Below are 110,331 nucleotides of genomic sequence, written 5' to 3'. Positions count from 1 at the left end.
AAAATCGGGTTTCTTTCTCTAAGGAGCCACTGACAGGGACACCAGGTGGCTGGAATCAGCAAGCATTTCAGGTGCAGACAATCCACCTGGCAGCCTGGAGCCGGCCACTGCAAGAGCATTCGCTAAAACTGCGATGCCCCGTGTCCCGCTAGAATGCTGATGTGCAGGCAGCTTCCAGCTTCTCCGTGACCTCGCGCAAGTCACTCTGAGCCAGTTTATTGCTGAGAACTAGTCAGGCCCCGTGGCAGCTGGGCTGATTCTCCTTCAGAGGCAGGGAGGGCTCCCTCCTGGACCTTAAACGTAGCTAACACAGCCTGGTATTTCCGGGCGGGGGATGCCTAGAGGGACGAACCCGTGTGACCACTGCTTCTCTGACTATCCTCGGCCTCGGGCTCCCTTTCTTTCCCTTCACAAGAAGGCAGCCTCGCCCTGACCGGTTTGGCTCAGTGGATAGAGCGTCAGCCTGCGGACTCAAGGGTCCCAGGTTCATTCAGGTGAAGGGCATGTACCTTGGTTGCGGGCACTTCCCTAGGGTGTGCAGGAGGCAGCTGTTCGATGTTTCTCTCTCATCAATGTTTCTCACTCTCTATCCCTCTCCGTAAAAAATCAATAAAGTATATTAAAAAAAAAAAAAAAAAAGAGAAGGCAGCCTCGAGCTGCACGGGCCAGGGTGGTCCCCTCGCCCCCGGCACCCGGCCGGAGCGAACCGCGGGAGCTGGAGGACCAGTGGCCGCCCACTAGAAGCCAAGCCACACCCCCCGCGGGTCCCACACACAGCGGCGGGAAAGCGTGCCCTCCCATTGGACGCCGACAAGCAGCGTGCCCTCACGCCCCGCCCCCGAAGACACACCTGCCCCGCCCCCCCACGCGCGGGGCACGGCGGGAGGGGAGTCGGCGCGACCCGCCGCTCTACTCCATATCCCGGCAGGCCGAGCGCTCCAGGCGGCGGCGCGGCGCCTTTGTGGAGGCAGCGGCCGGGCGCGGAGGAAGTTCCGGTCTCCGCGACACTGGGTCGGCGGCGGCGGCTGAGGATTCGGAGGAGCGGGCCGTGGAGGCCGCGCTGCCTCGGTAAGGACCCGGGGCGGGCGGATGGACGCGCTGGAGCCTGAGGGGAGGAAGCCTGCCTCCCAGGCCGCCCTGGACGTCGAGGGCCCGCGCGGCCTGGACGCTGCGGCTTCGGGGTCGCGGGGCGGCCGCGACTTGGCTCGGGAAGGAGAGAGCCGAGCGCTGGTGTGGAGAGCGAGGCGCCGCCCCCGGGAGGAGCGCCCCGGAACGGTCGCGGGCCTGGGGCGGGCCCCGGCCGGGCGGTAGGATTACCGGTCCGGCCTCGGGGCGGCCGGCTTGCGAGTCGGGCACTGGCGCGTGGTGGCGGGTCGGGGCTCCCGGTCTGAGGGGCCGCAGGCGGCCGGGCCTTCGGTTCCTTCCTTTTCCCTGCTTTTCTGAGGTGTCGCTCGAGGGGGAGTCTTCTGTGCCCAGCACGTAGCCCGGCCCTCGGACCCGGACGGACACGAGCGGGCTCGGCGGGACCCCACCGGGCGCGAGAGCTCCGACCCCGACGTCCTGGGCAGTAGAACCCGGAGGCGGGGCGGGGGCTGGTGGGTTCTGCGCCCGTTGGACGAATGTGGGGAGAGCGGGATTTTCCCTCGTAGCCCCACTTTTCAGATTTTAGATCCCGGTTGGCTTTGCCAGTGGGTTTCCTTCCAGCTGGAGAAGGGACGCGTGGCTGCCGCGTTCCGCTCGGGGAGCGCGTTTCCCATAGGAAGGGCCTGGTCTGGCAGGGCCGGTCCGCTGCGAGGGTAACCGTGCCATTTGCGTGTTCCAGGTGGTTGCTTGGGAAGGTCAGAGGGGCAGGATGTGGGTGAAGGAGTCCCGCAGACTCCGCTGCGCCCGGTCGCCTGGCTCGGCTTCTGAACTCGGGAGTGTGCCCTGGGTCTGTTGTCCACTCCCTGTTGATTGAGTGACGCCACCCGCGTGGATGGTTTCATCGTGTCGGCCTCGGCGAATTGTGCGGGCTGTGGGGAGGGGTGTCCCGAGCGGGTGAGACACGTAGGCCTGGCAGAGCCCGCAGTCACTCCTGAGTGGTGCCCACCGGGTTGGGGAGGCAGTGGAACCTGCACCTCGCCTCGTGGACTGGCCCCCGGGAGGTGCCTGACCCGGGAGTGGGCACCAGGTCTCTGTCCGTCCTGCACATCTGCAGCGCCCTTCGTTCCCCAGTGCTGTTGCCAGACCTGGGTGCTTGTTGCCTTTTGTATCCTAGGTTCTGGGAGCCTCTCAGAGGAGGACTGTCCAGGGGGGAGCTTACCAGGTGAACCCACCGTCTTATTGCCTGTGCTCGGGGGCGGGGTTATGTTCCTCTGCCAGTGGTTATTGTTTTACTGGTGGTCATCATGACTTAGTTCAGAGTGACACTGAGATGAAAACTATGGGAAAGTTTTGAAATTCTAAAAATCGTGTCATTTCTTGGATGGGCTCTTCTAGCTAAACACCAAGTGCTTAGAATTAATTTTTCTGTTAGACGGCTGCCCCCCCCCCCCCCCCAACTGTAGGAGCTCTAGAATGTGATAGTGTTTGATTCCCTGGCGACTCCACTAACTCGGGGACATTTGGCAAATTACCTAATTTCAGTTTCTTCAATATGTGAAATGAGGTTAAGAAATGTAGCCACCTCACAGATTGTTGTGAGGTTAATGTAATACATGTGAGCCGCCACTGTTACTTTTTTTACAGCTTTGTTGAGATAGGATTCACACATCTGACAGTTCACTTATTTAAGGTGTATAAGTCATGTTTTTTGGATATCACTATTTTTTTTTTTTTTTTACAACATTGTGATAGCCCTGGCTGGTGTGGCTCAGTTGGTTGGATGCCATCCGTGCACCAAAAACACTGTCAGTTTGATTCCTGGTCAGGCACATACCAAGGTCATGGGCCCCATCTCAGTGGCCCCGTGCAGGAGGCAGCTGGTCAGTGTTTTTCCCTCTCTCTTCCTCTCTCTCTAAAAATCAATTTAAAAAATTTTAAAAGTTGTGATATATAGTAACAAAATTTACCATTTAAACCATTTTTTTAATCCTCACCTGAGGATATGTGTATTGACTTTTTTATTTTATTTTATTTTTTTTAGAGAAGAAGTGGGGAGGGAGAAAGAGAGAGAGAAACATCAATGTGAGAGAGAAACTGATCAGTTGCCTCCTGGATGCTCCCTCACTGGGGATTGAACCCGAAACATAGGTATGTGCCCTGACCTGGAATTGATCCCACAACCTTTTTAGTGCACAGGGTGACGCTCCAGCCAACTGAGCCACATGGCTGGGGCATCATTTAAACCATTTTTAAAAAAATAGATTTTTATTGATTTCAGAGAAGAAGGGAGAGGGAGAAAGAGAAACATCAATGATGAGAGAGAATCGTTGATTGGCTGCCACCTGCATGCCCCCTACTGGGGATGGAGCCCACAAACTGGGCATGTGCCCTGACTAGAAATGAACTGTGACCTCCTGGTTCATAGGTCGATGCTCAACCACTGAGTAACACTGGCCAGGCGGCTATTGAAACCATTTGTGTGTGTTTTTTTTAACAATGTGAATTTTTTTTTTAAGAGAGATTTTATTTTTTATTTTATTGATTTTTTACAGAGAGAAAGGGAGAGGGATAGAGAGTTAGAAACATCAATCAGCTGCCTCTTGCACACCTCCTACTGGGCATGTGCCTGTAACCAAGGTACATACCCTTGACCGGAATTGAACCTAGGACCTTTCCGTCCACAGGCTGATGCTCTATCCACTGAGCCAAACCGGTTAGGGCTGTTTGTTTGTTAATGAGCACTTTTTTCTATTGATTTTTAGAGAGAGTGGAAAGGAGAGGGAGAGACAGAGAGACACAACGACTTGAGAGAGAGACATTGATTTCTGGCCTCCTGCATGTGCCCTGACCAGGGCCAGGGAACAAGCTGTAACTTGTATGTGCGCTTGACCGGAATCAAATCCAGGACCATTCAGTCTGAGGGCTGATGCTCTATCCACTGAGCCAAACCAGCTAGGGCTAACCCATTTAGTTACATTCAGAGTGTTCATTACACGCACAATGTAGTGCAGTCACCACTATTTCCAAAACTTTTTCATCATCCCAAACATAAACTCTAACCATTAAGCAAATAACTCCCATTTCCCCTACTGTCAGCACCTGGTAACATCTGATCTATATCCTCTTTCTGTGAATCTGCCTGTTCTAGGTACTCCATGTGAGTGGGATCATTCAATATTTGTGCTTTTGTGTCTGACTTAATTCATTTTAACATAATGTTTTCAGAGTTCATTCATGTCATAGCATGTATCCAAACTTCATTCCTTTTTTTAAAATCTAAAAACAAAATTTTGATTGAGGTATGATTGATATCTTCATCTTTTTTAAAAAGTATATTTTTATTGATTTCAGAGAGGAAGGGGGAGAGAGAGAGAGAGAGAGAGAGAAACATCAGTGATGAGAGAGAATCATCGATCAGCTGCCTCCTACACGTTCCCTACTGGGGTTCCAGCCCGCAACCCCGGGCATGTGCCCTTGCTGGGAATCAAACCTGGGTCCTTTAGTCCACAGGCCGACACTCTATCCACTGAGCCAAACCAGCTGGGGCTCTTCATTCTCTTTTAAGGCTGAATAATATTCTATTGGTATGTATGGACCATGTTTTATCTCTGCATTTGTTGGTAGACGTTTGGGTTGTTCCCTCCTGTTGGCTACTGTAAATAATGCAGCTATGAATATGGGTATCCAAATATCTCTTCCTGTCCCTCTTTTCAATTTTTTGGTGCATATACCTAGAAGTGGGTCATAGGATAATTCTGTGTTTAGGTTTTGAGGAACTGCCATTCTGTTTTTCCACAGCATTTGCAACATCATTTTATATTTCCATCAGCAATGCACAAGGACTCCAGTTTTTTCTACATCTTTGCCAATACTTGTTATTTTCTCTGTGTTGGTTGTTTGTTATTGTTGTTATTAATCCTCACCTAAGGATTTTTTTCCATTGATTTTTAGAGTGGAAGGGAGAAAGGGAGGAGGGAGAAAGAGACGGACAGAGAGAGAAACATCACTGTGAGAGAGACACATCAATTGGTTGCCTCCTGCGCACCCTCTGACCGGGAATTGAACCCTCGACCCTTTGATGTGCTGGCCGCTGCTCTAACCATTGCGAACACCGGCCAGGGCCCTTTGATAAAGTCCAGTTTGTCTATTTTTCTTTTGTTGCCTGTATTTTTGGTGTCATTCAAGAAATCATTGCCAAATCCAATGCATGAAGCTCCCCCTTTTAACTTTTGTATCTGATGTTCGGTAAGGGTCCCACTCCATTCTTTTGCATGTGGGTATCCAGCTTTCCTATGACCATTTGCTGAAATGTGTCCTTTCTCCATTGCATGGTCTTGGCACCCTTATTGAAAAATCCCTTGACACCATATATGTGAGGGACTCAGAGATATTAGTCACAACAGCTAAGAGATGAAGTAGCCCAAGTGTCCATCAGTTGATGAATACATAGAATGTGTGAATAGGTATATTCATACTATAGAATGTATTCAGTCTTAAAAAGGAGCCCGGCCAGCATGGCTCAGTGGTTGAGTGTTGACCTATGAACTTGGAGGTCATGGTTTGATTCCCGGTCTGGGCACAGGCCTGGGTAGCGGGCTCGATCCCCAGTAGGGGGCGTGCAGGAGGCAGCCGATCAATGATTCTCTCATCATTGATGTTTCTATCTCTCTCTTCCTCCCGCTCCCTCTCTGAAATCAATAAAAATAAAAATAAAAAGGAATGAAATTCTAATAGATTCTGCAATATGGATGAACCTTAAAGACAATATGCTAAGTGAATAAGCCAGTGACAGAAGGACAAATATTGTATGATTCCACTAGTATCATGAGAGGTACATTAGAGTGGTCAAAATTATAGAGACAGCCCTGGCTGGTGTGGCTCAACCTTGTCTTGTGCACCTGGAGGTTGCTGGTTTGATTCCTGGTTAGGGCACCTGCTGAGTGGCAGGCTTAATCTCCAGTAGGGGGCATGCGGGTGGCTCCTGATCCATGTTTCTCTCTCATTGATCTTTCTCTCAAATGAATAAAAACATTTAAAAAATCATAGGACAGAAAATAGAATGTTGGTTGTTAAGGGCTCAGTAGAGGGGAATGGGGAGCTCCTGTTTAATGAATATGGAGTTTTAGTTTTGCAAGATGAAAGAAGTCCTTTGGACGGATGGTGGTGATGGTTGCACAATGGTGTGAATGTACTTCATGCCACTGAAATGTATAATTAAAAATGGCAAATAGCAAGTTTTACAATGTGTATTTTACAACAATTTTTAAAAATATGTAATTTTAAAATCAGAATGGATCTTATTGATTCCACTTTCCCATGTCCCGTTTCTTACTGACTCCTCTTCCATTTGACCAAAAGGCACCTCTCTATTAGAAATCAGACGGAAGTAAACTACTTAATTGAGGAAAGCCCTTCAGGACACCAAACAATGTTTATATCCTACTGCAGGCTGTTTGGCTTCTTTCCATTTTCAGAGCTATTATGAATAAAGCTGTTATAAACATATTTGTACAAGTATTTTGTTTTCATTTACCTCAGGTAAATACTTAGTGGAATTACTGCGTCTTAGAGTGACATTTGTCAGAGCAATGTCTCAAGTACTTGTACTATTTTGTCATCTTTCCAGCAATGTATGAGAGTTCTGGTTCCTGGAAACCCATGTGTATTTGATTTAGTGAGTCTTTTTGCTAATTTTAGCAGTTCTAGTGGGTGCGTATTGTGATTGTGGTTTTCTTTAGGACTAATAATAGTGAGCATTTTCCAGGTACATGTGGCAGATATTTACTCCCCGTTCCCTAGTTTGCCTGCTCATTTTCGTAAACAGAGTCTTCTGAAGAACAGGTTCTCATTTTAATCTCTATGGTAGTGCTTCCCGGACCTTTCCTAGGAGTGTCTGCTGACACCACACTCAGGGAGACTTTCTCCTCTGGTTTCTTTTAGAAACTTATTGTTTAGCTGCTACATTATGTCTGGTCCGTTTTCAACTAATTTGTTTTTCTAATTAACTTTTTTAATATCTATTTTTATTCATTTCAGAGAGGAAGGAGAGGGAGAGAGAGATAGAAGCATCAATGATGAGAGAGAGTCATGGATTGGCTGCCTCCATGCCCCCACTGGGGATCGAGCCCACAACCCGGGCATGTGCCGTTGACCGTAATCAAACCTGGGACCCTTCAGTCCACAGGCCGACGCTCTATCCACTGAGGCAAAGCAGCCAGGGCTTCCAATTAACTTTCTTTCTTTCTTTTCTTTTTTTTTTAATTGTTTTATTGCTTAAAGTCTTACAAAGGGTATTACATATGTCTCCTTCCCCCCCCCCCCCGCCCCTGACAATCCCCTGGCCTCCCCTACCCCCCAGTGTCTTATGTCCATTGGTTATGCTTATTTGCATTCATATAAGTCCTTCGGTTGATCTCTTACTCCTCCTCCTGCCCCCCCACCCTCCCCGGCCTTCCCGCTGTAGTTTGACAGTCTGTTCGAGGCAGCTCTGCCTCTGAATCTATTTTTGTTCATAAGTTTATAATGGTCTTTATTATCCATGAATGAATGAGATCATGTGGTATTTTTCCTTCATTGACTGGCTTATTTCACTTAGCATAATGCTCTCCAGTTCCATCCATGCCATTGCAAATGGTAAGAGTTCCTTCTTTTTTACAGCAGCATAGTATTCCATCGTGTAGATGTACCACAGTTTTCTAATCCATTCATCTACTGATGGGCTGTTTCCAGATCTTAGCTATGGTGAATTGTGCTGCTATGAAAATTAACTTTCGATTGTGGTATGGTGGTCCACAAAGCAAGCGCCATCAGTGGGGAATCAGGATGTGATTCTGGAGATGAAGCCTGAGAAGGTGCTGCCACATCCAGAGAAGGCAGCGGCATGCAAACTCCCACTTCAGTCTGAAGCCCTGTAATTGGAGGGAAGACACATAAAATCTTAGTGGGAATTTTTTGGTGGGGATAAGAGTGCTATCAGCAGCCACTAGTTCCAATAGTACATTTTAAAATTGCTTCTGGTCTTTTTTTCTTTTCAATTTATTTATGTATTTATTTTTAAATATATTTTTGTTGATTTCAGAGAGGAAGGGGGGGGGGGAAGAGAGAGAATCATTGATTGGCTGCCTCCTGCACATCCCCTACTGGGGATTGAGCCCACACCCTGGGCATGTGCCCTTGACTGGAATTGAACCCGGGACCCTTCAGTCCGCAGGCCAACACTCTATCCACCGAGCCAAACCAGCTAGGGCTTTATGTATTTATTTAGAGAGGGGGGAACATCCGTCTGTTGCTCCACCCATTTACGCATTCACTGGTTAATTCTTTATATGTATACTAGGGGCCCGGTGCACAAAATTCGTGCACTGGGTGTGTGTGTGTGGGGGGGGAGTGTCCCTCAGCCCAGCCTGCCCCCTCTCACATACTGGGAACCCTCAGGCGTTGACCCCCATCATCCTCCAATCGCAGGATCGGCCCCTTGCCCAGGCCTGATGCCTTTGGCTGAGGCGTCCGGCCCGGGCAGCGGGGACCCGCAGCTGCAGCGGCCCCACGATCGTGGGCTTCGCTTTAGGCCCAGGCAAGGGACCCCTAGCTCCTGGGACTGCCAGCTTCGACCGTGCCCAGCTCCCATCGCTGGCTCCACCCCTACTTCCTGCTATCACTGGCCAGGGCGGAAAACGCACCTGATTCTCCGATCATGGCCCCAGGGCCGCCTTTGCCCTGCCCCCCAGCTCTTAGCTACCCCCTGGGTTTCCGATCACTGTTAGTGGCAGGGGACTTCTTCCTCCTTTCCCTTTCGCCTCCCTGCATTGTGCCTACATATGCAAATTAACCGCCATCTTGTTGGCAGTTAACTGCCAATCTTAGTTGGCAGTTAACTGCCAATCTTAGTTGGCAGTTAATTTGCATATAGCCCTGATTAGCCAATGAAAAGGGTAGCTCGTACGCCAATTACCATTTTTCTCTTTTATTAGTGTTGATATTTTTTATTGATTTTAGAGAGGAAAGGAAAGGGAGAGCGAGATATAAACATCAATGATGCGAGAGAATCATTGATCAGGTGCCTCCTGCACGCCCCCTACTGGAGATCGAGCCTGCAACCCGGGCATATGTCCTTGATCAGAATCGAATCTGGTCCCCTTCAGTCCGCAGGCCGACGCTCTGTCCAGTGAGCCAAACTGGCTAGAGCTCATTGGTTGATTCTTGTATGTGTCCTGACTGGGATCCAACTTGCAACCTTGGCATATCGGGAGAACACTAACATACTGAGCTAGCTGGCCAGGCTAGAGCTGCTATTGTTTAAAAATTCATGGTTGGGACCCTGACCCAATAGGTCAGTTTGGTAAAATACCCTCCCAGTATCCAAGGTTGCATGTTCAATCCTGGTCAGGGCACATACAAGAATCAACCACTGAATGGAACAACAGATTGATGTTTCTCTCTCTCTCTCTCTCTCTCTCCCTCTCCCTCTCCCTCTCCCTCTCTCCCTCTCTCCCTCTCTCCCTCTCTCTCCCTTCCTCCTCCTACCTCTTACCCTCCCTCCTGCCCTCTCCCTACTTCTCTCAAATCAATAAAAAACATTTTCTAGTTGGCTAGGTGTTCAAACCAACCTTTGCCTTCTGTGCCCTGTTTATGCTTTTAGCTGACTGTCCTTTGGGGCCCAAAGCATTTATTTTGGGAAAAAATCAGTGTTTACAGCAGAATAAAGCTGCTGCATACCACAGCCAACAAATAGAATAGGACCCTAAGCATGTGCCCTGACCAGGGATTGAACCAGCGACCTCTTGGTTCAAGGGTCGACGCTCAACCACTGAGCCACACCACTGGGCCGCTTTTTTTTTGAGCACTTGTTCATCTAATATTTTAAAAAAGATTCCCTTGAGTGCCAGGAGTTCAAACAAACCACACCAACAAACAAAAAAGAAAAAAGCAGAAAATGGGGAGAACCAAGATGGCGGCATAGGTTAACGCCGGAGTTTGCTGCTTTGAACAACTACTTCAAAAGTGAAACCAAAAAAACGGAAGGGACATCACCCAGAACCACAGGAACGCTGGCTGAGTGGAAGTCCTACAACTAGGAGGAAAGAGAAACGCATAGGGACACTCAGAGGAGGCGCAGTGCTGAAGTCAAATTCTGAGGTGCGGAGTGCGCGGAGCGGGCTGGCGGCGGAGGGCGCGGTTGTTGTTTTCAATCGGGAGGGAGTCGCAGACTCTGAGCACCAGATCCGGGCGAGTCTTTAGCGACCCAGACTCAAACGGGAGAAGCGGGACTGTCTGGCTTCGGTCAGAGCGAGTGCAGCTTTCTCTCCGAGCTTTGCAGCGGGTGCTGGGACTCAGAGAGGCAGAGCCCCTTGGGACAGGACTGAGAGCCGCCATAACTGCTCTCTCCGGCCCACCCTGTTGATCCTGTGCGACCCGCCCCGCCCAAGCCCTGCACAGAGGCATTTGCCGGATAGCCTCAGGCAAAGGCTAGATTAGCACCTCCCTAGAGGACAGAAGTTCTCTCACTGCTGACACAGCTGATTCTCATAGCCACTTGGCCTGGAGGTCAAACCCTCCCTGGAATTAGCTACAACAATCAAGATTTATCTATAAGACTGCGAACAAAGACCACTAGGGGGTGCACCAAGGAAGCATAACAAAATGCGGAGACAAAGAAACAGGACAAAATTGTCAATGGAAGAAATAGAGTTCAGAACCACACTTTTAAGGTCTCTCAAGAACTGTTTAGAAGCTGCCGATAAACCTAATGAGATCTACACGAAAACTAATAAGACCCTCGATCTTATATTGGGGAACCAACTAGAAATTAAGCACACACAGACTGAAATAATGAATATTATACAGACGCCCGACAGCAGACCAGAGGAGCGCAAGAATCAAGTCAATGATTTGAAATGGGAGGAAGCAAAAAACATCCAACCGGAAAAGCAAAATGAAAAAAGAATCCAAAAATGCGAGGATAGTGTAAGGAGCCTCTGGGACAGCTTCAAGCGTACCAACATCAGAATTATAGGGGTGCCAGAAGATGAGAGAGAGCAAGATATTGAAAACCTATTTGAAGAAATAATGACAGAAAACTTCCCCCACCTGGTGAAAGAAATGGACTTACAGGTCCAAGAAGCTCGGAGAACCCCAAACAAAAGGAATCCAAAGAGGACCACACCAAGACACATCATAATTAAAATGCCAAGAGCAAAAGATAAAGAGAGAATCTTAACAACAGCAAGAGAAAGAAACGCAGTTACCTACAAGGGAATACCCATACGACTGTCAGCTGATTTCTCAACAGAAACTTTGCAGGCCAGAAGGGAGTGGCAAGAAATATTCAAAGTGATGAATACCAAGAACCTACAACCAAGATTACTTTATCCAGCAAAGCTATCATTCAGAATTGAAGGTCAGATAAAGAGCTTCACAGATAAGGAAAAGCTAGAGGAGTTCATCACCACCAAACCAGGATTATATGAAATGCTGAAAGGTATCCTTTAAGAAGAGGAAGAGGAAGAAAAAGGTAAAGATACAAATTATGAACAACAAATATGCATCTATCAACAAGTTAATCTAAGAATCAAGTGAATAAATAATCTGATGAACAGAATGAACTGTTGATTATAATAGAATCAGGGACATAGAAAGGGAATGGACTAACTATTCTTGGGGGGGAAAGGGGTGTGGGAGATGTGGGAAGAGACTGGACAAAAATCGTGCACCTATGGATGAGGACAGTGGGTGGGGAGTGAGAGCGGAGGGTGGGGCGGGAACTGGGAGGAGGGGAGTTATGGGGGGAAAAAAAAAGGAACAAATGTAATAATCTGAACAATAAAGATTTAATTTAAAAAAAAAAAAAAAAGAAAAGCAGAAAATGAACTCCTCTCTGCTTCTGCAGATTGGTTTTGTGATGGGGCACTCCCTCAGCACCTGGCTGTGCTTGCTCCAAGCCTAGGGATTAGCCCAGGTCAAAGCTTCTCAAGTCTTGTCTGATCATGTGTCTTGCCTGGGTATGCATGTGGCTTTCTACATTTTTCTGTATACATGTTGCCTTGAAGTGTCCTTATTTCCCAAAGTTTTTCACCCCAACTTCTCTAAATATCCTATATAATAAAAGCCTAATATGCAAATGGACCGAATGGCAGAACCCCCAGTGGAATGACCGGTCGCTATGACATGCACTGACAACCAGAGGGCAGACGCTTAACACAAGAGCTGCCCCAGCCCACAGGACCCAGGCCGGCCAAGGCGGGTGCCAGTGGGGGGGCCCCTGATTGCCCCGCTGGTCACCCCATACATTGGCTCTGATCGCCAGCTAAGCCTAGGGACCCTACCCATGCACGCATTTCATGCACCCGGCCTCTAGTGTGAGACTGTAGTTTGCTTTGTAGCTTTTATTAGCAATGCCTGCTGCTTCCCCCGACTCCCCTACCACAGAGTTCTGAGTTAGGTAAAATAGAAACAAGCACCTTGCATCAGTCCTTCAGATATCCCCCAGACAGGTTAGAACAGAGGTACACAAAAATTCACAAATCAGGTTTATTTTGATTTGATGGAGGAAGGTGGGAACTGGGCTGCCACTACTTCAAGACTAAAACCGCTGCCATGTTAGAGAGGGCATGGGACAGGGATGAGTAAAGACATAAAACTTTCCTATTATTTTGAAGATGCTTTTTCTTGAATGAGCATTTGCTTTGTTGTTTTAAACCTTTGATTGTTTTCTAACGCTCCAACAAAGTTGATTCAGACAGTTACTGCTTTTGGGGGGGGAATGCCTTCGTCTGTCATTTTACTGACCTATAGGTTATCTTTTCACCCTCTCGATAGTGTACTTGGATGCACTAAAGTTTTTAAAATTGATGAAGTGTCCTTCATCTGTTTTGTCTTTTGTGCCTTTGATGTCATTAAGAAATCATTGCCAAATCCAAAGCCATGAAAGTGTGCCTCTTTTTTAGTAGCTGCAGCAAAGGTCTACCAATGACTTCTTAGCTTCTCTTGGGTTATGTGCCCATCTTCAGAGCATCACTGTGGTGAGGGTACTAGACTATTGTGGTTGGCCAGGCTGGATGGTGTAGGACTGGTGTTCATGCTAATTAAGATGCTGTTTCTAGAATGGCTACTAGAAAAATTAGTCAATATTTATAAATGTGAAGCATTCTTAGTACACTGAGAAGTTTGTAGTGGCCTGGATTATGCATTTCTAACTTTAAAAATATATTTTTTTGTTATAAGTTAATAAGTGAATGTTTAAAAGTGACTTCCAAAAATATCCCTGCTGCTGTGGTCCCTCATAAGGTAAGCAGGAGAAAATTAGGTTAGCTTTACTGCATATTCTAATGTTCTCATTTTATGGGCTTGTTTTGTGCAGGTACTGCTATAACCAACATTTGGCAGTGAAAGGGTCTGCTTATTGGGCCCTCCTGACTTAAGAGATGTGGGGGGATTCTCGATCTGCTAATAGAACAGGACCTTTTCGGTAAGTCTTAAAATAATGAATATTGAAATTGTTAATATATTAATGATATAGTATAACATTTTTATGGACTACCATTAACGGGGATATTTTGGTGTGTGTAGAAATAGCTCTGGTTTTTAAAAAATAAAAACATTTAAAAATTTTTAGTCATTTCTGAAGTGATTCTGAGACTAAATATCCAGCATGCCAAGTGTTTTGTGTTTTAGCATTTTATTCATATTTATGGATGACTACTTTACAAGTAAGGCTGTTTCTTATAGAATTAACCCGTTCTGATGGTTTAGGTAAGCCATCAGAAATGTTAGGTAACTTTAGCTCTATTGCCTAACTTTCTAAAATTTTCAGAACATTTTTTTCTTTGACCAACTTATCATTTATATTTCCTCACCTTAGTTTTAGTTTAACTATAAGTCATTACATGCTTTTTTAAAAAATGTATTTTTAAATTGATTTCAGAGAGGAAGGGAGAGAGAGAAACATCAATGATGAGACAGAATCATTGATCGGCTGCCTCCTACACGCTCCACACTGGGAATCGAGCCACAACCTGGGCATGTGCCCTGACGAGGAATTGAACCATGACCTCCTGGTTCATAGGCCAATGCTTAACCACTGAGCCACGCAGGCTGGGCTATTACATGCTTTTAAAAAGATCTTTGACTAGGAAATATAATTTATAAAGGGGGACTAATTTGGATTTTTTTAAAAGGTACTTGTAGGAAAATGATATTATATACATTTTAATAACTTCTTAAATTTTTTTTTATTTGGCTAAAAATTATTTTCATAGCCACTGCTATTTTATATTAATAGAACTGTTTCTTGAATAGTCTACATATAATACAGTTCTAACAACCCTAATGCAGTACATTATTCTAGAACTATTGATTGTCTCAACTTAAGAGGGTAAGATAATCCTCAGGGCAGTATTTAAAGACAGTGTTGGATGTGTTCTGGTCAGAAAACGTAGTTTTAGATATCTTAGCGCTCGCCCTTAAATCCTCCTGCAAGCTAACCATTGGGATTTGAGTGGTTTTATTTATTTATTTTTTTTATTTTAATTTTTTTTAAATATATATTTTATTGATTTTTTACAGAGAGGAAGGGAGAGGGATAGAGAGTCAGAAACATCGATGAGAGAGAAACATCCATCAGCTGCCTCCTGCACACCCCAGACCGGGGATATGCCTGCAACCAAGGTACATGCCCTTGACTGGAATCGAACCTGGGACCCTTCTGTCCCCAGGTGGATGCTCTATCCACTGAGCCAAACCGGTCAGGGCGGATTTGAGTGGTTTTAAACATGGGAGACATTAGAGTTAGTGGTACTGTCCTAATTTTAGTGTTAAATTGTATTACTTATGAAGAACATTTGAATTTGCTTCTCTTATGTTGAACCACATGGACATAACTAATGTTAATGAGAACTCACGGAAGTCATCATGTTCTGAAAATTCATTAAATGTGCATAACTCTGATGTTTAGGTTGCTGCTGTTAAATTCCTATTTAAGAGAGGGTTTGGCATTGTAACTGTTTCTCTTGAACTGAGTGACCCAGCATCAGTCCTGTGAATCTGTCGAGTGTAACGGTGTAGTCTGAGTTCAGAGGGGTCGTATAATAGAACCTGTATATTCTGGGACGAGAGGGCTGCTCAGTTGGACTTGGCTCTCTTAATATTTTTGTTTTACTGCTAAATAGCAGATAACCCTTCAGATCATTTTTAACCCTTCAGATCATTTATGTTTTCCCTTTTCACATCCTCCTTCCCCTCAAAGTCAAAAAATTCTGGGTGCCTAATTGTTTACTTAAACTCTCTAAACTTTCATCAAAGCCAAAACAATGTTAAGCGACCTGGGAAAAAAATAAAATAAAAGTAAAGTGACCTGGAGGAGGTTAGGCAAAGGCGGAGTTGGGTAGCATAAAAGATTGGGCCAGTTATCATTTATCGCTTGAGTTCTGTAAACTGAGAATATGACTTTAATACTATACTATTTTAAAATATGCTTATTACCATGAAAAATTAGCATAAAGCATTAGAATCTGGAATAGCAGCTTTATTCGGGACATGTGAATAATGCTTGAAGGCCTAACGCTGTCTCTAGGTCCCCTTCAGCGTTAAGCTCCTCGATGCTGCTGTTTGGCTTAGTCAACATACACATGCTCCGTAGCAGGGCTCACACTGCCGGCTGTGATGCCCGGGGGAGCTGCAATAGCAGGGACCCCGTGCGGGTGCTTCTAGGTGGAGCCACTGGAGACCTGGGATTTAGAAGCAGCCAGGGCTGGCGCTCAGCTGGCGTACAGCAGTGTGCTCCTACTGGTTATTTCCAGCCAGTGTTTCTTCATTTGGGGCCTGCATCCATTCTGATTGGGTGGTGTCCGTGCTGTAGCTGTAATCACATATTTTGGAATGTTCCTCCTGTACGCAGCAATGAGGAAGACACCTCCTGAAACTTACTGTAAGAAATTTACAGTGCATTGATTTTTCTGATGTATAGGAATCATCATGTTGATCTTGGAATTCTAAGTTCCCTGGCTATAGGAAATGGAAATTTCTGTAGCGTGTCACCATTGCTAGCTTATCTGGTGTTGCGGATTTTCCCTGTTGCAGGACTGGGTGAAAGCTTTTTCTGCAGCAGTCATGTTGAAAACCTTGTGTTGACTTTCCTCGTGTTCTGAAATGGGAGCGTAAAAGTTTACTCCACCACTTCGTCCTAAAATAGCAAACCCTTGCTGTTTCTGCAGATCTAGGACCTTGTTACAGAACTCTGCCAAAAAAAATATATTTACAGAAGAATGTGCTGTGATTAGAGAAGAATGTGCTGGTGTGTAGATTTGAAACTCTGGACAATATGAATAACGCTGTCTTTGTTTCTACAGTGGGAGCCAAGAAGAAAGGTTTGCTCCCGGGTGGAACAGGGATTATCCTCCTCCTCCCCTTAAGAGTCATGCTCAAGAGAGACACTCTGGCAACTTTCCTGGCAGAGATTCACTTCCCTTTGATTTCCAGGGGCATTCGGGGCCTCCCTTTGCAAATGTAGAGGAGCACCCTTTCAGCTATGGAGCTAGAGACGGACTACTTGGTGACTATCCAGGAGGGGAGGGATCTGGACATGACTTCAGGGGGGGAGATTTTTCATCTTCTGATTTCCAGAGCAGAGATTCATCACAGTTGGACTTCAGAGGTAGGGACATACATTCTGGGGATTTTCGGGATAGAGAAGGACCACCTCTGGACTACAGGGGTGGCAATGGGACTGCTGTGGATTACAGAAGCAGGGAAACATCTCACATGAACTACAGAGACAGGGATGCTCACACTGTCGACTTCAGAGGTAGGGACGCTCCTCCACCTGACTTCAGGGGCCGGGGTGCTTATGATTTAGATTTCCGAGGCCGGGATGGAGCTCATGCAGATTTTAGGGGAAGGGATTTGTCAGATTTGGATTTCAGGACCAGAGATCAGTCTCGTTCTGATTTTAGGAACAGAGATGTATCTGATTTGGACTTCAGGGACAAAGACGGAACACAGGTGGACTTTAGAGGCCGAGGTTCAGGTACTAGTGATCTCGACTTTAGGGACAGGGAGACACCACACTCAGATTTCAGAGGTAGACACCGGTCCAGGACTGACCAGGACTTTAGGGGCAGGGATGTGGGAACGTGTATGGAATTTAAGGGTAGGGAGATGCCCTCTGTGGATCCAAATATTTTGGATTACATTCAACCCTCTACACAAGACAGAGAACATTCTGGTATGAATGTGAACAAGAGAGAAGAATCCACACATGACCATACAACAGAAAGGCCTGCTTTTGGGATTCAGAAGGGAGAATTTGAGCTTTCAGAAACGAGAGAAGGAGAAACACAAGGGGTAGCCTTTGAACATGAGTCTTCGTCAGACTTTCAGAACAGCCAAAGTCCGCTTCAAGACCAAGACAAGTCGCAGCCTTCTGGAGGTGAAAAACGGAGTTCTGGTTCTGGTTTGTTTAAAGAAGAAGGTCTGGACTTTCTTGGGCGGCAAGACACGGACTACAGGAGCATGGAGCACCGTGACGTGGACCACAGGCTGCCAGGGAGCCAGCTGTTCGGCTACGGCCAGAGCAAGTCCTTTCCGGAGGGCAGAGCTCCTCGAGGTGCCCCACCGGAGCTTCAGGTATGTCAGCGGAGTAAACGGCTTTTTGCTTTTTCATCAGGCTTTTCTGAGGGATGAAGTGTAAAGTTCAGGACCATTAGTCCTGGCTCTCTCCTTGTATAACCATTAAAAAGCGAAATGTGTCCTCAGGGATGGAACGTACATCTCCACAGAAAGGGCCCTCAGCTCAAATCATATTTTTGATGTGTGTTTATTCAACATTTTGCTTTATGGTGCTGATTTAAATGCCTTGGAATGATTTACTTTGAAAGTATCTGTTTTTGTGAGTTGATTCTCTCAACTTTTGCAGAATCAGGCCTTGTGGCTGTTTTGGGATCATTTTCTTATTTAAATTTATTTAGGAAGTACCTAGGAATCTTTCTGTAGTCACGAGTGATATGAATGTTGCAAGTATCTTCTTGCAGCTAAATCAGTTGATTAAATGTTGAATTTCACCCGGCTGGTGTGGCTCAGTTGGTTGAGTGTCGACTATGAACCAAGAGGTTGCCGGTTCAATTCCTGGTCAGGGCACATGCCCATGTTGCGGGCTCAATCCCTGATGGAGGACATGTAGGAGGCAGCCGGTCAGTGTTTATCTCTCTCTCTCTCAAAATCAATTAAAAAACATTTTTAAAAATGTTGAATTTCTCTCTATATATAATATGTAATCTAACATACATATAATCTAAGCAAGGAGAGTTATATTTGCAGTTGGACAATGAAAGTATTATCTTTTTAACTAGATTTTACCCGTGTCTACTCAGGTTTCTGTTATTTTAGACAGTAATCCTAAGTCATGCTAACCCAATAATAGCTTTTGAGAATGTTAGAGGTGAGTGACCATATAATTTATTGTTCAAATTAGGACACTTTCAAGAGTAAAAGAGAATACTATTGATAGTTATTCCCGGACAGTAGACATAACTGGGAAGTGTGGTCCCTTAGTATTAGGAGACTTTTTCTCAAAAGTTAAAGTCTTGATAAAAATTTTGAAATAAAGAGAAATCAGTTAGAGCTGAGACTTTTATGAATATGGAAAATGCAGATTTCTCTGAACTGAACCTGAGTAGTATGTTCAGATGGCACTTTTTGACTTTGTTCTGGTGTTTGTTTATAGATCTGGCTTAAATTTTTTTCCTGTTTTCTCATTCAAGAAAAGAAAATGATAGTCTTGAGAATGTTTTATTTGTGTGTTTTTTTCCTGATTATAAAAGTCCTGTTCAGTGTTGTTTCGCTTAACATTCTGCTTTATGTTTTCAAGCCTCCTTCACTGAGCCTTGGTTTTAGGACAGGTGTATTCTAATGATTTGAGATCAAATTTTGGCACACAGAAAAACAAAAAATTACCGTTTTTCACAGCTTCATATGATGCAAGTCAATTTGATTTTTGATTCTGAGTACCTGTATTTTATGTTCAGTTTCATTTTGTGCTAACATATTCATTTCTGAATAATCTTTTATTCTGGGTTCAAGGATCAAGATTATAGGACTGGCCCAAGTGAGGAGAAAGCAAGCAAGCTTATTCGATTAAATGGGGTGCCTGAAAATGCCACAAAAGAGGAGGTAAGTGTATTTTTTCATTGTTCCTTTTGCTTTTTATGTTTTTGTTCAGTTAAAAATTGTTTTTTAAACTTTATTTTGAAAAATTACAGATTCACATGAAGGTGCAAAGCAGGGGTCCTCAAACTTTTTAAGCAGGGGGCCAGTTCACTGTCCCTCAGACTGTTGGAGGGCCGGACTATAGTTTAAAAAAAAACTATGAGCAAATTCCTGTGCACACTGCACATATCTTATTTTGAAGTAAAAAAACAAAACGGGAACAAATACAATATCTGTATTTGCGTGTGGCCCGCGGGCCGTGGTTTGAGGACCCCCGGTGCAAAGAAATGTACAGGGAAAGCCCTGGGTGTTCTCCCCCGGCTCCGGGCCGTGTTCGCATCTGGTATCAGCAGCACAGCAGCTCCCTCAGCTTTCACCAGCTGTGCGCGTGCTCTGTGAGGTGCGAGTTGTAGAAAATATGAAGGCAGTGATTGCAGTCCTTAGGCCTGATCATCATTGTCAGAGCAAACAGGACTTAGTGTTCATCCTGTGCCAGGCACGATGTGATGCTTACAGCATTAGTTCATTTTAATATCACAGCATACTATGAGTAGGTGCTCTTACTCCGCTCACTTCGGATATTAAGCGATTTTGCATGCCAGGCACTGAGCGCAATAGCAGTGAATATTATAAAGCCACTGCCTCTGAGGTTAATAAAAAAGCAAAAGGTAGATGACCTCAGGCAGTGATCAATGCTCTGAAGAAAGCTAAAGTAAGCTCTAGAGCGCCGTGGGTGAGGACTGTTTCCGATCGGGTAGTTCGAAGGCCATCCTTGAGGAAGTGACATTTGAGCCAGGACTGAATGCAGTGAGAGGACAAACCGTCCAGAAGATGGGGAGAGATCTGACCAGGCTGAGATGTTAAGGCCATGGCCCTGGATTGAACGAGTCAGTGTATGTCGTCTGTTAAACGAAAACCGGCCATTGCAAGGCTCCTCAGCAGGTGAGCAGGAGAGACTCGGGCCGATTGCAGGGCTCGAGCGTGAGCTCAAGACAGTTCTGCGCTCTGCCTTCTTTATATATTGGGGGACTTTTGAGGAATTAGGTGAGACTCATTCAATGGTCTTTGAATGCCACAGTGCATTTATAAAGTAATCATAGTTTTAAATTATGTCTAGTAAAAACCAGGATGGAAAATATAATATTCAGTATTTGATTATGACTTGTATCATCATTGTAAGTACCATATTCTTGCAGATTCTTAATGCCTTCCGGACTCCTGATGACATGCCTATAAAGGACGTGCAGCTGAAGGGGTATAACACAGGTGAGCTTCTTGTTGTGCATGTGGCCTTGGGTCAGGAAGGGACTTTGTCAGATCTCTGCAATGTGTGCCACTCAAAAAACGTTTAAGAAACCACCATTAAGATTCCCGGAAGCCTCTGTTGGTGCCTCCAAACAACAGCCAGCTTTAGTCTCCGCTGGGATTCTTTGTGGATGCTTTGTCCACCGGGTGAGGATACGCGCCCCAGTTCTTCTGAGCGCCTGGGAGATAGAAAGGGAGCGCTGCAGGGCTTCTCCCTGAATACATTTCATGGAATCAGCTCATGAAGCTGGCTGTTTATGTTCTTCATGGTGGGGGGGTGTTTACAATGGAGCCTAGTAGGATTTAATAAACTTACTGTATGTAAAAGTTTATGTCTTAATTGCTTCAGCATGAAATTATAACTTTCCAGAGAAATTGTACAAATTAGTGGTTTCTTTCCAGTCTTGCTTGGAGAACAGAGTCCTGCAATAACTAGTTTGTTGAAATCCATAAATAGATCCAGAAGAACTGTCTCTTTGACCTCTGTTCTGTGGTCTTAACTGCAGGTTAAACTTTTCAGAATATCCTCCTAATATTTGAGAGTACCAAGTTTCATCAGTTCCTTCAAATCTTTTTTTTTTAATTTAATTTTATTGTTTGAAGTATTACAAATAGTAGTACATATGTCCCCCCCCATTGGCCTCCCCCCACCTCCCCTACCCCCCAGGACATGTTTACTAGTACAGAAATGTAGTCAAAAGGGAAGTGCCAAACACTTAAAGTATTGACCAATATTTTTAGGACTACATAATATGAAATTGCTTAAAAATAAGCTAATATTTAAGTGATCTAACTTGCAGAATTTTACTTTGAAGAAAGTAGAGCATTAATCTTTTCACAGAATTTAGATTTCAGTAATCCAAGTTAAGGAACTCTTCAACCAAGAGCATGCCATATTTTTGAGGATATAGTTTACTTTTAAACAGTTTACCATGGCATAAAATTTTTGCTTTAACTAGATAGCTGCTTCTTCAGATTGGTTCTGCAGAGGGAAACTATCCACAAAAATAAATTTTTCTGCTTGAAATAGTCTGGTGCTGAAGTAAATTTACATTAAATCTAGAAATATCTTTTCTGTAATTTGAGAACACACTCAGAAGCATTATTTCTCAGAAAGCTAATCATTTCTTTGTTTTAAAAGCAACTCTGAATTTGTGGAAACATGACTAAGCGTTCCTCTGTTCTTGCATACTTCACCTACCGTTTTTGTTTGTTTTGCACGTGTCTTACACACACCTTCGTGGTTTACTGTTATCTTTGGGGATTAGAGTTTATAGGCTGCAGTCGCTTTTTAACTGCAATAGGGCAATAACCTCAGCTTTCATCTTGGTTTATGCATTGCTTCCATTAGGCACTGGCCTATTTAGGAAAGTAGAGATATCTTTTTTTAATTATTTTATTGTTTAAAGTTTTACATATGTCTCCTTTTCCCCCCACTGATTCCCCTGACGCCCCCCCCCCCCCCGCCACTCCCACCCTCAAGGGCAAGCCCCTACTGCCCCAGTGTCTGTGTCCATTGGTTATGCTAATACGCACGCATACAAGTCCTTTAGTGGATCTCCCCCACCCCCGCCATTTGTCTCTGGATCTATTTTTGTTCATCAGTTTATGTTGATCATTTTATTCCACATATGAGTGAGATCCTGTGATACTTATCTTTCTCCGACTGGCTTATTTCCCTTAGCATAATGCTCGCCAGTTTCATCCGTGCTGTTGCAGGAAAGTAGAGATAGCTTGATGTTAAAATAACAGCAATTGAAACTCTTCATTTCGTTAGTACTTACTGGTTTTCTGTCTGTTGTCAGAATATTAGCAGAGTAAGACACACTACAGAAGTTCCTAAATGTGCTGGCCGTGTAGCCATTGGAGCCATAACGGGCCGACCAAAGGCATTGACACGCGTGTGAAATCATTCAGGACGTTGGTTTAGAAAAATACACCTTTCAGGAGCTGCAGTCCTTTCTTGGCATTTTCTTATATGAAGTGATAATAGTAGGTAGATAGATTTCTTTTTATAATGAAAGGATTAGATTACCAGTCCCATACTGTCCATATTACATCTCTGTGTGGCAAGTAGGGTGAACTTTTGAAAACACCGGTTAGATCATGTTACACCCTTGCCTATAATCCTCTCCTGGCCTCCCACCTCACTTGGAAGAAATTCCCAACTCTGCCCTGCATGAGCCGGCCTTTGGCTGTTTGGCCTCATCCTGTACTGCTCTCCACCTTTCTTATGCTCTAGCCAGCCCAACCTTTGCTCTAGTCCTTGACCAATACAGGCTTCTTTCTCTGTCGGGGCCTTTGCACTGCTCTTCCCTCTGATCCTCACTTGTCTTCTGGGGTTTAGTCCTTGGCTTCAGTTTCACTTCGCAGAGGCCTTGCCTCACGATACCAATCTAAAATCCCCCCATCGTCATTTTTCGTTATATCCTAGTTTATTGTCATAGGATCCATCACTGATGTTTTTCTCAGGGGTTTTGTGTGTCTTATTTCTCCCACTGGACAGTTCGTTCCGGAACAGCAGGAGCCTGTGTGTCTTGGTCCGTCCTAATCCTAAGTGCTTAAACCCTGCCTGGCACAGAGGGGTCCCAGTGTGCACGGGATGAATGTGCTCGGGACAGTCAGGGTTAGAGAACTTTAACCTTTACTTCTAAAAAGATTGTGTGTGAATTTCAGTAGAAAAGGTGATTTTATAAATGGCAGTCACTTTTCTAAAGCTGCCTGCTAACCTGCAGAGACCATCAGGATTGCTATTGCTCACAAGAGGGGTGAGTGGGGTGGGGCTCACCCTTTAGTTGATGTAATGGGGAGCCAGTCTATAGCATATTCATCACAGACTCCAGTGAGAGCCTTGGAATCTCTCTCTCGTTCAGAGCTGTGTAAGGACAGGGCCACGACTTTGATCCCAAATCTGCGGGTTCGGATGAGTGCATAAATGTTTCTGAATATGGAAAGGTAATGTGATTTATAGATCATATATGAATTAATACCCTAGTGCAGCAGTTCTCAACCTGTGGGTCGCGACCCCTTTGGCGGTCAAACGACCCTTTCACAGGGGTCGCCTAAGACCATCCTGCATATCAGGTATTTACATTACGTTTCATCACAGTAGCAACATTACAGTTATGAAGTAGCAACAAAAATAATTTTATGGTTGGGTCACAACATGAGGAACTGTATTTAAAGAGCCTGAAGGTTGAGAACCACTGCCCTAGTGGGATGTATATTAGACATAATATTTCTAGAGCAAAATGTATGTCTACTCTCACTAAGAGGACTTAAAAAAGACTAGGAGGAGACAGTATAGTGGAGATCTGGATTTGTCTCCAGATGACTTGACTGAAAATATACCAAAAACTTGATATTTAAGAAATTTTTGGATTTTGGAGTTGCATATAAGGGATTGTGCACCTATATATGTTGCGTATATTTGAGTTTTTCTTTTGCCATTTTCAAATATATTATAACCCCCTTCATTGTAAAGTACCTTGAGTTACATGATTATATTCCTGGGGAAGTATCAGAGTGAAATGTCTTTTGGTGACTGGACAAACTCTTGTGCATGCATACAATGCCACACTCCTCAACAGCAATTGAAGAAACTACTCATGCACGTGACAACAGGGATAAGTCTCATGGCATCACGCTGAGTGGAGGAAAGGACTCAGAGGCTGTGCACACTGACATGAAGGGAAACGAAGCCCTGAAGATGCTGCGGTTCATGCGCATGTCCGCTGTTAGACAGTCCCTTGGGGCAGAAGCTGGGGGGGGGGGGGCTGGTGAGTAGGACTTCACAGCTCTGCTGAGGTCAAGTGACTAGATAATGTCACTTAAAAAAGCACACAAAAGAATCAGTCCTGGCTGGTGTGGCTCGGTTGGTTGGAGTGTCATCCTGTGCGCCGAAGGGTCGCAGGTTTGATCCCTGCTCAGGGCACATGCCAAGGTTGTGGGTTTTATCTCCAGTCAGGGTGCATATGGGAGGCAACTAATTGTTGTTTCTCTGTCTCTCCCTCTCCCTCTCCCTTTCTCTCTCTAAAACTCAGTTTTTAAAAAATGAATCGAATGTTCCTGAATGATGGTGACAGGGTAGAGAAATCATTGCATGGTATAAGCTTCATTAGGTTTCTCCTCGTAACCTATCAGCTGGATTTGTGCCACAAACTAAATGATTTCCTGCCTTTGCTTGCCTCCAAATCAAAGAAGACATTAGTCATGCTGTCTTCTATCACACTCCATGCTATAAAAATTCCTGGCAGCAATGTAGATTATGTATGAATTGGTGGTTAAATAATATTTGTCTAAATATTGAGATGTGTATGTGCAAACTCTGGAAATAAAACATTGGATGAGTAGAACCTACGAAGAAAATTTCCCCAAAATGGTACTGTCACACTCAAGTTTGGTTTTGAAAACTGTTCAGTAGTGTTATGTTGAGGGAATAGAGTTTTCTATTTTGTTGTTCATATCATTATAAGTCAGGGGTGGGCAACCTTTTTGTGAGTGCGTGCCAAAACCAGCAAAATCTCTGACTCAAAATTCTTCTGCATGCCAACCCTAATTTTTTGAGAACGTGTTACACCTACTTGATATCCCTTAAGGTGTACGTATGTGAAGAACCTTGAAGAAATGATAAAATTCATTCAAGCGACAAAAACACAGTATATGATGATGAAAAATGCATTTATTTTTTAATGTATACATGTACACTGATAGTCCGACAGAAAACTTTATGACTCCGTTTGACATTATCAGTGGGACTTTTGCTGCTGCATCACTGATGACAGAGATTTTACATCAGGTTTATATTTCGTGACCTTCAGAGATATGCACGAGCTACTGCTTTCATCCATCAGGCTACTCCCATTATGAGACTTAACAAAATTCATCACTGAGAGCAAAGATTCACAAGCGTATGTGGATGAAACCAAAACACTGGTCGGCTCTAGGAAGGCAGGGAGAGTTAAGGTAGAGGCATAGAAATTGCTCTTCCCCTCTCTCGTCAATCCATGTCTATGGTCTTTAAGAGAACTTGTTATGTAAAATTATTTATTTATCTAAGATGCACCTACTCTGAATTTATCTGAAAAATAAAAAAGTCGGTATTAAGAAAAAAATTGTAAATGGAAGATAAGAGAGGGTTTCGCATGCCAGCAAAAGTTACTGGCGTGCTATGTTTGGCACGTGTGCCAGGGGTTGCCCACCCCTGTTATAAGTAATTTAAAATTTTATATTTGTTAGAAAATGAAAAAATTTTCATTTTAGCTTTTGGACTAATACCAAACCCTAGACAGTGCTCACTTTTCATACAATGAATATCTTGGCAAATGTACAAGCATATCTGATGAAATGGACTTTTTTTGGGGAAACCTTAATCGAAAATAGTCCTGTATTTTATTTTATTATTATTATTATTATTATTATTATTATTATTATTTTAATTCCATTTAATAGTCCTGTATTTTAAAATGGCTGCTTGGAGGACAAGTGCTGTCAGTTAAGTTCCTGATCATGGTAGTGCTTGCCATTGAACTTGGCAGAAAGTGGGCGGGGGGCAAACTTCAGGTACATTGAGAGGCAGAGGTTTGAACATGTTCAGGAATGACATCAGTGGGAAGCAGTGTTTGTCTCCCATGTCAGAGGCACAGAGATGATGAGAGGTTTTTTTTGCTCCTGACACCAGCCAATTCTGGCACCAAGTGGTCATCCTGTGATTCAGTTCAGTTCTGACCCTACCCAGGGTTAGCATCAGACCCCATAGGTTTAAGGGCTCATCCTGTAAGGCTGCCCTTACTTCAGGTGCCAGTCACACATGTACCGAGATCACCCACACTTCTGCTGGAGGGTCTCATATCCCCCCTTTAGGTTTGAGAATGTGCTAGAATGGCTTACAAGATTGAGGAAAACAGTTTATTGTAAAGGACCAAGTGAAGAGGTATGGAGGTTCATAGGTCTGCAAGTATCTTTGAATATGGATTTGTAAACCAACCTGGAAGCTTTCCAAACGCCATCATTTATGGAGGTTCCATATGTAAACATTATTTTTTATTTTTTATTTTTTTATTATTATTTTTTTTTACCACCCTCGATCACCACATTCTCTTTCACCTGCCAAATGTGGGCTGTGTTGTGAGGATTAAAAGTGGCTGTAAACATTATTGATTAAGTCATTGGTCATTGATCATTGACTCGATCTGTAGCCCTTTTTCTCCCTGGAGTTGGGGAATGAGGTTGAAAGTTCCAAGCTTCTGATCAGGGCTTGGTCTCTCTGATGACCAGTCTCCATCCTGGAACTATCCATCAAGAGTCGCCTCATTAGAACAAAAGACAGTCATATACCCTTATCGCTCAGGAAATTCCAAGAGTTTTAGGAATTCTGCGGCAAGAAACTGGAACAAAGACCAAATATGTATTTTTAAAAATATTTTTTTATTGATTTTAGAGAGAGTGAGAGAGAAACATCAATGATGAGAGGGATTGATCGGCTGCCTCCTGCACACCCCCTACTGGGGACTGAGCCCGCAACCCGAGCTTGTGCCCTTGATTGGAATTGAACCTGGGACCTTTGAGTCCGCAGGCCCACGCTCTATCCACTGAGCCAAACCAGCCAGGGCCCAAATATTTTTTGATGATACCACAGATGGGGATCCCCAAACTGGATCTGGTTGGTTCTAGTACCTTTAGCTGAGCACCAGTTCTCTGTTATAGAGCATGAATGACCTAGGCTCATGTTCTGGCCAAAGTGTCACAAAATGCCTGTTGTCTGACCCTTCTCTGGATGCAAGTTCAGTTCTGGAATAGATGAGTGGCTGGGCCAGTGTGATCTGCTCATATCCGGAGCATCTTTTAGTTTGGCCCAGAAAACCATCATGGATGAAGTGACCCTATGATTAATTTTGGACTTTGAAAACTCCTTGAAAATACAAGCAACAACAAAATTCTTAAAAATAGCCAGTTGGTACAGATGGAAAACTAAATAAAATAGAACCATAATGCAGTTTTCAAAAATTTACCAAGTGATCATAATGCACATCTTCCTTGTTTCGTGTGTTTTATTATAAACCAGCAACTCACATGCATGGTTGAGGGGGAGAGATCTGAAAGTGCTTGTGTCAGAGAGATGGATTTCATACGGGCCAATTCCAACTTTCCCAGAGGGTAGTTTGACCTGGAGATCCGGTATTTCCCTCGTTTTCCTGATGAACGCAGCAGGGGATGTTCCGGTGAGGTTCTCAGCAGCAGAGTAGTGGTCGGCAGTGTGCGCAGGTCTCCTCAGTTCTTTCATTCTTGATAGAAATTCAGATGCCTGGATCGATTCTGTTTTGGTTCTTGCTAAAATCTCTACCTTGGTAATATTTTACTTTTCTTCTCAAAACCTATATTCCCCAATGAAATGGAATTAGGGAAACAGGATCCATAGAACCAAGCCCTCTTGAATCTCTATTAGGATTTCTCATGGTGCTTTTTATATTCGTAATGCTTCTTCCCACAGAAATAACACTCCTTGTTTAGAGGGAAAAAACTGCATTCATTTCCCTCAAAGATCCCCAATAAAATAATTTCTTTTCTCTCTGCCTATGTCCTTTAATATCCTGATTCCTTTTACATTTTGTATTTGCTATATATATTCTGGGCTTTTTCAGTCAGTCAGTACTCTCCAAATGTGAAATTCAACCACACTTCTCTATGTTAGTTGGGTTTTCTAGGTCAGTTTGAATATAGGGCTGCTCATCTCATTTGCCTAAATTAACATTGCTGTATAATTGCTTGGTGTGGACTAGCAGACTTGAATGAGGGAGCCATGTCTGTCAGCATCACCAGGTCAGCTTTTGGGGGGGCAGAGACTAAAGAATTGATTCTGGAGTTGATATTATTTATCAGGGCTTTGTTTTCTGTACCCTTGTTCCCCATAAGCACCTGGTTAGATTTTCTCACAGATACTTTTTTGGGGAACAGGCAACCACATGGTTAATGAAGAGACAAGAGTCCAAATATTAATTTTATCTTTATAGATGTTCTCCCTTTGCCTTGTTCTCATTCTCAGCTGCCAAAAAAAAGTATAAGAGCATTCATTCACATTTCTATGAGAAATGGATAGTTTCAGGTTAGAAAACGGAGTAAGATGTGCTTTTGAATAGTCATGGAAATAAGAACTAAGACCCATCAGCCCACCAGACTTCTTCCCAGCGTCTGTTGGAGGAAGGAAAAGGAAATAAAAGAGACCTTTTGTTCCTCTCGGTAAGAACACATCTGTCTGTGTGACAATGAACACGGAGTTTGCCATCTTTTATTTTTATTTTTATTTTTAATTTTTGAGTTGTCATCTTGATGGTTCCACATGGTTCTGACTGCAGGGTTGGTTGGTTGTTTTCAGAATGTTTAGGTCTCTGGGTAGAATGAATACCTTCTGTGTCTACTAAAACTTTTCCTGTGGATTATAAAAGCTTAATTTTCTCAGTGTAACAATCCAACCACTGTAATTATTTCTGTATACAGTTGTGTTGCCTATGTCATTTTTAAATTTCTATGTATTCACCTGTGCTTGCTCTACCCCTCCTCCACCCTACACCTCACCTTCCCTCTCGTGAAGTTAGCATGGGAGGCAGGGGTGACTCGGCTGGGGCTTCAGGTGGTCTCTATTTCCAGGTTTCTCTGAGTGTGAGGGTTCACTGTGCTGGTTGTGATTCTGTTATTTCAAGTCGCATATTTTCATATATTATGGCCCTTATATATGCAAGCCAGCCCTTCATCTGGTGTCATCCAGAAGAGCAATCTGTTGCAGCGCGGGAGGAAACAGGCATGTTGGACTTAACCTGTGTTGAGAGATGGTATGTTCTTCACCTTGGGGTGTTGGAGTATGATTTTGACAGTGCATGGTTTTCATCTCATGGGCTGACTTCTGTCTCTATCCTCCGAGTTAGATATGACTTTCTATTTAATCCTAGTCCTTTTTCCTGTACATATTTTATATAATTGTCCTCATTTTTAGAGCTTTTAAAATATATTAAGTATCCTATAGCAAGTCTTTTACCATATTGTCATTTTTTTTGTTTTGTTTTGTTTTGTTTTTAATCCTCACCTGAGGATATTTTTCCTTTGATTTTTAGAGAAAGTGGAAGGGAGGGGGAGAAAGAAACATCGATGTGAGAGAGAGACATTGATTGGTTGCCTTCCATGTGTGTCCCAACCAGGGCTGTGGATTGGGCCTGTAACCAAGGTATGTGCCCTTTACCAGAATCGAACCCAGGACCCTTCAGTTCACGGGCTGATGCTCTGTCCACTGAGCCAAACTGGCTAGGGCTGTAATTTTTATAGCCATCATTTATAATAAGACTTTGGGTTTTTGTCCTTTCAGAACTTTGACAGCCAGTATAAGTTAGTCTGTGAATGATTGCTTTCTAATTTGCATACTCAGGCCCACTCCCAATGGTTCTGCCGTTGACATTGTGCAGTAAGAATAATTTGTTGTGCTGCAAATTTCAGTATTTCTTAACTGCAGACGTGGTCTTGTCTGTGCTCAAGATGTGGGACCCTTTCTGTAAATGGGCTGCGGGGAATTTGGAATTCAAATTACTTGCATCAGTGTTAAAGGGTGAGGCCCTCTGGTGTAGCGGTTCATAGCATCAGTTTGAGTCTGACTGCCTGGGTTTGAGCAAACCGTTCGTTCTTTGCCGCTTCACGTGGGTAAGTGAGGTCAGTCATACTTGCCTCATAGGGTACTCTTGTGAGGATTCAGTTAATGTATGTGAAGTAAATGTAACTTAGTATCATCATTAATGTTGTTAGTTACTGAAAATTCTTATGGTATAACCATGAGTCTTGGACACACAAAATGCCTGGGATCGCCCTAGCCAGCTTGGCTTAGTGGGTAGAGCATAAGTTTTAGGCATTATAATTAAACTTTAAACTTCTGTTCTTGTTTGATAGCTAAAGTTGTGGGCAGGAGAAATTGAGCAGAGCATTGAGCTTGTGAATTTAATATTAAATCTAAAGTACATTGTCAGCATACAGTATTGCAGGATTGATGTATAAAGATGTTATTAGATGCTCTTAATGTCTCCTGTGGACCGTATCTTTTCCTTCCCAGTGACTTTAGTATCAAAGTCTGTTTGTCCTTTAGTGAAGTATGAATGTTATCAAGAGTGTTCTCTCTCTCTCTCTCTCTCTCTCTCTCTCTCTCTCTCTCTCTCTCTCTCTCTCTCTCCAGATGCTGTATGCTCCTTTGGGCCACAATACTTACTTCTTTAAGCATAGGAAGGAAGCTCAAGGCTTTGCTAGTTTGGTGTTGGTTCCTATTTTCATTTCAGCAGCTGTGAGTTGCTAACCACACTCCTGCACTCTTTCTTGGTGTGTTATGTAGCAGCCATCACATACTTGAGTGCACCTCTGCTTGTTCTGTGGCTACCCCTTATCCCTTTCTGACTGTAAACATTCGTTTGAGTGTTTGCAGTAGATATCCTATATAATAAAAGCCTAATATGCTAAGTGTCTGACCATTCGTTCTACCAGTTGCTATGATGCTCACTGACCACCAGGGGGGCAGACGCTCCAACCAGTAGGTTAGCTTGCTGCTGGGGTCCAGCCCGTCGGGACTGGGTGAGATGGACCGGACATGCTCTGGAGCCCTCACACGGTCCCTCCCTGGCCCCGATCATGCGCCGGTGGGGTCCCTCGGCCTGGCCTGTGCCCTCTTGCAATCTGGGACCCCTCAGGGACCCTGAATCCGTGCACTGGGCCTTTAGTTGGTGATAAAAAGCACCTTAGTTGCTCTTGCTATTCTACAATGTTTCCCAGGAACACTCAGAGCCCTTTGCACAGTGCAGAATGTTTTATGTATGAGATGTGCACTGAGTTTGACCAAGAGAATCCATTCCATTGAAAGAAAGTAAGTAATGAAACAATTTCCCTTGCTAATAGGATATATACAGATATACTCACACCTTTTCTCTAAAGTAGTTTCATCTCTTCCAATAGTTACTAATCAGAGGAGCCTGATTTTGTGGTAAGTTTAAGTAGAGGTTGCAGGGGTTATGGTCAAAACTTTGAAATCGGGTAGAAAATTTGAGATTTCTAGCAGTTTTCTTTTATTCTTCCTGGTCATTTCCTAAAATTCAAAGCAAGAATCAACCTATACCGTCGTAACTTTTCTTAATGAACCTGAAGTATTTAACAAGATTATAACTATATTACTATCATGAAACATTTCAGGCCATTCATTCCACACGACAAGGAATCCAACCCATTTTACCAACTTTGGTCTACTTTTTAAGCTATATTTTCTATTACCGTAGGTGTGTTTTTTATTGTAATTAACTTAATATGATTTGATTTTTGGCTGTTGATGTCTTTTTTGTTTGTTTGTTTTGTTTAAAGTATTACACTTGTCTCCTTTTCCCCCATTGACCCCTGGCCCTTGCTGTCTTGAACCAATGATAGCAGTTTCCTATTATATATATATACTTTGTACTTAAAATTGTCCTGGGTTTTGTGTTGTTTTTCTTTCCTTGAGTTTTATTTCTCATCGGAACAAACCATATCTTTTTCTTGCTGTTCCATCTGTACAGTGTCCCCCTAAAGGTGAGCTTTCTCCTGTGAGGCAGTGGAGGAAGCATGGGAGCCCCTGGGGAGCACTGACAAGTGTATTTGTGCAGTCAGATGCTGGCGCCGCAGGGAAACTGCAGGGCGGTTGGGGTTAGAGTTCAGCAGCCTGTAAATCCCATGACTTTGCCGTTTCATGGGTCATGAGAGCCGCAGATGGCATTTGATCTGGAGAAAGGTGAAGGGTGTGATAACTAATGGTACGTACAGTTCTTCCATGTGTATTGATTGCTAACCACAGCTGTCTCTCCCCCAGCCTACCCACCGCAGATCTTTGTGCAGAAGCACAATTTTGGACCCAGCTCTTTGTACTTACTTATGCTTTTACACCTTCTTCCTTTGTAAAGATTTAGCTGGTTTATGACTTGAGTTGAAACAAGAAAAAAAAGAGGAGGCCTGAAATGGTTTCCCCCCTGCCAGCCAGAAGCCTCCCGTGGCATCCAAACAGAATAGTTGCCTCAGTCTGTCAGCACTTCTGTCTTTGAAGGTGGTTTCTGCTTGAAAAGTGGTGACTATTAGCATAGCTTTGGGATAATTGCTTCTACTCTCTCGGGATGCTTTTTTTTCCTCAGATACTTTCCTGTTCTTACTGACTTTTTCCCCAGAAGATTCAGCTTGTGGTTAAAATGTTTTGGGTCCCCACTTAAAACTCTCCGTGGGATGACCCTCTCGGAGCGTCAGTGCTAAAGAGCACAGAGGATCTTCTTGGTTCATAGGAAAAGTCCTTCTGGGAATGACTATCCAGAAACATCCAGACTTTCCTTCAGTACTTTTTTCTGTTTGGGGTAGCAGCTTTGCCTAGTTTAGGAGAGGGAGGGGCCAGCTGGGAGGGCTTGTGTGTAAGGGGTTCAGAAACAGGGGATTGAAGTGTGTTTTTTGTTTTTGCAAGGCACTAACACCACTCCCGTCTGTATTTAAATGCTGTCCCCAGGTTACGACTATGGCTATGTCTGCGTGGAGTTTTCACTCTTGGAAGATGCCATCGGATGCATGGAGGCCAACCAGGTTGCTTTATACTTCGGTCAAATGATGCTGGAAGGATCTATTTCTATGTATGGGGAGGGAGGGTTTCAAGTGATTAAACTTTGGAAAGGTGCCAGAAATTCATGTTTGCAGCACACCACATGCCAACCAAAAAGCGATTATGAGGAGAAACTTTAAAAGAGGCCGGAAGGGTCCTCTGGAGGAGTTAATGGGCGCAGAGTGTATTTTAAAAACCAAGCCCAGTTGTGGTTGGACTATATTTCAGAGACAGTAGATGGGGAAAGGACAGGCCTGGAGGAGTGCTTCCTCCTGTGGAGTGTGGCTGAGATGGGGGTCCTGATGCGAAGAATGATCCTTGGGGGTCTGTGATCTCAAGGCTCTGCCTGGCACAGGAATTCTGGGTCCGTACTCTTACCCAGACCTCGGGCCAAGACCGCTGATGGCAACGTCGATGGCACTCGGTCCTGCCTGCATGTGCTCCTTTCCTACAAGGGCCATCAGGGAGGAGAGCCTCACGGCTTGTTCGTGTGTGTTGCATTAATGGTTGCCCTCTGCAGATGGGAGTTTTGTACTCCAGGTTTTGGCTGCATATGTCAAAGCTGAATCTGTACTTCCCTCATGCTTGAAACACCCAGATGTATTCAGCTTGCCACCTCGATCTCTTATCTGAGTCTTAATTAAACCCTGCCTGGTAGTTTTGGGAAGAATTAGGAACTGGATAGAATCCTTCTTGTCTTGGTGTTTCCTTGGGGAAAGTTTTTTGTTTGTTTTTTTGTTGTGTCTTATTTCCTCCAACTGTAAAGTGAGAGAAGGAAGCGTAGTGATACAGTTTGATTTCAGGTACCCACTGCCTGTCCTTAACGGGGTGAGGGTAGTGCTCCCAGAGCCTCAGAAGCAGGCTCTGCTGGAGAAGAGCAGTGCGCTCGAGAGCGGCTCCTCTTGGGCAGCCTCAGGCCCTTTCATTGGCTTTGTCCCGTTCCACTGCTCACGCACTGAACCCTTTCCTTCTTTGGCCATCTTCTCCCTTATGGACATGACATGCTCTCTATCCTGTGGGAGAAGCACTAATTAGAAGGAAACGTGACGTGTCCATCTCCATTGTTAGTGATAGAAATACTGCTGGATCCTCAGAGAATGACTGGGTTCGGACCATACTCCCTGGACAGAGTTCTTGTTGACTGACTGTTCCATGTCCATCATTGAATCAGTCATTTAACAGACACTAATTATGTGTCAGAAACTTCTACCTTCCAGTATTGGGAGAGAAGAATGAAGGTCTAATCTGTATCCTTATGGTTGATTTCTTCCTGACAATCTGTCCTAATTCGAGAGCATTCATTTAATTCATAATCATCTTGTTCTGATCAGTGAATAGTCTTTAAATCCTTTGCCTCTGCACTGAGCAATACTTTGAGTGGTGGAAATATAAGCGGGGGCTGTGGCAGATGCCATCGCTTTTGTACCATTCCCTCATTTCTCCTAGAGAGGTGTTGCTTTATATTAGAGCTCTTTAACCTTTGCTCTCAAAACATAAAGCAGTGTTGTGCCTTAACTGCTTCTTCCCTCCATCCCTACCAAAAAATCTTATCGAAGGGACCCAGCCCCCTAAAGAGTAGTGCCAAGTAGAAGTAGGGCAGTCTTCTCTAAAAACAATGTTTATCCTTAGGGTTTCTCTTAGAGCCACACCTGGGAAAATGTGCATTTACACACACAGTATCTCTCTTCTCACCCATACCACCCAGTCTGTGGTCACTCGGGGACTCCAGGTCCCTGCTGAGTGATCCTTGCCCAATGAATGGGACAGCAGAACAAAGCAGGAGCAGGCCCAGGGTTCTCTCAGGTGTGAAACAGTGTTTGGACTGGTAAACGTTTTCTTTTTTTAAACATGTTCTTACTGATTTTTAGAGAGAAACGGGGAGAGAGAGAAACATCAATCAGCTGCCTCCTGCATGCCCCCTACGGAGATGGAGCACAGCAGCCCCAGCATGTGACCTGACCAGGAATCAAACCAGGGACCTCTCGCTGCACAGGACAACATTCAGCCAACTGAGCCACACCTGCCAGGGCGACAGGTAGACATTTTCATGCATAGGGTTCCATACAGCTCTCTGCAGGAGTAAACGTAAGGGCAGCCCTGTCTTGTAGGGCCTTATAATCTCAGACTAAGAAAGGTGACAGAGATCATGAGGTACTCAGGATCCCATAAATGTTCTCTCACACTCCAGATTTTTGTCTGATACATTTTCAATGTTCTTTGGAGTTATTTCTTAATGAGACATCACCACATCCATTCGACTCCTTCTCCTGCTTATTCTTCTCCTGGTTATGGGACTGAGGGCTTCCTGCTAGCACTGCCCCGCAGCAGTATCCTCTTGCTGAGCGACGTAGCCTTCCCTGTCCAATCGGCATTCTGTCAGTAGCCTTTACCACAGCTTGGCATGTGTGCACTTTGTTTTTATGAGACATTTTTTGAGAACGGGATCTTCAGTGAAATAGTATAGAGCTTGGAAGAGAGGAGTGAGTGTAGGCTCTGCCTCCTGGTATTACTTCCTAGCTGGGTTGTCTCTGGAAAGTTTTTTAACCTTCCTCAGCCCCGTTCCCTGTGTCTTCAGTGCCTCCCGGGCTCCGGTGTGGATTGGGTGAGGTGGTTCATGGTGCCTGCTGTGTGCCAGGCTCACCTTCTGGATGTCGGAGATACTGCAGTAAACACGACAGATTGTATAACTTCTGTTTTAGTGCATAAGCAAGTAGACAGATTAAAACAAAACATGGTAGTCCTGAGCGCTATAAAGATAATGAGCACAGCGATGGGAGATGCATGGTGGGTTCGTGGAGGACTTTAGATGGAGTGCTCAGGGGCGCTTCTTGTGGAGTGGCTCTTGGTGAAAATATGTACAGAACATTTTGCATATCTCCTGGTACCTAGTAAGCATCTGAAATCAGACATCTCCTCCTCCTCCCCCTTCTTCATGTCAAGTAATTTCCAGTCATAATTCTAGGAAAATATGTGTTCATATCTGGATATTCTTTAAGGAAACGGATGTGGATCAAGCTCCCAAGAACACAGTAGTTCAGAATCTTCTGCGAGGTATAATAATGTGAGGGAATAAGTGCTTACTCCTTCAGGTGCATAAGCCAGGGTTCATGGAAGATGAATGTCTGTCTGTTCGCCCATTCTCCTCCCCTCAGGTTTTACTTACAGACCAGATCGTGCAGATGCTGAGACCTCTGCTGGGCACCTCTGAGTAGAGTCTGTTTGCTTCTGAGAAGGTTTCAGTGAAATCTTTGGATTGAGGTTTTTTTGTTTAATATGTTTTTTTATTTTTTAGAGAGAGAGGAAGGGAGAGGGATATAGAGATAGATTGATGAGAGAGAAACATGGATGGGCTGCCTTCCGCACTTCCCCTGCTGGAGATGAAGCCTGATCCCAGGCATGTGCCCTGACCCAGAGTCCAACTGGTGACCTGGTTCATAGGGCGAAGCTCAACCACCAAACCACACCGGCTGGGCTGGGTTGAGTTTTTTATAACTCTCCGCTAGCCTGACTCTCGATGTGAAATTATTTTTATTTATCATTGACTGACATTTATAGGTCTGCCAGCTTGCTTTGTCAGATATTATGTATGCCTTAATGAGGTTGTCTATATGGTGGCCAAGGACCCTCCAGCCCTTTCCCAGGCCGTCACAGAGGCACAGCTGCAGTGTGCTCTGCAGCAGCACAGAGCCGGGCTCATCCGGCATCGCTTAGCCAGGCTGTCTGTCGCCTCAGGCCTTCACCTTTGTGTAGGAAGAGGTGGAGAGCCAGCCAGCACCGGGAGGCAGCCCCTGTATTCCAGCCCTCCTGGGGGATTTGCTTCTAGCAGTGTGTATTGCCTTGGCTTTCTTTGTTGTCCCAGGCCCTGGAGACTGAGGGTGAATATTATCTTCTTTTGGTGGGTGTGCCGTTGCAGGGGGACTTGGGAGGGGAGCTAGAAGCATTGTGTAGAGAACTATCCCTTCAGTGGAGTCCTTGCTCTCAAACAGTTGCCATTTGTTCTGTAGGAATTAGCATTTTATTTTCTCAAATTTGCAGGTGTGACGTTTGCTGCCTGTTCATATTTGATCAAATATTCACTAAAATTCTCTTATAAATGATAGCTCTGGGAGAAGAATTAATTTCCCTGGAATTTGTACTCAATTTTCGTGGCATCAGTGGCCTTTTGTAGCCAAAGATAACTTGGCTCTATGATGTAATCAGTTTGACTTCATGAAGTGCAAGGAAAAGTTTTCTCTTATCTCCTGACATGGAAATTCTGAGAGATGCTGGCCTTTTCTGGTGTGGAAGCAAAAGGCTGTGGGATACATGAAAATTTATGAAAGTGTTATCGTGCCAACAAAGTTAAGAAAGTTTGGGTTTTTGAGAATACCAGGATGGCCAGGTTGTTTCTGAAGGTACTTGACGGAAGCCACATCTTAGGTGGGATCTGTCCTTGTGATGAAGATGAGATCACTTGTGGAAAGCTTAGCCTGGGGGCGTGGGAAACTGTTAGCAGTAGAAATACTGCCAGGTCCTCAGAGAGCGACTGGAGTAGAAGCATATCCCCTTACAGCAGTGATGGCGAACCTATGACACGCATGTCAGAGGTGACACGCGAACTTATTTTTTTGGTTGCTTTTTCTTTGTTAAATGACATTTAAATATATAAAATAAATATCAAAAATATAAATCTTTGTTTTACTATGGTTGCAAATATAAAAAAATTTCTACATGTGACACGGCCCAGAGTTAAGTTAGGGTTTTTCAAAATGCTGACACGCCGAGCTCAAAAGGTTCGCCATCACTGCCGTACAGAGTTCCTGTTGACTGTCTTGTGAGTATGGTCAGGGCACTGGAAATCTAGCCTGTGGCTTTAAAACTCTAAGCTCTGGTAAGCAGCCCCTGGCTTCGCCATGCCTCAGACTTTCTCCTGTAATTATACGAGGTGCTCTAAAATGGATTCGGTTTCATTGTCTTGAATTTAAAAAATAAACACATCATTTGGAACTTCCAGTGCATTAAAAGGAACTTCCAATGTGTCTCCTATGATGAGGTTTTTAATATTTTTGCCAGACATGTTATGGTTCATTTCTGTGAGTTGATGTGCAAAGTACTTTGTGGGTTTTTGGAACTTGATTACATGCAATTATTGAGGAAACAGGCAGGATATGTGTCATTCTAAGTAACTAGCTCAGGGGCTATAGGAAGGCACAGTTCAGTTTGTGATCTTGACTATAACTGTGGTTTATGACTTTATCTACCTCCAGACAGTAAGGTTGGCACAGGAAGCTCTCCACCGTCATCACTTCCTAGCTCTTCTGTAACTTCTGCATCTGTTTCCTCATCTGTAAAATACTGGAAGAGGGATAACCATTGTGCCTGCCTCAGAGCCGTTGTGAGGTTAGCCTCTGTAATGTGTGTGAAGGGCTTGGTACAGTGGCGAGCGTGTGGTGCTCAGTAGTAAAGTGATTCTAGAACAGTGGGCTCTGCTTGGCGGTCCCCCTTTTCCTTGGCTGCTTAACCACCTCTTGGGAATCAGATCCTGAGAAGCAGCAGCACTGCTTGGGTGGCAGCTGATTCCCCTGGTGCTGCTCCCATGGCCTTCCATGACCCTGGGATGTCTAGACTAAAAGGGAAACAGGCTGGGCAGCCCTCCTGCGGCCTCTGAGGGATGCATGCACAGCACCCAGGCATGTGAGGGCGGAGGACCATGCCATTCCAGCACTTTTGCACTGGAGAGATTTGTTGTTTCTGATAGTTCTTTTATCACCAAATTTTCTTAGGCTACAGGTGGCATTGAATGTTGTTAGGCATCTTCTCCATCTGCGTTGAACTTGCGGGTTATTCTATATAATAAAGAGCTAATATGCAAATGGTCATCACGCCCTCAAGCCATAATGGCTCAGACACTCAACACTGGGGAGAGAGGAATGGGGACCAGCCAGGCTGCAGCCCGGAAGAGGGACAAGCTGCCCACCCCATAGTCCCAGGCACCAGCGGCTGTGCCTGCGGCCCAGGAGAGGGATAAGCCACATGCTGTGTGGTCCCAGGTGCCAGTGGCTGTACCCATGGCCTAGGAGAGGGACAAGCTGCCCGCCCTGCGGTCCTGGGCGCCTGCGCCTGTGGCTGCAGCCCAGGTGAAGCTGCCTGCACACGGTCCCCTGTGGCTGCGGCCAGCCCAGATCCTGGGTACCTGTGGCCAACCAGAGGGAAGGAAGCCCAGGTCCCGGGTGCCTGCAACCGGCCGGAGGAGGGAATCCTGGGTCCCAGGTGCAGGGCAAGGCAGAGGCGGTTAGGGTCAATCAGGCCAGCAGGGGAGCAGTTAGGGGTGATCAGGCAGGCAGGCAGAGGTGTTAGGGGCAATCAGGCAGGCGAGTGGTTAGGAGCCAGCGGTTCCGGATTGCGAGAGGCAGTCGGACATCCCCTGAGGGGTTCCGGATTGGAGAGGGTACAGGCCAGGCTGAGGGATCCCCCTCCCATGCACAAATTTTGTGTACTGGGCCACTAGTAATATAATAAAGTGTCTTATTCTTCACAGAGCCAAGTGTTCAGGTGCTGTTGATACTGTTGTAATTAGCTAGTCATCATCATATATAATAAAAGGATAATATGCAAATCGACCGAATGGCGGAATGATCTGTCACTATGATACACACTGACCACCAAGGAGCAGACGCACAACACAGGAGCTGCCCCCCTGGTAGTCAGTGCGCTCCCACAGGGGGAGTGCAGCTCAGCCAGAAGCGGGGCTCACGGCTGAAGAGTGCTGCAGCAGTGGCGGGAACCTCTTCCACTTCCGCTGCAGGTGGCTGGTATAGAGCTAGGGGGTCCTGGACTGCGAGAGCCCCGGACTGCAAGAGAGATGTGTGACTGCCAGCTTAGGCCTGATCCCCGGACATCCTCAGAGGGGTCCCTGACTGCAAGAGGGCGCAGGCCGGGCTGAGACCCCCCCCACCCTCAACCCTGCACTGCACCAGGCCTCTAGTATTAATAATAGAAAAGGAGCAAAGAGAAGGCCAGACTTTATAGGCATGTCATTTGAGCAGCTTCACCAGGAAGCTGCCGTTTCACACTCCCCAGGGAGCCACCAGCCCATTCATCTCTGCAGGCCACTGGGGGAAGGGGCCCAACCAAGGGGAAGGTGGATGCATGCACAGTGAAGTTGGAGTAACATAGGGAAGGTACTTGCCTATAGTCCAGCCTGGGGAACTGCATTGGCCAGTGTGGGCAAGGCCACTGCAAACCTGCCAACATTTGGGAATACATCATCCCCCAAAGCAAAGGAGCTCCCTCTCTTGGCTCTCTGGTTCTTTGGCTTTGCTCCTGCCTGTGTTCCCTCTATAGACACATAGTCATGTGGTCATGCTGACCCCACATACAGTGGACTGATGGAATGCAGGGGGAACACAAGCTAAGCTGGCCTGGTGCTAGGCTGGACTCCACTCCAACATGGAAAGGAAACTGGACACTGGCTTTGACTCCAGCTCTAGCTACACGTCTTCCTTGGTGGGACCAGGGGAAATGGGACCTTGGAAGCTCAGGGGCGTAATTCCACAGAAATAAAGTTTTCTACAACCTCATCCTCCTGTGCTAATCTCAGAAAATTATTTTTCTTGGCATATCTTAAGAAATCTACCCTCACCAGTAACCAGTGGTGACGAGGACCTGTCCCTACCAATAACATTGTCATTATAGCCTCTGGCTCGTTTTATATGAGCTATATAAATCCTGTATAATAAAAGCTTAATATGCTAAGTGTCCAGTTGTTCGTTCAACCACTCAAAGCATGATATGCTAATAATATGCTAAGGCTGCTCAACTACTCGCTATGAGTGCACTGACCACCAGGGAGCAGACGCTCCGACCGGTAAATTAGCTTGCTGCTGCCAAGACCGGTTTGGCTCAGTGGATAGAGCGTTGGCCTGCGGACTGAAGGGTCCCAGGTTCAATTCTGGTCAGGGGCATGTGCCTTGGTTGCGGGCACATCCCCGGTGGGAGGTGTGCAGGAGGCAGCTGGTCAATGTTTCTCTCTCGTCAATGTTTCTGATTCTCTATCTCTCTCCCTTCCTCTCTGTAAAAAATAAATAAAAATATATTTAAAAAAAAATTAGCTTGCTGCTGGGGTCCGGCCGATCAGAACTAAGCAAGACAGGCCGGACATGCCCTGAAGCCCTCCTGCGGTCCCTCTCTGGCTGGCCAACCTCCTGTGTCCCTCCTCAGCCCCCATCATGCACCAGTAGGGTCCCTCAGCCTGGCCTGCACCCTCTTGCAATCTGGGACCCCTCAGGGGATACCAGAGAGCCAATTTTGGCCCAATCCCACAGGCCAGGCCGAGGGACCCCACTGGTGCACGAATTCGTGCACTGGGCCTCTAGTATTATATATAATAAAATGTATATGTATAATATGTACATATTTCTTATTAAGAGTATTGATGGGTCCTCGCCGGTTTGGCTGAGTGGATAGAGTGTTGGCTTGCAGACTGAAGAGTCCTGGGTTTAATTCCAGTCAAGGACACATACCTCAGTTGTAAACAATCCCCAGTCCTGGTTAGGGTGTGTGCAGAAGGCAACCAATCAATGTTTCTCTTATTCTGTCTCTCTCCATCCTTTCACTATCTCTAAAGATCAGTGGAAAAATATCCTCAGGTGAGGGTTAATTTTCAAAAAAGTATTGATCATATGACTGATAACCATGGATAATCTTACCTGGATTGATAATTATTTTTTATCTCACATGGTGAGGTGCTCTTCTGGTGGATTGAGAGGATGCTCTGGAAGGGGATAGCTTAAGCTGTCTTGTCAGTGCTCCCAAGGGAGTCCCATGGTAGGCAGGGGCTGAGGTTGGGGATGGAAGGAGGGTCAGAATCAGACCTCCCTCTCCTAGGCACTGTGAGGTTTTAGTTCTGTTCCCCCATGAGAGAGCTGTCATTTGGATGCCTGATACACAAAGAGAGACTATGGGCTAGTCAGCATTAGACCAGGAAACGAGCAGCCAGAGGAAAGGGGAGAGAACGCCACTGGAATGTGTTTTGTGAGACAGGTTCTCAACAGCAGAGGGAGGGAGAAGGGAGGTGATGTTGACACCCTCTCCTCCTCTCCCCAACCATTGGGCATTTAGCAGGGTCATCTCTCTTGTCTGTTAGGGCACTGATCCCATTCACAAGGGCTCCACCACCACCAGGTTAAAGAAACAGAACTCTGCTCCCTATGCAGAAGCCCGTCCGGCTTCTCTGGGTCGTTACCATTTCCACCATCCCCAGAAGTAGTCACTCTCCTAGTTCTAAGCTTGTGGTCTTTGTGTGTTTTTTGTTCTGTTAATCCTCTCCAAAGGATATTTTTTCCATTGATTTTTCTAGAGTGAGTGGAAGTGAGGAGGAGAGAGAGAAACATGGATGTGAGAGAGACATATCAATTGGTTGCCTCCTGCACATGCCCTTACAGGGGCTGGGGATGGAGCCGAGGTACGTGCCCTTGACTGGGAATCGAACCCAGGACCCTTCAGTATGAGGGCCGAAGCTCTAACCACTGAACCAAACCAAGTAGGGCTAAGCTATAGTTTTTTTGAATTGCTATTGAGTCTTATGTATATGGAATCACACAGGATGCGTTCTTCTACTTTTATGCTTAGTATTATTTTTGAAATTTATCTAGGGCTGTGGTCGACAAACCGCAGCTCGCGAGCCACATGCAGCACTTTAGTCCCTTGAGTGCAGGTGCGCACGTACCACGTGCAGGTGCGCATGTACAGTGCGATTGAAACTTTGTAGCCCACGCACAGAAGTCGGTATTTTGTGGAAGAGCCAGTATTTGGTGGAAGAGCCACACTCAAGGGGCCAAAGAGCCGCATGTGGCTCGCGAGCCACAGTTTGCCGACCGCTGATCTAGGGTATAACTAAGATGTGTTCATTTCATTGTTGTACAGGTCTTTCAGTATACAAATATAGGTATCACGGTGTATTCATTAGTTCTACTGTTAAAGGAAATGTCTTGTTTTGCTTTTTTCCCATTTGGGGCTATTTCAAAGTTGTTATTGTGCTTAATGAATAGGTATACTCCTCTGTTAATATATACCCATGAGTGGACTTGTTGAATTTTGTGTGTCTTCACTCTTTCGCCTAATTGTTTAAACTCTCATGGATTATTACCTACATGCAGTCATTCAGTAACTACCGATCCCCATACTATAGTAGTTTCCCTTATGTGTGGTTTCGCTTTCACTAATTTCAGTAACCCATGGTCCAGAAATATTCAATGAAAAATAACAGAAATAAACAATTCATAAGGTTTAAACGGTGCCGTTCTGCGTAGTGTGATGGAATCTCATGCCTCCTGCTCAGTCCCACCTGGGTCGTGAATCATTTCTTTGTCTCGCATCCTCACACTGTAGGTACGCCTGTTAGTCATTTGGTAGCTGTCTTGGTTACCAGAATGTTGTGGTATCTAAGTGCTCATGTTCAAGTGACTCCTATCTACACTAATAAAAGAGAAAAATGGTAATTGGCGTACAACGCTACCCTTTTCATTGGCTAATCAGGGCTATATGCAAATTAACTGCCAACTAAGATAGGCAGTTAACTGCCAACAAGATGGCGGTTAATTTGCATATGTAGGCACAATACAGGGAGGCGAAAGGGAAAGCAGGAAGAAGCCCCCTGCTACTGACAGTGATTGGAAACCCAGGGGGGAGCTAAGAGCTGGGGGGCAGGGCAAAGGCGGCCCTAGGGCCGCCTTTGCCCTGCCCCCCAGCCATGATCGGAGAATCAGGTGCCTTTTCCGCCCTGGCCAGTGATAGCAGGAAGTAGGGGTGGAGCCAGCGATGGGAGCTGGGCACGGTCGAAGCTGGCAGTCCCAGGAGCTAGGGGTCCCTTGCCTGGGCCTAAAGCAGAGCCCACGATTGCGGGCCCACTGCAGCTGCGGGTCCCCGCTGCCTGGGCCAGACGCCTAGGCCAGAGGCATCAGGCCTGGGCAAGGGGCCTATCCTGCGATTGGAGGGTGATGGGGGTCAACGCCTGAGGGCTCCCAGTATGTGAGAGGGGGCAGGCTGTGCTGAGGGACACTCCCCCCCCCCCCCCACACACCCAGTGCGCGAATTTTGTGCACCGGGCCCCTAGTTTTACATAATAATGCCACATTCACATAACTTTTATTATAGTATACTAGAGGCCTGTGCACGAAATTCATAAACGGGTAGGGTCCCTAGGCCTGGCCAGCTGTCAGGGCCGATCTGTGGGGCGATCAGCAGGGCAATGGGGGGGGGGCCCTGGTGGTCAGTGTGTGTCATAGTGACTGGTCATTCTGCTGTTTGGTAGATTTGCATATTAGGCTTTAATTATATAGGATTGTTCTAATCTATTTTATTATTATTTTCATTAATCTCTTACTGTGCCTAATTTATAAATGAAACTTTATCATAAGAATGTATTTGTAGGAAAAACCATAATATACAGGGTGTCTGCAGAAAATGTATACACACTTTGAATAATTATTAATTTCAGTGGGTTAAACTTGAAAAGAAAGAAACATCAATTGAATTATCAACTGTTAAGCGTGTATACATTTTGGGGGGGATATATATATGGGTTCAGTACTCTCCATGGTTTCAGGCATCTACTGGGGGTGTTGGAATGTATCCCCAGAGATAAGGGGGACTACGTATGTTTATATATTTGCCAGTGTATTGGGACAGTCATAATTAAGACCACATTATTCTAAACTTAAATGTCCAAGATTAATTAAATTAATAAATTAAGTGTAAGTAGGTAGACATATGACTAATTTCATTCATATTTCTAAAAATGTATTCATTCAAGGTGGTCAGATTGCTTTTTGACCATCTTTTTGTTGGGAAAATGGATGTTCCCGTCTAAATAGAGTCCTCTCATTTTCAGTTGTGTATTGTCATCAGGGACCAGAGCTTTGGCAAGAATCAGGGTGTAGTAAGGACATGTGTGGCAGGGTGTACCTGGTTCAAGGGGAAATGGCTAGAGGCAGAGTGCTCACTGAGAGGCTGTAGGGCGGGGCGGTTAGGTGGGCCAGGGTGTGGCAGAGGGAAGAAAAAGAACTGCATTTCCTTGTTCTGGCAATAGTTGTCCAGTCCTAAAAGCTCTTTGTTTGTTGTTTTCTTTTTTTTTTTTTAAGTATATTTTATTGATTTTTCACAGAGAGGAAAGGAGAGAGATAGAGAGCTAGAAACATCGATGAGAGAGATACATCGATCAGCTGCCTCCCGCACATCTCCCACTGGGGATATGCCCACAACCCAGGCACATGCCCTTGACCGGAATCGAACCCGGGACCTCTCAGTCCGCAGGCCGACGCTCTATCCACTGAGCCAAACCGGATTCGGCTGTTTGTTGTTTTCTTGTCTCTGTTTTAATTGATGTGTAATTCTTATATTATAAAATGTATCCTTTCAAAGTATATAATTTAGTGGGTTTTAATATGTTCACAAGATTGTACAACCATCACCATTAATTCCTGAACTTTTCCATCACCCCTAAAACATATCCTGTACCCCTAGCAGTCACACCCATGTCCCTCTGCTCTTCCGCACATGCTCTAAATGTCCACTAATCGACTCTCTGTCTATAGATTGTCTGAGATGTTTCACATAAATGGGGCCATACACATTTTTGTGACTGGTCTCTTTTACTTAACTTAGTGTTTTCAAAGTTCACGTTATACTATGAATCAGTACTTCATTCCCTTAATAGTTGAACATTCCATTGTGTGGATGGAGCACATTTTCTTATTCATTAACCAGCTGATGGACATTCGGATTGTTTCCACTTTGGGCTGTTGTGGTTAAAGCGGCTGTGAACATTCACGTACACATTTTCAGTGCTTCTCAACCTTCCTAATGCCGCGGCCCTTTAATACAGTTCCTCATGTTGTGGTGACCCCCAATTTCATTGTTACAAATTGAACATAATTAAAGCATAGTGATTAATCACAAAAACAATATGTAATTATATGTGTTTTCCAATGGTCTTAGGCGACCCCTGTGAAAGGGTCATTTGACCCCCAAAGGGGTCTCGACCCACAGGTTGAGAACCGCTAGTGTAGATGTATATTTCAGTTGTCTTGGGTCAATATCTAAAAGTGAAAATGCTGAAGCTTTCGGTTTTTTGTGTGCTTTCTGCAAATGGACAGCCTGTTAGACCCTATTTGAATACGCACAGATCCAGTGGCCAGGTTCCATTCTGCCTGGCTGCTTAGGGCATTCACGTAGCCATTTTGAATTCTCCCTCAGCTGTGGGGTGTGTTTCACCAGATGCCTCAGGACACTGCTACCCTGGACGAGGTCAGTCTTTGTTGTTTGGGTTTGGAGCACAGCCGGGATTTGCAGCTGACTCTTTTTTTTTTTTTTTTAATATATTTTATTGATATTTTTACAGAGAGGAAGGGAGAGGAATAGAGAGTTAGAAACATCGATGAGAGAGAAATATCGATCAGCCGCCTCCTGCACATCTCCTACTGGGGATGTGCCTGCAACCAAGGTACATGCCCTTGACCAGAATCGAACCTGGGGCCCTTCAGTCCGCAGGCCGACGCTCTATCCACTGAGCCAAACCGGTTTCGGCAGCAGCTGACTCTTGAGCAGCTAGTTTTTTCTTTCCTGGCCTTACAGGTTCTCAGAGTCCACCCTTATGGCACATGTATTGTTCCTGCCTCTAACACCTGATACTGGGGCCCCTTCATCCCAAGCACTCAGAAGAGCCCCAAGGAGCGTTTTCCTGAGCAAGGCCCCCAAACTAATGTTCTCCGCCCTGAAAGAGGTTCCTGAGCTTAGACCCCTGCTAGGAACCAGCACAGGCATGCTCTGAGCTGGCACCTTCCAGGGCACAGGAACCCGCTAAACCCGCATTGGAGTCACAACACTTAGGAGTCGGGTCAAAGAACAGCCAAGAACCTTACCCTACACCTTTAAACTCAAGTGCCCAGGAACTGGGCACAGGAGCGGGAGCAGCTACAGGATCACTTTGCTTCTGTCGTTTCTAGGTAGTGTTGGAGCCCCGAGTAAATAGCTGGACCGGACCAAGTGTCTGGGCAAATGACTAGCAAAGATCATGCCCATTAAAGCAGCTGTCGCCAGGTAAAGCCAGGCATTGCTACTTGGAAAGGCCCCTGAGGACAGGGACTGGTTCTTTTTTCCCTTCGCTACCCACATGGTGTAGAGCTGGACCTGCAGCAGAGGATGCGCTAAATAAATACTTGTCAACTGGATCAGTAACTGTTGAATAAAGTGTTTCTGATGCTATCTTCCATCTTCATAGCCCTTAGGGGTTTTATTTTTCTTCATAATAAAGAAGGCTCTAATCCTCCCAACCTGAACAGTCTCTCAGCTTTCCAAATTCTGGTACTAGTACTTGTATAATTTTTAAAAATGTGTATAAGTTTCTTTGAGCCAAACTGACAACATATGCCAGGGAGCCAGTACTTCTATAATCTTCTATAGCAGATAGTGATACTGTTTACTGTTTCTGTTCTGACAGAGATGGCCACATGTTGTTTCTTCCAAATTTCCTGTCTGATTCTTGTCCTCATACCCTGGGAAGTAGTGAAAGGAATAATTTGGAAAGTGCAGGTAGGTTGTCCAGGGGCTTGCATTTAGTCTTGAATTTGAAGACATGGGAGAGCTATAAGAATGTAACCAAACTAAAATGGCACTGGAAAGAACTCTTCTATATCAGTTAGGATTAGAATCGGCTGTGAGTGACAGAACACTAAAAAGAATTGTGGCGTACATTAGTTTATTCCTTTCTAATGAGCAAGGTCTAAGTCATCCAGGCTTTCTTACAGTGGTGCCATGAACATCAGGAGCCCAGGCCCGTTCAGTCCTCAACATGTGACTTCTGCCTTACTGTCCAGGATGGCTGCTGGAGTGTCAGCCATCACTTTGACTTGCCAACCAATGGGACAGAAGAAGGGATGAAAATGGACTTGGCCTTCCCTTTAAGAATACCTCCTGCCCGGCTGGTGTGGCTCAATGGTTGAGCGTTGACCTATGCACCAGGAGATCATGGTTCAATTCCACATCAGGGCACATGCCCGGGTTGTGGGCTTGATCCCCAGTAGGTGGCGTGCATGAGGCAGCCGATCAATGATTCTCTCTCATTGATGTCTCTCTCTCTCTCTCTCCCTTCCTCTCTGAAATCAATAAAAATATATTTTTTAAAAGGACAGAAAGAATAAAAGCATCAGCATTTCTGCCAGGTATCTCTTAGCAAGAATATATCTGGATCTTACTTATTTCTGGACTCTCACTTAAGTGTGGTTTGTCATTTTCTCCTCTCTGGGTCACATCCGGCTTTGTCTATTGTACATGCAGCTCATAGTGCACCTTATGCCTAAACTGTTGGTGAACTGTCAGCACACTGGCCTTCTCAGCATAATGCCTCACTCGTTTTGTTTCTCTTCACTTCTGACAATATTAAAGAACTCTTTCCATTCTGTACGTTTCCTGATAAGAATTTCAGATAGAGATATGTGCTTCTTTCTTTAAAAGTGTGCCTGTTTATTGTCCTCATGCTTTAAAATATCATCCCCATGCCTACTCAGCTGAGGAAACATATTTGTTGTTGAATAAAGAATACATATCCTGCCTGGCTGGTGTGGCTCAGTAGATTGAGCATTGTGCCATGCACCAAGAGGTCACTGGTTCAGTTCTCAGTCAGGGCACATGCCTGGGTTGCAGGCTCCATCCCCAGTGCGGGGTGTGCAGGAGGCAGCCGATTGATGTTTCTCTCATATCGATGTTTCTCTCTCTCGCCCTAAATTGATAATAAATAAATTAAAAAAAGAATACATATTCTGTTCTGGCTAGTGATTTTGAGGGATGAGGAGGTGGTAGGGGAAAAGGTCAAGGCATTTTAAAATCTATGAAACTCTAAGTCTTCCCACAAGAAGAAACAGTCTTAGTACATTGACTTGAAATCTTTGTGAGAGAAGCCAGTGGTGTATGGCAATGCTGACTGTCTTCGGCAGCCTCAATTGGTCTGCGCTGCCCGGCACATGGCCTTTCAACAGGATGGAACCGGAAGTTGGGATTACCTTAGAAAGCCTGGGCATGTCGTTTGTTCTGTCTAACAGAAATCTCAAGGTGCTTCCTAACATTACCCAAAGTTCTCCCTTTTTAAGCGTATTTCCCCCAGTTTTTCTTATAAAGAGATAAGAAATTTTAATTATATGGTCACTTTGGTTATTGTGATAACCTTCAAGCAAATCTAAGGGATGCCTTTTTAAAAATTGATTTCAGAGAGGAAGGGAGAGAGAGGGATGAAAACATCAATGATGGGAGAGAATCACAGATGCCATCTTCCACCTTCATAGCCCTTGGAGATTTTTTTCCCTCCATAATAAGGAAAAAATCACCTCCTGGTTCATAGGTTGATGCTCAACCGCTGAGCTACGCTGACTTTGCTGAGAAATGCCTTTGGTGTTTTAGATGGTCCGAGGGTGTTTAAAGGCATCTAAGGGTTAAGTCTGTGTTAGATTTCTAGGGCCTATCGGAGGGGTTCTGGATAGCTGTGGGCTATGCCTTTTTAGACTTGGCAGCAACTCTAGTTAGGGGATGTTAGGGACCTTGGCTTTGCCTTCTCCCACACTCCGGGGTTACCAGAGGTTTCTGCCCTGTGCTGAGACCATCCCTCATTCTCTATCGTATCTGCTGTAGGGGCTGCCACAAGCCTACAGTTCACGAATGTTGCTTCCTCACTATGAACTAAGTTAACTCGAGCAGGTCTCAAATGTGAAGTCCACCGCCTGTTTATATTAGGGGTTGAAGTTTGGTGCTTTGGTGCTGTTTGCAGGTGAGAACGGGTAGACCTAAAATGATGAGGACCTTTTCTCACTTGAAGCTTCTGTTCTTAGTCTTGTAGCTTCTGTCAGAGTGATACTGGCTCTATAGCTTTTTGCCTAAGAAAAAAGTATAATGGATGGTTACCTCCCTGAAACGGTGGTTGAACAGTGTGAGTTCAGAGATCTGGTGGCTCTGTATTTTGTTTATCTTTTCAGGGTGCTGTTTTTGTAGGAAGCGTGTCAGCAGGATTCTCTGGAATGTCCGAGCAAGGACATTGAAACCAGTGAGGCCAATTGAGACTCCTTTAGGAGAGCTGAGGGTCTTGGGTGGGAGGTAGTAGGTAAAGAGCCAGTAGATAACATCTCTTTTCAATGGTGAGGCCAGAAGAGTAGCTGCTGGTTCCATTATTCAATAAACAGCAAAGTAAGGAGCTTTGTATTTTCCACATTGGTCTTAGGAACTCCCTCCCGCCATAGTGATTCGATTTAGAGAACCTAGACCAGTGGTTCTCAACCTTCTGGCCCTTTAAATACAGTTCCTCATGTTGTGACCCAACCATAACATTATTTTCGTTACTACTTCATAACTGTCATGTTGCTACCGTTATGAATCGTCATGTAAATATCTGATATGCAGGATGGTCTTAGGCGACCCCTGTGAAAGGGTCGTTCGACCACCAAAGGGATCGCGACCCACAGGTTGAGAACCGCTGACCTATATAATGAGGCGTGTGTGTGTGTGTGTGTGTGTGTGTGTGTGTGTGTGTGTGTGTGTGAGTTTAGGGTCCACTTTTTCCAGAAGAAAAGAGCCAGGGGAGCTGGAACAGGAGTCACCTCAGAACATGAGCCTGTCACAGAGCTGCCCAAACATGCGGGAGAGAGTGGTCCTAACTGCCGTGGCGGGAGCCTCCCGTAACTGGGATTCAAAGCCTCTGCCCTGCCCAGCCCACAGTTATTTCGGGGTTAACTGAGAAAATCCTGAGGCACGGACACGCAGTGTCCGTCGTGTTTCTGTCTTCTACTTTATGAGTACTTCCATTCCCTGACGGTGTGATTGAGACCAACTGAGAGGAGAAAAACGAAATGAAGCGGCGGTTACAGGGACCTGCGCTCTGAAGGGAATCCTGAGAATTGTCAGTACGATGTGTTCAAGTATAACCTACTCCCACTAAGAGCTCGGTCCGATCTTTGTTGGGAAATAAATTTATTGTTAACAAGGAAAATCTTAACTAGACTGAGGTCCTTTCAAGCATTTGATGAAACATTGCTCTAAAACGTGTAAAGTTGCCCCGGCCGGAGTGGCTCAGCTGGTTGGAGTGTCATTCATGCACCAAAAGGTTGTGGGTTCAGTTTCCGGCCAGGGTACATGCGGGAGGCAACTGGTCAATGTTTCTCTCTCACTCTCTCACATAGATGTTTCTCGTCTCTCTCCTTTCCTTTCCTTTCTCTCTAAAAATCAGTGGAAACATGTCCTTGGGTGAGGATTAAAAACATAATAATAACAAAAATAAAACATATAGAGTTAACAAACTGAAAGTTTGAAAAATATTTGCATGTTAGTGATTACAGTTGTTTGGAGATTCTAGGTGTAATAGCTGGAGCTTGTCAATCATTTCTGTAGAGTACAGTGTTCGTGGGAAGGAATTGGCTGCGCGCCCCACCTGCCTGTCAGTCTCCCCGTGGTGGAGCCTCCTTTTCTCAAAGGAGAGAGACTTTGGCTGTTGTACTGCTTACCTGCCTACTCGTTTGTCTGTGTGTGTATATTGTGTCTGTTTTTGACTCACGTGCCTCATAGGATGGAAGAGTCCAGGGGTCCCTGGGCAGACGAGTCCATTTTTCCGAAGTCTGGGCCTCGGTTAATGAAATTATCTCCAAGACCACAGATCACTGATAGGTGTTCATTTAGACAAGAGACATTTTTTGGAGGAACTGGGATCTTACCTTAAATACACACAGACCGGCAGGGAGCGGTGGTGGAGTGAGTGGGATGTGTTCTCAGCACCAGACGCCTTTAAGCCTTTAAATAACCAAGTCGCTGTCCGCCAGGGCCTGGTCTGGAGGGGATTGTGGTCCTGGAGCACAGCTCGTCGGAGACGGGGGCTCGGGGCAGCTCAGCTGCTAGGGGGCTCAGGGCAACAAAGGCCCGCCATGCCCCTCACAGAGCACAGCACGGCTTCCACAGGCGCTGGTGTGTTTTCTTAGGAAATGACAGAGAAACTGGTCAGGCAGTGAGAAGAAGTGTTCAGGAAGATTTTAGAAAATGTTTTTGTTGTGTTTCCGTCTGGACAAGAAAAGACATCTCCAGATAAGTAGCAGCCGGGAAGACTGTCTTCCTGCCCGTCGATCTTAACTGGATCCTGAAGTGGGTTCTGTTTCCAGTGGCGGTCCCGTCAGGGCCTCGTCTCCTGGCTGCTCGGAGGGCAACGCAGACCCTGCGGGTGAGAGGCCAGCCTAAGCAGAGGGTCGGAGTCCGTTGTCACAGAGCATTTGCGAGCTTCCCCCGGGTCTCTGCCTCTGCTTTCCCCGCCTTCTCCTTTCCTTGTTCCGCCTCATTTTGGATTTGGCCTTGGGGAATAGTGAGTCTCACAGAATGTTTGAAATCGAACATATCTTTGCACCAACAAGAATGCGCTTAGTTACTTTGCAAAAGATTTATATTAAAACTACTCTTTTACACTAAGAGAAATGACACTTCTGTTTTATACCTGCTGTTTGGTTCCGCTTGTTTTATTCTTTCTGTCACGATGGTTGAAACTTCTGCTAGCAGCTACTTCCTGGCAGGCCTCTGTGTCTCAGGCAGAGCACCTAAGTAAGTGTAGGTGCTGGAGAGCGTGAAGACCACCTGGAGAGGCCGGGGCGGGGGTGGGGGGGTGGCAGAGCTGTCAAGAAGCAGGTCTCTCTAAACTCCCTGTGGGTCCATTGCTTGTGAATTTCTTCAGCCTTTACCTTGTGTGTCTTTTTATCAGAAGTCATTTTGGTGTGGCAAGTATGATGAGTTGGCTGACTCCCTGGAAGCTTAAAAACGGAATCAAACAAAAAAGCAATATGATGAGAAGAAAACCTGCCCTTAGTGCTCTCTGTGTTGCTAACAAGCTCTGTAATCTTGGCAGGCAGCTCCATGTACCCCGCCATCCTCTCCGTGTGGAAGGAGGTTTTATCTATGTCCCACTCATGAGGCTTGAGCAAGGGGACATTTGTGAAGAATGCCTTTGTAAACCATAATGCTTTGTGAGTAAAGATTACTATCTCTGATAAACAGTACCAGTTCTCTGCACCAGTAACCCGATTCTCCCGTCTGTGTTTGGAAGAAGCCCAAATCTAGAAGAGGGATTGCCGATTTCCCAGTGTGAGTGGTATTCACAAGGCTCACATGCAAAAGTTTTCCCTGCTTGTTGATCCTGTCTCTCCCTGCATTAACGAGACGGTCCGTGACGTCCCCCAGCAGCTGCATTCTCAGTACAAAGCTCCCCTGTGACTGTGCTTGTGTTGGGCGATCTTTAACAAAGATGCGAAGCTCCTGGCCAGAAAGGTGTGTCCATTTTCTCCTGGCCCTCCCACTACCTTAAAAATCCTTGGCTTGGTTATCAGCCAGCATAAGCATGGGGGGGGGGGGTCTCACTTTTCTCACTCAAGTCCTCAAGGTTGACAGTCACAAAATGGAGTTAGAAAGTCTCTAAGAGCAGCAGCAAAAAAGGAAATGGCCCTGGCTGGTTTGGCTCAGTGGATCGAGCGTCGGCCTGCAGACTGAAGGGTCCTGGGTTCGATTCTGGTCAAGGGCACATGCCTGGTTTGTGGGCTCAATCCCCAGGAGGGAGCATGCAGGAGGCAGCCGATCCATGATTCTCTCTCATCGTTGATGTTTCTATCTCTTTCTCCCTCTCCCTTCCTCTCTGAAGTCAATTTAAAAAAATTTTTTTAAAGGGAAATGGAAATGTGGATGTTGAATTCAACAGCCTCACACCCAGATTGCTCCCCTACAGTGTCCCTGAGGCGGAGAGTAAGGGCTTACACTGGTCTTCAGGAGGGCGTTGTCTCTAGCCTTTTTTTTCTTTCTTAATATTTTCATTGAATTCAGAGAGAAGGGAGAGGGAGAAACACCAATCTGTGGGAATCGAACTGTGACCTCCTGGTACATAGGTCGACGCCCAGCCACTGAACCACACTGGCCGGACTATCTCTAGCTTTTTGAAGCTTCACATGAAGACCACTTAAGACAGTGATGGCGAACCTTTTGAGCTCGGCGTGTCAGCATTTTGAAAAACCATAACTTACCTCTGGTGCCGTGTCACATACAGAAATTTTTTGATATTTGCAACCATAGTAAAACAAAGACTTTTATTTTTGATATTTATTTTATACTAGGGGCCCGGTGCACGAAATTCGTGCACTGGGTGTGTGTGGGGAGGGGAGTGTCCCTCAGCCCAGCCTGCCCCCTCTCACATACTGGGAGCCCTCAGGCGTAGACCCCCATCACCCTCCGATCGCCTGATCGGCCCCTTGCCCAGGCCTGACGCCTCTGCCAGAGGTGTCAGGCTTGGACAGGGGACCCTCATCTCCCCCTGATCACTGGCTCTGGCCCCCACCCAGGCCTGAGGCCTCTGACCCAGGAATCATGCCTGGGCAGGGGACCCCCATCTCCCTCTGATCTCTTGCTCCGCCCCCCACCCAGGCCTGATGCCTCGGCCAGAGGAGTTGACCCTCATCACCCTCCGATCACCAATCACCGGATCGGCCCCTTGACCAGGCCTGAGGCCTCTGGCAGAGGTGTCAGGCCTGGGCAGGGGACCCCCAGCTCCCCGCGGTTGCAGGCTCCGCCCCTGCCCAGGCCTAATGCCTCTGGCCTAGGTGTCCGGCCCGGGCAGCGGGGACCCGCAGCTGCAGCGGCCCCGCGATCGTGGGCTCCGCTTTAGGCCCAGGCAAGGGACCCCTAGCTCCCGGGACTGCCAGCTTCGACCGTGCCCAGCTCCCATCGCTGGCTCCACCCCTACTTCCTGCTATCACTGGCCAGGGCGGCAAAGGCGCCTGATTCTCCGATCATGGCTGGGGGGCAGGGCAAAGGCGGCCCCAGGGCTGCCTTTGCCCTGCCCCCCAGCTCTTAGCTCCCCCCTGGGTTTCCGATCACTGTCAGTGGCAGGGGGCTTCTTCCTCCTTTCTCTTTCGCCTCCCTGCATTGTGCCTACATATGCAAATTAACCGCCATCTTGTTGGCAGTTAACTGCCAGTCATAGTTGGCAGTTAACTGCCAATCATAGTTGGCAGTTAATTTGCATATAGCCCTGATTAGCCAATGAAAAGGGTATCGTCGTACGCCAATTACCATTTTTCTCTTTTATTAGATAGGATATTTAAATGCCATTTAACAAAGAAAAATCAACCAAAAAAACGAGTTCGCGTGTCACCTCTGACACGCGTGTCATAGGTTCACCACCACTGACTTAAGACGTACTTAGGAACACCTACCTGTGTGGGACTTTGTTGGGTGAGAGCTTTGGGCTTGGTCAGATTTCAGCAGGTTATACAGGCAGTACTCAGGTTATGTCAGACTTGATGTACGTCATTTCATGGTTACGTTGCCATCTCCAATTTATTAAAAAAAAAAAAGTTCCGTCATTTCGACGTATGTACATATGTGCTTTATTTTTTTTTTATTATTTACCACAAGTAAAGGTCAGGAATTGTTACCTTTCTTTTAAATTTTTTGTACTGTTTCCCTTCATTACTGCTGTGTGTGTGCTCCATGTGAGTGACGTAGGTGCTTATGTAGGTGGATTCCAACTTACGGCGAAAATCGCATTACGTTGCCGTAGGAACGGATCTCCGACGTCACTGAGGACCTGCTCTAATCTGTTTAAACCTAATCTTTCTAGTACACTCCTGAGAAAGGAGGTATCTTTGGCTTCACTTTGAAATACATGGTGCCTCTTTAGGAGCCACACCTGGTTCATCAGACTCGTGGTCTTTCTGGACCTTTACTTCAGTAGCTTAATAAGTGACCCAATAATTCAAATGATGAATAAAAATTCATTGTGTGAAGATGGTAGATAATAGACAAAAGTGGGCAACCAAAAGTGATGAAATCATCCTACCCATTTAACCACCACCACCCCCCAACCCCCCCAGGTTGCTTCCCTGGGAGGTACCGGTGGATCTTTGCTCTGTGAAGCCTGAAGAAAGGGCATTGCAGGGCGAGGGCGAGGGCGAGGGCGGGGTAGTGCATCTCAGGCCCATGCTTGGTGTCTGGCTGCCTGTGTACAGTAGCATCCGGGGAGTGAGAGGGAGATGAACCCGATTGTTCTCCTACAAGTTGTGTGTCTATTCTTATTCAAACAACAGCGGTGTTGAAGCCATTTCCTATCTTTAGCAGTGGTTGTAGGGACTCTGAGGAATACTAGTAAGAATCGTTGCCTTTATAATATAATATATAAGGTGAAGGTAATGTCAGTGAGTGCTCTGGCGGGGGGTCCCTCCCTCCAACCGAAGCTCGTCCACAGCTCCTGGGCAGCATGTTTGTTCCCTGAGAAGCATAAGTGCTCCTTGCCTTAGAAATTCCTGCTTCCACTGATGCCAAGTGGTGAAATCAGAATTTGCAATTGACTGTCACTCACCAGGCGACTCGTTCCAATGGCAGCCCCATGTCTCATGGGCTGGGGGGGCGGTGTAGTCTGTGACAGCGGTACTCTCTCCAGAGCTCCTGCGCACTGTGCATGCCAGTTTTCCGGGGATCCTGGGGCCATTCAGTCTTTTGTTCACACGCATTTAGTCCCTCTTCTGTACCAGGTACTGCTAATAACAGCCAGGAGATGAGCCTGGATGGTAAGATTCGGCCCAGCAATTGGCAGCTAACACTGAGTTGTCATAAAAATGCAGGTTCTGACGTGCAGCGTCCCTCCCAGGGGAAGTGTGGTCTTTCCCAGGGTGAGAGGAGCCGTGAGCCATTACTAGCTGACAAGCGAGGCAGGGCGATGGAGTGAGGGGCTGCTTGACCCTGCTTGCTCCCCGGCGTGCCTGTCCTTGTCTGGCACAGAGGGGTCAAAGTGCATTGCTGAGCCGCCACTGTTTTCCATGCTAAGCTCATTCATATGTTAATTGTCTTCCTTCCTTTCTTTTTTTTTTAAAGGTTTGCCTAACCGATTTTATGGTCACCTAATTTTTTTTTAAATATATTTTATTGGTTTTTTACAGAGAGGAAGGGAGAGAGATAGAGAGTTAGAAACATCGATGAGAGAGAAACATCAATCAGCTGCCTCCCGCACATCTCCTACTGGGGATGTGCCCGCAACCCAGGCAACCCAGGTACATGCCCTTGACCGGAATCGAACCTGGGACCCTTCAGTACGCAGGCCGACGCTCTATCCACTGAGCCAAACCGGTTTCGGCGTCACCTAACTTTTTAAAAATATATTTTATTGAATTTTTTACAGAGGAAGGGAGAGGGATAGAGAGTTAGAAACATCTATGAGAGAGAAACATCGATCAGCCGCCTCCTGCACACCCCCTACTGGGGATGTGCCTGCAACCAAGGTACATGCCCTTGACCGGAATCAAACCTGGGACCCTTGAGTCCGCAGGCCGACGCTCTATCCCAGTGATGGTGAACCTTTTGAGCTCTGCATGTCAGCATTTTGAAAAACCCTAACTTAACTCTGGTGCCATGTCACATACAGAAATTTTTGGATATTTGCAACCATAGTAAAACAAAGACTTACATTTTTGATATTTATTTTATATATTTAAATGCCATTTAACAAAGAAAAATCAACCAAAAAAATAAGTTCGTGTGTCACCTCTGACACGCATGTCATAGGTTCGCCATCACTGCTCTATCCACTGAGCCAAACTGGTCAGGGCCATATGTTAATTTTCTTAATTGTCATAACCACCTTATGAAGTAGGTACTGTCATCCTGACTTTACAGAAGAGGAAACTTAGTGCAAAGAAGCTAAGGATCTTGCTGAAGGTCGTGGCGTGGAGGCAGGATTTAAATTTAGGGAACATGACCAGAGTCCACGTTGTTGGGTTTTTTGTTTTGTTTTGTTTTTTATTTCAAAGAGAGGAAAGGAGAGGGAGAGAGAGAGAAACATCAATCAGCTGCCTACTGCACACCCCCTATTGGGGATTGAGCCACAACCCGGGCATGTGCCCTGACTGGGAATTGAACCAAACTGACAGCCTCCTGGTGTGTGCGACCCCCTTAACCACTGCGCCACACTGACCGGCCCAGAGCCCATGGTTTAAATGACGATACACCGCGTCTAGGTGGGAGGGTACAGTGCCACCTCCTGACCCTCCCTGCCTGCAGCACTTTTCTCCTGGGTTGGCTCCTCCCCTAATCTGAGCAGGAGTTGGTGACTAGGGCAGGAGGTCCCTTCCTGTGACCCCAGATGTGGACCTGGCTCTGCCTTGCCCCAGCTGGCCTTGCCTCTGACATGTTCCCTTTTCTGGAAGATGGAGATGATGTTGCCTCATGGGATCATTTAGGGAATTAAATACAATAGCATATTTAACCATTCCTGGCTCTGAATAAACACCTAATAAATGTTAGCAAGTATTTATTATCGTCGTCCCCGGCCTGCGGCTAAGCCAGGGAACAGTTTCTCAGAGACCAGATTCTCAGGCCTGGGGAGGCAGGCAGTTCTCCTTTGGTTTTGACAAGACGGTAATTTTATTCTATGTATTTTCTTGACTCTTTTGGTGTGAAAAGCAGAGAGGTAAAGCATTATATGACAGATGTATGGATCCAAGCAAGAAACTGAGGTCCAATGGCAAAGAACAGCCTTGTGTAACTCAGAGCCCTGTCTCAGGAGACACAGAGGACCCTAAAGGGCAGAGAATGAGCAGCGCAGGGGCTAGCTCCAGTTGCCGCCTCGGTTAGTTCACGTTCAAGTGTCGGGGAGGGTCCTGTCTAGGCAGAGATTTCTCCTCTGCTTTCGCATGTATCTGCTGGTTAGTGTTGTTAAACAAAACTCCTTTGATCTTGGTGTGAAATGGATTTCATGACTTGTCCACTACACAGAGGCAACGGAGCCCTAGTGGCTTGTTGAGCCCGCCCCCCGTCCTGTGCCAGACTGTGCCCAAGTGCTGACTGGCCAGTGGCTGGTTCTCAGCGCTCATGGCGGTTCACTCTGTAGGCTCCAAGCCAGGGTGATGCTGCGGCCACGGCCACCAGCCTTCAGTTTCCAGATGTGAGGATGGGAGCTCCGTGAAGCTGTCCCCTCCCCCCTTCCTTCCTGTCTGCCGTGCTGGGCCTCTTTCTCCTGGTGCTTTTGCCATGCAGCCAGTTTCCAAAGAAAGTTCCCAGGCACCGGAGTTCAGAGCCCTCCCGCCCGCTCCAAGGAGTTTTGAGTGAGCCTCGGGAAGGAAGAAGACAGTGGAGGGCCCGTGCCTCCGGCTGCAGAAGGGAGAGTGCGCTGTGGGTAGGGAGCTAGCTACCGGCGGGGACTGTGGGCGCGCAGGCGAGTGGAGTGCACGCCTGAGCTCTGGAGGAGCAGCCGGGGCCTCGCCTGCCTGGGGACAGCGCCCCGACCCGCAGGAGCCACAGCCGAAGACGGATGCCGCCTCCTCGCACTCCCCTGCCCGAAGCTTGTGCTTGCTCTGCCACCTGCCCACGTCTTGGCTTAAAGCAGCCATGACATCTGTGGATGAATAAGCTCACTCCTTGTAAAGTGTTTCAGCTTGGGGACTGGACAGGCTGTCTGTGCCTTCCTGTGTCTCCGTTTCTCTGAGCTGATGTCGATGGCTTCTGTCTTTGTCTCCACAGGGAACTCTCATGATCCATGACAAAGAGGTCACCCTCGAGTATGTGCCCAGCCCGGATTTTTGGTGCTGCAAACGGGTAAGTGGCGAGAGTTCCTCTCCCCAGAAGAACGGACCTGGCGTCACGCTCCTCCATGGAGGGCTCTAGGACCCAGCTGGTGGCGGCCTCGCCGAGGGCAGAGCTCTTTGGCTCATTTCCGATGAACTGGAGGTCGCCTTCATCCACGGTCCAGGGTTTCCCAGCTTCTGCCTGTGGCCAGAGCGGCTCCGGGCCTGCCGCTGGAAGCGACCTAATTTATTCTAGGAGGCTGTCTGTTCTAGAGCCACTTGTTTGAAAACTGAATCCTTTTTTTCCATTAGAAATCATGTAAATTGAGTTAATGTGTCCCAGGCCCCAAAAGTGATTCCCATACGTTGGGTATGCAATTAGGTTTTTAAAAATATTTGTAGTCAAACTGACTTCTTTCTCTTGCAGTGTAAGGCCAGCATTGCTGGACTCCAGTCTTCATGCTCATTCTGCAAGTGCCCGAGGGAAGGTGAGTGGGGGTAGAGGCCGTGGTTTTTATTTGTGCACTCACTGAGCAAGACACACTGTATTCTTTTCCTGGGCTATAGAGTAGTCATCCCGCAATGTCAGCTGATCTTAAAGGTGCAGTGTGACTCCTAACCTCTGGTGGCCTGCTAGTGATGGAAATCTCCGGGTCCCACTAGGGAGAGATGGATTGCAGGCTCCTCAGACTGAGGTGGCTAAATGGGCAGCTGAACAGAGGCCGGCGGCATTGTGGCTCAGGCCGCATTCAAGGGTGTCAGGTTGGGAAAGAGCCTGCTGGCATTTGTCCACGTGACCCCTTCCCCACTTCTTTGAAGTTATTGGGAATAATTTGTTGTCATTATCATTCATTTGTTGAAGTGACAGTAAAAATATAAACAAGAGGATGTAATCAGGATTGAGGGTGTGTGCTATTTTTATAGAGGAATAAACCTATCAGCTTCTCAGTCACTTGACTTTAAAGTAACTTTTTCCAGCCCTAGCCGGTCTGGCTCAGTGGATGGAGTGTCGGCCTACGGACTGAAGGGTCCTGGGTTCGATTCCGGTCAGGGGCATGTACCTGGGTTGCGGGCATATCCCCAGTGGGAGATGTGCAGGAGGCGGCTGATCGATGTTTCTCTCTCATCGATGTTTCTAACTCTCTATCCCTCTCCCTTCCTCTCTGTAAAAAATCAATAAAATATATTTAAAAAAAAAAATAAAGTAACTTTTTCCAGAAAAGCTCTAGGTGGGCACCCTTAAAGCAGCTTCCAGAGACACCCAAAACAGCAGCTCTGTAGCAGTGACTGTCACGGCCGTCCTTCTGACATTCCCACTCGAGGAAAGCTAGGCATGGCCATCCAATACAGTTCCACGCGGGACTCAGCAGCCTCTGTGCAGCCTCACTGCTCCACGGCTGCAACGCAGGATGCCTGCAGAGTTCCGTTCTGGGCTCTGCCCTGAGCAGAGATCCTCCCTCCTGAGAGGCTGTGGGGCAGGTGCTGTGACAGACTCGGGAAGGCCTGCTCTAGACATGCCCACCAGCGGGAAAGAGCAAAGGACACAGCTGTTAGCTGCTGGCGTGACCAGATGAGGCAAAATAGTTTTTTCTCTCAAGAAAGACTTCTTTCTCAGTCTGTTCTAATGAATGATCGTTACAGCGCAGCCCAGGGCTGAGGCGGCCTGCGCCTGTAAGCATAACGCAGGTGCTCACCAGGTGCGTTGCTGCCATCAATCTCTGTGTGGCCCCTTGATGTCTCCTTTTGAGTCACATGGCTTCCTGTGAACACTCTAAGAATGATTAATTGCAAAAATGTGCTCATAATTAACTGGATAGATGATTCTCCTATAGAAAGATTTGTAATGAATCATTTATATTTTGAAAGACATTTGCCTGCTATAAGTTTTTACGTATAAACAACCTGTATGCAGTTAGGTCTATTCTTAGCTTCGCCAGAGGAGGGGGGGCCGTGGACAGAATTTGAGACAGCTGTCCTTGTGTCATAACCCTAGCAGGAGCAAGGCTCCTAGACACATACGTTTCTACCAAACTTCTAGCAAGAGTCATATTTTAGTAATTTTGTCACCAAATCTGTTCTTATCATTAATTATAATAGTTAGGTCCAGGGTCTCATGAAGGATTAAATATAAATGGGAAGTGATAGAATACTCATTATATTAATTTTTTAAAATATTTTTTATTGATTTCAGAGAGGAAGGGGGGGGGGGAGAGAAACATCAATGAGAAGAGAGAACCATTGATCAGCTGCCTCTTGCACGTCCCCCACTGGGGATCGAGTCCACAACCAGAGCAGGTGCCCTGACCGGGAATGGAACCGTGACCTCCTGGTTCATAGGTTGACGCTCAACCACTGAGCCGCACCGGCTGGGCTAACATTAAATTTTTTAATACTTGGATAGGCTCTTCTGTGAACTGTTGCATGTGCTGTCTCATTAGCTCTGTGTGTAATCTGTCAGGGACTTTCTGTAGGCGTCCTGAGACTTGGAAGCATTCCAGGGTCAGTATTGGATGGCGGAGAGGAGGAATCAGAGCAGCAGTGCTTTTTGGATAAAACTTGCCACCAGAGGTTCTGTTTCTGTTCCCCTAGTGACAGACGTGAAACAGGATTTAGTAACTTACCCTCAGCTTCAGAAAACACCCATCCCACCACCGTCAGAAAAACAACCCAGCCAGCCCCCAAGGTCCACTGATAAGGAACCTGAGCCCAAGAAGCGGGACGAAGGACAAGAACCACGCTTGGGGCATCAAAAGAAAGACGCAGATCGGTACCTGCCTTCCTCTCGAAGGGAAGGGCTCAGCTTCCGAAGAGACCGAGAGAAGGATTCGTGGTCTGGGGAGACGCGCCAGGATGGGGAGAGCAAAAGTAAGTGCTGTCGGGGCTGGTGACACTGCGGTGGGGGGAGGATGGCCTGTGTGGCTGGGGACCACCCCTTCCCACACCCTCGCACAGCCGCTCAGCCCGATGGGCTTGCTGTGCTAGTTACAGGGGCCTTCATCCTCCAGTAGCCAGTTGCTGTTCACACGCAGCAGGGCCTCAGTGTGGGTCTCTAAGTGTTGGTGAGGGAACGGAGGAGGCATTGGTTTGACTAGCGTTGGTTACAGAAGCAGCCTCGCGAGAGCAAGTAGCATCCGCAGTTAAAAACAACAAAAAGCAGCCAGGCTGTGAGCACTTCAGAGTTAACCTTTCTGTGTCTTTCTCTGCTGCTCTGCCACTTGTGGTGGCTTGTTCAGCCATCATGCTCAAACGCATCTATCGGTCCACGCCCCCTGAGGTGATCGTGGAAGTGCTGGAGCCCTACGTCCACCTGACCACTGCCAACGTCCGGATCATCAAGAACAGAACCGGCCCCATGGGCCACACCTATGGCTTCATTGACCTCGATTCCCACGCCGTGAGTTTCCCCCTGCAGTGGCCTAGCGACAGCTGCTGTAGAAACCCCTCCTTTGGGTTTAAGTCCATGGAGTGAAGTGACTCCCCGTGGAACTTGGAAATCGTGAGTGGTTTTCCAGTCCACTTTGTCTTGTGCATTTCCAGTTTCTGGTTAGAATACGCAGAGAGCCTAGTCACTGGTGGAGAGCTGAGTACTGAGCCTTTCAGGAGTTTAGTGAATGTTCTCATTTCTCCACCGTGTTTTGCCCACCACAGGCGGTTTTCTACTTGGTGGTCACAGGACACCCTCTTTGTCCTCAGAGTGTTGCTTTTGTAGGTAGATTCTTGTGACGTGAATTTTTAGCTGTGGGGCGTTTTCCATGGAAGTGACATCAAGATAGTAATAAAAATCATTGGTACATCGCAGATTTCATGCTCAGAAATCACAAGGGACTTTGTAAACTGGATCTGATGTGAGGACAGTTGCAGCCTAAAATAAAGGATTTGAATTTCTGACATTTAGATGAGAAACTGATAAAAAACAAAAAGCAAAATCATAAATCTGAATTGATTATGCTGTCTTCCCTTCTGGAACAAACCCTAAGTCTGTGTGACTCAGAAAAAGGTGCTTCTCACAATGAAATGTTTTCTGGTTAAAAAAGAAAAGAAACGGAGGGCCTCTCTGGGCAGCGTCCTTCCGAGGAGCCTGTCTCTGCAGCGCCCTTCGTGTTGTTCCGGCCAGAACACCCTGTGCAGCACCTTCTCCTGTGAGGAGGGAAGCCCTAGGCCAGGCTCCTGCAGAGCACATGCCTTTCCTCTCTTGGGGTTCACACGTGTCTTTGGGTCCCCAGGAAGCTCTTCGTGTAGTGAAGATCCTGCAGAACCTCGACCCACCGTTCAGTATTGACGGGAAGATGGTAGCTGTGAACCTGGCCACTGGGAAGCGAAGGTAAGGCAGAGCCGTGGCTGGGTCCCCTGCTGCCTCCACTGGAGATTGGGGAGGAAGCTCCTATTCCTGCTGGAGAGACAGACAGAGCAAGGCACGGTGCCTTCCTTTGTGGATAGCCTAGTGTTCTTTTCTGAAGCTGGCCTTGTTCTGACTCTAGGCTTCCCCCCTTAGTAGTACTGGGTACGTGAGTCCTTTCCTTCGTGGCTGCCTGGTATCTTTGGGCCCAAATGATGCCACACTCTTGGATGTGCAGAACAATCTTGATACCACCTTGCCCCTTGGAATTCTAGAAAAATGCTGTCCTACTCCTCACCTTGTTCACACTCCCATAGCCCTGGGGACTCGCCTTCCTCTTTACTCCTTCCCTCATCGTGGTCCAGGAATGGTAACTACATCAGAGAGGCGGCTTACAGGGATGGACACATCTGGCTCCTGCACCCTCAGCTCAGTTGCTGTTTCGCTCCATCAGAGGCTCTGTAGACGCCCCTCTGCCCCACCCTCCGGAGTCTGCACCACAGAACCGCTTGCTGTGGCGGGTGGTTCCTTCCCTGCAAGGGAAGAGCGTGTCTTTGGCCTGTAGGGTCGGGCACTTCTCAGGTGACCTTTGGTGGCAGGCGCATGACATGTTGTGTTGTTTGTTGCAGAAATGATTCTGGGGACCATTCTGACCACTACTATCAGGTAGGCTTCCGCAGTTGGGGAGTGAGTGCTCTGTTACGATTCTCAGGCGACTGAAAGAGTGGCTGCGAGTCTCTCCAGTGGTGACTTAAGGGTTAATGGCTATCGGAAGTGCCACTCTTTTAACTTGCCTTTCTGTGATAGGGCAAGAAATATTTCCGAGATAGGAGGGGCGGTGGCAGAAATTCCGACTGGTCTTCAGATTCAAATCGACAAGGACAGCAGTGTGAGTGCCCTTTCTTTTATTCCTGTTGTGTGTGTTTTGGGCTGGACAACCATTAAAATCTTGTGCTCCAAAGTTGGCCAGAGGGCTGCTCATTCAGAGAGAGCACCACCTGCAGGTCCTGCTCTGTAGGTTGGCCAGCCTCATTGCTGGTTAGTCATTGGGGGACTGCCATTGCCTGGTTTTATTCCCTCTAGCATCATCGGACTGCTACATATATGACTCGGCCACTGGCTACTATTATGACCCCTTGGCGGGAACTTATTACGACCCCAACACCCAGGTGAGTTTTGGGCTTTGTTCACTCTGTCAGTGATTTAAGAGTCCAGGGCTTCCGTTGAGTGGCATTTACTTGTCCAGGTAGATTGTAAAGATGACGACCTTTATGGTAACTGCTGCCTGTGTGGAAAGTCAGCGCCTTTCGGCATTCCAGGTTAGAGCGGTGCTGCTCTTAGGAGAAGGGACAGTGCGTCGCCTGGATGTGTCCTCTGCCTGCAGTGGGTTTTCACCTTGTTTTGATGTGTCTCTTCTTAGACTTGGGAGTGAGAGAACTGTTCTTTCCCCCAGAAAGGAACTGCTCCTAAGAGCTGAAACTACTGGGAAGGTGAAATATCCTGTAGACTTACCTGTTCCAACTGTATTACAGCAAGAAGTCTATGTGCCCCAGGACCCTGGGTCACCTGAGGAAGAAGAGAGCAAGGAGAGGAAGCCAGCCAGTCAGGGCAAGTCGGGTGGCAAGAAGGAGCCGTCCAAAAGGGACGGCAAGGAGAAGAGGGACCGCGGCGGGCCGAGGGTGAGAGGACTTGCGATCTGCCCTCTTTTCCGCGAGACTTACAGAGGGGTCTCTGCAGAGGATGCTCGGGTCGGAGGGTGGAGTTGCTCAGAGAGCAGGTGGGGTCTTTCTCTCTCTTAAAAGCGCAGAAGCCGGGGGTGAAATAGGGCCTCAGCTCAAACCCCAGCTCCTCCATCCAGTTTCGCTTCCTGCCTTCGCTCTTCAGTGTTGACTCTACACAGCGCTGTAGTGTCACTGCAGCGGGGTAGCATTTTAAACTATTATTTTCATGCCTATGTAGCAGAAATTCACAGGAAAGTGCACCCTTATCTTCTTCGTCATTTTGGCATGGTTTGTCTCTTCTTTCTGATCTTACCGTGTCATCATGTACAGCACTTAGCATTTCATGTCTCCTTTTAAATTATTCCCTGAAGTTCCTGACATACAGTAATCACTCAATAACATACTAAGTGTGTGTATGTTTTCTTTTGAAATCATAACTCTTAACCTAACTTTTATGAGAATTACCTTGGATTTTATCAGTTTCAGGAAGATGCCAGTGAGGAGACAGTCCCCCCAGAGGATGTCTTTAAGAAGCCCCTGCCTCCCACAGTGAAGAAGGAGGAGAGCCCTCCCCCAGTAAGGCTGGGCTGGCTCCCAACGGGAAAGGAGGGTCAGGGGCGGGCTCCCTTGGACGTTGATCTTTAGCGCTGTCTCCCAGCAGGTGTGAGTGGGCAGACTGCTAGTCACGCTTTAACTGGAGAAGCAGAGGCCGTTTTCTGTCCTCGCTCCTTCTCCTCTGCTCCATTCCCCAGAGCGGGGCCTGCCTGGCCCTTTTTCAGTTACAATCTTGGGCGTGCTAATTCTTCCCTTCTAAATGATCGAAACCCATTGCTCTGGCCTGGTGTTGCCTGTCCGTTGGTGCTGCATAAGAATGTGTGGCGTGGATGTTTGGTCATTTTTGTAGTTTGCTTGCCTGGCCAAAATGAACAGTGGCTAACATTGGTATCTATTTTTTAGATGCCTTAGTGCAGTGGTTCTCAACCTTGGCTGCACGTTAGAATCACCTGGGAATCTTTTTAAAATCCTGGTTTCTGGGCCTCATCCTCCGGGAATTCTGTTTCTTTGTTACTAATGTTGTGGCCCCACCCCATAACAAGGAAACAGAATTTCCGGAGGATGAGGCCCAGAAATCAGGATTTTAAAAAGCTTCCCAGGTGATTCTAACGTGCAGCCAAGGTTGAGAAGCACTGCCTTAGTGTGATAGTCTGGTCCCCTGGCTGGGTAGCTCAGTTGGTTAGAGCATTGTCCCAGTGTGCCAGGGTGCAGGTTCTGTCCCAGTTAGGGCACATACAAGAATCAACCAATGAGCCCGGCCTGCATGGCTCAGTGGTTGAACATCGACCTATAAACCAGGAGGTCAGTGTTCGATTCCTGGTCAGGGCACATACCTTGGTTACAGGCTGGATCCCCAGTAGGGAGCGTGCAGGAGGCAGCAAGTCAGTGATTCTCGCTCATCATTGATGTTTCTATCTCTCCCTCTCCCTTCCTCTCTGAGACCAGAGAGGAATATATAAAAAAAATATATTAAAAAAAAAAAAGAATCAACCAGTGAATGTATAAGTGGAACAACAAATTGATGCTTCTCTTCCCTCCTTTCCCCTCTCTCTCTCTCCAGAACAGTAGTAACCTGCTTTAGTTTTTACTTTTGATTGATCATAGGCCAGTGACCTTACCTTATTACCTAACAGTTTCCTGTGAGCTACTGGTAGGTGCCCTGCCCGTTCCCCATTTTTAACTCAGTTCATTGTAGCACAGCTGTCCTAACCCCTATGTGGTTCCCTTGCTGAGAAGCCATAGCTCTCCCCGAGGGCTGTCCTCCATGGCTTTCAGCCGCCTCCTAACCCCTAGGGGTGCTGCAGCCTTAGCCTCCCTCCTCTCCGGGTCACAGTGCTGGCAGGTGCTTGTGTCTCTTCCTCTGAAACTTGTCAGGTTGTGACTGTTCTCTGTGTTCGACTTCAGCTCTCCTCCCTCTGCCTTCTCTTCGCCGCTTTGTTGCGAGGGTCCCTGTGTGTGTCTGTCCCAGTCAGCACGGAGAACAGTCACGCTCGAACCGTGTTGCCTCCATCTGGGAAATGAGCAGTATGGCCAGTGGGCGTATACTGAACCCAGTTCACTATTCAAACTAAAAGAAGAAATGAGATGCCCAGATCAGAATATCCAGAAAAACGGGCCCAAAATATAAGTTAAGGTTGGTGTTAATCCCTGGCCCCCTCCTTCCAGCCCAAGGTGGTTAACCCACTGATCGGCCTCCTGGGTGAATACGGAGGAGACAGTGACTATGAGGAGGAGGAGGAGGAGGAGCAGCCCCCTCCGCAGCCCCGCACAGCGCAGCCCCAGCAGCAGGAGGAGCTGAGCAAGAAGGAGAACGAAGAAGACAAACTCACCGACTGGAATAAGCTGGCCTGTCTGCTCTGCCGAAGGCAGTTTCCAAATAAAGACGTTCTGATCAAGCACCAGCAGCTCTCAGACCTGCACAAGGTATTGGGGGGGGGGGAGGGACACCCTGGCCTTCCACACGGTAACGTTTGCCATCGCCGAGCATTTCGGGCACTGAAAAAGCGCTGCCACCCTTCCTCAGCTGCCTCCTCTCCGCTCCCATGGCTAAATCGGGCCCCTTCCAGAATAAGCTGCTCCCTTTCCCATGAGCTGCTTTGGATGAAGCTGTGCCACCTTCAGAAAACTTCAGACCCAAGGCGAGCAGCGTGGCTGGGACGGGGGCGCCACGCGCGGAGCCTGTGCTAAAGGCAGGAGGCGGCTGTGGAGTGGGAAGCTGGGCTCTCACCTGAGCTCTGTGGCTAGCCTAGCAGTTGGCCTCAGACAAGCCCCTCCTCTGCTTTATGCTTGGAGGCTTCTCCTGGTTGCGCCTGCCTCTCAGGGTGCAGTCCCCCCGGGGTCACACCCTGCCATCTCTCCCTGTGGGGAGGTGCTGCTGGGAGCCATGCTGCGTTAATGGACAAGTATCGGGCCTCGTCTGCAGCCTTCCCGTTTACCTGTCCTGACCGGGAGCCAGATTCTGGGCAGATAAAGCCCATAGTGGACTCGTGCTGTGGAGCCTTCGGCAGCGGGTGAAGGGGCTGGATGAGACTCCACACAAACCAGGTCTCACGTGGCTGGAAGCCGAGCAGCTCCGCTTTCGGGAACAGGCCCCCGGGGTTCTGGGACACCCCTCCGACAGTCCCTGCCACTGACTTCCTCCCGACTCCCTGCAACCTTTTCAAATTCTGAGACATCAGACTGACATTTAAATTTCAACTTTCTGATGAAAATACTAAACGGCTAAAGGGACAGAAGGTAGTTGTCAGGAGAGAGAAGCTAGCCGTCTGGTAACCCACAGATGGAGCTGGCCCTGGGCAGGAGAAGGTAGGCTAGCACTCCCTTCCCTTGGAGAGACCCGCACAGAGAACCCCTTCTAGTTTCTTCTCTTCCATGTGCCTGAGGGCGTTGTGGAGGGAGCCGCTTCAGTGTGGGGCCCTCGAGGAGGAGGGACTCTCGGAGCAGTCTGTCTGCCTTGAAGGCCTTGGGCTTCCTTTTACTGTTTCTCCGGGGGCTTGAAAGTGAATAGTGTTGGATGCTGGGGGGCAGTAGGCAGAGCATGTGGGCATTTGGTTTTCTTCCTGGTGTGCTCAGATTCCCCTCCCATAGTTTGTATCTTAGGTGAAGAGATACAAACCAGAGTGGTGTCTTTTACATCTTAGAAGTAGAGTGAAGTCCCTCTTGTGCCACCCACATGACTAACCTGTGTGACAGGCAGCGTTAGAGCTGGGCTTCCCGTCGCTGAGCCTAAGGAGACCAGTCAGGGATGGGTGCTGGCAGGGTATCGTGGCCACTTAGGGGACTGGTCATGAGAGGAGCCGCAGTCCGGAAGCAGCTGCGGGGAAAGGCCAGGAGGCGTTTCTGGACCGCTCGTTCTAGACCTGCACTCAGAGCGCCTTCTCTTCTCAGCAAAACCTGGAAATCCACCGGAAGATAAAGCAGTCGGAGCAGGAGCTCGCCTACCTGGAGAGGAGAGAACGGGAGGTAAGCGCAGGGGACCGTTACGGCCTTGGCTGTGCTGTCTGGTGTGGAATTCCTGGGCTGTGCTGAAGACGGTGAACAGGAGGCCCTAAAGGATGCTCTAACGGTTCTCAGCTCATCTGCATTGGAACAGGTGGATTTTATTGTGTATAAAGCACATGTTAATAAAGGTGATGTATTTTTAAAGGGTTTCTGAGTAGATCACATAAAGAGCATTTCACTGTCCTCTTGAAATCAGTGCAGGAGTGTTGGCCAGGGCTGCTGGGGTAACACCTTTTCCTGCTGCAGCTGCTAGAGGAGGTAGCTTCCTGTGGCAGCCAAATGGACCTGCCACCTGGACCACACAGTTCGCCAGCCTCAGGCCCCAGCCTGGAGCTGCCCCAGCCCAGGGCAGACCTCGTGATGCCGGGAGGCCCCTCCTCCTCGGATGGGAAAAGCAGCCGATGGAACACACCCTGTTCCGCCCTGGCTGCCCCAGCAGCTGCTGCGTCCTCAGGCAGCGTGTGGAGGAACGAGAGATGCCAGGGGTTGGCCGCCAGATGAACTCCCTTCACATTCAGAGAAATAATCAAGAATAAAATGAGGCTTCCGCACTTCTCTGCCCCTCAGCTCTGTTCTTCTGCTTTCCAACAGGGGAAGTTTAAAGAAAGAGGAAATGATCGCAGAGAAAAGCTTCAATCTTTTGACTCTCCAGAAAGAAAACGAATTAAATACTCCAGAGAGACTGACAGGTAAGCCAGGAGCTCTGGACTCAGCCTCGGTCTCAAGACCTAACGGGGAGCCACCCCCTCCTCCAGCTGTGCTGCTGCTTTCTGCCCCAGGCAGCGGGGCTGCCTCAGCTCCTTGAGCGTGAGCCTCACCCAGCCTCTGGCCCCCTGTCTTCATAGGGAGGACGTGTTTGCTTGGAAGACGGGCTGGCTGCTTCGCGGCCAAAGCCAGTGCTGGCATGGCCATGGTTGGGAACCCTTTCTCCCCACGTCAGCCCTGGGCCCGATAAATGGGTCGCACTCAGACTTTTTCTCTGGGGAACCTTCATTGTGACACACGTGGGGGCGGGCACATCCCATTGGGTCGCTCTCTGCCATTTGAACTCGGGCAAGGACAAAGGTGCAGGAAGGAGACCTCTCTCTTCCCTTGCCCTTCGCACCACTTTCCACTGGCTCTCCTCCTTCGTCTTCTTTCCTACTCATCCCCTTTCTGGGTGATTATTGTCCAGGACTCTGCCCTCAGTGCCGTACCCTCTTGACCTGCACTGTCCAAGGCACCCAAAGCCACAGCCGCCACTAACCAGCTAACAAGTCCTGTAACTCCACCCTGAATCAGTTCTGTTCCTGTGCCGAGTCACTGTTTTTATTTACCTCCTGGGCATGTCCTCTCCGACACCCTCGGCTGCTCACACTGAACTGTTACTCAGCGTTGTGGTCCACATACTCAGTCCTCAGGGTATGGAGAACTTGCTGTGCTCCTGTTCAGAGTAATGACGCCACTGCATCATGGTCTCCCTGGTCTGGCCCAGTCTTCCTCCTTATCCCCTGGTGCTAGTGGTCACGTTCCTGGTAAAGCCTGGGCCCTTTCTAGCTCACCTCCAAACCGGACTCCTCCATCGCTCCTTTGCTCGCAGTCCTCGTCCATCCTTTCCCCGCCGCACCATGACCGTTGTATGCCGGAGGCTCCTCGACCTCCTCTGTGTGGAGGTGACATTGCCTGGAGGGAGGCCTGGTTGTCAGGGGGTTTCTTTGCCCGAGGAGTGAAGTCCAGAGGCCTGATGGAGCGAGATGTCCAGTGGTCATTTGCAGTCCGGCCCGAGCAGCCGTTTGCCAGCCCTGCCCCCCTCTCCGGGGCAGTCGTGTTCGCTCTCTCACTGCGCCTTTCTTCTGGCTCCCCGCTCCTCGTTTGTCAGACCCAGGCAGGTGCCCCCTCGTGGGACCTGTCATTTCCGGTGACGCCCCTTCCCAGTGTGTGTTCCCTGTGCTGCAGCTCAGTGGCACAGAGCTCCTGCTGCACGCCCAGGCTGGGTGCTCTGCGCCAGAAGCATCCGTTGACATTCTCCTCGTCCTTCCCTGTGAACAGGGTCAGGTCTTGGTCATCTCCGTGTCCCCACAAGCAAGTCCCTTGGGAAGGGAGGTGTTTAAGAATGTCTGCTTCCTTTGCAGTGACCGGAAACCTGTTGATAAAGAAGATGTTGACAACAGCAGCAGGGGAGGCTGTGCTCAACAGGCTGCTGGTTGGAGGAAGGGGCCCGGACATGGCCACCCTGGATTGGCTTCGGCGGAAGAGGTGACATGGTTTCCATCTTGTTGGGGGGCATGAACCTGGAACATACTTAACTTTCTCTCTCTGTGGCCCAGAGCTTGGCCCTGCCTTTGAGCTGGGCTCTCTCCGCTGCTGGCGAAGGATCTGAGCTGAGGAGCCCCTCGGTCTTGATTACTGGGTTTTGACTACATGCCTGCCCTTGGCAGTTTGCCTGGTGGTGGGACCAGGAGAGAGAAATTAGAATAGGGCTCATCTTATTCTTACACAGAGTCAGAGGTGAGGCCTTGTGGGAATCAGGCAGTTTGAGACTGAAGAATCGTTTGGTAAAAACGTGGGAACTAGCAACAAAAGGTAGAAAGGCATTTAACATGTTTTTATTGATTTTTAGAGAGAGAGGAGGAAGGGAGAGGGATAGAGAGAAACATCCATGAGAGAAAAACATCATCAACTGGCTGCCTCCCGCACACCTCCTGCTGGAGATCGAGCCGACATCCCGTGCATGTGCCCTGACCAGGAATTAAACCCGTGACCCATAACCTTCTGGTTCATGGGTCGACGCTCAACCGCTAAGCCACACGGGCCGGGCATGCTGTCCTGTCTTTGAGGAGCATGAAGTTAGTCCTGGTTTCCCAGGAAAGACTTGGCCCCTCAGATTTCAGGAAAAACAAAGAAGGCGAGAAGAGGGAGGAAACATTGCCCATATTGTGTAGGCTTAGTCCCCCTCTGGAACTGCCAACAGGTTAGCGTCTCCTAGTTCTGGTGTTGAATTCTGTGTCCTGAAATGGTGGCTTCACCACCCACCTTATTCGTCTTGGGTGCTTGTTTATTAAACACCTAAAAATTCTGTGTCCTGATCCGTACTGGTTCCGAAACTTTTATAGTCAAAGACCAGCCCAGAAGCTAATTTCCTTCCGAGAGCCCGCCTCATGGTTTGCCTTTTTTTTCAGACTGAAGGCCGGATGAGGGGGCCCGGGGTGGGGGCGCCTGGAAGAACCAGCAAGAGACAGTCCAACGAGACTTACCGAGACGCTGTGCGAAGAGTCATGTTTGCTCGATATAAAGAACTTGATTGAAGGATGGAGACAGTCCCAGGGGACACAGCCTCCTTGTTTTGTTTGTCAGTCTCTCCTTTTGTTTTGTTACTGTTCTTGCTGCTAGAACTTTTTTAAATAAACTTTTTTTCAATGTGATTTTCTGGGTTGTTAAATTTATCCTCTGTAGGTTGGTTGGAGTTGGCAGTAATGGTGGACAGGAGAGAGGGCCTTGCGGTGGGCCCATTTGAGATGCTGCTGGGTGAAGATTGCTGCACTGAGCCCTGTAGCACTGCCTGCTGCCAGTATGAGTGACCTTGAACTTGAGCCTGTGTGAATAGACTAAGAATTACTTTTATAATCTAATTAATGAGACTAGCATCTCATTATCATTTGTTTCTATTCCTTGGCTAACTGTTGACGCTGAACTATTCCATGTGTTGGTTTACTGCTCTAATGGCCCTTGTAAGTCCTCTTCCGACTTCCCTTATTGGGGGGATGGGCAGGTGTGACACCTCTCTGAGTGCCTGCTGGGTACTCAGTGCTTCACACATGTGATCACAAGTCAGCATAGTAAGAATCACACTCCCCTCCAGCCATGCCCAGCTTTTCCTCCCCTCCGAAGAGGTGTCTGCGCCTTTCAAATCTTAACTTCCCCACCATGTCATTCACCATTTCACAGGTGGTGGTTTTTAATTCTTTGCAGTTGAAGGACTATGTCCTATGAACCTATTAAAACTCTTAAAGATAATTCCTCAAGGTAACAGATGATAGTACTGAGAACTGTACTTTTCCGATGCCACAGAGAAGATTATTTCTCAGGAAGAGACCTGCGTGTTCAGAAGAGCATCTCGGTGACATACGGCAGGAGAGTGTGAACTTTCTGTGAAGAGACAGTCTGTGTTTAGCCTCAGCCCTGTGTATTGAGAAAGCAGCCATGGACAATAATACCTAAACAAGTGATTGTGCCTGTGTTCCAATAAAACTTTATTTACAAAAACAGGTTGCTGGCCAAAGTTGGCGCACAGGTTGTGGTTTGCCAACCCCTGTTCTAAGCGCAGGTCCAGCATAAGGCAAGACCAAGAAGAGCTCTGTAAAAAGATGGGGTGGAGGCTGGCATTTTGGAGGGGATGGATGGTGTAGGGTGGGAGATGTAAGGAGAGGTGGGCATACCCCAAGGAGAAAACATTTGCAGCAACCGGAATGATAGTGTGAACTTAAATTGTTTACATGCTGTGTCCAGATATAATTCCTTCCTCTTCATCTTGAATAAGTCCTTTTATCCCTTTAAAAGGGAAAACAAGCCCTGACTGGTTTGGCTCAGTGGATAGAGCGTCAGCCTGCGGACCGAAAGGTCCCAGGTTTGATTCCAGTCAAGGGCATGTACCTGGGTTGCGGGCACATCCCCAGGTGGAGATGTGCAGGAGGCAGCTGATCAATGTTTCTCTCTCATCAATGTTTCTAACTCTCTATCCCTCTCCCTTCCTCTCTGTAAAAAATCAATAAAATATATATTTTTAAAAAAAAAATAAAAAAAATAAAAGGGAAAACAAGCATCAAGAGCGCACTGCATCACAGTACTCCCTGTCTGACCGCCACTGAGGAGGGCTCAGAACACTGGGAGCTGGCCCTAGTGTGTCCTGAGCTGGCCAGACCAGGGTTTCCTCCCTACTGACCTGCGGGGCCTGGAGTGAGCTATGGAACATGTCAAATGCTTCACTGTTGACTCCTGTAGATGCTACTTGGCTGACCCAGGGTATGGGCTGCCCAGCGGAGCACCAGGTTATGTGGCCACTCCAGGAATGTGTTGAGAGCCCACTACGTGTCACGGGTGCCTAGGAGACGCACTGCCCTGGGGAAGAGGAGCATTGAACAATCGTTGGCATGAGAGCCTTGAGGAAGAAGTAGGGCAAGCTCTTGGGATGGTCTGACATGGACTTGGTCCTCATCTTTCCTGAAGACAGACCTCAGAGACTAGTTTGGGCCATTGCCTCCTTTTGTTCTTTTCTGGTTTTATTATGCCACTTTAAGGGAGAGTTTGCTGTTGGAAATAAGCTCTAACGTATTTAACAGGTTTTAGAAGCAATACTGTGAGTACTGATGAAAGTGGAAATGGGTGAGAAGAATGTGTCCCCCTGCCGCGTCCCTGGGAAGCTCCCCGAGGCCTTCGGTTAGAATCCAGCTGCCGAAGGGCAGGGTCTTCATTAGTGTGTCCCTCGCCCCTGGCACAGGGCCCGCAGCAGGCGCTCAGCAGGGCGTGCAGAATGCTGAGCTCAGGTCTATGGAAAATACTAGTCGAATTAAATTTTAATGACACCTTTCACTTCATCCAAGCCCAGCTGGACAAAAATTATTTTTGTTTCTTGGTACAGGCCCGAGTTTTCACATCTTTTTTCACTTGATATTCTAGAGCAGTCATTCCCAGCCTGGGACCAAAACATGGGACTAGTTTTTTCTCTTGCCAAGTGGTGGAAGATTAAGGGGGACAGGGAAGGCCTAGTAATAGTTCATTAAGTGGAGAACTTTTTTTTTTACATCAAAAAAGTAGTAAAGGCAACTTTAAGGACTATTCTTTATTCTGTAGTGAACACATGTGGCTTTACTTAAAAGACAACTCACTCTGTTGTCTTCGTTGTCCTTACTTGGCTGGGAATTTAAGCTTTCCCAGACCACGTCAGCTGCCAGGCAGGCCTCTGGGGCCCAGCTCTGGAACTAGCCAGGCAGTGTCCGCACAGAAGGGCAGCGACCAGAGGATCTGAATGGCATCCATCTTGTTTCCTAGGCATCTCCTCCACGGTTAACAATGATTTTGTGCCATTTATGAACAGCCATATGGTTTTTATGACGGGGGAGGTGCCCAGCCCAGAAATGCTTGTCGAACTGCTTTGGGAGCAAGGCAATTAACTGCTAGTAGCCATTAAGCCTGCCAGGTTCGGGATTCTTGGCATCTTTTGTCCATTGCAGGTTTGCAAAGACCCCATCTGTATTTTTTAAGAGATTTTTAAAAAAATACATATATTTTATTGTTACTGGTTTTTGAGAGGAAGGGAGAGGGAGAGAGAGAAACATCAATGATGAGAGAGAATCATTAATCAGTTGCCTCCTGCAGGCCCCCTAGTGAGGATCAAGCCTGCAACCCAGGCATGTGCCCTTAACCGGAATTGAACCTGGGACCCTTCAGTCTACAGGCTGACACTCTATCCACTGAGCCACACCGGCCAGGGCTGATCCCATCTGTATTTAACTTTTTTTTTTTAATATATATTTTATTGATTTTTTACAGAGAGGAAGGGAGAGAGATAGAGAGCTAGAAACATCGATGAGAGAGACATCGATCAGCTGCCTCCTGCACATCCCCCACTGGGGATGTGCCCACAACCCAGGTACATGCCCCTAACCGGAATTGAACCTGGGACCCCTCAGTCCGCAGACCGATGCTCTATCCACTGAGCCAAACCGGTTTCGGCTTAACTTTTTTTTTAGTTGAAATTTTATTTTATTTAGATAGGGTGTATTTAACTTTTAAATTCCATTAAACACATTTGAGTGCCTTCTGTGGAGCACATACATTTACTTTTTTCTGATGACAAGTTGTTTATAAGCTACCTAGTCTGGTATTTTGTTATAGTAGCCCAAGCAGAGTTGAAAGATATGTACATACATATAGAGTTGGAGAGAGGCAGAGAGAGCAGAAATAAATGGCCCATTACTCCAGAATCCAGATATTTCTACCTTTCCCTATTGTCATATTTTTAATTACCCAAAGAGTTCCCAGTGTCAGTCACTTAATGCCCTTGATGTAGACGGATAAGCCATAATAAGAACATGTTTAGCCCAGCTGGTGTGGCCCAGTCGTTGAGTGTCACCCGATGCACCAAGAGGTCGTTGGTTAGAGTTCAAGTCGGGGCACATCCCTGGGTGGTGGGCTCAGTCCCCAGGAGGGGGTGTGCAGGAGGCAGCTGGTGGGAGTTTCTATCTCACTCCCTTCTCCCTCTCCCTTCATCTCTCTCTCAAAATCAATACAAACATTTTTTAAGAACATGTTTAAAGATGTTTTTCTAGGAAAAATATTTTTTTAGTGTATTTGAAGGTTCTGGTTTGGAATCTCACTGACATCCTTCCACTTAGTTATCTAGAAGAGAGTGGTATGGGCGCAGTTTTTCATAACTAAACTGATACCTTTCTCTGCCTTGTCATGGTCTATTTTTCAGTTTGTATAAGTGACCCGAAAAAGTTCCACTAAAAATAATTTATTAATGATGGGAAGTTGTGCTAACTGGACGCACGAAAAGACCACCTTCGCACTGGCGGGAGCCCAGCGCATCTCTGAATCGCCCAAGAACCTCTGCTGCTCCCTGCCACAGATGTTATGCCTTTCGCTTTGATCGTGGATTCATTTTTGTTCAAATCTTTACTGAGTGCACACTGTCTGCCGGGCACCAGTAGAGGGACCAGGGATAGAGTAGTGAACCAAATAGACAAAGGACCCTGCCTTCCTAGAGTTTACATTCTAGTGGCTGAGGCCATGGACTCTGAAATCAAACGTCCTAGTTCATATCCCAGTTCCAACACATTAGCTCTGTGTGACCTCCCCGCTCCGCAAAATAAGGACAATAGTAGTGGCTTTGGCTAGGTGGACAGCAGTGGCAGCTAGGAGTGGTCAGATTCTAGAAATATTTTTAAAAATATATTTATTGATTTCAGAGAAGAAGGGAGAGATAGAAACATCAATGATGAGAGCGAATCATTGATTGGTTGCCTCCTGCATGTCCCCCCACTGGGGATCGAGCCCACAACCCGAGCATGTGCCCTTCAGTCCACAGGCTGACGCTCTATCCACTGAGCCAAACTGGCCAGGGCTAGAAATATTTTGAAGGTAGAATGAGAAGAATTTGCTGACAGGTTGGGTGCAAGAAAAAGTCACAGATTACTCCAAGGTTTTTGTGTTGAGTAACTGGAAGCAGGGAGTTTCCACTTATGAGCCAGGGAAGGTAGTGGAGGGGAGGCTGGGGTTTTGGCTGTGTTAACTTTGAGATGCTACTAGACATCCAAGTAGTAACTATTAAATTAACCCTTAAAGTAACAAGAGAACATCAATGGAATACTTTTTAGACCTGCTTTCAAGAATCCTCGTCATTTCCATATATCTCAATTTCCTCACGTGCAAAGTGGATTTAATCACCATTTCATAGGCTATGAAGATGAAATACATATTTGTAAAGTATCCTGCCCAATAATCTTAGCGTCCAATAATGCAACATAAGATGAACTAGCGTTTCTTATCTTAAAACCGGGTTAAACGTGCTTGTAACAAAGACAACACATTGCTATGCCTAATAACGGTAAAGGCTCTAACCCAGGTCTGCAAAGGGCAGCTTGGCAATGGGCGCGCGTTTGAAGAAGGGAAATACGCAGGAAATTAACGCGGGGCGTAGTAACTGACAGGCTGCCCTAGCGACCACACTTCCCAGCAGCCCTCGCGCAGCCAGGCGCCTCCGCGGATTGGACGCCTCCTCGGGGGGCGTGTCGGGGGAGGGGTGGGCGCGAGGCACTGTGGGTAGGAGACGGCGGTCGACGGAGGCGCCATTTTGTGGAGCGGTGGTCCCCGGTTGGAGGTTCTGAGACACAAACCCGCTACCTCGGCCGCTTGGATCCTTCCTGGAAGTAAGTGCAGCGCCGGGCGTAGCGACCGGCGGTCCCCGCTGTCGGGGCGGTGCTCGTGGGGCCTCCCGGGCCCCCGCGCTCGGGCCGCGGCCGTCAGCTCCGGCCGGATCTCTCCGCGGACTAAACTGCCCGAGGCGGCGGAGGCCCGCGCTCCTCGGCGCCGCCCGCGCCGTCAGCTTTCCGAGGGCCGCCCCCCGCCCCGCCCCGCCCCCGGCCCGCTTCCTTCGGGCTCTGGCTCCGCAGCCCAGCTGAGCCAGGAGCCGTCGCGGCCCCTCGGGTGCCTCTCGGCAGCCCCCCGCCGCCCTCCCCGGGAGGCTGCTCGGTGATGGCTGCTCTGCGGGCGGAGCCCTCTGGGGGGCGCGGGGGGGGGGGGGCGTGTGCCGGGAGCTGCGGGGAGCCGGACGCCCCAGTCGGCCGCGACACCCCGGGAGGTGGGTCTGGGCACCGGCCCGGCGTCGGGGGCGTATCAGAGGTTCTGCCCAGGCCCCTGTCTCCCGGGCGGCTCTCCCCCCTCCCGATGCCGCCAGCGTTCGTTGGGGGCGGCCCGGGACAGCCCCCGGCCTCGCGGGCGGCGGGCCCAGCGGCGTGAGCGGCCTGATCGGCGGCGGGCCCGGCCGCGGAGGTCCGTGTCGTCCGGGAAGCAAGTCCAAGCCGTGTCCACGCTGGCCGCTGGCCGGATGGCAGTGGCTTTGGGGCCGCCGTTGTGTCGCAAGTGGAGTGGATTTCAGTCAGCTCAGCATCCCGCCTTCCGGAAGGTTTTCGATTTCCCCCAAAACGTTCGGATCTCCCGTGGCTCCTGAGGCAGGGCCCGATCGCTGCTGCGAGGGTCGCCTCCCCCACGGCGGGCCTTCGACGCGGAGCCCAGGGCGCCGGCCCGCACCCCCTTTCTGCCGTGTAACCCGCAGGGGGGCCGGAAGGCCTCCCGCCGCTCCCTCGGGGGCTCGTTCCCCGCAGGGCCCCGCTGTTTGAAAGGAGGTTCCCCTCGTTTGCAGCTTCCCTCCCCCCACCCCGCCCCCCAGGCTTCGGTGAAGTTCCGGCCTCCGTAGTGTCCCAGCCCTGGAAGGACTGACAGTGACTCGGGTTTGCAGCAACCAGTCTCTCTTTTCTTCTAGAAAAAAACAAACCCCACAAACCGTGAACCTTTCGGAGCAGCGAGCTAGAGCTGCGGTCAGACAATGGGCTCGGACAAAAGGTAAGTCGCCGCTGCACATGCTTGGGCCTCAGCGTTTCCCGGGGACGGAGCAGTTTTTAAAAAATTGTTTAGTTTATCAAACAGATGTGCAGGCGCCTGTCTGTGCCAGGCACTGCTGTGCGCACTCCCGTGATCCCTGCTCTCACCAGCGTGTAGTGCAGGGAGGGAGCGGAAGTGGGGTGCGAGTCCTGCTGCAGGAAGGCGGGGAGGGTGCTGTCAGCACACGGGGAGCGTGGGGTTCTGGGAACAGCCGGTTACGCTTCCCGGGGAAAGTGTTATCTAAGGTGGAGCCTGAAGGGTAAGGCGTGCGTGCGGGTGGAGTGGGTCGGAAGGTCCCAGGGTGGGTAACAGCTGTGCAGAAGTCAGTGCCTGGCTGCAGCGTAAGGGACCGCCGAGAGCCAGTTCCTGTCCCCCGCCTGGCAAGACGACCCAGATTTATAGGCTGGGAAGTTTTGGACCACGGATTACACACAAACTGCTAAAGAATTAGCGCCGGATTAAGTGGGAGCTGCGGCTGCTGTGTCAGCTGTGGGTTCTCCCACTCAGATCATTTGATTGAACACACAGCCTTTCCTTACTCAGCCACCTGCCTCCTTAGCGTCCAGGCCAGGCCCAGTGAAGGACCAAATTGATGGCCCAGCGGGACTCGGGAAATGGTCTTGTCACGTGATGCCATTATTTTAATTCTGTGTCAGCAGTCTGTGGTTCCAAATAACTTTCGAAATTAACATTTACCTTTTTAGGGCCTGTCAGCCCCAGGCTTCACATCCTGAAACAGTCCTAGGCTACTGGTTTTCATTGATTTCTTTTTATTTGGATGCTTTCAGTGCGCCCTTATAAACCTGTCCTTTGTCTTCCCTTACACAGCAGTTTTATGAACCTGGTACATAACTTGTGAAATAACTGTGAATATCTGGTCAAGTGGGTTCAAGCCTCTTGTTTTTAGATTTCCCAGTGCTGCCCAGTAACCAAAGATAAACTAGATGTTATAGGAAATAATGTTCTCTGACAGCGCTGGGTATGTCTAACAGATGAACTACTTTGTTAACTCCCTGCTGGGGGAAAAGATGTATGTAACTCATCCAGGCTGTTGTGCTACCCTTGAGAGCAGATGAGTCAGGATGCACTCTCCTTTGAAACTGGGTGAAATGCTAATAATTTATTTCTCCCTACCTTTGATCACTAAGATCCAAGTCAGGTGTAATGGGGTGATGCATAGACCACAGGCTTGGGAAAATACAGAATGCATTTGAACATTCCCTTTCTCAAAAATATTAAACCCAAACATTTGATATCTGAATTTTCAGATTTAGGGTGAATTCCTAAACTTAGTTTTGCGTTTAGGAATATGGATGTTTTCCCACTGGTTGTCTTTGTGACCTGGGATTTAGTGATAAATTTTAAGGGATACATATAACTATTTGTATATCTTGTAAACTGAGCTGTGGACATGTGTTCAGCCATGTTTTCTAAAGGTACAAAATGTGATTTACTTTAGAATAAATGCAAATTATTTTCCCTGGCAGAGTGAGCAGAACAGAGCGAAGTGGAAGGTACGGCTCCATCATCGACAGGGATGACCGCGATGAGCGGGAGCCCCGGAGCAGGCGCAGAGACTCGGATTACAAGAGATCCAGTGAGGACCGGAGGGGGGACCGATACGACGACTACCGAGACTACGACAGTCCCGAGGTGAGTGACAGCAGCTGCGTGTGGGCTTGTCGGGATTCGTTATGACTTGTACGCGTAAGACGCCCAGGCTTCTGGAAGTAAGTATCCCACGGGTGGACGTCTCTCCGGGGGCATGACATTCAGACTCTATTGTAGTCATAGAAATACCGGCCTGGGCTCACTCAGGGCTTGCCCTGTCCCAGGTGCTCTTGAGTGCTTCGCTTCTGTGAGCTCCCTGAGGTCTCGCTCCAGCCGGTGAGGTGGGCGGTACCCCATGTTAAGGACGCGGCGTGCAGGTGTCATGCTGAGCCAGCCCTGCGCCTCAGCTGGCGTTCCCGTTCCCTTAGCACAGCTTTTCCATGACCCTTTCCGTGCGCGGCTCTGTTTAAAGCAGTCGTGCTGCACATGTCATTCTGCACTGGCCTTTTCCTTTCCCACTGTTTCCTCGCACATCATCTTCCTATCGTAACGGGCAGTGGCATCTCGCTGTGTTGGCATCTGCACGGTGAGCGGTTCAACTGCTTCCTGAACTGAATGATGGGTGACAGGGTTTCTTTGGTTTGGTTCCGCTGTTTTAGGAAACACTGCAGTGACGTGGTCATGGAGTTCTTGTATCCTCGCTATTGTTCCCGAAGATAAATTCCAGGAGGGGGGGTATAGACCCAGTGGGTTTCATTGTGGTTTTGTTTATTGTAAATCAGAGAGAACGTGAAAGAAGGAACAGTGACCGATCCGAAGACGGCTACCATTCAGATGGAGACTACGGCGAGCACGACTACCGGCATGACATCAGCGACGAGCGGGAGAGCAAGACCATCATGCTGCGCGGCCTTCCCATCACCATCTCGGAGAGCGACGTAAGGGGAACAGCAGTTCCGTCACGCGTTCTGGGCACAGGAGCTTCCACCCTTGTCTTGTGTTATTGTTTGAGCTCAAGCTAACAGCTCAGTTAGTGAAGTAGGTCTGTCTTTAGGGTCGACTTCTCTCAGCTTGGTTCATGCATGCATATAAATTCCCGTTTAGACTGACATTCCTTACTGCAGGGATCGGGTGTTGTTCCTTCAGTAGCCCTCAGAAGGCAGGCAGTACATTTTTATTGAATTGATTAATTATTTGGTGAGCGTGTATCAGTAAAAACACTTTCGTCCTGATCTGGCCCCATTTGATTGGATGAGAATTGCACTGTCATTTGACACATCCGGAAGCCTGTTGAACAGGAAGGCCATTCCGACTGCCCAGTCCTCAGGCTGGCCGGCTGGGGCCTTGGTGTCCTGGCACTGCCTGGTCTCTTATTTTAATTCTTTTTTGTTTGTTTGTTTCCTCTGGGCACTGCCTGGTTCCCAGTGGCATCTGTCATTCCATCCAGGCACATCCACCCCCTGACGCCCCCGCAGGCCACCTTGGGCATGTCCATCGTGTGCTTTTTTCTGCTCAGAGGCTACTTTCTGCAAAGCCTTTCCTGACCCACCAGGTGGAATGCCTTCCTCCTCTCTTCCCAAGCTCTGTATTCATGACATTCATGTGGCACTTACATCAGCACATCTCCCCCCCACCCCCCATGGGACCAGCCGTCTCTGAGATAGGCTTCCACGCTCTAGTGCAGGAAACCGCTCGGCCGATGGTGGTGGTGAAATGGATGTGAGGTTTTGAAGTGTTTTTGAAAGGTGTAAATGCATAGCATTGTGCCAGTATCGTCTTGGAGTACTCAAATTAAAATTCTAACCAATGTTTATGAGTTTGAGACAAAGCTGAAGGTAAATACTGGGTTCGCACAGCTTTGGTCTTCTAAACACCAGAAGTGGCGGTGTGAGGTGGGGCGTTGGAGTTAGTGGTGGGACACTAATGGGGACCCGCTGCACACCTGCTGTGTGCTCTGTGGATGCTCCGTGAGCAGAGCCATGGATCCCGTCTCAGGAAACGCTTAGGTCAGTGATGGCGAACTTCTGACACGCGAACTCATTTTTTTGGTTGATTTTTTTTTGTTAAATGTCGTTTAAATATATAAAATAAATATCAAAAATAGAAGTCTTTGTTTTACTATGGTTGCAGATATCAAAAAATTTCTATATGTGACACGGCACCAGAGTGAAGTTAGGGTTTTTCAAAATGCTGACACGCCGAGCTCAAAAGGTTCGCCGTCACTGGCCTAGGTGAATAGCTCAGGTCAGTGGTGAGGACAGAGCTGAGGAGACGGGGTCGGTGTTGGAAACAGTCTATTGCGAGAGGTCCTCAGGCGCCTCAGAGCTTCGAGGGGGTGTTGCTGGTGGCAGGTGAGGAAGTGCTTCCGGGTGAGAGACGCTGAGCCGGGCCTTGAGGGGTAGGAGTGTTTTGTCTGGCGGAGAGCTGGGGGGAGGGGGGCTGGCCTCCAGGCAGGGCGTCACATGAGCAGGCCTAGGAATAGAAAGATACCGGATGTAGACGAGACCTTGCACCCAGCTTGTGTCCACGGAAGTTGAAGGCTGTGGTAGGAGAGGTGGCTGGGAAGGTGCTGTTGGGACAGGGGCTGGCGGCTTTGGAAGCCCAGCTAAGTGTAAAGGGAAGTTCCTGGGAGTTTTGCCTGGTAGCGAAAGCTGTGCGGGCTGGAGTGATGGGAGGAAGCGTGATGGTTAGCGAGGGCAGAGCTGAGCTCAGAACGCAGCAGTGAGCATGTGGCGTTGGGAAGAAAAGCCCCCCAGGAGCCAGTTCAGGAAAGAGCCTGTCCATCCGACTGTCCCCTTGAGGCGTCTGTGGGGCCTGTGGCCCTGGGAGCCCAGGGAAAGTGGTGGCGTGGGGAGAGCAGGCTCCAACCGACACTGGGGCCTCCCTGCTGGTGACAAAACGCGATTGTCGTGCTTGTGCTCTAGGCTTGTTTGGGGAGGTAGAAGTCTCCACCATAGAAGGCTGGTTTTCAAAGTACGGTTTCTGAGGTGCCCAAATATTACAGAACTAGGGTCCCTTGACCTGGCCTGCGCCCTCTCGCAATCTGGGACCCCTCAGGGGATGTTGGAGGCTTGGTGCATGGTTATGGCCCGATCCCCACAGACCAGGCTGAGGGAACCCAACAGTGCGTGCCCTGGGCCTCTAGTGTGCATGTAAGATCCTTGGTTAATCTCTTCCCACCCTCCCTCCTCCCCCCTTCCCTCTGAGATTCATCAGTCTGTTCCATGTTCCCATGCCTGTGCGTTGAGCGTCTGCCCCCTCGTGGTCATTGTGCGTCATAGCTTCTGGTCAGGCAGTTGCTTAGGCTTTTTTTTTTATTATTATTATTAATATATTTTATTGATTTTTTACAGAGAGGAAGGGAGAGGGATAGAGAGTAGAAACATCGATGAGAGAGAAACATCAATCATCTGCCTCCTGCACACTCCCTACTGGGGATGTGCCCGCAGCCAAGGTACATGCCCTTGACCGGAATCGAACCTGGGACCCTTGAGTCTGCAGGCCGACGCTCTATCCATTGAGCCAAACCGGTTAGGGCTGTTTAGGCTTTTATATAGATAGATACATAGTCTTAGAAAATTTGTTGGGCTCTTTAAAACACTTTAAAAGCATAGTATTTCATCTTTTCCTGAGCTTCATCTGTCGCTTTCATTCTTGTTTGCCTCTTTCGCTTGTCCTCCCACTGACATGGGAATTCTTAGAGTAACTGTGTTTAGTTACTATGTTGCCATGATGTTTCTGTATCACTACTTTGGAAGGAACTGTCTTTAGTTACTAAGCATGAACCTGAGTCAGTGTAGCTTCTCATTCTCTGAAAAATTTGATACAGTCCATTTTCCTTGTTTTGGGTGGTTGCTGTCTATAAATTCACTGCTCCTAGAGGTGATCCAGAGCTAGGTTCTTGTGAGCTTGTCACATTTTTGCCCACCTTGTTTGGTATGTAGTTGTTTAGAGTTGCCTTGTTTAATAGATATCGTTGATTTAGCAGCCTCGAACTCATGGCCAGCAGCACTGTAGGTCATGGCTGAGTCAAGCTTACCTGACACGTATATGAGGCACCTCGTGGCCTTGCACTGGGGAGTCATTAGCCAGTGATGTCAGCAGCAGCACAGACATGGGACAGCTCAGCGCTAAGCAGACTGAAAGGGCCCCTTGTTTGGAGCGTGGCCGCTGGAACAGGCAGGAGCGATGGGCACGAACGCTGCGGCGCTGACTTGCAGTCAGAGACTTAGGAGCAGGCATGTTCCCAAACAGAAGCCACGCGTGATGAGGATCGACGGCGTGGCCCTGCAGCCTCTGCACGTGGCGGCCGCTGAGAATCCCTGTTTCACAAATTTGCTCCTGTTTTTCCCCCTGAGAGTATTACTAAAGAATGCAATTTTTTATTGTTGCCTTTTGCAATAAGGGCTTGGTGTGACATCGGTGAGAAACCTGTCAGCCAGAATTGCTGCTTCTAGGCCCAGTTAATGTTTATTTTTAATTTATTAGGGGCCTAACAATAGATGAGCTTTGTTAATTTTCATCATTAAAGTAAATGTAAGAAAATTCTTTCTTAAGATGTGCAGAAACTACTTAACTTAAGGGGAGTTTCTCGTTTTTTGGCCGTTGGTTCTGGTCCTTTAGCATAAAGGGCCGTGAGATGAGGCTAAAGGGGGAGGCGTGGTGGACAGGAGACTGGGAGCAAGACCGTGTGTCCTAAGGTAAATAATGGGGCCTGCGGGAGCCCAGGTGGCACATAGAGCTTTAAGGGCGCAGTGACACAGGCGCTCCTGTGAGAGTCCTCCTTCTAGTCCATGTGTTGAATAATTGCATTCGGCGGATGGAAGTTCAGAACTTGGCTAATTAAGCAGAGATGCAGCCCCAGTCCTTGAACTTGCTTTGGTGCGGAACAGTTTGTGGCTGAAGCTTTAACTGTAAATGTGTAAAACCCTGTGCAGATTCGAGAAATGATGGAGTCCTTCGAAGGCCCTCAGCCTGCGGATGTGAGGCTCATGAAAAGGAAAACAGGTGAGAGCTGAGTTCCGCTGTCCGGGCCTCTTCCCCGTTCCCCGTCCCCAAGACCCTCCTGACCCCCCAGCCTTCGAGCACATGAATTCAGAATGACAGGTTTGCCATGGCTAAGGAATGTGACTCTTTGCAAACGATGTTATAGCGCATCTGAGGACCTTTTTAAAAACTTTGTTTTTAGGGGCTTTTCTTTCCTCCGGTAAGTAGTGATGTATAAACTCCTTGTTCGTAGTCGGTTGCATGGTTACTTTTGAAGCGTGGAATCAAATCGAGTGGCTTTTAGCTCAGGCGGCTTGGTTCCTTGCCATGGCAAAGTATCAAGAAGATCCCCAAGTCAAGTCACATTTATAAAACTGCTTCCCAATTGGCTTTGTCCCACGGTGTTGAAGCAGTGGGAGAGAGATTCGCCTGTTATAAAGGAACTGACTAACACAAGTATCCCGTCTATATCTGAATGCTGTCTCTAGGTGTAAGCCGTGGTTTCGCCTTCGTGGAGTTTTATCACTTGCAAGATGCTACCAGCTGGATGGAAGCCAATCAGGTTGCTTCACTCACCAAGTCTAGATATTCATGAAAATGGAACAAGTCTGTACAATTTTAAAAAAGGTTGAAGGAGTGGTTTGTTCCAAAGGAGTGACTTTACAAAAAGAAAAGCTTTGTATATATTAAAATTGATTCAACTAGAATAAATCTAGTCCCGAGGACGCATGGCAGAATTCGCTCTGCCCTTGGCCGTATCTGCCTGGCAGGGCTTGGCTACCCCTGACCACCTAGCTGCTACTTACCAAACACTCCGTGTCCCCTTCCCCTGCTTATATGTTCCTGTTCATGATGTCATTGAGAGGAATCTCAGAATCTCCAGCTCTCTCTGACAATGAAAAGAATTCAGTAGAAGTCTGCTGCAGGCATTTTACAAGTAACTCCCTATTTCTCCTGGACCACACCCCCCCAAGGCATCACTGCTCATGTCTTCAAGGGCTAGCTAAGGGCCTGGCGGAATGTGTGGACAATAAGTCTGAGGAGTGTAGAGGGGAGCCGGTGCCCTGCTGTCTAACCTGGTGAGAGTGGCATTAACATTCTAATCTCCCTGGGAACGCCTGGGCTGGCGGTCCAGAGCAGACCATTGCTGGTTCTTGGACGTGGCATGAACTGAAGTGTCAAGATTGCGTTCAGTGCTTGGCACAGACGTGACATTTTTCCAGGACTCCAGAGCACAGTATTGACGCCTTAACCAAGTGCATTCTGGGACGTTTTCTTAACGCCTGTTGCTTTTCTGCAGCATTTTATGATTTGTCACCCATAAATGAGAATTCTATCCTTTGATTATTAATATATTGCCATTTATAACTAGACTCACTAATTTTGATTGGTTAGATTTTTAAGCCTTGTTTTCTTAACCCAGCGGTGGCACCTGATCTTCTAAAAGTGGAGCGTCATGCGTTTCCCACGGGGACACATCCCCCTCCCTTCAGAAGGTGCGCCAGCTCCTGTGAGTCTGTTTCATGGCGTGGCAGCATCGCTTGCTGCAGCGGCTGTGTCTGAGGACTTGCCTGGGAGTTTCAAACTCCTAAGGGATGAAAAGCCTGTAAGACCTTTTAAAATCTCCACAATTTTAATGTATACAAAGCTGTGTTAGTGTAATACTTTATTACAGTTCAAACTCACTCCAGAAAGCAAAGGCCAATAGGATTAGGGACTCAGTGGTAGTTTGGAGTCTCCCCAGCACCCACCCCTCCTAGTGGGTGACCTGTTGCCATCTCTCCCGGCTTCTTTATTTTTGCTTCTGTACAACAAGGAGTGGGTGGCCCCTTGGCGCCTTCCTCTCGGCCAGACGTGCGGTCTTGCCTTTAGATCTTTCAGAGACCACATTCACAGCATGTCTTAATCCTCCAGGATTTGCAAGAATCAAATTGCTCAACAGTATGTATGTTCAGAGGGTTAGACTCCTTTTAAAAATCTGGATATCTAACCTGCTTCAGTCACCCCGTCCCTCTCCTCCCCCAGAAAAGAGAAAGAAAAGGTGCACCTGTTAAATGAAGGCTCTTTGGGGGCAGGTGCTGGGCGTGCTCTTGGCTACACTGATTCAGCTTGGAGTCTTGAACTTTTCAAATTCAGTCCCTCTAAGTCACGTGGTTGACTTGAAGGATGAGGTGGCGTACAAGCATTTACGAATCTTTCCTACCCCCCTGAAGAAACTTCATTGGCCTCCTGGTTACTCATCTTGAAGAGAGAGTACCATCTATTTCAGTGAAAAGCACATCTGTCACCTAGGACATCACAGGCTGCAGTTGGCAGAAAGAAGCCTCGCTTAGCTGATTTAGACTCGATGGCATTCAGAATGGTCCCTCCTGAGCAAGAGCTGTGACCAGACTCCCTTTCAGAACGAGTTTCCCTCCCCTGCAGCTCTTCCTGAAGCAGGCGTGGGGGGCAGGGCCAGGTGAAGGCTCTCAGTTGCCTAAGGATGGGGGACGGGGCCAGGCGAAGCGGAGCCCGAGGACACGTGCTAAGGGCTTAAGTAGGAGACAACTCAGAATTGGGAGAGTTGTGTTTTCTGCTTTTTGAACTAGACTGTCACCTCGGGCAGCCGGTCACGCCGAAGGTTAGGACTCCTGTGCTGGCGACGCGCCTGGTGCGTGCCCGCGGTTAGCGTTGGGCAGCGTCCTCAGCATCCCTGACTCCGTTTACCTTCACTCCGCATCCCATTCTCTTGCTGCCTGCCGGAAGGATTGGATGGGCAGAGTATAGGTGGCGGTGGTTGGTCCTCCCCGTATTGTCCATTTAATTCCAGAGCACTGATTTTTCCGAAGTGTGCTCTGCCCTGGGAAAATGGACACACGCTTCCCACAATGGGAATAACTAATGACTTCTTTTTTTTACAGAAAAAGTTGGTGATTCAAGGAAAGCACATTGCAATGCATTACAGCAACCCCAGACCCAAGTTTGAAGATTGGCTTTGCAACAAGGTAAGGCTGTTTCTCCTGCGTTACCTGGCTCCTTCGGGGGTTTTTTTTGTGTGTGTGTGTGTGTGCGCGCGCGCGCGTGTTCGTCCAAACAAGGGCCCGGAAGTGCCGGTCACCAGTGTTTGTCATAGGGTGATTTTTGTGCTTTGTGATGTTCTTTGGGTACCCCTGTTAGAGGACGGAATCCCTAGAACACTCGTGTTTTATTTACTAAGCCCAGGTACTCAGCCCAGTGCTTTAGTTAAGGTTTTAGGTGTGTTTCACGTTACAGTTTCTTCAATTCCTGAGCTCTCAGCTTTGGGCAGCCCCTCAAGGACATGAACAACATTCCTGTGACCTGGCTCAGGGCTCAGGTTACGTGAGTCCTGTCAGGGTCCAGGGCACCACGTTGAACTTGGGTGTGGCATCGACGTGTTGAGAGGCTCGCACTCTGTTCTGGCTGCGCCCGTGTCCACTCCTCTGGCTGCGGTGTCTGTGGACATGGAGTGGTCCGTGTCGGCGCTTCGATATGAGGGAGAGCTTCGCCAGTGACTCCCTGTAGGTTTCTGAATGAACTGAAACTTTCCTCCAACTTGATAAAAATGCAGTTTATTGCAAAATAGGCCAAGATGTGTTTTTCTCAGAGGAATTCCCGTAGCAAAGCAATCAGTGTGCAGGGTAACACCCTGTGTCTTGGGTCCATGGTATCACTCGCTGCTGTTGACATTACTGACTGGGACGAGCCCTGGCCCTGCCACTCTGACCCCCTTGGTTCCTAGTGAGCCTGGCAATTAAGGTGAAACTTTTTTTTTTCCAGTGCTGCCTTAACAATTTCAGGAAAAGACTAAAATGCTTCCGATGTGGAGCGGACAAGTTTGGTAAGCCCGGGTTCAGCTGTTTGGAATATGCAGTAAGACCTGACTACTGGGTTGTCTGTGAACTTGAGGGAACGTATAGGTTTTAGGACATATAAACAAGTAACTTGGATACTTGCCTGAAACCTGTCCCATAGGTGTGGTAGGTGCTGCTGGTGACAGCGGGCACACAGAGGGGCCTTTACTTCCCAGAAGGAAGTCTGCTCGCCGGGTGCACTCCGCACCTGCTCCTTGAGCACAGGGGTCGGGTCAGCCCTCCACGGGCCCGGTCTGTGCATTTCACACCGACCATGTCAGAGTTCACGAGGTTTTATTACAGCCACACGTGGGTACAAAAGAAAACGACTTCACTTAACACTAAGGCTTTGGGGTGTTCATATATTCCGTTACTAAATGCGTTGGTGTGCTGTCTGCTTGTCTTCTGTTGCTGATCTCCCTCCTTCCTCCTTCCTCCTGCAGACTCGGAGCAGGAAGTGCCCTCAGGAACCACCGAGTCGGTTCAGTCTGTGGACTACTACTGTGACAGTAAGTCCGTCTCACCTGCTGGCCTCTGCGTCCGAGCTTGGCTTTTCTGTTCTCCGACCCTTTGGTCATGCGCAGCAGCAGCTGCTGCAGGGTGTCCTATAGAAGGTTGGTTTTTAGAATCTCCTCCGTGTCAGAAAAAAAGGTACACTAGGAACCTCCCCAAATGGATGTGCGTGTGTGTGTGTACTTGAACCTGCCTTGAAAAGCGCTGGCGGTGGGACGCATGTATACGTCATGTGTCTCCTTCGCCCCCAGCAATCATTCTCCGGAACATTGCCCCGCACACGGTGGTGGACTCGATCATGACCGCACTGTCCCCCTACGCGTCCTTGGCCGTCAACAACATCCGCCTCATCAAAGACAGGCAGACGCAGCAGAACAGGGGCTTCGCGTTTGTGCAGCTGTCTTCCGCCATGGTGAGGGGCTCGGGGATCTCTCCTTTGCAAAGAGACAGCCTCAAGAGGCAACAGGGTTCATCCCGTGGTGATACTAAATTGTGAGCCCAAAGTTCAAGGCTACCTAGTGCTGTGTGGCAGTGCTAAGTCACAGGCCGGTCACTGGAGGAGTGTGACGCGGGTGGGGCGATGCCTGAGCCCCAGTGAGTCCTTCGGGCTTTGCTGTGGGTCGACTTCGCATTTACTCCATTAACTGCACGGCGCCTCCTTGTCCTGGAGGAGAGGGAGGTGGTTTTTTTCTCCGGGTTTCACAGCCGCAGACAGCAATGAACTGCTGTTCTTTTTTAAGAGAAAGCTCTGTTCTTTCCAACGCGGCGGGTGGTAGGGTGAGATTTCCAGTTACACGACACAGTTGGTTTCTTCCCCTTCTCCTTCAGGACGCTTCTCAGCTGCTGCAGATATTACAGAGTCTCCACCCACCTTTGAAAATTGATGGCAAGACTATTGGGGTTGACTTTGCAAAAAGTGCCAGAAAGTGAGTGGCTTCAGCACCCTTGTTTCAAACTGCTGTCCGCGCACGCTCTGTCCGGGCTGCTTTGCTGACGGTCCCGTAAGCTTCGTCTCCACGCTGGGCCACTCCCCTCCCCGGTCACCCAGGCCGAGAGGGAGACCGTTGTCTCCCCTCAGAGCTCGGTACCTTCTGGCCTCTGTCACCAGTTGCCAGAAGACTTGAGAGCAGGACACAGGCGGGCTGGGCGGGGGGGTGAGTGCTGTGCCGGCTCCAGGGCAGACCTGTCGGGAGAGAATCCCTTCCTCCCGGGCTGGCGGGCCAGGCTTCATGAAGATGGGGCCCCGTCTGGCCTGTAGGTTTCCGGTGCCTAGTGTCATTGCTCGTCCAGCAGGCGCCTCACTGGGTGGCGGGGTATGCAGTAGAACAGGGACACCTGCCCACCGAGGACTTTGCCCATGGAGACCCCTCCCCGCTCTGCAAGGTGGCCTTGCTGGCATCGGAGACCTCCCCCCAAGGCTGGAGGGCATCACTGTGTCCATGGCCTGTGGGGTGACGGCCTGGAGCATGCTGAGGGGTCACATGGTTGGGTCGTTGTATTTTAGAGACCTGGTCCTCCCCGATGGCAACCGGGTCAGCGCCTTCTCTGTGGCCAGCACAGCCATCGCTGCCGCCCAGTGGTCGTCCACCCAGGTACGATGGCCCTCCTCCGCGGTGCCTGCCTTAGTAGCTCTCGGACGGTTTTAGGGAATCCTTCCTCGTTTCCCTTCCTGGTGTCCACTAAGGTGATCTGTTCGTTGTCTTTTGGTGTTTTCTAGTCTCAAAGTGGCGAAGGAGGCAATGTCGACTACAGCTACCTGCAGCCCGGCCAGGACGGCTATGCGCAGTACACCCAGGTAGGTGGCAGCTTGGACCGCTCCCACTTCTGGTTCCAGAGGGTTCTGAGTACAGCAGCCTTAATGGTGGACTTCTCTTCAGTACTCGCAGGACTACCAACAGTTCTATCAGCAACAAGCTGGAGGGTTGGAATCTGATGCGGCATCTGCATCAGGTAGAAACTTCGTCTCCCTTTTCTCTTTTGTTTGAGGAGAGGCACCTACGTGTTCCAGCGACACCCAGAGCTCCGAGTCCATTCCCCGCACGCTGGGGGGCACGTTGAGGGTTGTCAAGGGGCTGGGAAGATTAGGGTGCTCGTGGTCACCAAGATCTGATCACAGCCTCTTAGAGAGCGCGTCGCAATGAGGGTTCATTCTTGGGCTCACCTCTATTGCCTGCTCTGTCCTCGGGAAGCATGAGTGCCCACGCAGGGTCAGGGGACAGAGGGTGACCTGGAGCCTGGTACCCAGACATCCATCAGAAGGGTCACTACTAGAAGCCTCTGCTTACGTTTTGTTCCAGAATCAGGAAAGCCTTGGAGCTCGATCTTCCCACTGCTCCAGAGCAGAGATGGTCTCTCCTCCTTTATAGCATCAGCAGCAGGCTGACTGCGCTGTGTCTCACTCTAGCAGGGTGTGCAAGTGGAATGGCCGTAGGTCAGGGCATGTGTGGGAGTCATTAAGATCTCACAGACACAGACACAGAGGCTGGGCTGGGCATCGCGGGGCAGATGCTCGGCTCCGAGTGCCGTCCGTGCTGGCTCTCCCTAACCGCAGGGCTTCTGCCACAGGCACCGCCGTGACCACCACCTCGTCCGCTGTGGTGTCCCAGAGCCCGCAGCTCTACAATCAGACCTCGAACCCGCCCAGCTCTCCGGTAAGCCTGTCTCCCAGACACAGCTAGCGCCTGTTGGGCGACTTTGTTTTGCTGGCCGAGTATCATCCTTTCGTGCTGCAGGAACCACACCCCAACCTTACTTCTCTCTGTCTGGTGCTATTAGATAATAAAATAATATGCGTGTGTATTTTACACTTGATCTTAGCCAAAAGGCCGAGAAGCGATATGCGTGTGTATTTTAAATGTCAGATTCCAAACGGTGTGTTTGTGCTTTCTGCATGCTTCGACTTAATGACCTTCAGGGAGAAAGTGGTAGCTACGTGCGTCTGGCTCCAGGGCTGCCTTAGAGCAGCGTGTGTGTGTGTGTGTGTGTGTGTGTGTGTGTGTGTGTGTGTGTGTGTAGCCCTTCCTCCTGGGAGGTGGTGATTGCATCCTAAGAGACTGTACAGTTGAACTCATTGGAGCCGCTGTTCTTTGCAGACTGAGGAAGCACAGCCTAGCACCAGTGCAAGTACCCAGGCCCCTGCCGCTTCCCCGACTGGTGTAGTTCCTGGTACCAAATACGGTAAGCCAGCCGCGGGGCTGTTGACAGTTAGAAGGTCCTGGTTGTTGCCTTTGTTTGACGAGTTCCTCTCCCTTCGTGGGTGTCGGAGGGACGTTTGGGGATGTGAGAGAAGACGGTGACAGCTGCATCTCGGCCGAGAACGAGTGCAGCAGTGTCTGCCTGCTGACTGGTTGCTGGTTTTGCCTTTGCAGCGGTGCCGGACACGTCCACTTACCAGTACGATGAGTCTTCGGGCTATTACTACGATCCCACCACAGGGCTGTACTACGACCCCAACTCGCAGGTAACTGCACTGCTCTCCTTGGTTCCACTCAGCACATCCTAGCGTCATTGAGTCCCGGGATGAGGCATGAGGTGAAGTGGCCCCTGCAAAGGAGCAGGTGACCCAGATTCGTTTTAGCTTCTCCACAGCCATCGAGCCCTGGCCTGTGTGGCTCACTCGGTTGGAGTGTCATCCTGTAACCAAAGGGGCGGGTTCAATCCCAGGTCGGGGCACTTGCAAGAAGCGGGCGATAGATGTAAGAGAAAAACATCGATCCATTGCCTCCCACCCCGACTGCAAATGGAACCCGCAACCTTGGCTTATGCAGTGATTCTCAACCTTCTGGCCCTTTAAATACAGTTCCTCATGTTGGGACCCAACATAAAATTATTTTCGTTGCTACTTCATGACTGTCATGTTGCTACTGTTATGAATCGTAATGTAAATATCTGATATGCAGGATGGTCTTAGGCGACCCCTGTGAAAGGGTCGTTTGACCGCCAAAGGGGTCGCGACCCACAGGTTGAGAACCACTGGTATGGGGATGATGCTCTAACCAACTGAGCCACCTGGCCAGGGCTCGAGGATTTAAGTTTTTAATTTATAGGTTAGAAAAACTGTTTTTGAGGTATAACATACATACAGAAAAGTGCACAGAACTGAAGTGTGCCGTTCTCTGAATGTTCACACTCCTACACCAACCAGCACTGAGGAGAGCAGCCCTAGCACATGGCAGATCCCCTGCCCCTGGCAGTCAGGACCCCCCTTCTCTCACTGCTGTTCTGACTTCTCACCATGGACTCTTTTTCAAGTAGCATTTATAGGTGGCTCTTAACCTTTCTGTAAAGACCCAGATAGAGCCCCAGCCGGTGTTGCTCAGTGGATAGAGCGTTGGCCTGTGGACTGAAGGGTCCCAGGTTCGATTTCGGTCAAGGGCACATGCCCGGGTTGCAGGCTCGATCCCTAATGGGGGTGCGGCAGGAGGCAGATGATTGGTGATTTTCTCTCATCGATGTTTCTCTGTCTCTCTCCCATCCTTTTGAGATCAATAAAAAATATATTAAAAAAAAAAAAAAAAGACCCAGATAGAAGTTGGCAATTGTATGTCTTTTCCACATCTTTTTTTTAAATTGAGAGAAAATCCACCGTTTTAACCATTTAGAGTGTACAGCTCGGTGGTGTGTGCGCTCAGAGTGTATCTCTGTCGTCGACCATCACCGTCATCTAATTCCAGAAGGTTTCCATCATCCCGTGGAAGGAAGCCCTGTGCTCGTTACGCAGACACTCCCTAGTCCCTCGCCCCGGGAACCAGTCTGCTCCTGCCTCTGGGTTTGCCTGGTCTCCCATTTCAGATAAATGGACTCAGATGTGACCTTGTGTCCAGCTTCTTTCTTAGCCTCTCTGTGTTCTCAGGGGAGAAGTTAGCAGGTTTGTGGAGTGGCGTTTTATTTTGGGTGGTGTATGTGATTTTTAAAGAGGAAAGCAGCTTTCACACTCCGTAAATAAAACTGTGATGATCAGGAGCTGGAGCCAGAGAATACAAGAGAAGTGCTTTTAACAGGAACTTGCATAGAGAGCCCATGTGTCAGAGCGAGGCGTGAGGCTGAGGGCGCCGAGCAGGCCGAGTCTGCCGGCTGCCTCCACCTCTCCGTGGAGTCTGGCCCCTTCCCAGGCCGCTCTCCTTGCTGGACACGGAAGGTGTGGCCTGTGTCTGACCCACCCACTTCCCAGCAAGAGACGTAACAGACCCCGCTGTGGGCCCCTGTTGAGCAGGTAGAGTGACAGGCGAGGGAACAAAGCGAGAGAGAGGTGCCGCCTCCACTGGGCAACTCGTCCTTCCCACAGCCTTCGGATCCGGTTCCTTCACCTGCCACCGCCTTCCAGGCCCCGAGCTGGTGTTGGCAGCCCTGTGTTTGGTGGCCTCGGTGTCCGAGTGCCGTGCCTGTTTGAACCGATTGAGAGCAGTTAGCTGGTTGTCACAGGGGGTGTGTTCTGGCCTCTTGGTTTGTTTCAACGGTCTGTGGAAAGGAGTCGGGTTAATGAATGGGAACTAGACTCTGGAGAAGAAACCAGATTATACTTTCACTCGAGAAGTTTCACGCTTTCGCCGGCTGGTTCATCGTCCTCGCCCGCCACGGCGTGCAGCTCCCCGTGGGCAGGAGGTGTGATCTCTGCAACATGTTTTGTTTGTTTTTGTTTTTTTAAAAATAACTTTGATGTGTCTTGTGACAAACTGTTTCTTTAAGCTGTTGGACAGCAGAGCGTCTGCACTGACTGTGTCTGTTTCCAGTACTACTACAACTCCCTGACGCAGCAGTACCTGTACTGGGACGGCGAGAAGGAGACCTACGTGCCGGCCGCCGAGTCCAGCTCCCACCAGCAGGCGGGCCTGCCTCCTGCCAAGGAGGGGAAGGAGAAGAAGGAGAAGCCCAAGAGCAAGACGGCCCAGCAGGTGAGGCGCCCCGGCCGGTTCCCGCCCATTCCCGCTGGGCATGCTGTCCTGGGTTCTGGCTGTGGCATTGCAGTCCGCTTCGCCTGGATTCCTTTTTTCCTTTCTTTAATTGGATTTGGTGATGTTTAGAGAGAGGGAGGGGGCATCCATCTGTTGTGCCGCCTACTTGAACATTCTTGGCTGCTTCCTGCCTGCCCTGACCGGGGATCAGACCCGCAGCCTTAGCATATCGGGACGGCGCTCACCAGCTGAGCTGCCCGGCCAGGGCGAGCGTTTGGCAGTATTCCTGTGGTACCGCCGGTGTCTGTCAGGTTGCCTGTGCACTTGGGACTTGTTGGGGGCCTCAGACTGTGGAGCAGTCTTCATGTGGTGACTCGGAGAGGTTTGTGGTTAGAAGTAGCAGCAAAAGCGGTTTTGTTAAGAGATGTGGCTGAGAGCAGGCCCGTGGTGCGGCGCATGCGAAGTGTCTGCCTGAATGTCTCTCTGTGGTGGTGGTTTGGACATTAGATCGCCAAGGACATGGAGCGCTGGGCCAAGAGCCTGAACAAGCAGAAAGAGAACTTCAAAAACAGCTTCCAGCCCGTCAGCTCCTCGCGAGAAGAAGAGAGGAGGGAGAGCGCCGCGGCCGACGCGGGCTTCGCTCTGTTCGAGAAGAAGGTCAGGGCGGCGGGCGGCGGGGCGGGCGGCGGGGCGGGCGCTCCCTCGGACGCGAGGCTGACGGACACGAGGCTGATGACGTGCTGCGTTTCCCAGGGAGCCTTGGCCGAGAGGCAGCAGCTGATCCCAGAGTTGGTGCGGAATGGAGACGAGGAGAATCCCCTGAAAGTAAGGAGCTCGCCAGGGTTTAAAGACCGAGTCTGTGTCACTCGCAGCGAGGCCGGCTCTCGGCTGCTGACTCCTGCTTCGCCCGGGAGGCGGGATGGGGTCGCTGGGGCGGGTGTGTGGCGGCTCCTGCACGGACTGTGCTCGGGGCTTTGTGTTCCCTGAGGGAGCAGGCGAGATGGAGCAGGAAGGAGGCCTGAGTTCCTGAGCTCAGCTCACTGCGTTTTACTGCATGTGTTAGTAGTTTTTGGTGTGGGAAGGGAATTAAGAAGTGTGTGTGTTGTTGATCCTCTTCCAGGGATATTTCCCCATGGATTTCTAGAGAGAGTGAAAGGGAGGGAGGGGGAGCGAGAAGCATAGATGTGAGGCTCACATCGATGGGTTGCCTGCCATGCACACATCCAGGCTGGGGACTGAACCTGTGACTCTTCAGAGCGCAGGCTGGTGCTCTAACCATTTAGCAACACCAGCCGGAGCAAGAAACGTCTTTTACTTGCTACATACTGGGCTGTGTGGGCTGTTTCTCTGATCTGTTGTGTTTGGGGTTTTCCTGTGCGGTCAGTGGTCTGAAGACAGCCATCTGGGAACTTTCCTTGGGCCCCACGTGGTCGGTACCAGGAAGGCTGTCCCCAGCACTGGGGCCCTGGCTGCTCCATGCAGTGGTGCAGTGTGATTGACTCTAAGGCAGCGGTTCTCAACCTGTGGGTCGCGACCCTTTGGCGGTGGAACGACCCTTTCACAGGGGTCGCCTAAGACCATCTTGCATATCAGATATTTACATTACGATTCATAACAGTAGCAACGTTACAGTTATGAAGTAGCCACGAAAATAATTTTTTGGTTGGGTCACTACATGAGGAACTGTATTTAAAGGGCCAGAAGGTTGAGAACCACTGCTCTAAGGTGTGGCACAGAGCCATGGAGGATGCGTTACTGCCTCCAGATACTAGCTATACTACCCGCCCATTGTACATTGCCAATGACCCTCCTCCTCTTGTCCCCAGAGGGGTCTGGTGGCTGCTTACAGTGGTGACAGTGACAATGAAGAGGAGCTGGTGGAGAGACTGGAGAGTGAGGAGGAGAAGCTGGCCGACTGGAAGAAGATGGCCTGCCTGCTCTGCCGGCGCCAGTTCCCAAACAGAGACGCGCTGGTCCGGCACCAGCAGCTCTCAGACCTGCACAAGGTGCCTGCTTCTCCCAGCTCTGGGGCGGGAGGGGGGCAGCTGGGCGCTGGGGGGCTTGGCCGTGAAAGCGCAGTGGATGCTCACGATGCATGATTGCCTTTTTATATATATTTTTTATTGTGAAGCGGGAGAGAGAGAGAAACATCTGTGATGAGAAAGAATCATTGATCGGCTGCCTTCTGCACGCCCCCTACTGGGGACTGAGCCTGCAACCTGGGCATGTGCCCTTGCCCAGAATCGAACCCGGGACTCTTCAGTCCGCAGGCCGACGCTCGATCCACTGAGCCAAACCAGCCAGAGTGTGCTTGCCTTTTAGAGGCTGTTCCTAGTCACGGGCAACCGCAGGCACTGCGGGGTCCCTCCGGACCGCTGCAACGAAGCGAGTTGTGAGCTTCTTGCTGGCGGGGGTCTCGCCTTCAGTTTGTAAAATCAAGACCTGAAGCGCTGGGGTCTGCTTGCGGCGGCCTCGGGGTGAGAATGAAGGAGCGTGGGCTCGTGCACGCTGCCTCTGCTTCCGTGCTGGGGTCGTTGAGCTTAGAACACGGCAGACATGGGTGACGTTAGGATGTGTCACCTGAGGGTGGTCTGAATTCTTAACTGGGTCACATCTCTTCTGCAGCAAAACATGGACATGTACCGGCGGTCCAGGCTGAGCGAGCAGGAGCTGGAAGCCTTGGAGCTGAGGGAGAGAGAGGTGAGCGGGGCGTGTGCCGCTGGAGAGTCTCGGGGTCTCTGCCCTGAGCTTCTGTTGGTAGCACTTGGTTCCAGGTCCAGGGGAAGGTAGGGACGGTGATCACACACTTAGCGGCCGCTGTGGCTCGTGAAACTGGACCCAGGCCACACGTGCTTTGCGAGCCCTGCATGGTCCCTTCAGGAGGTGCCCTGAGGCCTGCTCTCGGGTCCTGAATGCCAGGTACTTGCAGGGGAAGGACCCGGGTTTGAGGAAGGAGCAGGGGCGCCCTCTGGCCCAGTGCGGGAGCCTTCCTGGGCGATGCTGGGGCTTGCATTAGGCCCAGGAGGCAGCAGGGCCTGAGTGGTTGCAGGGGATGTGGAGGAAGCAGTGGATGGGGCTCAGGTGAAGGCAGCAGAAAGCCTGTGCAGCCAGCAATGGGCAGGGAGAATGGAAGCCTATAGGTGAGAAATGAACCCGTGGGCCCTAGCTGGTGTGGCTCAGTGGATAGAGGGCCTGCAGACTGAAGGGTCCCAGGTTTGATTCCGGTCAAGGGCACAGGCCTGGGTTGCGGGCTTGATCCCCAGTGGGGGGCGTGCAGGAGGCAGCCAATCAATGATTCTCTCTCATCATTGATGTTTCTATCTCCCTCTCCCTCCCTTCCTCTCTGAAATCAATAAAAACATATATTTTTAAAAAGAAAGAAATGAACCTGTGGGCAAGTTACTTGAAATTCCCCCCGCAAGTAATCGGGAGGTTCTGTAGGTAGGGGCTGGTTTTCTGTTTTGTTGTTTTCCTGTTTTTCCCCCACTGTTTATGGTGCCAACTCCCCAGGGACTGCCGACAGGTCTCGGGCCCGGGGGTGGGCCTGTCCAAGTGCCGAGGGGAGAGGATAGCTCTGTCGTCCTCCTCCTCCTCCTCCTCCTCCTCCTCCTCCTCCTCCTCCAGGACCGTGGCGGGCTGTGACGCGCGGTGGCCGATAATAAGCCTGCTCATTGGGGACATAGCTCTCCGCAGGGCCCGCAGTTTCTCAGGCCACTGGTGAGGCCCTGGAGCGTGGCGGCCGCAGGCTGAAGCCTGGTGTCCGAGCTGTGTTTGTTCTCGCGCAGATGAAGTACCGGGACCGCGCCGCCGAGAGACGGGAGAAGTACGGCATCCCCGAGCCGCCAGAGCCCAAGCGCAAGAAGCAGCTGGACGCGGGCACCGTGTATGTGTCGTGAGCACGTCCCGCCTCCTCCGCGGGGGCTCGAGCCCTTTCAGTAACTCTGTGTTTGCCGCTGGCAGGAATTACGAGCAGCCCACCAAAGACGGCATCGACCACAGTAACATTGGCAACAAGATGCTGCAGGCCATGGGCTGGCGGGAAGGCTCGGGCCTCGGAAGGAAGTGTCAAGGCATCACGGCCCCCATCGAGGTGAGCCTGGGGCGGGGCTCCGGGCCTGCGACCCGGGCAGCGGCCGTCTGCCCACAAGGCGTTCTGCTCCCTGCGCCTCCCTGACTCCCTCTGCGGAGATGGCAGTTGGGAGGAATGCTCGCGTTGTCTGGTGTTTGGTGTTGTCCTAAGGGCAGACCTGTTTTCTCCTGAGGCCTGTGTATTTCTGTGTCCTTGGTTGTAAACAAACCCTTACCACCACGCAGACCCTGTAGCCGCCATTGGGTTATTGAAAGGTATCGTGCTTTTGTTTCTTTCCTAGTGGTTTTGGTTAGGCATAAAGCAAATTAAAATGTAGGATTTTTGTTCACGTGAAGAAATCCTTTAGTTGGTCGGAGGTGAGATTGAGGTTCAGTCCCAGGATCAGGCACCACCCACTGGCCTTCTAGACAAGACCCCGCAGTCACCGCTCCCTCCCCACCTGCGCCACCACTTAGGTCACACCTTCCCGGCCGGGTCTGCAGGGAGCTTTGCTGGCGCCAGGCCGCCCTGCCGCTGTCTGAGCCCTTAATTACCAGGCCTTTCCCGGCTTCGGTCATGTTTGGGGCCTAGTTTCCGGCGCCGATGCTTGCTCAGCAGACACTGGGCGTGGGGGTGGGGGCGGCTCAGTCTGCCTGTCTCCTTGGCCCATTTTATTCCCTCAGACCCTATACCGGCTCCAGGTCTCCAGTGCAGAAGTCCTGGTCTCTGGCGCCTGGTGGGTGGTCCTGCCCGGGAGGGAGTGGGCTGGACGAGGCGTGGAGCGGCCCATCGCCTGCCAGCGCTGACAGCAGTTTTCTGCCCCCAGGCTCAAGTCCGGCTAAAAGGAGCTGGCCTCGGGGCCAAGGGCAGCGCGTATGGACTGTCAGGTGCGGATTCCTACAAAGATGCTGTCCGGAAGGCCATGTTTGCCCGCTTCACGGAGATGGAGTGAGACTCCGAGAGGAGAGAATGAGGAGCTCCGAGGGCACGGATGGGCCACCGCCCAGTTCCCTCTCCTGTCGCTGAGGCCGTGCCTCGCGCTGTCCCCGCTCCAGGAGCCCTCTGGGTGGGTGAATGCCTTCCTCCTTCCTGCCGGAGGCCTGTGAGCGGCGAGGGGCTGTCTTCTATACTTCCGTGTACATGGTGTCACGTACTGTTTTACGTGTAGCCTGCGTGTGGGCCGCCAGCCCCACTTTCCCGGGGGCGTGGCGATGCCCTAGGTGGTGTGCGACTCCAAAGCCGCCTCGTTACTTGTGTTTTTTCTTGGCAAAAGCCTATGTATATTTGTATATTAAACATTTGTACAGAATTTTGGAAGATTTTCAGTCTAGATGCCAAATCTGGCTTCTTTACAGAAGAAATACCTTGAAAAGTGAGTGGCTGTGTCTCTTTATTCCTGGGAGACGGGTGGGTGAAGCGTGTCAGCCAGTTGGGCCTGGTGGTGACGTAAGTTACTTAGAGGTGCTGTTTTATACTATTTTCCGTGCTCTGGTCGTGCTCAGATGTTTTTTCCCCATTACAGTTTACATTCAATGTTATATTTTACTTATTTTAAAAAATGCATTTTATTGTTTTCAGAAAGGAAGGGATAGGGAGAGAGAAAGAGAAACATCAATGATGAGAGAGAATCATTGATTGGCTGCCTCCGGCACGCCCCACACTGGGGATCGAGCAGGCCTTGTGCCCTTGACCAGAATCAAACCTGGGACCCTTCAGTCTGCAGGCCAGCGCTCTAGCCACTGAGCCAAACGAGCCAGGGCCAATATTACTATATTTAAAAATTGAATTTAGAAGGGGAGAGAGAATGGAACATTGATATAAGAAACATCAGTGAGTCGCCTCCTGTACACGCCTCACTGGGGAACGAACCTGCAACCTGGGCATGTGCCCTGACTAGGAATCGAACCTGCGAGCCCAGCCAAGCCACACTGGCCAGGCCAACATTCAGTGTTTATTCCAGGTGTACAGCACAGTGGTTAGACGACCGCATACTTCACAGTGTCCTCAGGCTCAGGTTCAGGTTTTAGTTTTAAAACTTCATGGAAATGCGGTCAACTGAGTTAGCGTTCCCACATCCGGGCCCTGAAGACCAGCGAGTGCGCGCTTGTGCTTCTCCAGGCTTCAGACTTGCAGGTGCGCAGGGGGGGCTGTCAGCCCCGCAGGCCGTGACAGGTGACGCCTGGCCGGCCCCTCCGAGGTACCGGGGCTGAGGCGGCCCTCTCCCTCCGCAGCCTCCACTTGGCGGAAACTGCAGTGCGCATGTCCATTCTCAATGGCGCCACCCCCTCGTTTCCCAGCCAGAGCAGAAGAGGGGATGGTACCTGGGCACCCGTGCTGCCGATCTGGCTGAACTGGTGCTGGGCTCCACGTTTGACATGGTCAGGTGGGGGTGGGGGACTTGCTCGGAAGCCACTCCGTGGCTAGTGGACGGCCACCTTTTCCTAGTTTCAGGCAGGCCTGGTCCTGAGAATGGAGATGCTCAGGAGGGCACCCCCCACCTCCCAGGTGCCTTGGGGGATTGAGCCCCACTTTGCTAGGCAGATGTGGAGGCACATGCAGAAGCCCCTAGTCGGCTTCAGGGAGGGGCTTGGGAGCCTCACAAATGAGGGTCCAGCCTGCATAGGGATCCCCGTCTTCCCAGGTCAGCCCTGGGGAGAGTCTAGCCCCCCGGAGCCCTTGAGCAGCACGGGGGAGCTGCCCTGCACCTGAGTGAGTCAAGCAGCTCGTTAGACACCTGACAGCCACCCAGGAGGCCCGCCCAGTGAGCGCAGGGATGTGCCCAGCAAAGGCCCAGGGGAGCCTCCTGCCTGGGAGCCCCAGGGGACCAGGCCTCGCAGCCCTGGGATCAAAGCGGCGGCTCCACGCCAGGAGAGGCAGCCCGCCCCGCCGCCTGGAGCTGACAGCCCCTTCTCGGTTTCAGGCCCCATGGACTCAGCCACAGGCTTCCTATGGACATGGGTCGTGTCTGTCCCTCAGGGAGGCTGCAGGCCCCTCTCCTGCCCCCGCCTGCTCCTCAGCCACTGTCACCAACATGCCCAGCCCCGTGACTGCGGCCCTCACCTCCCACCTGAACCAGCGCCCCATTTCCCGAGGCTGCACCTGGCCCAGACCTCCTGTGAGACCATCCTCCGGAGATCCTGCTGGTGCGCAGTGGCTCACACCCTGAGCGCCTGAGGCCAAGGCCAGCCATCCCAGCAGCTCATCAGGGTCTGCTCCAGCCCCTCGCCCAGGATGGGTGGGCGGTGCCCCGCCCCTCCCCGCCCGACGGGTGAGGTGAGGCGAGAGCAGCGCAGGGAAACCCAGATTCCGAATCGAATCTGGACGGTCTCCTGCTGAACTAGCGGGAACCCCAGGGGCTCCAAGCCCGGCCTGCCCTTGACTGGGACAGCTGCCGCGAGTGCGCTTTGAGGGCCGTCCAGGAGCAGCTGCCGTGGCCACGCATCAAACGAGTTTCAAAGCCCAGATGAGCAGCCAGGCCTGAGCTAAGCTCCCCAGGCACGCAGTCTGGCTGGGGGGTCTCAAGGGCACCCGGGGCCCAGCCACCAGCCACCCTGGTTCCCGAGGGATGAACACCCTCAGAGACAGGTGGGGTGTGCGTGGGGGGGGGGAGGCAAGGGGGGGCATGGGGGGGGAGATTGCCCAGACGGGACCCTGGAGGAGGGGGCTGTGCTGCTAGTGACCACCAGGTGGCAGCACTCCATCACCTATTGGGCAATGCTGGTGCAGGTGGGGCACCGAGGGTTCCAGGGTCTTTGGGATTCAGGGGAGCCTGGCTGGAACTCAGCCTGGCTGGCCCTGCATGTTCCTGACAGGTTTCCTACCCCCAGGGACCCCCTGGTTGGAAGGGGTAGTTGTTGCTCAGATGAGGAGCCAGAGCCAGGCCCGCATTAAGTGCTTCAGTCTCTTAACAATTCTTTCCGACACAGGGAGGCCACTTCTGCAGTCCAGTCGATAAAGTGCATTTCTGCCCCTCACATGCCTTCACCTCTGCCCGATGACTGACTCATTCCCCCGGCAGGGCCCACAGCTGGCCCGCAGCCTCTGTCTCTACAGCCCAGCGAGTTGGGGCTGAGCTCCCAGGCTCTCCAATGGAGAGCGGGGGTGCCCACCGCTCTCACCAGCCTCCTGAAATGGGAGGGGGTCTCGCAAGAGGTGCAGCCAGGAGCACAACCCCTTCCTGCTTAGCCCTGGCACCACTTTCATCTGGTTTATTTTTTTAATATATTTGTATTGATTTCAGAGAAGAAGGGAGAGAGAGCTAGAAACATCAGTAATGAGAGAAAATCATGGATCGGCTGCCTCCTGCACGCTCCCTACTGGGGATCAAGCCTGCAACCCGGGCATGTGCCCTGACCGGGAATCCATCCATGACCTCCTGGTTCATAGGTCGATGATCAACCACTGAGCCACGCCAGCCGGGCCATCTGATTTAAAAAGGAAACTGAGGCTCAGAGAAGAGCAGCTGCTGGAGGCTATCAGATTGGGAAGTGCTGAGTCTGGTTCTGACCCAGATGTCTCCCCTCCCCCACAGCTGGCCCGGAGCCGAAGGGAGTCACCGAGTGAACATGGGCCCCTAGCTGCAGGCACAGGGTCTGGCTCCAGCTTTGGGCAAGACGTGCTCCAGCTGCTGTGTTGAGGATGGAGTGAGCTCAGCCTTGGGAGGCCTACCCCCCACCCCAAAGCCCTGGGGAGAGAGAGAAGACAGGCAGGGAGAGGCAGGAAAAAAGACAACTGCAGACAAAGCAAGGCCGAGAGGATGCTGGGAAGAGGAGCGGAAAGGTCTGAGGCTGCTGGGGGGGGAGGAGGCTGCAGGGACAAGATAACGCAGGGTGGGGGCCGCTGGGTCTGGGGGAGTCGGATCTGCTCCACCCCCGGCTGCCGCCAGATAAGACGGCCTACGACAGCAAGTAGCAGCGGAGAATTCCGCAGGCTGATGGGCAGGCCAGGCTGCAGCCGGCAGAGGGGAGGCAGGAGGGACCAGGACCCCCGCCAGCTCTCCTGCCCACTGAGGCCCCGGAGCTGATGCACTCAGGACGGGCCCCAGCTCCAGGCAGGTCCCCCCACCCCGAGTCCGGCTGGACAGAGCTGTTGGAGAATGACTCACGGCTGTAATTGTCCCCCACCCCCCTTTACCTGGCCCTGGGGTGGGGCAGAGGTTGGGTTCAGTGCCCAGGATGCCCTGTCAAGATGTGTGGGCCAACAGGCAGGGCTGGGCTCGATCCTGACTCGTGGGGGCACCGTACTCCTTGGCTGGGCCGAGGGGCAGCCCTCTGCACTCACAGGCACACGCATGCACGCACAGGCCTGCAAGTCATCCGTGCAGCAGGCGTGTCTCCCAGCACCGAGGTGTGTGTTGGGGTAGGACACGCAGATGCCTGCAGACCCTGCCCGCCCCACCCCACCCGCATGGGTGAGCCAACCGTGCCAGCGCCCGAATGAATACCCTCCGACTGCGCACCCGCACAGGCAGCGCAGGTGGGGCCCTGAGAGCTCACCTGTGCGCACTGCAGCCTGCGGCCCGGCCGGGGAGGGAAGGAAGGAAGGAAGCCAGCTGGGAGCCGGGACGGGGAAGCGCCCCGGGGCGCCGGCACGCAGGCTCACGCACGCAGTCACTCGGACTCCCTCCTTCGCTGGAGGGACCTTGGGGGTTCCGCCCCCACCAGGCTCCCGGCTTCCGGAACAGGGCCCACTGCTCAGCTCTAGGGTCCAGAGTCAGGGCTGGAGGCAGGGAGGCTGAGGGAGGCTGAGGGAGGGCGTGTGCGTCTGAAGTGGGCTGGCTCAGCTCAGAACCTTCCCTTCAACGCCTGCAGCCACCCCTGGTGGGGAAAGAGGGAGCAGCCTCCCACACAGACTGGTAAACTGAGGCTCGGAGGTGGGCAGCAGCCAGCCCTGGCTGACAGTGTCCGTCAGCAGCTTGTGGACACCCAGGGTGCCTGCCTCTGCCCTCGCCATTTCCCTGGGTGGGGTTTTACCCACCAAGACGGGCTCTGCCGGCCCCTCCTACTGGGAGGGACTGGGATTCCCGCAGGCTGGTGGACTCTGCCTCCTCCCTCGGACTGGGCACAGGGCTGGTGGACTCTGCTTCCTCCCTCGGACTGGGTGCAAGGCTGGTGGACTCTGCCTCCTCCCTCGGACTGGGCGCCGCAGCGCTGGTGTGGCCGGGCCTCTCTGAGACCAGCTCCCTGGCTGCTCAGGCTCCTCCAGACTCAGGCAGAGCTGAGCAGCCACCGCGGCCCCCACCCCCCCCCCCACACACACACACACACTTCTCTGGTTCTTATTAATGTAAATGAAGTCGCTCCAAGCTCCTTAATGGAAAGCGTTCCTGGAATTTGACTGTGCACACGTGGTGGGCACCCTGAGATTAACCCCTGTGCGGCCGACGGGGACCCATCAGGCGCAGTGGCCCGGGCCGCGCGGGGCTGGGGTGGGGCTGGGCACCCAGGCTGTCAGCCCCCTCCCAGACCCGTCCCGCCAGGACAGCGACACCGCGGGTGCAGAGCGGCCATCATCTGGCTCCTGGTTGGAGGGGGACCCCGGCAGCGGACCTCTTGAGCCTCCCACCCTGTGGGGAGAAGGTCCCGCCTCTAGGATGCACCCCCCTCTCTCCCGCCCTCCTCCCCCGGAGGTAGATCTGCCAGGACAATTAGCTTCACAACTCTGGGGGCGAAGAGGGGAGCTGGTGACCAAGTGGAGGCCCAGAGCTGGTTGGTGTGGGGGTGGGCGAGGGGCCGGCGGGAGCCCGCAGCCCCCCCATCTGAATGCTTGTTCTGGCGCAGCCTGGGCCCGCGGAGCGGGGTTTACTGCCCCTCGGGGAGGCCGGGATGTGGGCTCCGCCGGCGGCAGAGCGTCTAGGATTTCAGTGTCTCCCAGGTGCGCTCCGCTCCGTGCGCGGGAGGCCTGGGGAGGCTGGCGGCCGGGGCGGGAGGGGGGGGCGCTCAGGAAGGGGAAGGAGGCCAGAGGGGGGCTCAGGGAGGGAAAGGGGGCTCCTAGGGGGCGGCGGGGAGAAGGCAGGGGCGCTGGGAGGGGCAGGGCTCAGGAGGGAGTGGAGGGACAGGCTCCAGTGGGGACAATAGGCTGACAAGCCACGCTCCCACCCACACCTGCCAGGCGGCTGGGGGAGGGGACTGACCCACTTAGCCACCTTCCTCCCAGGCTGGTGCTAATGAGGCAGCCTCCCCCCAGGCTGCGCCTGAGGCTGTCCCTTCCGCCGCAGCCCCTCATTAGCTGCTGGGGTGCTCACTGGCTCAGGCACCCCCCTCACCTGCAGCCGCGCCTGCCTGTGGCAGTGAGGAGGCGCCTCTGCGCCCCCAAATGTGCCCTCTCTGCCCCTGGCTCTCGCCCCAGGACCGGGGAGGTGCGGGGCCAGCTCCCTGGCCGCTGGGCTGTGAGCACAGGGCTGATGGCCCCGTGTCCCACCTGCACGCCAGGGGGCAGGGGGCAGGGGGCGCAGCACAGGAGGCTGAGGCTGACCAGGAGGGCCTCCCTCTGGGTGAGGGGCTCCTGACGCCTGGGGAGCACAGCTCAGAGGGCTGAGAGGAGGTGCGTGGTTCAGGGAGAATGGGGTGCAGGGAGCCCAGCTCCAGGGCAAGGTGGGGAGAGTGTGCGTGGGCCACAGCTCCGTGCGGACTGTGCCCCCGGGAGCACCCTCTGCAGAGCCAGGGACCCTGCAGGAGCACCGCCCTGGGAGGACGATGCAGGCAGGAGGGTGGGCGCACTGCTCTCAGGCCATGGGAGCCCGAGGAGAGCGAGCAGTCTGGGCCCATGTGTGTGGGGGGCAGGGCTCTCGGGATCCCCTGTGGGAGGGGGTCCAGGGCCTCTTCTGGCTCCTCCCCCACATTCCTGGGGTGCATGGGGATCCGGTGGCTGGAGCACAGCCAAGTGTCCCCAGGCTGCTGGATGTCCCGCTGCCCATCTGTCCCCCTCCCCAAGGACCCCGAGCCCAGGTGGCACTCCCCTCCCAGCACCCTCATTAGGAAAGGACCCCAACCTTCTGGCGCATCTGCCCCGCCCCCACCCCCACGCCAGCTGCAGGCTCTGGCCCCTGGAGCCTGATGAATATTTATGATGAGATAAGCTGAGCCCTGACCAGTGTGGCTCGGTGGCTAGAGCGTCGGCCTGCGGACTGAAGGGTCCCAGGTTCGATTCCGGTCAAGGGCATGTACCTGGGTTGCAGGCACATACCCAGTCGGAGATGTGCAGGAGGCAGCTGATCGATGTTTCTCTCTCATGGATGTTTCTAGCTCTCTATCCCTCTCCCTTCCTCTCTGTGAAACATCAATAAAACATATTTTTTTAAAAATAAGCTGAACGGCCAGGTCCCAGCCCAAACCTCTGTCCTGAGCAAGAGGCAGGGTCAAAGCCACAGTGGGCAGAGCTGGGTCTTGGGACCCTGGGTTCTGGGTCGGGCGGCCTGACTGGGGCACTAGGCTGCCGGGCCCATCCCAGGGAGGGGCTGGGAGGAGCCAAGCTCGGGACTGCGGCTGAGCGAGGGAACTGCCTCCCAGGTGCACACTGGCCAAGGCCGACCCCCCCCCCCCGCCCCCCGCCCCCGCAAGTCTTGTCCTGGGGACATGGGGACACACTGCCCTGGGACACATTGAATTCCTGCTCCAGGGTAGACACGTGCTGTACTCCTAGAGTTGGGGGGTGATCCACGAGGTCACCCACAGATTCCAAACCTGCCCACAGGGTGCCATCCCCACAGCAGCCAGTCTAGCTCTGCCAAGCGGGGGCCCAGGGCTGGTGACAAGGGGGTGGGGCAGCCTGGAGGCCTGGGGTGGAGCCCATCTCCTCTGGCTTCTGCCACCAGCGCCTGGGAGCCCCTGGGTCCCTGGGAGCCGGGTGCTGCTGGCCCCGCCCTGAGAAGGACCACCAGGCTCTTTTAGGTGCAAGGTGGAGGCCAAGGCGACCGGGGAGGGCCGGGGCCCTCAGGTCCAGGCCAGCTTTCTCTGGTCCCATGGGCACATGGCAGCCGCATGCCAGCCGGGGCTGCAGGGACCGCACCCGCTGGGCGAGGGTGGGAATGAGAGCATGCCTGCTCTGAAGAGGGTCGCCCACCGTGGGAAGTGTGTTGAGGCCAGAGGCCCCAAGTCCTGGCGGTCCCCCGAGCTGTGCCTGCAGTCCCTGGGCCCGCGTGCCCAGGTGTGGAGTGGCCGTGAGAGGCAGGGCCTGGGTGCACCGGCCCCCACCCCCATGGAGGAAGGTCAGGGTCAGTGCCCCTTCCCACAGCCATCGCTCCAGCCTGCCCTCCGGGCTGGGCGAGGAGTGCCCTCCGGGCTGGGCGAGGAGTGCCCACCCGGCCATCGGGACGCTGTGGGGGGCACGTGGGCCTGGCCGGGCACATGGGCTGCAGGATGGTTCTGTGTTTAGCCACGGGGACCCTGGAGTTTGCTAACCTGGGCGAGGGAGGGAGGAAGAGCCCTGAGCAGGCAGCCCT

General features: G+C 49.8%; 2 protein-coding genes across 7 annotated transcripts; both read left to right on the top strand.

Moving 5' to 3' along the window:
* The first annotated feature begins 931 nt into the window (after positions 1 to 931).
* On the top strand, positions 932 to 73,295 carry RBM6 (RNA binding motif protein 6). 4 transcript variants are annotated; one of them, XM_059664700.1, is made up of 21 exons: positions 932 to 1,068; positions 13,439 to 13,546; positions 16,425 to 17,700; positions 19,153 to 19,242; positions 20,475 to 20,544; positions 33,110 to 33,183; positions 59,738 to 59,812; positions 60,209 to 60,269; positions 62,371 to 62,646; positions 63,015 to 63,175; positions 64,005 to 64,102; positions 64,747 to 64,783; positions 64,925 to 65,006; positions 65,201 to 65,286; positions 65,650 to 65,796; positions 66,319 to 66,414; positions 68,059 to 68,316; positions 69,781 to 69,855; positions 70,486 to 70,583; positions 72,006 to 72,129; positions 73,053 to 73,295. In XM_059664700.1, the coding sequence occupies exons 2-21, from the start codon at positions 13,503 to 13,505 to the stop codon at positions 73,176 to 73,178; spliced, it is 3,354 nt and encodes a 1,117-aa protein (XP_059520683.1). In that variant the 5' UTR covers positions 932 to 1,068; positions 13,439 to 13,502; the 3' UTR covers positions 73,179 to 73,295. The 4 variants fall into 4 exon arrangements, with proteins under 4 accessions (XP_059520683.1, XP_059520684.1, XP_059520685.1 ...); XM_059664701.1 differs by lacking the exons at positions 932 to 1,068; positions 16,425 to 17,700; XM_059664702.1 differs by lacking the exons at positions 932 to 1,068; positions 16,425 to 17,700; positions 33,110 to 33,183.
* A 5,381-nt stretch (positions 73,296 to 78,676) lies between these two features.
* RBM5 (RNA binding motif protein 5) lies at positions 78,677 to 102,268 on the top strand. Of its 3 annotated transcripts, XM_059664696.1 has the most exons (25): positions 78,677 to 78,800; positions 79,913 to 79,992; positions 81,519 to 81,684; positions 82,365 to 82,520; positions 86,520 to 86,589; positions 87,057 to 87,130; positions 89,469 to 89,552; positions 90,346 to 90,406; positions 90,863 to 90,928; positions 91,184 to 91,344; positions 91,761 to 91,858; positions 92,437 to 92,524; positions 92,650 to 92,727; positions 92,810 to 92,882; positions 93,498 to 93,583; positions 94,025 to 94,109; positions 94,301 to 94,392; positions 96,662 to 96,823; positions 97,331 to 97,480; positions 97,577 to 97,648; positions 98,650 to 98,829; positions 99,449 to 99,523; positions 100,609 to 100,706; positions 100,784 to 100,913; positions 101,719 to 102,268. In XM_059664696.1, the coding sequence occupies exons 2-25, from the start codon at positions 79,976 to 79,978 to the stop codon at positions 101,842 to 101,844; spliced, it is 2,448 nt and encodes an 815-aa protein (XP_059520679.1). In that variant the 5' UTR covers positions 78,677 to 78,800; positions 79,913 to 79,975; the 3' UTR covers positions 101,845 to 102,268. The 3 variants fall into 3 exon arrangements, with proteins under 3 accessions (XP_059520679.1, XP_059520681.1, XP_059520682.1); XM_059664698.1 differs by lacking the exon at positions 99,449 to 99,523 and having other exon boundaries at positions 78,694 to 78,800; XM_059664699.1 differs by lacking the exons at positions 100,609 to 100,706; positions 100,784 to 100,913; positions 101,719 to 102,268 and adding an exon at positions 100,448 to 100,581 and having other exon boundaries at positions 78,694 to 78,800.
* Positions 102,269 to 110,331: the final 8,063 nt, after the last annotated feature.

Source organism: Myotis daubentonii, chromosome 14 (genome assembly GCF_963259705.1).
Source record: "Myotis daubentonii chromosome 14, mMyoDau2.1, whole genome shotgun sequence".
NCBI lineage: Eukaryota > Metazoa > Chordata > Mammalia > Chiroptera > Vespertilionidae > Myotis > Myotis daubentonii.
This window is presented reverse-complemented; position numbering and strand designations above follow the sequence as displayed.

Bases quoted from the DNA above. Each gene is read 5' to 3' on its own strand.
- RBM6 (XM_059664700.1), top strand. From the start codon at position 13,503: ATGTGGGGGGATTCTCGATCTGCTAATAGAACAGGACCTTTTCG. The intron at 20,545-33,109 runs GTGAGCTTCTTG...TGCTGTCCCCAG, and splicing joins GCTGAAGGGGTATAACACAG to GTTACGACTATGGCTATGTC. The intron at 65,797-66,318 runs GTGAGAGGACTT...GGATTTTATCAG, and splicing joins GGGACCGCGGCGGGCCGAGG to TTTCAGGAAGATGCCAGTGA.
- RBM5 (XM_059664696.1), top strand. The intron at 86,590-87,056 runs GTGAGAGCTGAG...TGCTGTCTCTAG, and splicing joins GCTCATGAAAAGGAAAACAG to GTGTAAGCCGTGGTTTCGCC. The intron at 87,131-89,468 runs GTTGCTTCACTC...TTTTTTTTACAG, and splicing joins GCTGGATGGAAGCCAATCAG to AAAAAGTTGGTGATTCAAGG.